Genomic DNA, 144,179 nt, shown 5'->3' on the forward strand with positions numbered 1-144,179 from the left:
TACAGGTGTGTGCCACTCAAAGAACTTCAACGAAGAAAAATCCAGGGCCTAATGTTTTCACTGGCGAGTTCTACCAAATATTTAAGAAAGAATTACCACCAATACTCTTCAAATTTTACAAAGTTCAAAAAGAAAGAAAACTTCAGTCTCATTTTATGAGAGATCAGCATTACTCAGACACTAAAGTAAGACAAGAAGAGAATAAAAGAAAATTATAGATCAATACCCCTGATGAACATAGATTTTAAAATCCTTAATAAAATACTAGTGAAATAAATTCAATAGCACATTTAAAGATCATAAATCATGACCAAGTGTGGTTTATCCCTTAGATATAAGAATGGCTACTTACACAAATCAATATATGTAATAACAAAAAATAAATAAATGAAATATATGTGATGCAACACAGAATGAAGGATAAAGATCATATGATTTTCCTTATAGAGGCTGAGAAACCATTTGACAAAATTCAATACCATTTGTGGTAAGAACTGTGAACAAATTAGGTATATAAGAATTGTACCTCAACAAAATTAAGACCATATATGACAAGTCCACAATTAGCCTCATGCTCCATAGTGAAAAGTTGAAATCTTTTCCTCTAAGGTCAGAAAGGGGAGTCTCTTCAATAACTGGTATTGGAAAAACTCGATATCATATGCAGAAATATGAAATTGCACCTTTATCTCACACTATATACAAAAATCAACTCAAAATGCATTAGAACTTAAAATCAAGACCTGGAATTTTAAAACCACTGGAAGAAAAAAAAAGGGGGAAAGCTTTCCAACACTGCTCTGTGCAATGATTTCTTGGCTATGATCTCAAAGGCACAAGCAAAAAAAGCAAAAAGGGACAAATACAATTGAATCAAACCAAAAAAAAAAAAAAAAAGAAAGAAAATAAAAGCCTTCTGCACTCTGCACAGCAAAGAAACAATTAACAGAGTAAAAAGATGATCTACAGAATGACAGAAAATGCTTACAAGGTATACACTGGATAATTTGATAATATCAAAATATATCAGATATTCAGACAACTCAATAGCAAAAAATAAAAATAAATCCCCCAAATAGCTAAGTGTAGTGGCACTTGCCTATAATCTTAACAACTCAGGAAGCTAAAGCAGGAGGATTGCAAGTTTGAGGCCAGCCTTGATAATTTAGGAAGACCCTCAGCAATTTAGCAAGTTCCTGTCTCAAAAATTAAAAAGGGCTGGGGACATAGCTTAGTGGTAGAGCGCCACTGGATTCAATTCCCAGTAACAAAACAACAAGAACAAAAAAATCTGATTAAAAATGGGCATAGGATCTGAATAGATATTTCTCAAAAGAAGACATGAAAAATGCCAGTAGATACATGAAAAATTCAGCATTACTACTCATCAGAGATCAAAACCATAATGGTATATCATCTCACATGTGTTAGGACAGCTACCAAAAGATAAATGATTGTTGGTGAGGTTTTGGAGAAAAGGGAACAAACCCTTGCACAGTGTTGGGGAAAACATAAACTGACATAGTCATTTTGGAAAACAGTATGGAGGTTCATCAAAAAATTAAAAATAGGATTACATGGGATGTAGCAATCCCACTTCTGGATACATATCCCAGGCAAATGAAACTGTGTCTTTAAGAGATATCTGTACTCCCATGTTCACTGTATTGTTATTTATTACAGTCAAAAATGACATCAACCTCAATGTTCTTCAACAGACAAATGGATAAAGAAGAAAAGTGGTGTATACACACACACACACACACACACACACACACCCAGGGCAGGTGGGGGAGACTATTGGTCAAGAAAGACCGAGAGGCTATATTTGTAGCTCAGTGGTAGAGCACTTGCCCAGCACATGTGAAGCCCTGGGTTCAATCCTCAGTACCACATAAAAATAAATAAAATAAAGGTATTGTGTAATCTATAACTAAAAATATTTTTTAAAAAATATGGAAATTGTCATTTGGGACAATAGGGATGAACCTACAGAGCACTACACCAAGTGAAATAAACCAGGCATAGAAAGACAAATATTCTAAGATTTTATTTGCAAATGGAAACCAAAACTATTGAACTAATATTAGAAGAGACGAGAATGACGGTTGCTATATTCTGAATGTTCGTGTCCTCCCCACATCCATATGTTGAAACCTTATCCCCAGTGTGATGGTTTTAAGATGTGGGCCTTCTGGGAAATTATTGGGTTATGATGATGGAGCCCTCCTGAATGGCACTGGTGCCTTACAAAAGAGGAGCAAATGAGCTTGTTACTTCCACCATATGAGGACACAGGGGGAAAATGCCATTTATGAATCAGAAAGTGGGCCATCAACAGACATTGAATCTACCTCTTGATTTTGGACTTCCCAGCCTCCAGAATTATAAAAATTAAATTTCAAGTTTATGGCATTCTGCTATTGGACTAATATGGTTGTTACTAGGTTTTAGGGGTGGGAGAAAGGTAGATATGTTGGTAAAGGGGTGCAAAGTTTTAGTTATGCAGGATGAATAAATTCTAGAGATCTATGGTGACTATAGTTAATTGTATACTTGAAATATGGCAAGCTAAAGTAGATCTTAAATGTTCTCACCACAAAAAAAGGTGCATCTGTGAGACAGGGGATATGTTAATTAGCTTGATAGTGGTTATCATTTCAAGATGTACATGTATGTTAAAACATTACCATGCCACCGGGCGCAGTGGTACGCACCTGTAATCCCAGAGACTTAGGAGGCTGAGACAGGAGGATCGCGAATTCAAAGCCAGCCTCAGCAAAAGCAAGGTGCTAGGCAACTCAAGGAGACCCTGTCTCTAAATAAAATACAAAATAGGGCTAGGATATGGCTCAGTGGCCGGGTGCTCCTGAGTTCAATCCCTGGTATCCCTTCAGCCCTGAAAAAAAAAAAAACCACCATGTAGGAAGGAAGGAAGTCAAATTATCTGTTTGCAGACAACATGATTCTAAGGAAAACTTAAACACTCCACCAAAAGACCGTTAGAACTGATAAATGAATTTACTAAAGCTACAGGACACAACATCAGCATGCAAATATTGGTAGCATTTTACACACGAATAACAAATGTGGTAACAAAGAAACTTCATTCATAATAGCTACCAAAAATATAAAATACATAGAAATAAATCTACCTGAGGAAGTGAATGATTTCTTCAATGAAAATTACAGAACACTAATGAAAGAAATTGAAAACACAAAAAACAGAAAGACTTCCCATATTTACTGATTGGAAGAATTAATACTGTTAAATATTCACACTACCCAAAGCAACTTACAAATTCAAAGCAATCTCCACCAAACTATCAATGGCTTTCCTCACATGAATTTTAAAAATAATAAAATTCATATGATAGCACAAAAGACACAAAATAGCCAAAGCAATCTTGAGCATAAAGACAAAGCTAGAGGTGTCACAATATCTGAACTCAAAACATACTACAGGATTTTATTAAACAAGACAGAATGGTACTGTCGTAAACTAACACATAGAAAAATGGAACAGAACAGAAAACCCAGAAATAAATCCACACATCTATACCCAATTGATTCTTGACAAAGGCACCAAAACCTCGAAAAATGACAACCTTTACAATAAATGGTGCTAGGAAAACTGGATATCCATATTTGCAGAGGAATCAAACTAGGCCCCTTTTCCTCGCCATATAAAAAATAAACTCAAAATGTATCCAACTTAAATGTAAGCTCTGAAAATATGAAAGTAGTAGAAGAAAACAAGAAATGCTTCAAGACATTGGTATAATCAATGATTGTTTGGGTGAGATCCTAAAAGCACAGGTAATAAAAGCAAAATTAGATAAATGGGATTATTAAAAAAAAACAACTAAAAAGCCTTTGCACAACAAAGGAAACAATCAATGGAGTAAAGCGACAACTTACAGAATGAGAGAAAATATTTGCAAACTATTCATCTGACAAGAGATTAATATCCAGAATATATAAGGAATTCAAAAACTAAATTCAAAACCTCCAGAATAATCTTACTAAAAATGAGCAAATAATCTGAATACACATTTCTCAAAAGAAGATATATAGGGCTGAGTATACAGCTCAGCTGGTAGAGTGTTTGCCTTGCATGCACTAGGCCCTCGGTTCAATCTCCAGCACCACAAAAAAAAAAAAAAAGATATACAAATTAACAATGCTCAATATCACTAGTCATCAGGGAAATGCAAATCAAAACCACAGTGAGAGATTGCCTCATTCTAGTAAGAAAAAAGAAAATAACAAATGCTGTGAACATACAAACGAAAGGAAACTTATTCACTGTTAATGGCATAATACACTTATTATGGAGAACAGTAAGGAGGTTTGTCAAAACACTAAAAATAGATCTACCGTATGACCTAGCTATGCAGTGTCTGGATATCTATCCAAAGGAAATGAGATCAGTTTGTCAAAAAGATACCTGTATTCCCATGCTTATTGCAGCACTATTCACAAGAGCCAAGAGATGAAATTAACCAAAGTGTGTATCAACAGATAAATGGATAAAGAAAATGTGGTATACATACACAATGGAATATTATTTAGCCCTGTTATTCACACCAAAATTGATAAAACTGGAAGACATGACCTTAAGTGAAATAAACTGGATAAAGAAAGACAAATACCACATGTTCTCACTCATATGTGGTAACTGAAAAAGTTAATCTCAAAGAAGATTGGAATACTGGTTTCTGGCGACTAGGAAGGGTAGCATGTAGTGGGGACAGAGGCTGGTTGGATAAAGGATACCAAAATATAACTAAGATAAGAATGATAAGTCCTAGTGTTCTACAGCATAGTAGGGCGACTACAGTTGACAACAAGCATATATTTTATGAAGAGCCTAAAGAGAAGAGTTCAAAGGCCCAAAATATAAAGAAATAATAAGGAGATGGAAATGCTAATTACCCTCATTTGGCCATTCCACATTATATACATGTACTAAATTTCATACAGTATAATTATTCATGTGTCAAAAAGAAAAAAAGGAAAGAATAAATCATGTTGTTCACCTTAAATATCTAGAACATTCACTTTTCAACTATACTTCAATAAATCTAGGAAAAAATGAAATGGGTGTATATGTGTGTGTGTGTGTGTGTGTGTGTGATTGGTTTTAACTGTTGGAACCATCTAGCAGTAATGAATATTCAATTACAAAATTCATTACTGAGAAGTAAACAAAATTGCATGCAAAATATAAGAATGAAAACTAAATTTCAAGGGTAGTATTTAATAGTATCAATGTTAATTATGTATGTTTTAATACAACAGCTAAAACCCAGCAATCTTGTAAACCTCAAGACCTACAATATCAACAACTGGTATGATGTAAGTGCTCAAAAAGGTGTTTTAAATTAGCTAATTTATTTTTTTCACCATATTGTGAATAAGTGGTCATAAAAATTTTAAACTGAAGGACTTGTAAAAAACCAAAATCATATATCCAACCAAGTTTCAGTACAATGTGTAAACAATCCAGAGATTTGGCCAATTTGGTGCTTAAAAATTGTTCAAATCATAATTCTGAGCCTCAGCTTCTTAGCCTGAAAAAATGAAGAATGGTAATAACACAAATTATAAAATTGTTTTATGGTGTTAAAATTTTTTATGATTGGGGCTGGGGTTGTGGCTCAGTGGTAGAGCACTTGCCTTGCACATGTGAGGCCCTGGGTTCTACCCTCAGCACCACGTAAAAATAAATAAGTGAAATAAAGGTGTCTCCTTCTACAACTAAAAAATTATTTAAAAAAAATTATGATTATACCTAGTAACATACCATGAATTCTTCTTTATCTAATCCACAGAAAAACTGGAAATTTTGATGATAAAAAGTACCAACAAATTATACTCATATATTTTTAATATTTATTATTTTAATTGTAGTTGGACATAATACCTTTATTTATTTATTTATTTTTATGTGGTGCTGAGGATTGAACCCAGGGCCCCGCATGTGCTAGGCGAGCACTCTACTGCTGAGCCACAATCCCAGCCCATATACTCATATTTTAAAATATATATTTATGGGTATATTTAATTTACTAATCATCATCATCATCATCATCATATTCAAGTATGTGACATTTTATAATATGAGTTACTGCATGACACAAATTTCTACTCAGGGGTTAATTTTACATGTTAAAGATTATGAATGAGAAGCTGGGCATGGTGGCACACGCCTGTAATCCCAGTAACTGGGGAGGCTGAGGCAGGAAGAGCGGGAGTTCAAAGCCAGCCTCAGAAGATTAGTGAGGCCCTAAGCAACTCAGCGAGACCCTGTCTCTAAAATAAAATATTAAAAAGGGGTGGGGATGTGGCTCAGTATTTAAGCACCCTGGGTTCAATCCCCAGTACCCCCCCAAAAAAAAGATTATGAATGAGAGACAAACATAGGTACAGACATATAAATTGCATTATTTATAACTCAATTAAAAATCAAAGTAAATGAGAGCTAGAGTTGTGGCTCAGAGGTAGAGCACTCGTCTACCATGTGGGAAGCCCTGGGTTCGATCCTCTGCACCACATATAAATAAATAAAATAAAGATTTAAAAAAATCAAAGTAAATGAGTAGTATCTTGCCAAGAAAGACATTTGGCTGCTCTTGGTATTTCATACTGGCTTGAATTTTAATTTGTTTTTTAACTAGCAATTTATCAAGTACCTTTGTAAGGCTATTCAATTAAATAAAATGATTCCAAGTGTTTTAAATCAGAAAAATTATTTTACAAAAAAATACTCTTTCTCATTTGTTTTACAAGGGATAGAATATAATCTATATCAAAATTTAAGCTCTGATAATAGATCACAAATATTTAAAATTAAATATATACATTTGTATACTTGTATGTCATCTTCATATACAAAGTAACCTGAATAGATAATGTTGCTTTCAAATTAAAATTAAGGTAGATGTGCTGTCTAGCAAGAGAATGGAATGACTGACATTAAGATCATGAGAGAGGCTGGGGTTGTGGCTCAGTGATAGAGCGCTTGACTAGCATGTGTGAGGCCCTGGGTTCAATCCACAGCACCACATAAAAATAAATAGAATAAAGGTATTGTGTCCAACTACATCTAAAAGAATAAATATTAAAGAAAAGCTCATGAGAAATGAACGTAGTTTTCCAAGTATGACAAAAGAGGGAACTGTTATGCTTTAATATTGTTAATGTAACATGACATTAACTTGTCTAGATATATATATGATCATTTTATAATTACATATTATTCAGGCAACTAACTTCCTTTACCCTGAAAATTCTATGGCCATGTATGTTTAAATTGTTTTTAGGGTCTGGTGTTTCAGCTCAGGGGTAGAGTGCTTGTGTAGCAAGTTCTAGTACCTGGGTTTCATGCCTAGAATCACACACACACACACACACATGCACGCGCATGCACGTTTTAAAAACAAAATGAAACAGTACTGATCTCAACATAAAGTCTACCTTTTCCCATAAAGTCCTTAATACAGATCTATTAAAAATGTTAACTGTCTGTTGTAAAGATTCTAAAAGCATTAGTCAAAATACCAAACTACTATTGTATAGTAGATTGATATTACTATCACATTAGAAAATCTATGAGGCCTTATTACTATGGATAGTCCCATTCTTGACCTGTTGAATCAATCTGTATTTGATTAACAAGATCTCCAGGTGATCCATACATACACACACACACACACACACACACTAAAGTTTAAGCATCACTGTCCTAAAGCATAATTTTCATTACTAGTTCATAAATTATACAATATTATTTTGTATTTATTTGCCTTAGAAATGACTTAGATCTGTCTGAATAAAGATTTAGAAAATTCAAATTGCTATTGAAAAAATTATTTCTATTTATTTACATAAGTACAAAACCAATAAATTTCTCACCTCTTTTAGTAGATAATTGATACATCTCAATGGAATAGAGTAAAAATAATTTTTCCCTAACGTTATAAGGTGGAGTAATCAAAATAATTCATTTGAGAAACCAAGAAAATATTATATAAAAACTTAAATTTAAAAATAATCACATTTTAAAGCATTTTCTCTTTTCATTTTATTAACTTTCAAATTGTTCAGTTAGTAGTTTTCTATCCTAAAATGCTTATGTCAGAATTCTGATGACCTATTTCTCATAGCTTATGTTTCATAAATTATGCTAAAATTCTCAAAATTACTTATGTCAGAGATAGTCATTCTAAACTTATTTTCTAATACAACAAGACTTTATTTTGCTAAAACAGAGACTTAATGTTAAACACACACACACACCTGTGAAAATTCATGAGCATAGGAATGTTTTCATGTTTTATAACACAGGAGTAGAAAATACCTTAAGAAACATATAGCTTTTGCTATTTTCAGTTCACCAATTCCAGAAGATATCTGGATACTTCTAAATTAATGTAATCTGCAACAATGCATCAGTCCTTTGGAGTGGTCTGGACATTGGGATAGATGCCTGAGGATTCTAGGACCATTTCATATAGAATATCAGAACTGTAGATTTACTGAAGCAGAAAACAAGCTTAGCTAAAGGTGAATCAAAATTTTTGATAGAATAGTTTTCAAACATCTTCTGCTAAGTATTTACTCACTTTAGTTTTTCTTTAACTCTGAGAGTTTAAGGTGCAATATTATCTTTAATAACATTTACTTGAATGACTTTTTACTTCTGGAATCAATCATAATTACAAACAAATAATAGTTATTTTAAGATATGTGAATTTTTTAAAAATTAGAACTACCTGAAAGTGGAAGATTATACTTCTTATCACAGGAGCTTATAAGCAATTCAGTCGTATGACTAGCGCTCTGTGATTAAAAAAAAATCACAATGTTTGACCTATTCTTTAATTTTATAGAATTGTTGCTTAAATTTGTTTTATAGAGTTTATCTTTTGGGGGGGCGGTGGTACTGGGGATTGAACTCAGGAGCACTCAACCAATGAGCCACATCCCCAGCCCTATTTCGTATTTTATTTAGAGACAGGGTCTCACTGAGTTGTAACCTCACTTTTGCTGAGGCTGGCTTTTAACTCGTAATCCTGGGATTACAGGCATGCACCACCGCACCCGGCAAGAGTATCTTATATAAAGATAACATTACTTTGTGAAAACATCCTAGAAAATTATTGCTTTTGAAGAAACTTTTATCTTCTGAAAATAGAAATGATGTAAAGGGAATTTGGACTCTTAAAACAATTTATGTTATTTTGATATGGGGTATACCTATTTTGCCCAGGATGTCCTCGAATTTGTGGGCTCAAGATCATCCTGCCTCATCCTCCAAATTACAGATGTGCGCTATTGCACCCAACTGAAACAATCCACTTTGAATATCCTCTCAAAGTCTGATGGAATTCTTACAAAGTCTGTTTCTACACTTGGGAATAAACACTGGCTCTTTTGATTAAAAAAAAAAAAGGATGATGTGATGGGTAGAGAATTGATAATGAGAAAATAAACCCCACGCTAAATTTTTTTCATTCAACTTTATCCACAGTTTGCATCGGTAATATACATTTAGTGTTCCATTTACTTTTAAATGCATCAGAAAATCCATTATGATAGATCTGTGAGCAATACAAACTTTTCTGAATTCTTCAAAAAATTCAGTTATAAAAGTCATTAAACTAGCATTCTATAAAGATAATTATTAAACAAATGGCAATGCATTTTTACTCCTTATTTCAATTGTAACATATCCACCATCACTTCTTTCTTGTGCCATAGTCATAAAATTTAACAGAAAGAGCTATCTATTGAATTTTTAAGGGTCCAATAAAAATTTTAGTCTGATTAGTCAACCCTCATGAAATCACAAATCCATTCAAATAAAGATAATCATTCTTAATTCAATAACTGATGAAGTAAATATATAATAACAATAAAAACATTTAGGATAAATTTTACACATAAAAACTACTAAAAGAAATACATCAGAACCTTGGTATACTGTTGTCCTCAGGGACTTGTGAAATTGCTTCAGAGATGGTGTTGCCCTCTGACACAACACTAAATGAAATGTCATGGTATGGACCTCCACTGGACCCATCTTAAGTGGAATTTGGATTTGCAAAAAGGATGCTACAATGAGGTTCTGGTGTATTTTCTCTTTAAAGGAATAATTAACTGACAAGGGAAATGCAATAAGGGAATGGCCTAAGATTTCACTACTATTTTAATGATATGAAATAGGAAAATACTTGTAAAGTAACTAACACTAGATTAATAATAAGAGGAAATCGATAGCATGATAACTATAAAAGAAGTATGAATGATTGTTGCAGTTTTTAGTGGTTACTTAATTTGTAACGCTGTCAAACTTCTAAATTAGAAACTTATCAACTAAGGTACATACTGGCCATTTCTTGTATATTCCAAGTTTTCACTAGGGAGATCATGTCAATGAGGTTTGTTTTTTTGTGTGTTTTTTAAAAGACACAACTGAAAAGGAAAAATTAGCTCAAATATTTAAAGTAATAAATTACTAATAATTTAATTCTTATACCTTACAGTCATAAGAAGCTTTAATTCTTCAAAAGCTCCAATTTGACCCTTGGGGAGTGTAAAGAATATCTGTATTCTAAAGCCAAAATTTAATTATATGGCTTCATGCCAACTGATCAAAAATAGTAGAGTTGTTCCTAAGTCAACCCTTACTATACCATTTGGCACACTAGTTTTTACCTTTTATATATACCCTTTGAAATACCCAGGCCAACATTTTTAATAAGTTGCATCCATATTAAGAGGTAACAAGTGCAAATGATCACATACTTAAGATATGATGCTTGGCTACTACAAAAGTAATTAAGGTTCTTTTATAGGAAAATGAGTTATTCATTACAGTAATGTTTTTGAAAAATTCCTGCACTACTACCAACATAAATTTATCCATCTCTAAGTCAAACAAGAACTTTGTGTGACATAGTATCTCATGAAAATATTTTTGGAACAGTCTATGTTTAACTCAACATCAAGTTAATTGAGGAGCATCGGTGTACAAGATCCACAAATGGTCAGATTTTGAATAAAAACTTATTCCTCAATTGCTGCTCTCTGAATATAGCTAAAGGTAGCACTGATGTAATGTTCCTGAAAATCAAGATACAAATCCAAACTTTGGCAGTTTTATCAAAATGTCCTTCATAATTAGTACTTCACTAGTTCTCAAAAATCTTACTGCTTTGTGTAACATTTTCAATACAGAAATAAAATACTCTTCAAATAATACACTTTAAAAATGATTAAGTTTTGCAAAATTAAATAGCATAAATTAAGCATATTAACATTTTTTGTTTTTGTTTTGTTTTGCTTTTTTACAACATGAAATAACCAATTTAAGGAAAACTGTAATGGACTAACTAAAAAACCATGATGTCACGATGTGAGGCACATTTAAATCCTCACATAGTATTGACCTTACAAAACCTACTAAAATAGTTTAAAGTTCTGTTGACTCTATTGATACAAAAAAGAAATTGCAAAAATGCTTAAGACTATATAAGATTCATCAATTACACAGGCACTTCACATGTAAACAATCTACAGTACAACTGAAAATAGTTTGGCACCAACCTATAATACTAAAAGAATTTAATAGAATGCCAGAGTTTGGTTTTTTCCTACTCATTTTTTTCTAGAAAACTAAGAACAAAGATGAAAGAAGTTGTGTATAAACTAGAAGTGTATTAAATAACTCAAATATAGAATTGTTTTAAATGGCTAAAAAAAGATTACCATTTTCCAGATGTTTACTAGTATGTTATGATGTAAAAAAATTAAACCTAATGTGATTATTAAATTGGATACATATTTTAAATTGAGTATCAATCTGCATTTTGAAAAATAACCAAGGTTATTAACTGATAGTAAAAAGAAAATTTGAATTCATCAAAAACTCTTATTAAATTAATCCAGTTTTCCCCCAAAAGAAGCTTGGGCAATTCAGTTTCAATTTGATGTTTTAATGTAATTTTTGTAAAAACCCTAAGGCTTGACCTAAGGCAAATGATTTTTGACTGGACATTTTTATTCATGAATTTAAGATATCTGAAATTGCTTCAAATAAATGAAACTACACACTTATAATTTTTAAAATGTTATCAAGCCATAGAAAGTTGAGATGCCTTGGTCGTAGGTAATTCAAGGAGGGCCTGAACCGTGACACCAACTTTCACAAGACCTCGTTCTTCCAAAATATGATGAGGCAAACAGAGTCTTTCCTGGAAAAGAAAAAAAAGATATTTGAACATTCAATATTTTGTGTGTGGTTAAACTTAAGTTGGAATCGGATTGTTTTTTCTTGTGTGTGTGTGTGTGTGTGTGTGTGTGTGCAGTGCTGGGGATGGAACCCGGGGCCTCACATATGTTGCCAAAGGCTCTACCACTGAGTTACATCCTCAACCTCAGAATCAGATTTTTAAAGTATACTTTCTGTAAAACTTCAAGTAAAAAATGCACAATTCTGTTTTCTCTAGTAAATATTGTAATCTAATGTGTTTTGGTTCTTAACTTACACTAAGTAAAGGATTATAGAGGCTGGCCTTCTCTGAAATGCTATCACTTTACAACTAAACCTCTTTCTCTACACAGAAAATATCTGCAAAGGAAGAGGTCACCACTGCTGCATTTCCCATTCACTACTCAACTACTGCTATTTTACAGCTGCCTCTAAAGAATCTACCCACTAAAATTACTCTAGTAAAAAAAAAAATCAGCAATGTCTTCTTAAATGTTAAATGTTGCACATGCCTACTTGACTGCTATATCATTTTGAGCCTTTAATTAATGCCTTTCTTGAAACCTTACCTCTTTTTTATGTTGTATGACCTCATTCTTTTTATTTCTTCAACTTTTCTGACAGCAAATTGTGCAATAGCTTTCATTAGCTTTCATCGATCCTATTCTAATATCCTAAATGCTTCCAAGGATTCTGTTGTCACTCTCTTCTCTTTTTACACTGTATCCATTCCTTGTATTTTCATTTATTCTCTTAGTTTTAATTATCCCTCATAATGACTTCCAAATCTTCATTTCCTCCCCAAATCTCTCTATCAAGCAAATGCCAACTAAACAGCCAAACATGTGTCCAATAAACATATAAAAATCAATATGTCCACAACAGAACTACTTCTACTAAATTAGTTTATCCTTCTGTATTTTATATCTTGGTCAGTAAAAAACTATTCAATTTCTACCAATATAAACATAGGAATCATAATAGCTTTCCTTGTCTTCCTTACTCCCTTAATATATTCATAAAATACCACTGATGATATCTTTAAAGAGTTCTCAAAAACTATCCTGTGCACAGAGGTACGTGCCTGTAATCTCAGAGACTTGGAAGGCTGAGGCAGGAGAATTGCAAGTTCAAGGCCAGCTTCAGCATTGTAGCAAGACCCTATCTCAGAATAAAAAATAAAAAGCATTGGAGGTGGAGCTCAGTGGTAGTAACATGCCCCTGGATTCAATCCCCTGTACTTCAAAACAAACAAAATAAATAAAAGAGTTCCCTAAAAACTATCTTATCATCTCCATTTTTATTGCTCCATTTAGTGTTCTCATGGTATTTTACATACTTATTCAAATCACCACTGAAGAGTATAATGAGGAAAGGAGAAATGTTTCAAATTAGGGACTTTAGTACCTACCTTAGGAACTAGAAAAAGAGCAAATTAAATCAATGCCAAATAGAAAGAAGGAAACAATGAAGATGAGAGAAAAATGCTAGAAAGAAAAAAAAAAATCAATGAAACCAAAATGTAGTTCATTGAGAAGAATTTTAAAAATTCATAAGCCTTTATTTAGGCCAATCAGGAAAAAGAGACTTAGCAATATCAGTAATAACAGAAGTGACATCACAAGTTATTCTACAAATACAATGATAGTAAGGAGATACTATAAACAATGTTATAAGATAAATTTGACAAATTAGAAGAAATGGATAAATTCTCTGAAAGATAAAATATACTGAAACTCATACAAGAATAGATAACCAGAATATATCTCTATCTGTTAAAGAAATTTAAACTGTAGTATAAAACATTTCCACAGGGGCCGGGAGTATAGCTCAGTTGGTAGAGTGCTTGCCTTGCGTGCATAAGGCCCTGGGTTCAATCCCCAGCACCACAAAAAAAAAAAAAAAAAAAAAAAGTTCCACAAAGAAAATCCCTGGCCTAGATAGACTATTCATAAATTTCATTAGATGAAAGAAATGATATCAATTCTGCCCAAATGTTTAAGAAAAATCAAGAGGAAAGGAATACATACTCCAGGAAGTTGGCACTACCTTAATATCAATAAAGACATTAAAAGAAAACTAAAAACCAGTATCCCTATAAACATACAAGCAAAAATCTAATAAAATTTTAACAAACTGATCCAATAATATAAAAAAGCAATAACAACATCAAGAAAAAAACCCACCACGATCAAGTGGGGTTTAATCTAAGAATGCAGGGTTGAACTAACATTTGAAAATCAATGAATGTGATTTATAATAGTAACAAACTAAAATGAAAATAACATGCTCACATCAGTTGATGAAGAAAAAGCATTTGATGAGTTCATTTATTCAGGGACGGGGTAGGGAGTTAGCAATGCTGGTGGAATGTGATGGACATCATTATCCAAAGTACATGTATGAAGACACAAATTGGTGTAAACATGCTTTATATATAACCAGAGGTATGAAAAATTGTGCTCTTTATGTGTAATATGAATTTTAATGCATTCCTCTGTCACTTATTTAAAAATAAAAGATAAAATAAAATAAAAAAGCATTTGATGAAATCCAAGATCCATTTGGTAAGAACTTTAGGAAACTAGGAATGTAAGAGTACTCCCTAAACCTCATACAGATCATCTGTGAAAATCTCACAGCTAACATCGTACTTAAGGGTGAAAGACTGAAATTGTCCTAAAAAAATCAGAAGACAAGGATGTCCATGTTTGCCATTTGTATTCAACATTGTGCTAGGATATCTGGCCAGGGTAATCAGACAAGACAAGATAAAACAAGAAAAGACATTCAGATCAGAAAGAAAGAAGAAAAGCTGTTTCTATTCACAGAAAATATGAACAACCATATACAAAATTCTGTGAAATCTACAAAAAGCTACTAAAACGGATAGGTACATTTAGCAAGATTGTAAGATATAGATTAATATATAAAGACTGATTATATTTCTATATATTAGAAACAAAGAGTGAGATATTAAATTACAACTGAACAATCACATACAATAGCATGTAAAATACGAAAGTATAAAATACTTCAGGACAAATACACAAGATCTATACAGTAAAAACTACAAAACATTGTTGAGGGAATTAAAGAATACCTTAGTAAGGATATACTTGGTGTATGGAAAGACTCAATATTGTTATCATTCCACCTATGTTGTTCTATATGTTAAACACAACTTCTATAATAATCTAATTTTTTTTAAAATTTTTGTGTAGAAGGGCAAAATATTCTAGATTTATATGGAAATACAAAAGACCAAGAATAGCCAAAATAGCTATAAAAAGGAAGAAGAAAGTTAGAGTGCTAATACTATTTGATTTTAAAATGTGTAGTAAGCAAGATGTTGTTTTACCAATGTACATATAGGGGAAAAAAAATATCAATGGAACAAAATAAAGAATCCAGAAACAGACTCACAGATAAATGGACAAATGGTTTTTGATACAGAGGCAAAGGAAGATGAATGGAGAAAGAATAGATTTTTAAACAAATTTTGCAGGAAAAACTGAATGCAGGGAAACTCCTCAAACTCATGAAAGGGCATCTACAAAAAAACCACAGTTGATATCATACTAAAAGATGAGAGATTAAATGCTTACAATCAAGAACAAAGTGGTGCATACTTGTAATCCCAGTGGCCCAAGAGGCTGAGGCAGGAGGATCACAAGTTCAAAGTCAGCCTCAGCAACTTACTGAGGGACTAAGCAACCTAGCAATCCCCTATCTCTAAATAAAATATAAAAAAGGGCTGGGGATGTGGCTCAGTAGTTAAGTGCCTCTGGGTTAAATCCCTGGTACCAAAAAAAAAAAAAAAAAAAAAAAAAAAAGAATGTCGATAGGAAATAAACAATTGAGAGTCCTTACACTTATGGTCAACTAACTTCTGACAAGGGTACCAAGACAATTCAATGAGAGGAAGAAGAGTCTTATCAACAAATGGTACTAGGAAAATAAACATCTGCATGTAAAAGAATGAATTTGGAACACTACCTCACACCATGCACAAAACTGTACTAAAAAAGGATTAGAAACCTAAATGTTAAGCACAAAACTATAAAACTTTTAGAAGAAAATATAGATGTAAATCTTCATGACCTTGAATTAAGTAATGTCTTCTTAGCTATACTATCAAAATCACAAGAAACAGAAGAAAAATGAATAAACTGTATCTCAACAAATAAAAAAACTTTGTGCTGCAAATGATAACATTAAGAAAGTGAAAAGACAACCCACAGCATAGGAGAAAATAAATGCAAATCCTGTACCTCATAAGTGATTTGTATTTGGAATATATAAAGAATACCCATGACTCAATAACTATAAGATAAATAATCCAATTAATAAATGGATGCAGGTTTTGAATACAAATTTCTTTAAAGAACATGCACAAATTATCAATAAGCATATGAAAAGATGTTCAACATCATTTACTATTAGAAAAATGCAAATTGAAAATATAATGAGCTATTACTTTGTACCTGCTACAATAGCTAGGATAAAAAGGTAGACAGTAACCATTGTTGGTGAGGATGAAGAGAAATGAGAACCCTAACTCATTGCTGGTGGGTATGTAAAATGGTGCAGCCACTTTGGAAAACATCTTGGCAGTTCTTCAAAAAGACGAACATAGTTACCTTGACCTAGTAATTCCACTCCTAGGTTTATAACCAGGAGAACTGAAAATAAGTGTTCAAATGAAAACTTGTTCTTAGATGTTCACAGCAGCATTATTTATAATAAATGATGAGTGGTAACAACCCAAATGTCCACCAACTGACAAATGGACAAACAAAATGTGGTATATGCATACAATGGAATACTACTCAGCATTAATAAGAAATGAAGTACTGTTTTATGCCACAACACAGAAACCCTGAAAACATTATACTAAGTGAAAAAAGTCAGACACAAAAGGCTCCATAATGTATGATTTCATTATATGTAATGTTCAGAATAAGCAAATACACGGAGACAGAACAGGAAGGGACAGTCAATGCATTGTAAGGGGTTTCTCTCTAGGGTAACAAAAATATTCTACACTTAGATTATTATGAATGTTGCCCAATTCTGTGACTATACTAAAAACCATTTAATTGTATGTTTTAAATCAATGAATGCTATGTATGTTAATTATATTTCAGGAAAGATGTTAAAAGAACAATCAATACATGAGCCCAATCCCAGGCTGAAAAAAGAGCTTTAGCTTTGACAATATGCAAGAATTAACTCAAAATTGATCATAGACATAAAATGTAAAACCTAAGATTATAAAACTTCTAGAAGTAAACAGGAGGAAATCTTTGTGACTGTGGGTTATGCAAAGATTTCTTAGGTTTGAGAAAAAAAGATAATCCACTAAAAAAAGAAGAAAAAAAAAAAAGACAAACTGTACTTCAAAACTTTAAAATGTCTGCTCTTTGAAAGACACAGACAATCCAAAAACTAGGATACAGTATCTGTGAGTCACAGGTCTTATAAAGAACTTGGTCCATAATTTATGAAGAACAACCCAATTTTAAAAATAGATAATTATTGGGCTGGGATGTAGCTCAGTGGCAAAGCACCTGCCTTGCATTCACAAAGCCCTGGGTTCGACCCCCAGTTAAAAAAAAAAGAGAGAAAAATACATAAAATATTTTAAAAATCTATATTAAAAGGCAAGTTATAGTAAGTAATAATAATAGATAAAAGGTTAGAAAATACACTTCCAAAAAGAAGATACACAAATGGCAACTAAGTACTTGAAAAGATGATCAATACTGTTAGTCTTCAGGGAAGTGCAAATTAAAATTGTATTGGGAGGCCAAAAAATACCTATTTACAATGACTAAAAACTTAAAAAGGTCAGTCATACAGAAGTGGTGAGGATACGGAGAAAATGAAATTTCATATACTGCCGATAATACTGTGAAATGGTACAACTGGTTTAGAAGAGAATTTTGTACTTTTCTTAAAATGTTAAGCACCTACTTACTAAAGGCTGCAGGTATTCCACTGCCAGGTATTTACTAAAAATTAAAGAATACAAATATCCACACAAAGACTTATACACAACTGTACACAGCAGCTTTATTTTTATAACCCCTAAAACTGGAAACAATCCCAATATCTACCAACAGGCCAATGGATCAACAAATTGTGAAATTCTACTCAGAAACAAAACAGAATGGCCTATTTAAATATGCAACAATACTGACATGTCTTAAAATAATCATGCCAAGTAAAAGAAAAAAAAATCAACACATTGTATTAGTGCATTAATATAAAAACTCTAGAAAAATGCAAACTAATCTATTATGTTATAAAGCCAATTAGTGGTTGCCTAGAGAAGGAAGGTTTGCAGAGGGAGAGGAGGAAACTTTTGAGGATAATGGATATGTTCATTACTTTGATGGTGATGATGATTTCATGGTATATGTATATATCAACATTTATTATGGCTGAGGATGATAGAGTGCTTGCCCAGCATGTGTGAGGCCTTGGGTTCAACATCCCAGCACCACATATCCCCAAAATGGATAAAATCATATACCTTATTTACATGTCCTTTATTTTACACCTATTATATCACAATAAGGATGTTAAAAACTAGAAAATATCCTAGAACAAAAAGAATTAAGTGAAAAAGATTGTATATTACCACTTATGTGTTCATGGAAACAAAAATTCTTAAAATGAAAATGCAAAATAAGAAAATAAATGTAATGTAATAATAGCTGGAAAAAAAACTGTCCTAAGTTTTCTATTTTCTCATTAAGAGTAAGGGCACAAAAAAGAATTAACCAAGATCTTTAAGAATTAAAAATTTAAGGGCCTGGGTATAGCTCAGTTAGTACAGTGCTTGCCTCACATGCACAAGGCCCTGGGTTCAATCCCCAGCACCACATCATACACACACAAAAATAAATAAATAAATAAATATTTAAAACATCACATGTTAAGCATAGAAAAAAGGTAATAATAATTCCTGCATTACATATACACTACATTTGCTCCCTTGAAGAAAGAGGCTAAAATGGAATCTGAAGACTAGATTATGATGACACTGTTCAAAAGACCTAACAAGCACAATTGTGTTCTGTTTACAGTGTGATTTCCCTCACCAGTCAGTCATGTTAAGGTTGGGTTTGTAAAACTTTTTGTTTTAAATGCAACATTTTTATTAAACATTTTTGTAAATTAGGGTCTAATTTCCAATTTCCAACCTTAATTTCCAATATATATTTATAATACTGCTTTTGTAACAGACCAACACTCTGGAAAGATGTATTTCACAGAATTGCTTTCACCTTCCCTCCCTAATCTTTTAGGGAGCCATCTTTTTTTTTTTAAGTTGTAGATGGACACAATATCTTTGTTTTACTTATTTATTTATTTTTTTATGTGGTGCTGAGAATCAAACCCAGTGCCTCACACATGTGAGGCAAGCGTTCAACCCCTGAGCTATACAAACTTTTATATGATAGTCTAAACTCCTGAAAGAGGCCTCTGAAATGTTCCTTCTCTCCTCAGCTTCTAGGAATTGACTTGCAGAAAGGCAATGCAGCTGTCTGAAAGGAAAATGGCAGGTTGAAGCCAGGATTCCTTTCAATGAGGAGGAAAACAGGAGCCCAGGAAAGAAAGAACCTGCCCATTATCTCATGTGGCCTCCTTTTCCCCCATAAAAACTCTTCAGGTGGGCTGGGGATGTGGCTCAAGTGGTAGCCCTGGCATGTACGGGGTTCTGGGTTCGATCCTCAGCACCACATAAAAGTAAAATAAAGATGTGTCCACCAAAAACTAAAAAATAAATATTAAAAAATTCTCTCTCAAAAAAAAAAAAAAAAAACTCTTCATGCCCTTGAGCCCTCTGAGATAGAGATTTCAAGGGGGAAGGAAGAAGAAATCCTCTCTGTCTTCTTCGGGGCTGACTTTGAATAAACCCGTTTCCTTCCACTAATTTTGGTCTCCCTAGTCTTTGGGTGAGCATGGAACAATAGAACCTTAAATTCGGATAAAAATTTAATCATTAATTTTATAACACTGTAATTATTATGTGAAACACAAGCTAATTTCCACAAATTTCAAAGTTTGCCCTTGCAGATATTATCATACTAGGTACTAACATTTTCAATATCATTTTAAATAAAGCTTAAAATGCTGTTACACTAATGCCAATCTTCCAGTCAGAGGTCTATCCATTGATTAATAGAGGAATCTAAATGTTCCCCAGCAGGAAAAAAAAAAATGATAGTAGCATTGCCATTACAACCAAACTGTAATATGGCTACTACGCATGGTTAGTTAACTTTTCCATAAGACAGCTGTTTTATAAATTGTTTTGAAAACATTTATTACACAACTTCTGCAATTATCTACAGCAACATAGTAAAAAGAAGGTACAGTAACAGCTGCTCCTTTCAAACTGGAAAACTTATAACAATAGCTGAGTCAGCTATTGTCATGATAACCTGGTTAAGCTATTTCTCCATCTCAACCGCCCAGAGGCAATCACCTCATGCTGATAACGGAAGCTAAACAGAAACTGCCCCCAAAGCCCTAGCTCCTGGCACAAGGATGCCAAAAGAACCTTAAAAAACAGATTTGTAACTCCACACAGTATGGTGTATATGCATATCTCTGAGCTCCCTGCTTTTGTTCTTTTTTCCTATTCAATACTAAACTTCTATGTGTTCAGGGAAGGCAAATTAGCTGTGATCCCAGTTTATATGAAAATACAAATGAATTCATTTTTTATATCATTTTTCTCTTAATTGCAATATAGGTGGGCAACCAAATCCAGCCCACGGAACCCCCAGAGCCAAGCCTCTGGGTTGGGGGGCGGGGATTAACACCAAGAGACAGTATCAATGTTCATATTTTGAAAACATTATTAAATGCTATTTTGAAGACTCTAATTTGCATGCAACAAATTAATATTTAAATAATCATTCTGTTGGATAAATAATTACCTGTGAGACACCCAACTTTTTACAAGCATCAAGAAAATTTTCTACATTTCTTCGACATTTTGCCATGCTCAGCTTGGGCTGTAAAGTAAGGTTGGGGGAAGAAAGATTTATTTTCAAGCATTTTTATACAGAACTTAACCAAAACTGAAATTTTAATTTACTGAGGTACAGTCTATTATTTAAAGACCGTTATAGGAAGCTATATTTTCCTGTGATAAATAGAAAGCCCAGTGGTCCATTTTTAGAATATAGTATTTAGCCTTAATTGGATCCAATTGTAGCCATATTAATTTTAGCCCTTCCCTTTTCCCACCCCAATTTTAAAATTAGCTAATCATGTAGATTAGAACCCCCAGCTCTTCCAATCAAAAGCAAAGGGCAGCACTGCATTAAGGATAAAAACTGCCTGCCCAGGTGTGTATACTAGACAGGTTCTGGTAGCATGCCCTTCTGGTAGGAGTAAATGCCTTGTCCACCCACTTTTGAGCACTGGTGTTTGATTTCTTGTGGCACCTCGGTATTTCTAACATTCCTTTGGAGAACTATAGACAAAACTTACCACTGCTGGTGATGGTACATGAATACTAGCTACAGAGCGTGGCCTTATATGATTGGCTAAATGGCAAAGGACAACCCCATCCATCAGTGCAGCTCCAATGTCATCAGGCAAAATAACTTTTAACCTGGATTCAAGATTCTATAAAGAAATGGATACAGATCAGATATTTTACCTAAGCATATATTAAATATTTATATTACTAATTGTTATTTAATCAAAAAATTTTCAAGAACATTGAAAATAAACCCATATACCTCACTAATTTTTCTAAGTTAAACCCATTTCTATAAAGCAAGTCTTTTTTTTTTTTGTCTTTTTTGAAACTGGGGGTCAAACCCAGGGCTTTGCAAGTGCAAGGCAGACGCTTTGACACTGAGCTACATCCCAGCCCTAAAGCAAGTCTTAAAGGTCAATCTGACTTACATTGCGAAGTTGTCTTATTTGCTCTCGTTCTTCCCTTAAGTGTTCCATCTTTCTTCTCATTGTGAATCCTGGATCTGCAGCCCCATATTCCTGGCGAGATGAGCGGCTAAAAGCTTTATAAAAACAGAAATTTACCAACTTATTTCAAAGCTAATTAAAGGAACAACCACTGATGGAGAAAGAAGCATGACAAAAAGAATCAGTACAAAATTACATAAATCACTATGACTTATTAATACATTCAAAATATTTTCCAAGTGTATCTTTGAATACCACCTATATAACTGAAAGTAACAGAGAACAAAAGTATGATTTCTATCACCGACACAAGTTCTTACTTAAACATGTTATTAGAAACTTATGATCCAGGTTAAATATGAGTACTGAACATATGTCAACCTTTATCTTTAAAGAAAAAAAGGAAATTATTTTTGAAGGTCAATATAGTTATTCAGGAATAAAAACTATAATTCAATACCTTGCCAAGTAACATGGATCCATTTTCTTTTGGGTTTGCCAAATGTGAAAAGATCCCTTTTTAAAAAACTATAATATAATGGAGTGTTATAATTTCAAACAGTGTTTGGTCTGCTGGCAGAGGGGTCATTCTAACAGCAGTCACAGCACAGTAGAAATAAGACTGCAGTATATCTAAGCCAAAGAGCTGAGGTTTCAGGAGCTTGAAGGTAAAGAGGAAGAAAGAAATGAGAATGGGAATTGGAAAGACAAGTTTAAGAGAAAATCACTTTTAGGAGAGGGGAAAGAATCTATGGTGTAATTAAAACTATGGATATTACAAATGGATATTACATGGATATTACAAAACTGGGATATTACAACTTGAAACAAAATTAATTAATTTGATTTAAAGAATATATATTTACCTGATCTAGGCTTTAAGCCAAAGGGACCATGTGAAAAGCCATCAGTTCTGTCATATTCCTAAAAACAGAAAACAAATAAACCCTTTTATTTCAAATAATCAAGATGCTTATTCATATCCGTTCCAATTTGAAGAATTACATATTTTTTCCATGACAAGTGGAAAAGAGAAAGGCAACTTGCATTTCAATTTAAGCTGATACATTTTACTTTTAAAAGGTCAATAAATACTTGCTAGCTGACCTGCCTACATATGCCTTTAAATACTGTCTCACAGTATGAGGAAAAAGAAATTATTAACCAAAGTATATAAATAGATATTATTTTTTGAAAAAAGGAACCAGATTAAAGTCTCCAAAATAGTGAAGTATGCTTCAATGAAGAGATATGTGAATTTACCAACTCAGTATCTATGTGTTTTTTGTTTGTTTGTTTGTTTTTGTGGTACTGGGGAGAGAACCCAGGGGCCCTATGCCACTGAGCTGCATCCTTAGCCCTTTTATTTTATTTTACTTTTTTTTTTTTGTATTGGGGATCAAACCCAGAGCTTTGTGCAGGCAAGGAAAGCACTCTACCAACTGAGCTATATCTCCAGCACCTTATTCCACATTTTTTACTGGTGCATTATAGTTACGCACAATGGTGGGATTTGTTGTTACATATTCATACATGCATACAATATAAAATATAATTTGGCCACTATCTCTCCCCTGCACTTTCCTCCTTCCTCCCCTTCTCTCACCCCCTAGTCCCTTTCTTTTATTCTACTGATTTTATTTTTTGTTTTGGGACAGGATCTTGCTAAGCTGTGGAGGCTGGTCTCGAACTTGTGATCCTCCTCCTCAGTCCCTGGGACCAATCTTCATATTTACATTAACAGGAGCTGCAGAATGATTGAGGATGATAAATTATTATCTGCTCTATTTGAATGCATTATTTCAAAGTGCTTCTATATACTGTGGTATGCTGGGAAAATATATGTGTTATATTAAACAAATCTGAACTTTGAGTCAGAAAGCTCAGGCTCTGTCTTAAACACACTTAATTTTTCTGTGATTGATTTTTTATCTTTCAAATGAAATTTCTATGAAGAATAAATAAGGTAACTGTTAGGTAGAACTTGACATAGGCAACACCATTTTGAAACATACTCCATCTTAGAACAAGAGTCACCTCACAGTCACTGTGACTTGGCCTGACCTTAAACTCCAGACATACTCCATCATTATGAAAAGAAACCACAAACACTCCGTCATCATACAAAAGAAAATTGTTAGCTGAAATCCTGAAAACACCTGGTCTGACAAGGAACAGTGACCATCTCAAAGAATGGAGGTGTCCACCATAAGGACCCTTCCCTACCCTTCCATGGCCAACCCCTAGCAACAGCCTAATCCCTTCACCCCTTCCCCTATATCTACCCCAGGCTGTAAGTAGAAGAGGGGTCACAGCCTCCACTGGGCCACCCTCTGCGGATTTATCCCAAACAAACCTGTATTACTGTTGAGCCACCTCTCATCTCTTTATTTCCTTTATTCCTTTTTTCCTTACAGCAAATACATGAAAGTACTTTGTAAATTAAGAAGGAATAAAATAATGTAATCTTATTACATTATTAGTGGCAACTTATTTAATTTGTACGACTCTGGGAAGTAGGCAGGGCCTAGGCTCTAATCACTATTCTGCCATTTATTGGGCATGCTTTTTGGGAAAATTATCTATCTCTTCAGCTGTAAAATGATGAAGATGACACCTAGTCATGGGACTAATTTTGGGTTCAAACATATTAGTAACACTTTGCTAAAACACTACACTAATTAGTTTTACCATTTCCTTCCTTCTTTTTTCTTCTTCTTCCCCTACCCTCCTCCTCTACTGAGGATTGAACCCATGGGCAGTCTACCACTGAGCCACATCTTCAGCCCTTTTATTTTTTTATTTTGAGAAAGAGCCTTGCTAAATTGCTGAGGGTGGCCTTGAACCTGTGGTTCTCCTGCTTCAGCTTCTTGAATCACTGGTATTACGGGTATTTGCCACTGGGCCTAGCCCGCCATTTTCTTTTCACATAAAATTGAAACAACTGGAATTCTGTAGATTATTTGAATCTTCTGTCAATTAACATGATATGCAATTCAAGTTGAATGTTAGTTGATCTACAAAAACACATGCTTATCACTCTATCCATCCATACTTACTATTTGTCTTCATTTTTTGGTTAAATTGTTATGAATACCTTGCAAAAAAAATCACTTATCCAAATGCAGCAAAAATATATTATAAAAGCAATATAACTTATCTGAGAAAATTGGCACTAATAATCTCCCCTGTGAGCACCGACCTTAAAATCATAAAGCAGCTAGGCAACAAGGACTAATCACTTACTCCTTATAAATTAAAAGATTTACAAAAGTATGTGACCAAGATTAATTCTAGAATATCCTAATTTAAAGTATTTTCTAAACACATATAAACCATTTTACCTTCCATACAAATAATTTAGAATTGTGTTTATAAAACTCACGCCCAACAAGTCTATATAAAAGTTTTATAATGCAAATCATCCAAAACAATAGAGAATCCTGGCTCTCTACAAAAGTAATGCCACTTACATAGAATCAAATACTTATTCAGTTAATTTGGACCATCCAAACATTTAGATAATATCCTGAATTCACCAAATGAATGCATATTTTTCTATTTAATACTGCCAATACACTTTAGAACACTAAGGTAATCTGAATAGAAGAGATACTGTTTAGAATGTTTTAATTTTAAATCTGTGGTAAAGCATGAAGTCAAACTAATTTAGAAGAATCGATCATTCAAACCTCCAGAATATTTAGTTGAGATTTTACAAACTGTGTTTTTCATAGATGGGCTCTCCTTGGGATCCCCTGCCCCTTAAGGAAATGTGTAACCTTTTGTCGATAGGAACAACCCACCTCAGGGATGTTTCTCGTGGAAAAAGGAAGTTTCTCTTGCATTGCTTTCAGACCAGTTGGTTACAAAGAAAACCAATGGCCATTGCACAATGCTGTAGTGCCTTTTTCAAAGTAAAATTTTAAAGTTATTAAAATATGGATGAATCAGAAAGCACACATTTCATAGAAGTGCCTTATTTTCTATGATCTACAGATATTTTCCACAGAAAATCACAGATAAGTGATATTTAGCATGAATATTTATTTTTAAAATATATTATAGACTAGAAATTTGTACATACTGACCTATCATAGATTTTAAAATAGAGGTGAATACTTTACTTCATGAAAAAAAAAGAAAAAGATGAAATTAAAGAGAAAGAGGCAAGGAAGAACCCCATGTAAAACACAGAAAACATATAAAAAACACATACAAACATTTAAAACATATAAAAACAGAACTTGTACCTCAGATGATACTGGAGATTGTGGTGACATATTAGCATTATCACTGTCTTGCTAAAATATAAAAATAAAAAGATGAAAGATGAAATTAAAATATAAAACAATGATTTAAACATATAAAAGGAAACCTGAAAATTGTTTTGATCAACTGCTAAAGGAAGAGTCTAGATCATACCATCTAACATCTTGCAACTCAAAATGTGCTCTGTGAACCAACAGCATAGGCATTCTCTGAGAGTTTGTTGGAAATGCAGAATCTGAGGACCCAACCAATATCAAATCAGAATCTACATAAAACTCCCAAGTAATTCATTAATTATTTTAAAGTTTGAGAAGTACTATCTACACACAAGAGTAATGATATGTTACAATTTGAGACATGTAAATGATGACATGCAAAAGTTCCATCACACCAAATTATGTGAATCAATATATGCTTAGAAATACTTAATTGAATAAATCATGAAATGGTCCACAATTTTTGAATAACTATTCTACTGCCAACCACATACAAAATCTTGACATTCAACCTGTAATGTGCACAACACATTGAACATTTACTCATTCAACAAATGATTATGATTAGCTACTATGTCAGACACTGGAAGACACTGGGAGTATTGATTTTTTTTTTTTTCCTTTTGGTACTGAGGACTGAATCCAGGGCCACTTTACCAATAAACCACATCCCTGGCCCTTTTTATTTTTATTTTTTAATTTTGAGACAGGGTCTTACTAATTTGCTGTGGGTCTTGGTAAGTTGCTGAGGCTGACCTTGAAGCTATGGTCCTCCTGCCTCAGCCTCCAGAGCCTCTAGGATTACAGGCATGCACCAGTGCACCCAGTTACAGGAGTAATGAAATTTAGTAAAATATTATCTTTTAAGAATCTCTCAATGTAGAGGGAAAATAGATTTATGTGTGCAGATAATACAACATGCTTAACTCTATGCATGGGATATTATGAGGCACAGATAAAAGGACTTTGGGGAAGAGCAGGGATGAAAGAAGGCTTAACCACTAAGTCACATCCCCATCCCATTTTAGTATTTCATTTAGAGACAGAGTGTCACTGAATTGCTTAGGGCCTCACTAAGTTGCTGAGGCTGGCTTCGAACTTGTGATCCTCCTGCCTTAGCCTCCTGAGCCGTTAGGATTACAGGCATGCGCCACTGCCCCGGCAAAGTTGAATATTTCTTAGCAAGGGAATGGCCCACTTGTATTTGTGGTCTTTGAAACAATCATTCTGGTTGCAGTGAGGAAAATAGACTGGAGAATGGAAGAAGAGCAAGGAAGCTACTGCAGTAATGCAAGAAAGAAGTGATGAGGGCTGTGCCAGGGCAGCAACAGTGAAAAGGAAGGTGGAGAAAATGTATACAAAATATTTCAGTTCCAAAAAATAAATAAATGAACAAAACAGTAGGTCTTGGTGACAAATACTAAGGCAGATAGGACAAAAATGGGTATGAGGAGAGAGGAAGAGTGGCTAAACTGAACCTCTAGCTCAGGGTCCAGAAAATGTTTTCTGTAAAAGATTAGGGAGTAAATATTTTAAGTTCTGTGGACCATATGATGCCTATAGCAACAGTTCAAGTCTGCAATTATAATGCAAAAGCAGTCATAGGAAAATGGAGGACCACATTAGGCCCTGGGCCATAGTCTTTTAATTTCTGCTTTAACTGCTGGGTAAATAGTGGATTGCACTCACTCAGTAGATCTCAACCTTAGCTACCCATTAAACTCACATGGGAAACTTTAAACACATCATTGTCCAGGCTACTCCACATTTTACTACGGGTCAATTAAATCCAAGTATCTTGGGGTGAGACCCAGGCATAGGTATTTTTTAACGCTCACCAGGTGATTTCGATGTGTAGCCAAGGTTGAAAAATGCACCACTGAAAAACTGTGATATGAAGCAAAGATGAAAAACAAAAATAAAAATAAAACCATGCTGAGTCCTAAGTATGATGGATATAAGATTATAAGGACCTGAACCATGGGCATGTGGCACATACCTGTAATTGATAGGAGACAGACAGACATGATTGGTGGGAACACTAGGTAAAGAGAATAATTCTATAAACATGCTTTCTTTTCCAAGAAGCAATTTACCTGCAGTACTGCCTGGCTTAAGCCCATAGGATATGCTACATTCTTCAGAAAACAACCTGTTATCTGCAGAAGAAATGCAGGCCAGAGTGTAAGTTACCCTGAAGAGGGAGACTTTTGTAATTCTTACACAGATCGGATCCCAGAATTCAAGGAGATAAGGATAATTCTTCCTTACCATAAAATCTGTAAGAATTTATGTTTAAGAATCTTAATTAGAACCATTCAGTCCAGGCCAAAGTGACCTAGAGTTGTCATGGCAGTGGAGACTTGAAAGTCTGATGTCACTCTGTTGTCAGTCAAAAATCAAGAAGTTGATCTTGGTGGAATTCTCTGGAAACTTCTCAGGATCCCCAATAAAACTAGAGTGGAGGAGAGCCATGCTGTTCCTCTCCAAGAGGACCTACTCTTTCCCTTGAGAGTGTCACCTTTCCCATCCCTTTTAATAAACTAATTTCTGCTACTCTGAGTGACATGTCTGAAATCTTTCTGACTTGATAAAAAGAACTGGGGTATGAAGTGGCAGTCTTTCATGCTGCCTCCGTTTACTGGAAGGCCCCACCCCTGTAACATAATCACAGCAATTCAGGAAGCTGAGGCAGGAGGATTGCAAGTTCAAGGACAGCCTCAACAACTTAACAAGACCCTGTCTCAAATATTTTAAAAAATTGAATAATAAAAAGGGCTGGGTACCATGTAGCTTGGTGATAGTGTGTCCCTAGGTTCACTCCCCAGTACCACTAAATAAATAAATAAATAAATAAGATTACAAGGGCAGGAGGCTCAGGGGAGAAGTGGGAACTAGAGACAAACCCAAGAAACTTTGAGAGCTGATAAAAGTACTCTAGAGAACATATAGATCTATGATCTGGGGAACAATAATATTTAAGGGACACACTGTGATCTTGCAGAACTACTGTAATGGAAAGAAAGGGGGCAGATATATAGCTTTTGGCATTACTATCTTTTATTCATCTCAGTAAATTCTACTGGAAAGGACATGGAGAGGCATTGGTATTTGGTCTAGGAAAAAATAAATCGTCTAGCTCTATTATTTTGCCGTGTGTGTGTGTGTGTGTGTGTGTGTATGTTGTTGTTGTTTTTGAGACAGAGTCTCACTAAGTTGCTTAAGGCCCTCGCTAATTGCTGAGGCTGGATTTGAAGTTGTGATTCTCCTGCCCCAGCCTCCTGAGTCACTGGGATTACAGTTGCTGCCACCATGCTCAGCTGCCCTGTGTGATTTTATTTGCTAAAATAAAGGTGTTTTCAGAAGCCCTGCCAAGTAACCAACATCAAACTAACTACCAATTTCTCCAACCAAAAACTACACAAAACTTAGATATTTATGGTAATAAGAATGTAATATTTCAACATTGTTAGGCTGCTGCATTAGAAAATTTTGTGGCAATGTATAAACTGAAAAATCCAACTTAAAATTCTAAATAGTGAACACAGTTTGTAGAAAGAGTTCCTAAAAAAATTTCAATTCACTACAATGCTGATTTAGAAAGATAAAAGATGGGAACAGGTAACAAAATCAAAATTCATGGATTATAGAGTTCAAGACAAATGATAATAAAATTCAAAACTATTAGAAACTGTTTTCTAAGGGACATACAGACATTACACAATTAAACTAATAATTATATAATGATGCTCTGAAGATTTTAGTATTGGAGAAAATCCATGCATTAAACTAATAACAAAGACACTGAAAGATGGATTACATTAAACTCTAATTGAGCCGACTAAATATGAAAAGTAAACATTTCAAATAAGTATATTACCCTCTTTTCCTCACCTCATCATTTTCATTGCCACTTGAACTCTTCCTCGCTGATTTATACTGAAAAACATTTAAAATACATTATTTTTCTTGAACATGTGAATTCTCTACTAATAAATTATATGTGAGATTTATTCATATTTTGGTACTTTATTAAATTACCTAATATTAACCTTAAGCATATAACCAGCTTAAACCATTCTACTGTTAACATAGATAATGCTTTCTGCATGTAAGGCACTGTTCTAAGTACTTTAAATATAGCAAGCAACATTCCTTCCTAAGCCAATTGCACTTCCTATTCATTCAGGTTTAAGATCTGAGTGTTGTCTTAGAATCTTCCTCTTTCTTATTTCACTATATTCAACTCATCATCAACTCAATTCATTTTGCAATCTCCGACTTACCTCTTCTATGTTTACAACTACCACACTATCCCAGACTCTCATAATCTCTCACCTGATCTATAATCTCACTATTCTAAGATGCCATCTATTGTCAATAAATCTATTAATTTCAAGTTTAAAAAGAGAACCGAATTAAATGTATATAATGATTATACAGTAATAGTAATAATGACAATAGCTAACATACTAGTGCTTATTATATAGCAGTGCTGACTGAAGTACCTTATAATCTTCCCAAAAGTGCTATTTAATCTTCATAACAACCCTATATATCCCAAGTACTATTCTCCCTGTTTTATAGTGAGAAACAGAGATAACGTGCTCAATATATATTAAAAAATGGTAATATGTGACTAAATGCTTTTTAGAATTAAGGAAATACAGTAGACAATCACTGTAGTTTTTATTTTCTAATTCTTTCACATTGTAAATGATCCTAAAAATCAGTGGTATATTAATCTTCTGCTTACAACTCATGAGTGTCTTACTGAAAAGCTCTTGAGTTTTCAGGTATGTACAAATGTTTTGCATGCCATTATTTACCGTCCCCTTTATTTATGCAGCATTATCTCCCATGAGCCTTGGAAAAATAGATAACCTACCTGATATCAACCACAAACTGGGGAGTGAGTTGTGTTAGGAATTACAAATACAAAACATCCATTTCTGTCCTGTCTCCTTTGACAACTATGACTAATTACTCTTACCAGCTGATCCTAGACACAGACTCAAAATATACTTTCAACCCAGTGTTCCAAAGAGCCATTGGATAAAATTGGCATGTGTGAAAAAAACCTATTTGCCATCCCCATGGCAAGATGCTTTGATGGAGTCAATTATTTTTAGTTTTATTCTACTTCAAAGAGACAGTGATGTTTAAGTGAATAACAGGTAATATTTGTGAAGTGATTACTCTGTGGCAAGAGCTGTTCTAAGCACTGTATATTATTTTAAAAATTAGTTGTTATAACAGTCCTGTGAAGGAATGTACAATCAGACTCATTTGTAGATGAAAAATAATAAATAACAAGACTACAAAACTTCCAAATTCACACAGTTAGTAGGTTGATTCTAAAAGCTCAGCCACTATGCTATACCCCCATTTTCAAATCCTGAATGATTACTAGCAATTTGCCAGGAATAAAGAGCTAATGGGCATTGTCAAAAGAGGGAAAGCACAAAGAAGTAAAAAGCACAGTCTATGTACAAGACAACGAGTAATACAGTGAGGCTACTGGGGAGAGTGAATTGTGGCAAGTCACCAAATGTAAAAAAGCAGGTAAGAAATGCCCCACGAAGATTTTGAGAAGTCCAAATTTTATCTAATTATAACACGGAGCCAATAAAGAAATATACAAAAGGGCTGGGGATGTGGCTCAAGTGGTAGCGCGCTCGCCTGGCATGCATGCGGCCCAGGTTCGAGCCTCAGCACCACATACAAACAAAGATGTTGTGTCTGCCGAAAACTAAAAAAAAATAAATATTAAAATTCTCTCTCTCTCTCTCTCTCTCTCTCTCTCTCTCTCTTTTTAAAAAGAAAGAAAGAAAGAAAGAAATCATCACAATTTCTCAGACAAGAAAGTATGAGGTGCTGGGCATGGTGGCACACACCTGTAATCCCTGCGGCTTGGGACGCTGAGGCAGGAAGATCAGGAGTTCAAAGCCAGCCTCAGAAACTAGTGAGATGCTAAGTAACTCAGCAAGACCCTGTCTCTAAATAAAATACAAAAAAGGGCTGGGAGTGTGTTTCAGTGGTTAAGTGCCCCTGGGTTCAATCCCTGGTACCAAAAAAAAAAAAAAAAAAGAAAGAAAGAAAGTATAAGGGTTCCAACAAAAGTAAGGGAAGTAAAAACAGACATTAATTGGAAAAATGATAATATAATTAACATAATTGTGACTGATCGGGTGAAGGGAATAAAAGAGGGGGGAAAAATCAAGGAAGACTGAGGAATACAGCTTAGATATACCTGGGGATACAACTAGCATTAATCAAAATAAAGAAGAGAGGAGAAACAAGTTCAATCATGAGGGGATAAAGGGAGAAGAAATACTGAATTTTAAAGTACATGCAAGCATCTAGACAATTAGAAATATAGGCTTAGAGACTAGATAAAACTTATGGATGTAAATTTAGACTCAGTAGAATATAACCAACATCTAAAGTCATTAACAATCCAAGACATATTTTAGAGTCATAAAAAGAGGATTAAACCCTAAGAGTAAGCAGAAGAAAAGTCAAACAAAACATTAAAAAAAAAAAAAAAACAGGGGCTGGGGTTGTGGATCAGTGGCAGAGTGCTTGTGTGAGGTACTGGGTTCAATTCTCAGAACCACATAAAAATGAATAAATAAAATAATGGTATTGTGTCCATCAACAACTTTAAAAAATAACAGAAGAGGGCTGGGAATATAGCTCAGTGGTAAAACTCTTGCGGGGCATATGAGACCTTGAGCTCAACCCTCAATACTACAAAAAACAACCAACTAACCAACCAAAAAGATAAAAGAAAGATCAGGGAAGAAAAATGAGGTAGAAACCAAGAAAGGAGCTTTAAGAGGAAAATTTGGCCAATATTGTTAAATATTATACTGGATTTTGCTGTTAGCAGGTACGCGTTAACCATATTTCAATCCAAAAATGGAGATGAAAGTCAGACTGTAGCGAGTGAAGGAGTGATCAGAAACTGAAGAACTAGAAACGACAAGTTTTGACTTAACAGACAGCAAAGGCAACAGCTGAAAAGGGAATCAGGGATAATGGTACTGGGACTCAGAAAACACTACCCAAACTAGGGCATCCTAGGGGTCACTCTCTCCAACCTTCTCCAGCCCTCCTTTCTTTGTCTCTCTTTCTCCTCCAAAGAAGATCACAGAAACTAAATTCCTCTCCCCCATAGCAATGCATAAGATCTGAAAAGGTCACTCTCTTGACCTTCTTCCCTGAAGACCCTCATGTGACAGGCATCCAACCACATACTGGGTAAGGAGGAATATCATATAGAGACACAGGAGAGAGTCTGAACATGAGGCCTTCCTGAGATACCCCCCAAGTTTATTACCATCAGATTATAACCCTATCTGTCCAGTCATGTTTCTGGACGACTATCCACTTCTTTCATCAGACTGAGTATAAAAATACAGTTTTCCCTCAGTCTTTGGGTCTTCATTTCTGAAGGCTCTGTGTCACATAAAACTTTTGTTAAATTTGTTATCCTCTTCTCTTGTTGATTTGTCTTTTGTTATAGGGATCTCAGGAATGACCCTTGCAATTGCTGAGGAAAGGTATTTTTTCCTCCCCTATAGTAGAAGTTTGAACATATTTACAAAGTGAGAAGTGAAGAGATAGAACACAAAAGAGTGAGTAGATAATTGAAATGCAAAGAAACACAGGATGTTACAGTCAAGGCTTAGATAATGGTAAATGTATTACTGTTACTTAACTACTACTCTAAATAAAAATTTCATTACACATAAAAACTCATATTCTAAATTTATATAACTGTACATATTTAAAGGTCCAATAGCTAAAACCGTAGCTATATACAGAGATTTTAAAATATTCTGTAAGTCAATTTTTTATTAATTCAATTCAGCTATCCCCCATTGGTATTAGTCTGAATTACTAAAGTTTTATTATATCTGAATTCAAATATTACAATAAAGGCTTAGTTAACAAACCAGAGACATAGAAAGGTCAGTTCATCTATGAAGCTTATATTAATTTCACAGGAGAGATAATTTGTGTACAAATTATTTCTCACAACAAATCAAGTTATTTTACAAACCCAGTGCAGAATAAAACTTCCCCAGTACAGCATAAAATCAACAACAATTACAGAAAAAAATATAAAAATATCTTCCTTGAGGTTAGCCTTTAAATGAAGATACTATACTATATTCATGAAAACACTATGTATTTTAAGAGTCATTATAATGGTTATTTTAATTTTTTTTTTTAGTTGTAGGTGGACACAATACCTTCATTTTATTTTTATGTTTTGCTGATGAAACCCAGTGCCTCACACATGCCAGGCGAGTACTCTACCACTGAGCCACGACCCCAGCCCCCATTATAACGTTTTGTCACAATAGGAAAGAGATACATTTAAAGACATGTGGCATTTAAATATATTAAATAATATTTTAAACTAACTTGGTATAATTATTCTAATACCTTTTTTGTTTAAAAATCTATCATCAAAAGCATTTGGAAATTCATGTGTTATTCTTACAAGAAATCAAAGCTACTAATTTACATTAAACATTATCAACAAAGGATTAGATTTTCATACTGTTACGCATCTTCTTAAGATAATATTAATGAAATTCTGTAAAAGATTTTTAATAAAGTAATGTATTTCTGGGAATGCTTTTACTTTGAAAATGCAGTGGTTTTATTTTGGCTACAAAGACACTAAGTTATACCTGCAAGAATAGTAATCTATTCAACAGTGGCCTGGGAATCATCTAAAAAGTACTAATTCATCTTCTGTTCACATAACATGGCCAATATGTTAAAACATTTTTCCCTTAGTCTTAGAGGCTAACCTAAAAAACACATTACCCTAAATTAGTCTTGGCAACTAAGAAAAAAATGGAGAGCTGAATTTCATACACACATGCATGCACACACCCAAACATGCACACTTGTGTATGTATACACAAACACTGTCAAAAAATATAATTAGTAACAGCATCGTGAATGATTTACCATTGGACAGATATAAATCCTGTGGCTTAGTTATTTATACATGTTAGGAAAAAGTTGCTCAAAAGCTCTGTATGTTTCATAACACAGCAAAGCTAAAGAAGCTATTACCCACCCTCTCCCCTGTGACAATTTGATATAAACTTCTAGAGTACTGTATTTTAGTTTAATAATCTATAGTTCCAGATTAGGTTTAACTACACACATTAGAAAACCTTTTTGAGGGCTGGGGTTGTGGCTCAGTGGCAGAGCGCTTGCCTTAGCACACGTGAAGCACTGAGTTCAATCCTCAGCACCACATAAAAATAAACAAATAAAGCACACGTGAAGCACTGAGTTCATCCACAGCTACAAAAATATTTTTTAAAAAAACCTTTTTGATTCTTAGGGATAGATTATTAAGAAAAATTTCCTTTTTGTCTCTGAAAGAAAGATACTTCATAGAAATGGCTGATAATGTTTTAATCATGAAAATATTGACAATAATTATAGTTATGACCTTTCTTTCTTCCTTTCTTCCTTCCTTCCTTTCTTTCTTTCCTTCGTTTTTTTCTGATGGTGGAAAATAAGCCCATGTTTTCATGCTCTACCACTGAACTATATCTACAGTCCCATTCAATTTTATATTTTCTTGACATCATAGAAAAAAATTGACATACGCCATTTTTGCAATGTTCTCACACTGACATCTTCTGACAACTCAGGAGAACTACATATCTCTTTAAAACATTTTGCAGCAACTGAACCTTATCTTTGAACCTACTTTATCAAGTAAGAAAGAAATGAACATATATTCAATGATGGTTATGCAATGGGGACTTCAAATATTATCCTATTTGCTCTAGCAACTTCATAACATAACCAACATTGTAAGCCATAAAAAGAAAATATTTATCAGCAAATTATGCTATTAAGCCAAAAAATTATCTGTTAAAGGAACACTGAGGCCTCTGTTAAGACTTTATTGAGAAGAGCACTTTAGTTACTGTAAAATATTTTTAAAAGCAGGGAACTGTATTAATTTTGAAGTGTTTGTTCATTTGATACTAGGCTATCCAAAGTAGATAAAGAAGCAGCGTAACATAAGCTCTAAGTTCAAGGTAAGTGACCTAAGGCATACTGCTTAGCCTCCCTGTGTATTAATTTCTCCATCTATAAAATAGGAATGATAATAACTGTGCTTAACTCAGTTGTTTAGGGTTGTTTAGAAGACTAAATTAGTTAAAGCACTTAAAACAGTGCCTGGCACTCAGTATTTGTTATGCAAATGTTTTGAAAAAAATTCAGAATTGGTATGATTTTACTATATTAGGATAAAGAAGATCAAATAAATATCAAATCTCTTTCATTACTTAGAAATACTAAAATTTCTCCCACATAATCAATTATCCATCCAGTTTTATGTATAAACGAATTTTATTCAGTGCCTTGGTTCAAGTTTTCATAAATTATAAACGGGAACTTTAAAATAAATGCCAGGGACTTGGAATGCGGCTCATTGGTAGAGCACTTGCCTGGCATATGTGAGGCCCTGGGTTCAATCTCCAGCATAGATAGATAGATGCCAGAATGTAAATATAAGTACAAATCTATAAAGGGTTGGGATAAATAGCCTTTCACTATTACTGACCAGGATTCTGTTTAGAATGTTCTTCTCTTTTTTTCTCGTGTTTTTTATTTCTTCATTATCTCTCATACTGGCCAATTCACACAAGGCTCATTAAAAGAACTCAGTAGTTATTTATTGAAAGCTTAAACTTGTCACAGATTTTCTAAGACATATAATATTTTTGTTTTGGTCATATGATAGAACTTGCAAATATATGTTAGACTCCTACATATGAAAACAGATCAGTGTGCATTTAGAAACCTATTTCTACCAAATAGAAATATACAAAATAAATCCTATGTAATAGTGATATACACTGAATTCCCTACAGTATAGCTAAGTACTATGCATTCAAATAAAACTATCATTAGACTTGAATTATGCTTTGGGAAATAGAAAAGGTGCAAAGACAGCAAAATTTGCTATTCATGAAGCAGGACCAAGTCTGTGCTGCTCGTTCAAGTCAAATGTCAAAAATAAATTTTGCTTAGTATGCAATTTATTCCAAATTCTGATGGTTGGCCTCTGCAAATATAGCAGACTTTAAAAACAAATAGATAACATTATAATATTTACAAGGGTATCCACATTAAAATTTTATTAAAACCCAACTACCTAGAAATTTGGGATAATTCGGATACTCTGGGGTTTTACTTCTGCTAAGATGAAAGACCCTCTTAAGAAAACTACTAAGATAACAAGAAGAAAAGAAAATGGATGAAACTCTTCTCAAACATGTTTAAAGCCACATGAATAGCATTCATTTACATAGAAACAGTTATATATTAATTGTAAACATGTCAACTATTTGTTGACAAATCCAATAAGTCCTTTCCCGAACAATTATTTTCTTTACTTATTTATTTTATGGTATCAGAGATTGAACCCAGAGGTACTTAACTACTGAGCTACAACTCCAGTTCTTTTTTTTTTTTCATATTTTGAGAGAGAGAGTCTCACTAAGTTGCTGAGGGCCTCAATACGGTGCTGAGGCTGGCTTTGAATTTGTAATCCTCCTGCCTCAGCCTCCTGAGCTCCTGAGATTACAGGTGTGAGCCATTGCACCTGGCTTGAACAATTCTTTTAAAATGTATATAAATTTCTACACTTAGCAAATATTCATCTATCTTATAAAGTATTAGGAAAATTATAATTCATACTGACACACTCTTAATTACTTTGAACTATTGAAACTTTATGGCTATAATTAGATAGTACATCTGTATCACCTACATATGGGAAATTAAAATAAACACATTTACTACATTTAACTAGAACATTATACCTTATTAACTTAAAAATTATAAAACCAAAATTAATAAATACAAAGTAAATTTAAAATTTTAATAAAGTACCTTGAAATATTCTTTTCTAATCTGTTTGCTTCGCCTTCTTTCTTCACTTTGCCAAATTATAGGTTGAGATTCTGGCCACTGTTGTTCATCTAATTGATCCTTCTGATTTTCTAAGGGCTATAATGAGACAATTTCTTTTAAATAAACAAATAAGCACAAAATAATACATATGTACATATATTTGCAAATTAATTTCTTCTTACCTGCCATGTAAGGGGTGATAATGGTGAATTAACTTCATCTGTTGAGACACTAAAAAAATTAAAGATGCTTTAATATCTCTTAAAATATTTAGAAAAATCTTCATTATGAACATTATAAAGTTGTCTTTTTAAAACCAGAATGTCAAGGCTTTATCCATGTATATGCTTTGAACTAATAACATAAAACTTAAAGTTGACAAAACATATTGTTCCTAATAACAATTGCTCCTCAGGAAATATCAAAATGGGCTTATTTTATATGAACCTTATGCATAAAGCTACTCCAAGGACTTTTTAGAGGCTGTTATAGTTTGGATCTGAGATATCTCCCAAAATGCTCATGTTTTGAAGACATGATCCCCAGAGCAAAAAGGTTCATTGATATGGCTTTTAGGCAATGATTAAGGCTCATCAATGGATTGATCCATTTGATGATCCATTGATAGCTGAATGGATGACTGTGTGGCAACTATAGATAGGTGGGGTGTGGCTGGAGGAAGTAGGTCACTGGGGGCTTGGCCTTGGGGACTATATATGTACCTGGTCCCTTCTTGTTTCTTTCTCTGTTTCCCTGCTTCCATGAGCTGAGAAGCTTTCTTCTGCCACAATATTCTGCCTAAATTAAGCCCCAGAGCAATGGAGCTGACTGACCATGGACTGAATCTCTAAAACCATGAGCTCAAAATTAACATTTCCTGCTCTAATTTGTTCTTGTCTGGTATTTTGGTCACAGCAACAAAAGATGAACTAACAAAAAGGCCAAATATCCAGAGACAATCAATCAAAGGAAAGATAGGGTATTTATTATATCAAAATAAATTACCAAAGACTAAAAAAAAAGGAGTTACTCTTTTTTGCCTACTGAATTTCTGATTGTGAGTTTCAACCCCTTCATTCTGACACAACAGGAGCTATAAAGGAAAATTTTTTTTCATCTAGTTTTTCTTTGTTGTTGGAATGAGGTAAATTGTGCAGCTTGTTGTTAGATGGCAGATTTGTGCATAAATTCCACTGGAAAAAATATAAACAAAATGTCCACTAGAGCTGAAATTATTTAACACTTGGTTACTTCTGTACAGTACAGTAAGAAAAACATATAAAAATTAGGAAGAATCAAATTTCTAAAAATTTATAGGGCACAAGATTACTCAAGAGGAAAAAAATCTAGTCTTACAATCTAGTATGAAACTATAATTAAAGAAAAACATACAAAAGTTAATAGCTTTCTTTCACATCAACTATTATGACTTACAAAGTATATTTTAAAAATCCCATTCATAAAAGAAAGGAAAAGTATAAAATACCTAGTAAGAATCTTACTTACATATGTACAAGACCTACATAATAAAACTGCAAATGTTTAGTAAAATTCTTTTTTTGGTACCAGAAAATGAACTCATGGGCACTTGACCACTGAACCACATCCCCAGCCCTATTTTGTACTTTCTAAGAGACAGAGTCTCACTGAGTTGCTTAGCACCTCGCTAAATTACTGAGGCTGGCTTTGAACTCAGGATCCTCCTGCCTCCACCTCCAAAGCAGCTGGGAATACAGGTGTGTGCCACTGAGCCTGGCCTCTAGTAAGAGTCCTGAATAATTTAAATGTTCTTGAAGGAAAACACTAAACATTATAGGTAAACTTCTTTTTCAAACCAATTAAGAACTGAAATGAACTGTAATGATAGGGTCTTGATTTAACATCTAAGCAGCCATCTTACTGTTAACCGCCATCTCATAAGTTTCATTTTCCTGTCCTCTTACCTGACTGAACCTTCCCCGCCCCTGTGAGTGACCTACCCCATGGTACCATAACCCTAAGCCAATTCCAGGAGGACAGGACCCCTGGACTCTGGAGAGCCCCATGGTGCCATCAACCTAAGCCAATCCCATGCTATTCCCACCCACCTAGCTCTGCCGCAAGCATCCCCAGCCTATCCCACAGCGCCACAGCTACAACTCAAAACCCCTACCTCACAAAAGCTCAGCACCCAAACATGTGGGAGCCTCTCTCCACTCTATAGAGGGATGGCCTTTATTTGTCAGCTTTGACAAATAAACCTTTGTGTGGATCTCTGCCTGTTCTCCATCTGTCCTTCATTTCTCGCTCGCCCATCTCTCGCTTTCTCACTTTCTTTTCAGTAATAATTTTTTTAAGACCTGAGAAGTATTTTTTACTTATTTTAGAAATTTGACAAAATAATTTCAGAGTTAATTCAATGATTAAGAAAAGAATCAATGATTAAGAAGAGAAAACTTATAAAGGGGTAAATTATAGTAATAATGGAGCTAGGGGTTAGCTCAGTGGGAGAGCACTTGCTCACCACATGCCAGGTCCTGGACTTAATCCCAAGCATTGCTAAAAAAGAAGAAGGAGGAGGAGGAGGAGGAGGAGGAGGAGAAAGAAAAGAATTAAAAATTGAAATTACAGTAGTAAAATTAGTGCTGGCTCCAGAATCTATAGTTTTTCAATGAAATAAGATCACAGGACTACAAGAACTACAAATTTAACAAATTATGATATAAATCACTGAAGAAATGATGGATTGTGTAATAAATAGTTCAGAAATAACTGGCTGACTACTTGTAAAACATGCAGAAAGAAAGGAAGAAAGACAAAAGAATAGTACATAAGAAAAGGAGGAAGAAAAGAAGGGAGGGAAAAAACCTAAATTCCTTACCTCATATCCAAAATCACACTTAATGAATTAAAAGATTTAAATAGAAATAAACATGAAACCACAAAAGTACTTGAAAAATATGGGCAGTAGCTGGACACAGTGGCACTCATCTGTTGTCCAAGCTACTTGGGAGGCTGAGGCAAGAGGACTGCTTGAGCCTGGAAGTTTGAGGCAAGTCTAGGCAACATAGCAAGACTTCCATCACAGTAAAAAGAGCAGTAATTTTTCAAATGTTGGTATGAAGAGAGCCTACGGTAGAAACCATGAAAACCAAACACTAAGAGATGTAAGTATATAAAAATATAAAAATTATGGGGCTGGGACTGTGGCTCCGTGGTAGAGCACTTGCCTAGCATGTGTGAGGCCCTGGGTTTGATTCTTAGCACCACCATATAAATAAATAAATAAAGTCCATTGACAACTAAGGAAATATAAATATATTAGACTACCAGACTGCATGTATAACTCAGTGGTAGAGTACTTTCCTAGCATATGCAAGGCCCTAGGTTTGATTCCCCAGCACCAAAAAAAGACTTTACTTCTGGCCAAGATATAATAAGAGTGACCAAAACTAAAAGAACAAACAAAATATGGGGCTGGGGATGTGGCTCAAGCGGTAGCGCGCTCGCCTGGCATGCGTGCGGCCCAGGTTTGATCCTCAGCACCACAAACAAACAAAGATGTTGTGTCTGCTGAAAACTAAAAAATAAATATTAAAAAAAATTCTCTCTCTCTCTTTAAAAAAAAAGAACGAACAAAATATATAAAATTATGCTTTCTGAGACACATTGAATACCAGGTTTTAAAAAAAAAAGACATTATCCCTTAAGAGATGGGTAATAAACAAAATGAAAGACTTGTTAAAGTTGCTACTTGGAGAGTGTTTCTGAGGCCACAGCCAAGACAGGGTAAATGAAGGTGAAGGCAGAGCACCAACACTTCCTGAATTAGGAGAAAGAACAATAATACAAGAGTTCACAGAACAGAGTAACAAAGCAAAGGACAATGCAGAGAGAGAGAGAAAGAACTTCCTTCATATTTTCAGCCAGGTCCTAATCAGTGACATATGTGAGGAATATACCTTAGTCAAAAGAATGAGATAACACCAGAAGAATAGAAAGAATAATTCCCAGATTCACAGAGGACCAGGAGTACTACCAGTTCCCACCAACCAGATTGGAAAATCTTCTAATTCATGAGGTATCAGGTGGAATATTAAGAAAGGTCTTGCCTTAATGGGAGCAGGGGAGCAAATTTAGTCCTAGACTAAATGTTGCACTGCTCCCACATAATAAATCATAAAGCCAGATCCCCAAAATATCAAACTGTTTCTAAGTAATTACCATATCCCAGAACAAAAGTTAAGAATATTTATGGTAATACTATAATATCCAAACCTAAGAAGGCAAAGTTCACAATGTTTGGTATTCAATAAAAGTTTCAATCTAGTGAGAGGGCAGCAGAATGATCAAACACTGAGAGCATCCTAATGTCCTATGAGCACGTGAAACTTAACTTCAATGACATGAAGAATATGTCAGAGATCTTCAAAGAGAACAAGAAAGGCACTGTCTACCTTACCCCTTACAGGGTCAACTTTCTGTCCAAGGGGAAGGAGGCCATGCAGTCCTTCATGATACCATTTTATCTCATGAAGGACTGTGAGATCAAGTAGCCTGTGTTGGTGAAAACTGCCAAGGGAACAGCAAAGGCTAAAACTGGAGGTGGCTGGGAAGGCTCTGCTACAGACAATTTGACCTTCACAACAGGGGGCACCATCGAGTTTAGTCAATGGATTCTCCAGATGGCATTTCAAGCCCCAGAAGTGAAGCCCTCAATGGAGCCTATGGGTACCCTTAATGCCTAGTGGGGCCTGTTTTTCCCCCACCAGTTGCCAATGGAATATACACTGCCCCCATCTCATTTCTATTCAGGACACCCTCTGAAGGATGGGGCCATGGGATATGTGAAGCTTCCGCTTCCACCTTATCCTAGACCCATGAAACTATAGTCAGCAGCCCTGATGTCCCCTCCACTACTGCAGCCATGGCCAAGCCCATAGAAGTAGCTACCAGCGCCTATTATAACCTGGGCAACCCACATAATGCCTCCATGCCCACAAGCTAGCCTCTTCCACCTCCCTATTATCCTCTGGAAGTTAAGACCCAGTAGGCCCCACCCACCTCCCTGCCCTCACCCTCAGGGGCCTTTCCCCATCTTTTTTTGCAGGGCAACATCTGCCCTGGAGGATGCCAGGGAGGGCCTTGTCCTTCCCCAGGTCTGAATATAAAAAGTTAACAGGAACTAGCCAGGGATAGTGGCACAACCCTATAATCCTAGCAGTTTGGGAAGCTGAGACAGGAGGATTAAGAGTTCAAAGCCAGTCTCAGCAACAGCAAGGCACAAAGCACCTCAGTGAGACCCTATCTCTAAATAAAATAGAAAACAGGGCTGCGGATGTGGCTCAGTGGTTGAGTGCCCGAGTTTAAATTTTGGTACACGGGATTGAACTCGGGCACACAACCACCAAAAAAATTAAACAGTTACTGGGAATTAGGGTTGTAGGAAGGTAGGCCCCCTGGCCTCTGCTGAGGTGTTCTTGGAAGCATGGGTTATTCCTCTTTTGCTCTAGTAGCCCCATCCCACAGAGAAACTCTCTGGCCATCTCCTCTGCTGCAGTCCAGTCTCTCAGTCTGGTGGTCATTCTGCACTCAGTCTTGTGAGCTCCATCAGACCTGCCACATGTCTTCCCAAAGGGGCAACAGGCCTTGCCAGGCCCAACTCACATTCCTTCCATGGTCTGTTCTTGACCCTGGAAAGCCACTGTCCCACCTGTCAGGTCACATTCCATTCAGCAAGGCCTGGCCCAGTCACACCCACACTGCCTTTGGTCATTCTTTTGCTACTTCTGACTTCAGGAGCTTTATTACTATAGCTTCCAGGGTTTGGTGGCTTCAGAGGAAGCCCACTGCAGCTAGGTAGGAAACCCCCTCTGTTTGCTTGCTAGTGTTTCTGGAATTTGTTGGCCTCTAATCTGTCTTCCCTCTATAAGGAGTTTCTCAACTGGATCTGTAGTGTGAATGTTCATCCCATCATGCCATTCAGGGAATACATGGTGGGCAGAGAATGAGGGCTCCCAACCCTGCATGCTGGTCATAGCCTGCTGCTGGCCCCTTAGCCTGCCCCCTCCCTTTTAAGCATCACGTGCCCTGGGTGCACAGAGATTTGCTCTCATTTGTTCCTGGGCCAACTATAAAGCAAGAAGAAATGGTTATTTAAAGAGAATTCTCTATTATTTTACAAAAAACTCCAGTTAATATATGAATGTGAAACCCTGTATGCAAAAAAAAATACCTATTAATATTCAGGAAGCTAAAGAAAAAGAATGAAAATGGTAAGTACAGACATGATCAAAGTTCAAGAGATAAAAAGTACATCTGAAATTGAAAGTAAATTAGGTGGGATTAACTACAAATTAGGCATTTTATAAGAAATGATTAGTGAACATGAAGACATAATAGAATAAGTAGCCCAAGTCAGAAAGATAAACATTCAAGAAGAATGAATAGACCATCAGTGATCTGCAAGAAACTTCAGATGGACTAATAATATACACGTAACTGGAGTTTCATAATAGAAGAGATCAAGTGACAAAACATATTTGAAGAAATAAGGGCCCCAAATTTTCTCATGAAAACAATAAACTCACAAATTCATAAAGTTCAATAAACACCAAGCTAAAGAAACATTAAAAACTACATCGAAATACATTGTAATCAAATTACTGAAGTTAAGTGATTTTATATATATATATATATATATATATATATATATATATATATATATATATATCAGCCAAATGAAAAGAGGACACATTGGGTTCACTAAAACAAAAGTAAGAATGGAGGCAGGTGTGGGGAGGGAGTCAGGCGGCTGGGCTGGGCTGGGCTGGGCTGGGCTGGCGGGGCAGGGCTAGCTCCCCTGCACTGGTTCTGCTGCCTGCCTCAGCGCAAGTGCTGGGACCTAATCTCCACGCACACTTCCCCAGCCCTTTTTAAATATTTTAGAGACAGGGTCTTGCTGAGTTGCTTAGGGCTTCACTAAGTTGCTGGGGCTGGCTTTGAACTCATGATCCTCCTGCCTCAGCCTTCCAAGCTGCTGGGATTACAGGAGTGCTCCATTGCATCCAGCTTCAGTGTAGTTTTGGTTTGCATTTCTCTAATTACTAGATATTTGAACATCTTTTCATATACTTGTTGATTGTATTTCTTCTTCTGTGAAGTGTATCTTTGGTTCCTTAGCCCATTTATTGATTGGGTTATTTGTTTCTTTGGTGATAAGTATTGGTAAAGATCGCCCCCAGAGTGCTTCTCTTCCGGGAGTTCAACTCCATGTACTGAATGGCGGGAATTTTGAATGGGCCCGAACCATCACCTCCAATCTCTGTGAACAGCACGAACTTTGAATGGCACACCTCCAATCCCTGAAGTGGCTGAACTCTAGGCCAATAAAGAAGTAACAGCCGGTATCCCCCTCCCCCACTGAGCCCATTAATATCAACACCTTGTTTGTGCTTTCTCTCGCTGGACCCCCTTCTCTTCTGCAACCAGCAGCTATGGTGCCGCTAATAAAATCTCAGGTAAATGGTTGTTTTGCCTTGTTGAATTATTGGAGCTTTTCCACTGCTCCTTGCATTAAGTTTTTTGAGTTATTTATATATCTTGGAGATTAATGCTCTGAGGTGCATGTGGTAAAGATTTTTTTCTGATCTAGGGAACATAACTCCCAAATGAACAAGTGAATTACAATCCCCCCTACACGGAACACCAGGAAGGGAGTTTTAGAAGAGCTTCTTTAAAAGTACACTCCCCCCCTTCTCCTTTGCTAGCATAAGCACTAAAACCTTCTTTTCCCTTTTTCTCAAAACCATGTCCTGGTTATTGAATTGGCATTGGGGACAAGGACCGAGCTTTTGGTAATAGTATTAGTTGATAGTAGGCAACTATCATTGTTCATTTAGAAAGCTTGTTTGAATTCTGTTTGGAAAAAAGGATTATAGCATGGGCTATGTCTAAAAGTGTGCTCTGATTTATTGCAACCATTTTATATGACAATTGATTTAAAAATCTAAACTATAATGGCTACCGCGACATATTTATCTGCACTAGACAAAATTCCATTTTCTCTGAACATGATTCTTGCTTTGGCCATCAGATATCATAACAGTGGTCCACTTTATACTTTGAATATAACCCTTACTGCTCTGCCACTAGGACTCATTTTATTTTTTTTTATTTTTTATTTTTTTTAAAGAGAGGGAGAGAGAGAGAGAGAGAGAGAGAGAGAGAGAGAGAGAGAGAGAATGAATTTCAATATTTATTTTTCAGTTTTTGGCGTACACAACATCTTTGTTTGTATGTGGTGCTGAGGATTGAACCCGGGCCGCACGCATGCCAGGTGAGCACGCTACCGCTTGAGCCACATCCCCAGCCCCTAGGACTCATTTTAAAAGGACTTGTTTTTTTCTCTTCCTCTTCTCCCCTCCTCTTCCCTAATCTCTCCCCTCTCTAATATCAGGGGAAACAAGATTACCTTTCCCCCCATCCTAGACAGAGTTATCTGTCCTTGAGTGCACACCCAGCACAGGAGCAGAAGCAATTCAAACTTTGGTGACCATACCAGAGGAACTCCCAAATTGACTAGCTTCCAAATTAACAAGTGAATTACAACTAGAACACATGAAATGCAGCCTTTTAATGACCTTTTTAAACACCCCCCCCCTTTCCTCTGAATGGGCAGAATCATAGCCTCTGTGATAGGAATCCCCTGTGTGTCTCCTTTGCTAGCAAAGCAATGCAACTTTTTCCCTTTTCTCAAAACTGTGTCCTTATTATATTGGCAGGGGGACAAGGATTGAGATTTTGGAGGAAAAAAAAAAACACAAAAGGACAAAATTTATTTATCTGTGATCACTTTATTTTTAATTCATATTACCAACCCCCGTGAGTTCATTTTTTGATTCTACATGCTTATATATTTTTGTTTTGTCTGATTAAAAACTTTTGGTTTTCTCTTCTTTATCTGAGGTTTTTGCTTGTTTGTTAATCTGGTAAGAAAAACTGATTATTTAAGTTTTGCTTGTTTGAGTCTTTAAGAGAAATTTTCTATCTGGCCTCAAATAAAAAATGCAAATTCCAGATTTACAGACCACTTAGGGTAATATTAGATCAACAGTCTGTATTTTAAAACTAGCAAGCGACAAATTAAGCATTCAAATATTATCACGTATGCCTATATGTTTACATATTTATATATTATTTATTTTCATGCTACCAAATTGATTTGTAGATAAGCAAGTACATAACCTTTTAACATTTGTTAAGTTCACCCAAATGTCTTTGAAGCCACATGACTTTAGTAAATCTGTGACAAATAAATTAATTTAAACTTATTGGCAATAGGGTGTCTTTAAAATTTGGTAATACACCTTTTTTCTGGCCTGCTAACCAACTGAGGAGATATTTGTCTCTAGATGTTTAAGATAGAAAGTTCATGGCTTTCTAAGTGCAGTAACTTTTTAGAATTCCTACAGAGAAAAAACTTAAGATGATAATTATGCTTGTATTTTTTAACTTATAAATGACAGCTGTTACAATGACTAAGTTAGATATGTAAGATGGGCATTTATAAATGTTCCACAAGTTTTTATAAAAACATCCTTTGTTTTGCTATACAAGCCCACTACTAAAGTCTTTTTCTGAATAGAATTGATGGTAACCAAATACATTTGTTTATGTGGCCTAATGTAAACAGGAGAGGCTTACCTGCTTCTTTGTACTAGATGAGCTACTGCTATTTTTCTCTATCCTTTGCTTAGATTGGAGTCTTTAAAATGTAATTTTAAATTTATTTTTATAAGAAAATTCTGATTCAGAGCTAGAAATTTGAGGATTTTCACACCTCAAATGTTTGATAAATTCATAATGCTATCTCTATATATGACATGCATGATTTATCTAAATATTAATTGTTCAGTATATTTGAAATTTCACACGTGAACCTAATTATTAAAATGTCTAGACTTTAGTTTTGTCTGAATTCTAAAAGAATTATGATTATATGTTATTTAAAATATACCATCAGAATTCTCAGACTCAAGAAATTTAACTTTATTTGGTATTTCTTTCTTTGTTCCAGTCTTAAGATGAACCAGAAGAAACAACAAATGATTTCAAATGCTTCTATGCTATGTATGGTTTGTTTCCAAATGGCAACATTTCATAATGAGCTAAAATTTGTGGGTTGGTTGTTATTGTTGTTATAAACTGATCATAAATCCTAACAGTACTTTCAGAAATTTTCTGTCTACCATATTTCACTGAATAATTTTTGCCACTATAGTAACATATATTCATGAATATTCCATGCATCCTAATCTTGCACCAGTTTAGTAATAAATAATATTTAAGTAATATTTATTTTTAAAAAGTTTCACATAATGTTCTCACCCCACTTTTTTGAAGAAAACCTCATATTGATTATGAAATGAAATGATATACCTTCATTCAGCAATTAAATATGGGTAGTCCAGAATTTCAATTTTTACATACTTTGTATTAAATATTTAAAAATTTGATGTTTGATAAACTTTTAGATGTTTTAGACTTTGAACAAACCTATTTGCCTAGCTAATTTGTCTCCCAAGTTTTTGTGGAGTGCGATGGGTGGGGTAAAGCCTCTGCTCCAACCTGTTGCTAAGGTAACCTGTCCCAGGAATTTCCCCTCCCTACAGGGAGCTATAAGGTTGTTAATGTGTCTTTGGCTGCTCCTTCCTACCCTTCTCCCTTCAGCCCACCTGTTGGCCCTCTGAGCATTCCTGGGCCTAGTCACCTCCGCAGGAAGGAGAAAGATAAGAGGGGGAAGGCTGGAGAACAAAGGAAGCATAGGACATATAAAAAGGGCAGAACACCTCGCTTCTGGGGATACCACCTATGGCCCCCTTCTCCCTGGAGGGGTAGGTCTGTTACCCCTTTTTAAATAAACTCTGCTTCATATGCTTGCCTCGGCGTGCTTCTTTAATGTTCAAACTTCAACATGTGGGGAAGCAGGACTCCTCACTGGTAACCAGTGGTATCGATTAATGTTTGCTGAATGAATGATTTTATCATCAAAACAAACTATAGATATAAGCAAAAACATCAAACCAGCTTTTTGGTTTTGTTTTATCAAAAGTAAACTTAATTCATGATATGACACATTTCCTCTCTAAATTATCTAGTTATACTACATCCATATCATTTATTCAATTAAAGCCTAGGAGGGCTGGGGATGTGGCTCAGTGGTTAAGCACCCCTGCGCTCAATCCCTAGTACCAAAAGCAAAAAAAAAAAAAAGATAAATTAAAGCCTATATTCGGAAACAGTACTGTCAAAAAATCAAGTCTCATTATAAAATATTAAATAAGACCAAGATATTTTTATACCTCTTCTCACATTCCACAGTTTGTTTCAGCTTGTTTCTCATGACAGAAGTTGAATGATTAAGAATCCTAGAAGTAAATTGACACATTAATTCTGAAAGACATTAAAGAGAATATTATACCAAAAAAAAAAAAAATCACCAAAATAAACTGCTTCTAGTCCATGAAGATCTTTACTAGAAAACAATAAATGTTATTAAGATCAGATGCCCATAAATAATTTATGAAAGAATGAGGGTCACCCAATTCTTTCATGCATCTTCTTTTCTAAACCCCTTCTCAAATTCTGGATGCCTTCTAGCCATACTAGTATCCCCCTATGTATATCTGACTTTGGGCTGAGACAGAAGATAAAAAGATATGAATTTTTTAAGATACTATGTATATAACAGAGCCCTTTTGAACTTGCATACCCTAAAATTATTTTCCCCCAACTTCCTGATTATTATTTTCTCCATCTCAACAGAAACTGAGAAACTGTCCCCAAAACCAGGCTAGCAAAGGGTTAGGGTTATGTAGGTTGATAGTTTATGTTTCACTCTGTAATTAAGTTAAAATAAACATCCATTTTATATAAATATGTACTCTAGATTATTAACACACTTCCCTAATCCGGTTCCTAGAATTTATTTTTAAGTAAAAGACTACACAGTTCATCTTCATCAAGCTGGCTCATTAATAACTGAAGGCTTCCACCAACTCTGAATACCTTGACTCCCACTCTGATGCTCTCTGATACTCTGGAAGTTTATCACTGAATGATGGTTTATGAATGGTCTCCATCTGTGTTCACATTTCACATATGGAAGATGGAGATTTGAGAAAGAAAAAGGTTTCCTCTATCTTCCTCAAAGCTGGTTTCAAATAAAATCTGTTTCTTTGCCTTGCCAACATGTCTCCTGAGTTTTAGTGTAATGGCAAACTCTCTAGTTTCACAAGAAGTCATTAGTAAAGGAAGCAGAAAAGAAAAAAATGGCTAGATTACAAGAGTTGAGAGAACTCAGTAGTAATAACAAAGATGTTGACACAATACTCAAATTCAAATGTTCATATGATCAGACAAAAATCATAAGAAACTGGTAATATGCATAATTTCTACAGTTCTGAAACAAAATAAATTTCTTAAAATCAAACTTCTTTGCCAAATTCTTTTTTTTAATATTTATTTTTTAGTTGTAATTGGACACAATGCCTTTATTTTGTTTTTATGTGGTGCTGAGGATTGAACCCAGGGCTTCACACTTGCTAGGTGAGCACTCTACCACTGAGACACAACCCCAGCCCCCCAAATTCTTAATTACACTTCAATTATGTTTTCATGATTGCTTATTTGTTATTTAGTCACATAGTACTCAGAATCACACCTTTCCACAATTAAAATTTTAAAAAAAAACCCTCAAGACACACCTAAAAGCAAATAAAATAATTATTATAAGGAAAGATGTGGGCAACCCCTGTTGGGTCCCCTTTGGCACTGTAGAAGCTCTGTCTCTCTTCTCACTTGAATAAAATCCTACTCCTTTTTTTTTTTTTAATCTCACTAAGTTGCTTGAGGCCTTGTTAAATGGCTGAGGCTGGCCTCAAATTTGCAGTCCTCCTGCCTCAGCCTCCTGCAGCACCAGGATAACAGGCATGCACTACTGCACCCAGAACTAAATTCTACTCTTTTAATGCTCACAAAAAAAAAAAGAAGAAGGAAAGATGTAACAAAAATACTATGGAGCTATGGAGTAAGTGAACAGAAATAAACATACAATGGGAATCAGTCAACTGAAGCTGTTTATTGCAAAAGTTCCATATATTTTAATACTTCCTTTAGGATATCAACCAAATTTTAAGATGTCAGCTATACATCTGCTTATTAAGCCACATAAAATATCGGTATAGAAAAGAGTAGTAGCCACTGAAGAAAAGGTTGAGAACTTGCTCAATAATTTAGAGCAAAATTATTTGTTTTTCAACTGAATTCCTTTTCTTTATTCTCAAGTTAATATTATTTTCAATTCCCAGCACCACACAATAAATTCTGAAATGATCATTTATTAGTTCCTTCCTTGACTCCCTCCACCTCATTCTATAAAAGTCTGCTCTTTTTTTTTTTCAATTTTATTTTGTTATCGTAAGACCATAAGGTCCACTCTCCTAACAAATTATTAAGTGTACAATACATTATTGTTAACTGTGGGCATAATGATGTTCAGCAGATCTCTAGTGTTTATTCATCTTGCAACACTAATAATTTTAATACAGTCTGTCTTTGATGCAGAGGGACTTCATATACTCAGACACAAGTAGAAATAATGATCTGACATTTTCGGAGAGCGGATAAAAATTCAATAATGCAAAGTAGCTTAACCTTTCTTTCTTTTTCCTTTTTGGAGACAGGGATACAAGGATCTCAGTTTGGCCCAGGCTGACTTCCAATTTCTGGGCTCCCACCTTAGCCTCCTAAGTAATTGGGACTACAGTTGCATGCCACTCCTCACAACTCATCTCAATCAGACCAAGAGGGGGCTGTCTTCTAAATAACCAGGCTTCAGACTGAACCCTTATGAGTTAGCTACTTGATGGTTTGTTTGCTGATCTCTTCCCCCACTGACCCTTTTTTGGTTATTAATTCTAAACACCGATGTCTTTACTGGAAGAGTGTCACCTACCAAGTAATAGTGTAAATTTTCTTAAAGAATCAAAAAATTAAAAAAAAAAAAAACAGTATGAACTAAATAATTAGCCAAATGGCTGTAAGAAAATTAATTGCCTCTTGTTTTGGAGTACATATGTAGCTTCTTTTAACCTACAACTAATATGACGTACAGTCAAAGTAGGAATCCTCAATGGTATTTCCTAATATTTAAGGGTAATCTTGTTCCAGATAAATTATTTTTTAATTAACACTAACAACAAACATAAATTATAATGATTATGTTAAAACTTAAGGATATGTTACAATTCCTGGCCTGCAATTTTAAATAGCATTTCAGAGCCTTCATTTAATAAAGTTGGAATATAAAACATAACAGCACAGCGTGAAAAGGGAAATCTACAACTAGAGAAGACATAAATTATAGCAAATGCACTGCAGGATAGGATTACTCTTAGATTTGTTTGGTTTCATTCAAATTCAGGTGTTGTGGGGCTAGGGATGTAGCTTGGTGGTGGAGTATTTATCTGGCATGTGCAAGGCCTGGGGTTCCATCACCAGCACCCCAAATAAAAAAGGTTCAAGTATTATGACAATAAACAAAAAAGAAACTTTAATTATTATCAACGTATTTTAAAAGGAGGACAGGATCATTTATTGAAAAGAAATAGTAGATTTAGCATTATAAAATTCTGAAATACAGTTTAAGTTCAGTCATTAATAGAACTGGCTAGGGAGGTAATATAAAATAAAATTTAAAATAAAATGTGCTCTTTATGGCCAGATTATTTTTTTAATATTTATTTATCTTTTATTTTTTTATTCATTTATATGCAGTGCTGAGGATCAAACCCAGGGCCTCACACATGCCAGGCAAGTGCTCTACCACTCAGCCACAACTCCAGCCCTATGACCAGATAATTGTTAACATTTTTATTTATTTATTTATTTATTTATTTATTTATTTATTTATTTATTTATTTATTTTTAGAAAAAGGAAAAATAAATTTTATTGCTTTGCTAGCAAAAGAGAGACACAGGGAACTCCTACCCCAGAGGTAGTGGTTCTCCGGTCAGGAGGAATAGAGGGTTTTTAAAGAGGTGATTCAAAGGCTACATTCCAGGTATACCCAGTCAGATTGTAACAATCATTTCTTAGATCTTCTGGCACCCTCCCTAAAGTGTGAATTATTTTGGTCCAGATGTATGTGCTTAAGGACAGATAATCTTGGCCCTACAGTAGGGAAGAAGGGTAATCCTGTTTCCCTGAGGTTAGAGAGGGGTAGAGGTAGAAGAGGAAAACAAGACTAAAGAAACCAAAAAAAAAAAAAAAAAAAAAATATATATATATATATATATATATATATATATATATATATATATATATATATCTCCATTTTAAAATAAGCCTGAGCTGCAGAGCAGCAAGGGCCATATTCAAAGGATGAGGTAGACCACTGTTACATTTCCCCACTGTCAATTTCTATCTTCCTTTTCTGTGGATATACGGGCAATAAAATCTCCAGGCTGCTTCCTGTTGAGAGGGCAAAGTTGGGGGGAAGTGACCCGAAGTTGGGGGGAAGTGATTGTTCTCTATCAGGTAGGGCATGGACCAACAAGGGTATTTAGCATCAGGGCAGTCTAGAGGTCCATGGTGGAAGTTGGCGGGTGACTGGACAAGGCATACATAGGGCAGGGATCATGCTAGGACATCAATAAACGACAGAAAAGCATTATTTTTTTGTAAACAATTAGCACAAAAGCAATTAGTATCCCAGCCAGTGTCTGAAAACCATGAAGACAGTAACTCAAGTAAAGCTTAAGATGGGATCCAACATGCCACTGATTTGTGAGTGGAGGCCATTTAAGGCTTTAGAAACATTAGCAGAGTTGTTAGAAACGTGCACAACATTTTAGTTTTTTTAATGGCACAGGTGTCCCCTTGAGCTGTAGTTAAAATATCTTTCTCATTAGCATTAACTCTATATTTAGTAGAGGAATCCCATTAACTGCCATTTAGGGCTCTCTTAGTAAAGCTAGTTAGGGCTTTTGTGTGACACATTGCATCTTTTAGATCAATCTAAGGGATAAATATCAGGGCTAGATAATCATACCAGTGAAAAACATCAAGAGATTATTGTAAACATTTTAAGGCCTTCAAAAATTAGATATTATTACTTTAATATTGTAATTAATACTGCATATTAATATATAATCTAAAAAGTTCTTATATTCATGTGCTAACATCTATAACATTTTAGATGTGCTAACATCTAAAATGGATGATGAAGAAGAGAACCAGATCAGACAAAGATCACTTTTGCATACAGCTTGAAAATCACTATTGCATACAGAAGTTATTTAGGGACAACATAAAATTTGTAATTAAATTAATAGCTCCTCCTAGCTCTAAATCTGATTTAATTTTCAAGGGATTAGCTAATCATTAACAGTAAAACTGAGTACATACTATGTGCAAGGCACAATGCTACGTGCTATTTTGTATTAGTTAACAAAACTATCACAAAAACAAAACATATGAAACATAGCTATTCAGTCAATGTTGGTACCTAAGCTAAAAAGAATAATTTAAAGCACATGGATAGATGTAAAAGTAACATGATAAAAGTAGAAATGAAAAAATATAGAAATATTATATATGGCAATGTTAAAATCAGAACACTATGAGAAAATTAGATACTAGTGCGGGTTCTTAAAATATCAAGGGGCTGGAGATGTAGCTCAGTGCTAGAATATTTGCCTATAGTCTGTGCAAGGCCCTAGTTCTAATCCTCAGCACCACCATCAAATCAATAAATGAGCAAATGAGCAATATTTTCTTCCCATAATGATAAATTCAACTTCTGCACCTGCTAGGTAGAGGAGACAAAAACTCAACTAATTTTTAAGTTTCACAGAGCAGGTGGAGCAAGCCTCATCAAATCTCTTAAACCACTGGGGTAGCCAGGCTTGGTGGTGCACACCTGTAATCCCAGCAACTCAAGAGGCTAAGGCAGGAGTATCACAAGTGAAGGCCAGCCTAGACAACTTTGTAAGACCTTGTCTCAAAATCAAAAATTAAAAAGGGCTGGGAATATGGCTCAGTGGTAAAGGGTCCCTGGGTTCAATGCTCAGTTAAAAAAAAAAAAAAAAGAGAGAGAAGAGGGGAGGGGAGGGGAGGGGAGGGGAGGGGGGATAGTAGAGGGGAGTGGGGATAGTAGAGGATAGGAAAGGCAGCAGAACACAACAGACACTAGTATGGCAATATGTAAATCAATGGATGTGTAACTGATGTAATTCTGCAATCTGTATATGGGGTAAAAATGGGAGTTCATAACCCACTTGAATCAAAGTGTGAAATATGATATATCAAGAAATTTGTAATGTTTTGAACAACCAACAATAAAAAATTTAAAAAAAAAAGAAAGAAAGTTATGGGACAAGAAAAATATAAACTGGGACTGAGGATTCATTAGATATAGATAAGGTAAAGATTAATGATATTTTCTAGTATGATTTTTTAAATCTATAACATGCAGTAGCTATACAAAAATGATACTTAACTTGGTTTAATGGCTATTTATCTTATTGGCCATTATCCAGATTTCCCCTAAAAAGTAGCCCCTAAAGACCACATATTTGTCATTTGATAACTTTTAATGGTATTTTTCAAAGCATATTTAAACAAATACCAGTATATTTAAATGTGAAACTTCGAACCAGAGTTATATTATCCATAAATATTTATTGTCTTGAGCAAGTTGCATAAAATACTTATTATTATCCAGGCTAAATGTATCAAAATTATCTTAATTTACTCAAAACAAAACAAAAAACTCAGATCTTTATTATTTCAAAATTATAAATGCAAGCTGGTCATGGTGGTTCATGCCTGTAATACCAGTGACTTGGGAGGCTGAGTCAGGAGGATTGCAAGTATGAGGCCAACCTCAGCAACTTAGAGAGACCCTAAGCAACTTAGTGAGACTCTGTCTCAAAATAAAAAAAATTAAGCCAGGTTTGGTGTCATAGCCTGTAATTCCAGCAGCTCCAGAGGCTGAGGCAGGAAAATCTTGAATTCAAAGCCAGCCTCAGCAACTTAGCAAGGCCCTAAGCAACTCAGTGAGACCCTGACTCTTAAATAAAATACAAAATAGGGTTGGGGATGTGGCTCCGTGGTCAAGCGCCCCCTGAGTTCAATCCCCAGTACCAAAACAAAATAAAAATAAAAAGGGTGGGGTTATGGCTCAGTGATTAAGCACCCCTGGGTTCAATCCCCAGTACCAAACAATTTAAATAAACAAACAAACAAATAAATGTAATACTCTCAGTAAATGAAGATGGTAAAAATAGCTGACCCTTACCAACACATGAAACTTTTCCTGTATTAAAAATAAACTTGCTTTGATTTTATACTCATTCACACAATGTCCTCCTCACTGCCAACAACATGCATTTATAGAAGGCCTACGTAGAAGGGAAAATAGTTGCTGAGCAAGAAGCAGACAAAAGTGAATTTGTGGCACTCAAATCATCACAGTGATTTCCTCAACCACTATATGATTTGGTTCAATTCTAAGGAGTTTATACATATCCCCCCCAAAAAGTGGGTTTTTTATAATCATTTAAGAAAAAATGTTTACAATGTAAATGTTAATGTGAGCTAAAATAAGTATAAAAAATAAATCAGTCATTATGATTCAGCACACAAAAATAAATATAAGCAATTATTAAACACAGTGACCACATGAGTATATTCTATTAGTTGTACTGTAATTTTACATTTTTCTCCTTAAGTATTTCCTATTGTCTTTTAATAGTTAGTCTCAAGATCTTGGAATAGATCTTACAAGGGTATTATTGTTTACTTGAAATTTCATTTACTGTATTTTTTAATCTTTAAATGATCTGATTTAAAGATTATAAAATTTGACTATTTAAATTTCATTACTGTAAGGAATACCTGTTCTTCTGTTCTTGCTTCAATAACTGAGCAGCTATTTTCCTCAAATCAGTTACTTCCTTCAAATCATCATCATCTTCTTCTTCTCCAAGTAATTGTTCCTTCTCAACTCTAAAAGATAACACAAACATGGTTATCCACAAAGTAAAACAGTCTGTATCTTAGGTCAACTTCTAAAAATTGATAACATTTTTATTTACAATACCATGTGAAAGCTAAAATCTTTATATTCTTTATTTTTTAAATACTAAAATAAGAAATAAAAGAATATATAATATCTAAGGAAAACAAATCTATATTTTCTACTCATTATGAAATGTGGCATACTAGCTGTATTAATATAATTAATGACCAACAAATAATGAAGTCTACAACCATTTTTAAATTTCTGAAATGTGTAATGGCCACAGAAATTTAACAATGCATATTGCTCAGTTTTGAGTGTAGTAACTGCAAAGCTCTACATGGTCTGCCTTTATAAATAAATATAAACTGTCACGAAAATTTCTCATTTTATTAAGCCAGACTGCTTCTCTCGTTTATTTTGGTTTTAAAAAAACCTCCATGTAAAATGTTTAAAGGAAATGCAAAACAAGTTCAAATAAGATTTGCAAATTTACCAGAAAAATGCTAATTAAGATATATCATTTTTATCATTTAAAGAAAACAAAAAAAAAATTTAAATAAAGTTTTCTCTAAACTCTAGTTACTTTTATCTTAAAAGCATTTAATTTGGGGCTGGGGTTGTGGCTCAGCAGTAGAGTGCTTCCCTAGCATGGGCAAGGCCCTGGGTTCGATCCTAAGCACCACATAAAAATAAATTAATTAAAGATATTATTAAAAAGCATTTAATTTACTAAATCCTATCAGACCATGAGTTTTCTTAATCTTTACCACATCTTACATGATATGACACTGGTGACTCTCAAATTTAGGCAACTGTCCTTATTAGATAATGTGAGAAAGTAAAAGAAGAATGAAATCTTAAGGAAAAAAAAGAAAGCAATGTACCTCCTTACAGGGCATTTGAGGGGATTAATAACTGCCTAAAAAATTACCAGTGAGGGGCTCGGAATGTAGCAATGGTAGCGTATGTGCTTAGCATGAGTGAGGCCCTGGTTCCATCCTCAGCACTATGCCCATACCCCCAAAAGAAATTACTAATGAGGTCACTCAAAAGAAAACACAATGTAGAGAAAAAAGTATGGGGATCAGAGAAAGCTCAGTTCATGCCCTAACTACTAGTGGACATAAGAAGTTTTAGGTACAAAACAAGACGCCTCTGAACTTCACCTTCCTCATCTGTAAAAATGGGATCAATATCTACCCTGCTGGATTTTACTGAAGATTAAGTGGAAAATGTGTGAAAGCACATATAGTACTCATTCTGGAACATGGTAGGCATTCAATAAACATTCCTTCCTTTCTTCTTTCTTAATGTATTTGTTACCATGTGAATAACCTGAAATAATGACTGAAAAAATGTGGTAGATCATATTTCATAATTTCATAAAATGAAAGATAAAGATACAAACCACAATTATTTTTTTTAAAGAGAGAGAATTTTCTAATATTTATTTTTTAGTTTTCGGTGGACACAACATCTTTATTTTATTTTTATGTGGTGCTGAGGATTGAACCCAGCGCCCCGCGCATGCCAGGCGAGTGTGCTACCATTTGAGCCACATCCCCAGCCCCCACAATTATTTTAATAAAATATGAACATAAATATCCTTAAAATTGCTATAACCAGTGTGACAAAATGGAAAGTAGATTAAATCAAAAGACATCACACTGGAGTTCCAAACTCAATTTCCTTATTGGCAAAATAATGCAAATACCATCTATCTTTAAAAGGTGGATAAAGAATTCAAATGAAGCAATGTATGTGAAAGTATAGTTCTCATTAATAAAACAGAAAACATTATTATTACCCTTCAGGGCAGAAATGTAGTGTATATCTTACTTTCAACCTAAAGTTTTAGTATAATTTTAAGGAATCCAGATAGATGATATATTTGCAAATTAACAATCTAAACATAACAGAGAAATGGGCCAAAAATTCTTTTGAATGCTCTTTCAAGTAGGAATATGTAATGAATAGTTCAAGTACTTATAAATAACATCATTTTGAGAATTTGTGTCCTTACCTTTTTTCATTTCCCAATTCTTCATTTTTCTGAGATTTTTCAAAGCATTTTTCTTTCCCCTTATATGAAAGAAAATTATCACTTTAAATTGTATGGTCCACTTATGTAAGATGAAGGAGAACATGTAATCTATTCACAGTCTTATTTACCTTCAGCAAAGAGACAAATGATCCAATATGTGTATCTCCTTGTTCAGGAACTGCTACATCTTCTGTGTTGGGGTCAATAAAATCATACACCTCCTGGTCTAAGTATAGATTGATATTTATTTTAAAATACATACTAAATGCTCTGACACTATAGTGCTTAGAATAAAGTTTATTTTCTTAGTATAAGAGTTAGCTAAAGACATGATAAATTTTCAAAGTCCATTTTTAATAAAAGGCTCACTTTTAATAAGAGATATACACATGACATAAAATAGCAGACACCACATGAATTACCTTTCTGAGAATCAGGCTTGCTTCCTATTGTGTGACTCTCATTTCTTGATGTCTGCTCTCTATTTGATTCTGAAACTTGAGAGTGAAGGCTGATTGTATCATCATCTGATGGCTGAAAAGAAATGAGCACAAAATACAAAAAGAGGCATTTGAGGGACTGAGGCTGTAGCTCAGTGGTAGAATGCTTGCCTAGCATGTGTGAGGCACTGGTTTGATCCTCAGCACAACATACAAAAAATTAATAAACAAAGATATTGTGTGTCCATCTACAACTAAATATATACACACATATATGTGTGTGTGTGTATATATATATATAGGCAGCCAGGCATGGAGGTGCAGGCTTGTAATCCTAGCGGCTTACAAGGCTAAGACAGGAGCATCACGAGTTCAAAGCCAGCCTCAGCAATTTAGTGAGGTGCTAAAGCAACTCAGTGAGACCCTGTCTCTAAATAAAATACAGAATAGGGCTGGGGATGTGGCTCAGTGGTCAAGTGCTCCTGAGTTCAATTCCCAGTACCCAAAACAAAAAGAAAAAAAGAGGCATTTGAAACACACGACAAAGGTTATATTGCTTTAATCAAGCATGCAAATTATAAAATAATCACTTTACTTCTCCAGTTTTCAGATAAAAAATTAATAAGCTAAAGTTGACGTCTGCTTTAATAATCAGTATGTACTTTTTTTCATTTGAAATAATGATCATATTTTCAAATAAAGTCAAATGTGTGCAAATATCTCCATCTCAGAGTTCTAATAAAACTGTAAAACAAAACAGATCAGCGATGGAAAAGACTCACTTCTGTTGTAGACAATCGTTTCTCTCCATTATCACTTCCAATTCCAGAGTCAGGGCCATGATTTTTATTTGGATAAAAATCTTCCATACTATGAAAATAGAAATACTAAAGACAGTTAGGATTTTGTTCTCAAATAGATAATGCACACTTGATCTAAAACTTCCTTAGATAATACAAAATATATAATGATTGCTTATCTTGTGGTAGGAACTGGGCTAAGTGTATAATACCTTTAATATTTCTTGTGGGGGGCTGGGGTTGTGGCTAAGTGGCAGAGCACTCGCCTAGCACATGCGAGACCCTGGGTTCGATCCTCAGCATCACATAAAAATAAATAAATAAAATAAAGATATTGTATCCAACTAAAAAATAAATATTAAAAAATATATATTTCTTGTGAAAACTCAAGCAGATAAGTGAGGAAACTAAGGCTGGGGTAAAAATGGGGTAATTTACCCAAGGACACCCAACTTGCAAACCATGTGTAAATCTGATCCCCAGATTACCTAGCACTAAAGTCTCTGATATCAACTGGTACGCTTAAATTCCTCCTTTAATTTCAGTTTCATGCTTACAAAAACAAAAATTTATTTTTGTCTTTTCAGACGTATATCAATAAACTTAGGGAAGCATCTACAAAGTATCAGGCACTGTGCTTAATGTTTGAGATAAAATGAGATGAACAAAAAGTTTGCCTTCAAAGGGCTCTCAGCCCAGAAGGGAAATGAGTCTGTTTATATGTTAATGAAGCCTATGACAGAGGTAAATTAAAGTGCCAGGAGAAAAAAGAGAGATCAACTAATTCTCCTTGGTAAGGTTAGGAAAGGCTTTACCCAAGAAAGAGGTATTTGAGCTTAAACTTAGCAAATTGCTAGCATTTGCTGAATGTCTACACTGTGTTAGGAACTGGGCGAGCTGTACCTCATATTTCATACATAGTCCATATTTTTAAAGTTGCTTCTTTGTACAAATGAGAATAATAAAGCTTATAAAATTCAACTTTTAAAGGGGAAAACTCTAACATTTACTGATAATCATTTGTTGAACTGGTTGCAAAGTACACATTTAATTCACATAACCACCTTATGAAGTGGGTATGGTTAACATTTTAGATAAGGAAACAGGCTCAGAGATTTTAAATAAACTATACAAAGCCAGAGAAGATTTAAGATGTTAAACCATTATTAGAGCTGACTCTACAATATTAAATCTATGTACAAACATATACATGCATTTGTAATAGATGACAATGATAATAAGCTATTTGTTGAGAAAATATTATAAATAATGCATTGTGCTAAGTACTCTATATACATTATTTAATTTAATCCTAATAGCATTTGTGTGATTATTTTATTTTTACATATTAAAAAACTAAGGACCAGAGACATTAAGACATACAGTTGTTAAGAGTCAAAAAAGACCTTTAAAGCTATCTTTATGTCTGATCCCAAAAGCTAATACTGTATATGTAACTATTGTAATGCCTATTCATGTAGAGCAAAGAGTTTACAAAATAGATAAGGCATGGGAAGGCATTTTAAGTAGTGAGAACCATATAGCCACAAACCTGTATATGAAAGTAAAAGCACATATAATAATTTTCCAAATAGTTCAATACAGGCTATTAGTGGGAGATTAACACACCTGACTGCTGGAAGCCATCCATGAACTGTGCATGAAACAAATCAACATGGAAGCCAGGTGGTAGGAAAGTCTGGTATCTGGGAACTCCCAGCGGCACTCCTGCTGGTTTGAGATCACCCAGTACCTGTGATATCCTACGTAGCTCTGCTAGGATCAGCACTGCACTGGAGTTGGGGTGACCAGCTGGAGTCACACAGCCACACAGCCTCTCAGAGATGGATATAGCTTGTCAAGATGCCAATCAACCTGTTTGCAGCAAGACTACTCCCACTAAAACCTTATCCCTGCCTTTGATGTACTCTCCCTTAAATAAAGAACCAGAGCCACTTTCTAGTTGTTCAGTTCTAGCTTCCACCAGGACTGAAGGATCTATCAGGAGTTCTGCTTTCTCTTTAAATCTGATTTCTGGCTCTCTCTCGCGTTCTCTCTCTCTCTCTCTCTCTCTCTCTCTCTCTCTCTCTCTCTCTCTTAGTTGTTGATAGACCTTTATTTTATTTATTTATATGTGGTACTGAGAATTGAATCCAGTGCCTCACACATGCCAGGCAAGTGCGCTACCACTGAGCCACAGCCCCAGGCCCCTGTCTCCTTATTTCTTTACTATCTATTTCAGACTTTCATTTTCTCAGGTGGCTCACAACCTTCTGAGCAGGAAACTACCCTGGCAGGGTGCTAGCTGCCCCATGAGACCTGACAATCAACTCTATAGATCTGCACTGTCCAATATAGTAAGTGACTACTAACCATATATGGGTATTTAGCACTTGATGTGTGGCTAGTCCAAATTGAGACACATGATAAATATCAAGTATACACCACATTTCAAAGATTTCATATAAAAATAAGCATGTAAAATATTTCACTAATTTTGTATATTAATTAAAGATTTAAATGGTAGTATTTGATATACTGGGTTAAATAGAATATATTATTAAAATTAATCAGGGCTGGGGGTTGTGGCTCAGTGGTAGAGCACTCACCTACCACGTGCAAGGCCCTGGGTTTGATCCTTACCACTACATAAAAATAAATAAATAAAATAAAGGTATCATGTCTATCTACAACTAAAAAAAAAAACTCTAACAAATAAAAAGATCTCTTGATCTCTGGGCAGTATTGCAACAATATAAACTGATTTTTGTGCTTCCACTTCTGCTCACTTCCAGTCTATTCTTCTAAAAGTCAAATTAGTTGAAACAAATCAGATCAATACTTTATACTGTTCAATGACTTCCCTTTGTATTTTAAATAAAATTCAAACTTCTTGCCACAGACTACAAAGCCCCCACATGACCTGAGCCTGGACTACCTCTCCATAATCAATTTTTACCACTCTACCTTTCAGTCGCTCTACTAATCATTCTGGCTTCCTCTGAATACACTAAGTTCCTTCCCAACCTAAGGGAAGACACAGGTCATTTTTTTCTGCCTGAGTTGCTTTCCCCCTTACTCTTCACATGGCTGGATTTCTTCATTAGGATCTTTTTTTTTTTTTTTTTAAAGAGAGAGTGAGAGAGGAGAGAGAGAGAGAGAGAATTTTTTTAATATTTATTTTTTAGTTATTGGCGGACACAACATCTTTGTTTGTATGTGGTGCTGAGGATCGAACCTGGGCCGCACGCATGCCAGGCGAGCGAGCTACCGCTTGAGCCACATCCCCAGCCCTCTTCATTAGGATCTTGACTTAAAACTTCATCTTCCCAAAGAGACATTCCCTGACCACACTCTTGAAATATGGCCCTTTCCTTCATAGCACTATGATTTGAAAATTTATACATATGTACATATGTATAGATGCTCCTTGATTAATGTTGGTATTAAGTTCCAATAAACACATCATGAGTTAAAATATTTTAATTTGAAAATGTACTTAACACACCGAACCTACTGAACATCATAGTTTAGCAACACAGCCCATGGTAGCATATTGGTTGTCCACCCTCACAGTGAAGTGTCTGGGAGCTGTCATGCCCTTAATACCTTCTATTAGGCCCTGCCCCCCAACACTGTTGTATTGGGGATTAAGTTTTTAATACATGAACTTTGGGAAACATATTCAAACCAGAGCAAATGGCATGCACTTATACAAATGGTCCTTGATTTATTATGGTTCATCTTACCATTGTTCCAACTTTATGATAGTGCTTAAGCGATATGTGGATAGAAACTGTACTTTACATTTACTCACTGATTCATTCTCTACAAGATTGTAGGCTCCATGAGGTGCAAGACCAACATACAATGGCACTCAATAAAACATACCCTAAAATCTACCAGTAGGCATTCAAAAGGTATTTGTAATATAAATGACTGAATCAGTGAATGCCACTACTAAATTCATTTTAAAATAATGCATATTAATAGAGATTAGAATAGGTATTAACTTTAATTTTTATAGACTTGTTTGGTCCAATAGTGTTCATAATATTAAGCAAAATAATCTTTAGGTACTAATTTTTTTTTTTTTTTGGCGGTGCTGGGAATTGAACCCAGGGCCTTATGCATGCGAGGCAAGCACTCTACCAACTGAGCTATATCCCCAGCCCCCTAAGTCTAATGTTTAGATATTTAACACTACACAAGCAAGAGAAATAGTCAAGGAAAAAGGTCCTATTTGGAATTTAAGAACTTGTACTGTTACCAATAGTATTTTGGATACTGCCATTCCAAGCAATCTAAACTTTATCACATATGCAAAGACAAACCTTTAAATACTTTAGTCAGGGGCATATTCTCTCTTTCTGTAGTCTCACCCCATTCCAAGTTATATTCCATATCACTGCATAGAATTATATTTTCTTGGTGGGGTTCTTTTTTTGGGGGGGAACTGGAGGTCAAACCCAGGGCTTTGTGAATGCAAGGCAAACACTTTGCCACTGAGCTACATCCCAGCCCGAATTATATTTTCATAAAATCTTTCAGACTAACCTGCATCTTGAAAGGACGGATTATAAACAAATATAATTTACCATTTCAAAATCTCATAAGGAAATCATCAAAATCATAAGAAATGTCAATGACATATCATCCTTGATCAGTCCTAAAGAATATAACAAAGGGGATGAGGATGTAGCCCAGTAGTAGAGCACTTGCCTAGTATGCGCAAGACCCTGAGTTCCATCCCCAGCATCATACACACACACACACACACAAAAGAATATGACAAAAAGAAAAAACACCATGCTCTTCCACCAAACTCAGTTTGAAGTAAAATTGTATTTGCTATTACAAATGTAGAATACAGAAATCACAAAAGTAAATTAACAGTTGTTATAGCTGAGAAATTGGTGATTCTGCAATATAATGTCAAATGTTTACATTTTCACTGCTAAAATAATAATAATTATCTGAGAAAATCTCAGATTTATTCTAGTATCTTAGAAGTTCATTCTCTGATGGTGATATTTAGCTTCAGAAATACTGATTTTACCACTGGGCCAATCAGCCTAAATATACTCAGTACACTTAAGATTAATAAATATCTTTAAAAAAAAGTGAAAACAAAAAGAGACTATAAAAACATTATATTACCTGTCTGTGAGAGGCTGAGAGGGCATTCTTTTACTCAATGATGGAAGATCCAGGGAATCTGGTTTCTTATCCATTCTACAACATGCTTGGATATGTAAGTACTTAAATATGTGTACTTTACCCTTTAAACATATCTGTTAAAAAAAAAAAAAAAAAAGAGATGTATTTATTATACAGCTCAAAAATATAAATGGGAATTATCAAGTTATTTATTTTAATAATGTCAAATTATGTTATGATATAATAATCTTAATTGATACTTTGCATATTTAAAGAGTTTGTACATCTAACATTACATGGAAAAATTGAACAATACTGACACCAATTAAATGCTATTGATATCTCTGTTCTTATCAAAAAAGTTAATTTTTCTATAATTTACTCAAGCTTTCTCGTTAAAAGCAGAATGTACAAACCACTAAACGATATAAAAATTGACAACACATGAAAGTTGCCCTTATTAGAAAAAGAAGAAAAAGAAACAAACTATTCACTGATTTGGTGATAACAGAGCAAAATATATATATATATATACATATATATATATATAATTTTTAAGGTAATCTCATAAGAACCACAAAGATGTTTGGTATGAACACTGAAAGAAAACTAAAATAAAAATAATGTAAATAAAGAGAAAGTGAATTTGTTGAAAGGTATAATGATAAGATTGATTAGAATAAAATTAAAAAAAAAAACATTGGTCAGTTCAATTGAAAAATTATTTTTTATTAGTTATGAAGGAAAGAAATAACAAGGGGTAAAAAAAACTATGTGAAAGAAGGTATTTTGTGTAAAACTGATGGAAAATGAGAAGCAAAGAAATTGTAAGTAATCTTTACAAAGGTTATTTATTTACAGTCATTATGAGTGACATCAAATAAATATTTCCCAAAATTTTTAATAAAAATATCTTGTTTGATGGGTTCACATAACCTTACCTCACATGCAAAAATAATCAACAAAGTGGTACATATACACAATGGAATATTACTCGGCCATAAAGAAGAATAAAATCTCATTTGCCAGTAAATGGATGGAACTGGTGACTATCATGCTAAGGGAAATAAGCCAATCCCAAAAAACCAAAGGCTGAATGTTCTCTCTAATATGAGGATGCTGACTCATAATAGAGGAGAGAGAGGAGTGGAGGTTCACTGAACTGGACAGGGAGGAATGGGAGGAAGGAAGAGGGATGGGAATGGGAAAAACAGTAGAATAAATTAAACATAAATCTCCTATGTTCATATATAAATATATGACCATTGTAACACCACATCATATACAACCACAAGAATGGGAAATTATATTCCATGTATGTATGATATGCCAAAATACATTGTACTGCTAAAAATAACAAATAAAAAAGAAAGAAATCAACAAAGACAACTACATAGCTGGAGCAGTGGCACATGCCTGTAGTCCCAGTGGTTGGGGAGACTAATGCAGGAGAATCACGAGTCCCAAGCCAGCCTCAGCAATTTAGTAAGGCTCTAAGCAACTTAATGAGACCCTATCTCAAAAAAATTCAAAATAAAAAGGGCTAGTGATGTGGTCCAGTGGTTAAGCACCCCTGGGTTCAATACCTGGTAACCAAAAAAAATAAAAATAAAAATTATACCAGGCATGGTGGCACATGCCTATAATCCCAGCAACTCAGGAGGCTGAGGCAGGAGGATCATTGAAAGGTTGAAGCCAGTCTGGGCAACTTAGCAAGACCCTGTCACCAAATAAAAACAAAAAAGGGTGGGGTTGTGGCTCACCGATAAAGCATCCAAGTTCAATTTCCAGTATCAAAAAGAAAAAAAAAAAGTGGGGCATGGTGGTGCAAGCCTGTAATCCCAGGTGCTTGGGAGGCTGATGCAGGAGAATCACGAGTTCAAAGCCAGCCTCAGCAAAAAGCAGGGCACTAAGCAACTCAGTGAGGCCCTGTCTCTAAATAAAATACAAAATAGGGCTGGGGATGTGGCTCAGTGGTCCAGTGCCCCTGAGTTCAATCCCTGGTAACCGCCCCCCCCCTTCAAAAAAGAAAGAAAATTATAATTCCAAGTAAAAGATGTTTTAGGTAATTCTCATAGATACTAGGTCTGATTCATTACTGAAAAAAATTCATTTGAAAGGAAAATAAAAAGGAGTTATTAGGATATAAATACATTACCAATTAAAGTGTGCTAAATAGTATCCCACTAAATTGTTGAGGATCTTACTAAGTTGCTGAGGCCAGCCTAGACCTTGCAATCTTCTTGCCTCAAATCACTGGGATTACAGGCATGTGCCCAGCCTTTCTTCCCATTTTTGAGGTGGTCAATTCCCCTTCTTCAAACTGACTGGCTGCTCTCTAGGCCTAAGACTGATACCTGTCAATCTTAGATGTGAGAAATTCCTGTTTTAGGTTACTCCCTCATTTTGGCATAGCACATCCTGCTACTTCCTAAGAATGGTAGCATGGGAATTAAAATGTCTGAGACTTTGCATGTTTGAAATATTTTTCTACCTAACATCTGATTGACAGTTTGAATGTAGAAAGTTGGAGTTATTCTCTCAGTCTTTGAAAACATAATTTTAATGTCTCCTAGTTTTCTGAGCTGCTGCTAAGAAATTATTCTGATCACCACACCCATGAATGTTGAGAGCCACAGCCAAAGGGGCCCCAGCAAACTTCCAGCTGCCAGCTAATGATTGGCTCACATGGGCCCCAGCAAACTTCCAGCTGCCAGCTGATTGGCTCCTTTGCTGTGATGCTCATTGGGCTGTTTCCCCGCCCTTTCAGACCACGGAGCTGCTCATTGGGGGACTCTTTTGGCTCTGCCCACGCGACCCAGCCAATCGGCCTTATCCAATTTACGTCTCCTAATAACTTCTGAAAGTCGTTAAGTGATTTGAGTTGATCTACTCGTATTTGAATTTTTGGTGGACGGACCATGGTTGAGAATAATAGAACTCCTAAATAATTAATTGGAAAATTTAATTGTACTTTATCTATTGCTATCTCTAGATTACAATTTTTTAATAAGTTTGTAAGTGTGGCATAACATTCTAGCAATGTGTTTTTATCTTTGTGTGCTAATAATACATCATCCATATAGTGAAATATTTGTAGTTCAGGATTTTGATTTCTAAGTGGCTGGATTACTTTGTTAACATAAATTTGACACATAGTTGGGCTGTTAGCCATCCCTTGAGGGAGTACTTTCCATTCATATCTCTGATCAGGACCTTCATGATTCAGTGCAGGGATAGTAAATGCAAAACGTGGACTATCCTCAGGATGAATTGGATTTGAAAAAAAAAAAAACAATCTTTAATATCTATAACTAAAACATACCAGGTTTTTGGCAAAGCAGACAATTGAGGAATCCCCGATTGAGCAGGTCCCATAATAACCATCTCATTATTAATGGCTCTTAAATCTTTCAATAATCTCCATTTACCAGATTTCTTTTTGATGACAAAAATTATGGGGAGATACAGACTGTGTCACATAAATGTGTTCCAAATTTCCCTTCTTTATTGCCCCCACCCTGGTTTTACTGAAGTATGAATGACAAATAAAAACTTAATATATCTTAGTGCATAATGTGATGTTTTGATTTATGTAAACAGTGTGAATTTACTGAAACAAAACTAACATACCCAACACCTCACATAATTATTTTATTGCATATATTGTGAGAACACTTGAGGGCTACTCTCTCAGCAAATTAAAAGTTTATAATACAGCATTATTGACTACAATCATCAGATTACACATTAGGCCTATAGTACTTATTCATTTTTAACTACTGAAGAATAGTATCACTTGATTCTTATCTCCCCTTTTCTCCATCTCCCAGCCCTTTGTAACCATTTTACTCTCTGCCACTTTGAGTTCACCTTGCTTTTTGATGATTCCTTATATAAGGAGGGTATCCAGTATTCGTCAATGTTTGGCTTATTTCACTTAGCATAATGTCCTCAAAATTCATCCATGTGGTTGCAAATGGCAGGATTTCCTTCTTTTTGAGGGCAGAATCATATCCCTATCTTATCCCTATCATATCCATATCTTTACTATTGTGAATAATGCTTCAATGAATATGGGGATATAAATAACTATTTCTTTTGAATATTGTGATTTATGAGAAATAGTTAGCCTTATTCCTATTTTATTTTCTTTTTTTGAGGTGGGGGTACCAGGGATTGAACTCAGGGGCACTCGAACACTTGAGCCACATCCCCAGCCATTTTTTATATTTTATTTTGAGACAGGGTCTCTGAATTGATTAGAGCCTCACTAAGTTGCTGAGGCTGGCTTTGAACTCGTGACCCTCCTGCCTCAGCCTCCCAAGTCTCTGGGATTACAGGTGTGGATCACAATGCCTGGCCTTATTCCTATTTTCTGGCTCACAGTTCCTAAAACCTTTACAGAATTTCTTAAGTGTCCTGTCCTATGGCATGAGAGAACCTTGGAGAGAATCATAGAATAAGGGGTTGGTAGCCAGGGGAAACAACCATGTGATTAGAGTTGGAATTTCCAGCCCCACCCCATCACCACCCATCACCAGCAAGGGGAGAGGGAGAAATGAGAGGGGATTAAAGATGAGTTGATCACCAATGGCCAATGACTTAACCAATCATGACTACACATTTAAGCTTCCATAACAAATACAGGGTTCAGAAAGCTTCCAGAATGTTGAATATGTGGAGATATCTGGAGGGTCATCCATTCGGAGAGAACATGGAAGCTTCACATATACCTTGCCCTATGCACTTCTTCTCTCTCACTGTTCATTTGTATCCTTTGAAATTTTTTTATAATAAACCAGCAATAATAAGTAAAGTCTTTCCCTGAGTTCTAAGAATCACTTTTAAAAAAATCAATCAAATCTGAGAAGGGGGTCATGGAAAATGGACTTATAACAAGTGGGTCAGAAGTATAGGTGCACAGTCGAGTGGGATTGAGACCAATGGGATCTAAAGCTATCTCCAGATAGATAGTATCAGAATTGAATTGAATTGAATTATAGGACACCCAGTCAGTGTCTGTGGTGAGAAACCCCCCCACAATTTGGTAAGCAGAAGTTAAATAATCTGCATTGGTAATTTGAATAAGAAAAATACTTTTTTTCTATCACTTGAAATTATATACCTAGAAATGGGGTTGTAAGATCACATGGTAGTTCTATTTTTAACTTTTTGAGGAAGCTCCATACTATTTTCAATAATAGCTGTATCATTTTATAATCCTACAATACTGTACAAGGATGCCCTTTTCATTATATCCTCACTAACATTTGCTATCTTTGGACTTTCAGTAAAAGCCATCCTAACAGGTGTAAGGAAATATCTCATTGTGGTGGCATTTCCTTGATGATTAATGATACTGAGAATCTTTTCATATAGTTCTTGTCCATTTGCATGTCTCCTTTAGAAAAAAAAAATCTATTCACATCCTTTGCCCATTTTTAAATTGTTTTTTTTCCTCCTACTGTTACTTAAATTCCTTATATAATTTAGATATTAACCCCTCACAGGATATATGGTTAACAAATATTTCTGGATATCTACAATGCAAAAAAATTTAATAAGTCCTCATTTGCTTCAGTGGAAGGCTTTCAGTGTTTTGGTCTATCTTTCATCTTTGAAATTATTCCTGAAACGTTTAGTGATCTTTGGCTATCTGTTCATTTTCAAGAGCGAAGCATTAAAAAGCCAACTGGAAGCTCCAGGTACATGGGGGAAATTTACTTGTAAGCTTCCATCTATCTGGTAATCAAACGGGGACTGGTCATTTCATCAGGTAACACTAAAAGATCAGTGTATAGATAAGTCTTTTCTCCTGGTTCAATCGGTTTACTACAGAAGAAATGTTTCAGTCCTGACTCAAATACCCAAGACAGGCTCTGGGCATTCCAGGATCCAAGTAGTTGAAGTCTACTGTAGGGTCCTGACATTTAGCATGCAAGCATTCACTGTTTTCAGCATAGGGTCTCACTTCTGCCTATAGCTGTACCTGTATGACTGAGTCCCCATAACAAAATTAGTAACTTTTTTTTTTCACTTATAGGATTCTACCCTCCTTGGATCAAATTTTAAAAAGCCAAGTGGAGCACACACTTTCCTTCCTCTGGTCAATCTGACCAGACCCCCTATTCCCATTCCTATAACTATCAATTGCTAACTTTGTTATCTTTGCTACAGAGAATGAAGGAAGGACGTCATAGTCTGATTTACAAACTTGATTTGCAGAAACATAGGTTGCTCAATGATCCACCAGATGATCCACCAAGAAGTCTAAAACTTTGGGGCTGTGATTGTGGCTCAGTGGTAGAGTGCTTGCCTAGCATGTGCAAGGCACTGGGTTTGAGTCTCAGCACCACATATAAATAAATAAAGGTCCATCAATAACTAATAAAAATATTTTTTAAAAGAAGTCTAAAATTCTTGATTTTATTAAAAACTTCTAAAACTATCAACTTCTTCCCTGGGCTCCACCTTCTGTGTCCTTCTCCCTTAAATATCCCATAATCGTGCTTGCTAGGGAAAAGAGGAATTTGAGGTCCTGTTCACCAACCTTTGGGTTTGTACATTCTTGATTAAACTTTCTCTACTCCAAGCACTAGTATTCAATGTTTGCTGCATATCAGGCACGTAAATATGATTTTCGGGGTTGGTAACACTTGGTGCCACTGACTCTGGTTTTCTTAATAGTTGTGCTATCCAATATGGTAGCTACTAGCCACATGTGGCTATTCAAATTTAAATCAAATTGAAATAAAACTAAAAATTCAGTTTTCTGTCACTCTATATACTTGCAAATACTCAATTGTCACGGTGGCTACCATATTGGACAGTACAAATACAGAACATTTCAATCACCATGGAAAGCAATAATGGGCAACATTTTTCTAAATATTATACAAATTTCAGGCTTCTGCTGAGGGAAGGAGTGAATCATTTGGCCTCTGCACTAAGGAAAAATATCTAAGGATCTACCTGCTCAAGGTAAATTCTAGACTTCTGCTGCGGCAAGTGAGGGGTAGTCATGTAGTTATGGGACTAAGGTCAAGAATCTGAGGGTGTAAATTTTAGACCTGTGGTGTAAAATATAGTAGCCACTAGCCACATGTAGCTAATGAAATTCCAACTAAATAAATCAAAATGAAATAAGTACAAATTTGGTTCCTTAGTGACGTTAGTCATATTCCAATCATTCAGTGTCAGAGTACATGCTTAGCACGTGCAAGGGCCTAAATCTAATACCAGCACCAAAAACAAAACAAAGTATTTTTTAAAAATCCACTTGTAGCAAGTGGTTACAGTACTGAATAGCACAGATTACAGAACATTTCCATCATTCAGAAAGTTCTACTGGAGATCACTGCCTTAGACATTCAGTCCCTCATCCTATATTCAGAGTTACATGTTATGATCAATACTTGTGCCACTTCCAGGTTTGCACAGTAAATCAACCTGCTTCTTGCTGATTTCCCCGACAGCTGACACAGTCACAGTTTTCCCCCATTTGCTAAGACAGCTACTACCAGGACCCCAGCTATTTGAATTAGAAAAGATACGCCCTTTGGAATAAATGGAATATACCTCTGTAGGAAGAAAATTGCAAACCCTGAGCCAGGGCACATAGCTTGAAGGTAGTGTGGGCTGTTCTTTCACTGCCATCTGCTCTGCAGACAGATACTCATGCAGCATAAGAGGCGCTAGGCACCACTGTTCCATCTATTTTTCATTTTCCAAAACTCTGTTGACATCTCTTCTCCACTGTTCCCTTTCATACTCTTCATCCTTCTGGATTTATGCCTTAGCTTTTTCTTTATCATTTTAGTGGACTCTACATGGACTTAATCTTCATTAAACTAAAGGCCAGAATTAATTTTTTCACTTGTATCTTGTTCTTTCTGTTACGATTTCATCTCTCGGTGCCAAGAATGTGCTACAATTCATCCCACAATAAATCCCAAGCAGATACATACCTGAGTATGAAATAGGAAGAGAGATTTCGAGGTCTGTTTTGCAAAACAACATTAACAAACAGAATTAACAGTTTATAAGCAGAAAGCTGATGTCTGAGTTTTCCAAATGCTATTCTACAGCCTACACTAAAACTTCTACCAAAGTAGAAAAAAATATCATCTTAGAAAATCTCCTTTAGATAATAGTATCTAAACAACAAAATTGGCTCATTTTGGTGTTTTTTAAACTTAATAAGCAGATAAAAATTATGAACAAAATGAGAAGAAAACAAAAATGAGAAGAAACAAGTATCATATTTTTATTACAGACCTGTGCTGGTGGTACTTGCAATGGATTGTTATCCAAAATTATTACTTGTAAATGATGCAGCTTCCTGTAACAAACTGGAATTTCGGTCACTTTATTACAAGAGAAATCCAGCTTGACTAAGGGAAGATCTCCTAATTCTGTTCAGAAATGAAAATAATTAAGTTAAATTCTACACAGTTATTCTCTAATTCATGTGAGTAAAAATAGTGAACATCTTACCATCTGGCAATACATGAAGATTATTTCTTCTTATATTTAGCTCTCTAAGGGAATGTAATTTTCCCATTTGTTGGGGAAGGACCTGAATCTCATTGCAGCTAATATCCTAAGGAAAACAAGAAGAAAAAATCATAATAAACTAATAAATACAGATAAATTCCAATTTTAAATTAAAGCATATGATTAATAGCTAGGAGAAGTTACTTCCAATGTCATTTCTCTAAAAATTAATTTATCTGGGAGATTTCTATTTATATTACACCATGAAGTCAACCTATCATAGTCAACAAAAATTTTTCTGTGTAAAAAAATCTGGCGCACACCTGTAATCCCAGCAGCTCCAGAGGCTGAGGCAGGAGGATCAAAAGTTCAAAGCCAGCCTCAGAAACTTGGTGAGGGCCAAAGCAATTTAGTGAGACCCTATCTATACTAAATAAAATACCCAAAAAAAAAAAAAAAGGCTGGGATGTGGTTCAGTGGTAAGTGCCCCTGATTCAATCCTTGGTACCAAAAACAACAACAACAAATCTTATTAACTACATTAAGTAGACCTCTCAAAAAATCTCAGCTGAAGACCAACCTTTGCCCACTAAAACCAGAAGTAAGGATGATCCAGGTGTTCTTCAGACATAGAGGTAAAATAAAATACTAATAACTATCTCTCATTGCCACAATCTGTCAATTATTATAGTTGATTTGAGATAATCATATAAGTAAAGCTAAGAAAGTTAACAATCCAAGTTGGAGAACCCAAGATTATGGTCAGGATCAATTTAGCTAAATTTGGTTTTTTCAAAGGATTATGAAATATGAGGGGTTACAAGCTCAAATGGTTCACAATACAACTCAAAGATACTCTAGGAGATCAGAAAACTTGAAATTTAAATCAGTGTTAAATAAAAATGTAAGCCCTGATTTAAAGAAAAACATACCAAGTTTACATAATAAGCGAATAAGGAACGGTTTAACTGTGCTCTCCTCTCCCGCCTCTTTCTTATAATTATATTGAGGTAGGATAGAAGACATAAGAATAGGGAGAAAGAAGGCATGCGGGACAAAAAAGAGTGCCTGTGATTTAAAGTCCAGATTTAAAGTTCACTTTCACACAGATTAAAAGACCAGATTTAAAGGAGCCTTTCATATACCTTGATCAAAAACAGCACTAATAAATCAATTATTAGGCCTTGTCTATGGGTATACCAGCATAGTACTGTTTAAATTCACAAAGTAAAATACATCAAAAAACAAAGGAAGGAAAAGCCTGTTTCATTAATGGTCAACATGTCAATAAATGACCACCATCCCAGTAATGGTTAACATGTCGAGTCACCAACACAAAGGAAAACTAAAAACACTCTCTTAGATGATGTCCCTGTACTATTGACCTTATGTGTGTAAATATACCTAGCTAAGACATAGCTAGCATGTTCCTCTCTCATGCCCACGTTCCACCATGTCTCTCAGGGGGTCTACTGCTTTCTTCCAATAAATTCAATCTGTGCCTCACTTTGATCCTTAAATTCCTTTTGCAATGATGTCAAGGACCCTCAGGGCCTGAGTTAAGGTCTGTCTCTCTTTTCAGAAACCTCCTTAGGACCCCTGTCCCAGCAACAACATAAACAAAAAGGGAAATGTGCAACATGATCTTAGACAGAAGCCATTCCTGACATACTGCAGATGAAATTCAAGTTTTACTACAATTACTCCCAATTCCCAGCTTTCACTGAAAATTATTTTAGCTTGGCAGGAGATGGGTGGCATATACACTCAGTTTTATCAACTTTAAAAAGTTCAGGAATGTCAATTCCGAAGAATATTAAAGCCACATAAGGAAGAATCCAATAAAGCTCCTGATAATTAGGAAAACGTATCCTACATACATTTTTCAAAAGATATCTAAGGCATCTTCATTCAACAAGTCTTAATCAAATATTTGTTAGGCACTATTCTAGAGCTGGGAACACAGAAGAAAAAGAACAAATTCAGCCCTCACAGTTCCTTATGGAGTTTCCTTTCTAGCAAGGGAAGTAGATTATTTCATATGCTAGAAGATGATAAGTGCTATTAAAAATTTTTTAAAGCAGGGTAAAGGAAAATGGCAGTGCTACTAATAATGGGAAGGGACATTAACAATTAAGATCATCTCACAGAGAAGGTGATATTTGAGGAGTATTAATATATGAAAAAGGAAAATTCCAGGCAAAATGATAAATGTAAAGGTCCTTAGGAAGAACACATCTGACATGTAAAAGTAACAGCTAGAATTCTGGGGTAACTTGGGAGAAGTGGGTAAGGGAGAGAGTAGGGTGTGGGTAGGGGATATACTTTTCACTTTTACTCTGAGATGGCAGAAACCAGAAACTTTTGAGCAGAGGAATGACATGATCTGACACGTTTTGATAGGATGGCCTTGGCTGCTACATTCAGAATAGACTATTATTCAAATGATGGACAATAAAGGGTTAGGAAAACACCCTTTAAAATAAATACTAGTGCTTCTTTCCAAAGGTGTCTGATACTAAAGATTTCAATATAGAAATCTGACACATAGCTGCCACTTCCTAGAAGAAATAATCCCTAGCATAGGAAATTAACCTACTCCAGAGGATATTGCACAAAATACTCTGCTGGGGGATTGGAGAGAATATTTCCTAGATTTTTAATGACAGAATATAACCACATTCCTGTGGCTAAGTACCATGGGAATACTCACAAATTCATTATATGATTTACAATTGTCTGCCATTCATCCTAATGCCATCTACCCATATGTTATTACTGATTCTGAGAGTTTAAAGCATAATAATTTATATTAATTTTATGTTAGGGGCTGGGGATGCAGCTCAGTTGGTAGAGTGTTTGCCTCATATGCACATGGCCCTGGGTTCATTCCCCAAAACCACACACACACACAAAAAAAAAGAGTAATTTTATACTAAAGTAATAGTATTGAATATTTTAAATACTCTCCTTAAAATACTTGAATAAATCTAAAAATCTTAAATATTTTTCATGTTTCATTTATCTAAAAAATATCTCATGTAATATAATTTAAAACATAAGACCAGAAACTGAATTAAGAAAAAAAGAAGAAAAATAAATTACAGAGCTCTAAAATCTTAAAATATTTCTATAATCTTTACAAGACACTGACAGTGTACAGGTCAAAGAAAGTAATCATCTCTTTTAATATGAATTTGTTAGATCTCCATTCATTTTTTTAAAATATAAAGTTAAGAGTCCATTAACAAAAGGGAGTATTTTCAGGGTATAAACTGCTAAAAATAAAGTCATACAAAAGATTAAAAGTAATAAGGATGTTTATAATATAGAAAAACAGGTCTTATAATTTAGAAAAATAGAAGGTAGGCACACACAGGTTATACGTACCTGAGGGAAGAGAGGTTGTCAGTATCTATATCTCACCCCAGGACCAATGGGAAAAAAGTGATGGGGGGAATTCAGTTTGGTTCAAAATAAGATTACTAACAAACAGTTTTGCAAAAGAAAACCAGGGGTGGTTCAGACACACACAAACAGAGCTGTTCACCACCAAAAATGTGCTAAATAGATCAGGGATTCCTGCATTAGGGAGTAATTACATCTGTTCACTTTTAAGATCTCTGATATGCTTACAATTCTATGGTTCTAAAACACAAAGGTGAAATTCAAGGAAGTTCCCTTATGTTGTAATTGGACACGCAGGTATTTCTGAATAAATAAAAGGAATTCCCAGCACTTCAGTTCATCATAGTCTAACAATAAATTCCCGTTATAAAGTTGTAGATAAGTTCCTCAAGAAAACTTTTGGTTCACTAGACATAATAAAGTATGCTTAAGAACACGTTAAAATACCTGTTTATTGGAAAAGTGTTATTCAAGATAAAACAAAATAATCAGCATGTTAAACTGTGTGAAATGGGGGGAACCAAAAGATAGTAAGATAATAGAGCAATGTTTTAAGAATCCAATTATGTTTCTCTCTGAGTTCAATGCTCTTTAAGAACTAAAATATTTTATCCAAGGTAATTATTTTAAATTATTCTATATTTCTATAAACAACAGAATATAATGGCTTCTTTTCATTTATCTTGGTCCCCAAGGAGTTATAAAATCACATGAGCATAAAGTAAAGGAAAAGTTATTTTGTTAATTCTGTTTACAGACATTGTACTCTCTTCTTTAATCACCATTCTCTATGGCTCTACAATAATCCTGTAAAAACTTAAAAACAGCAACAACAAAATACCTTATCTTTTCCCCAAGACTTTTACTGTCCACAAAATGAAAAAACAAATACTTATTCATTTAAAAGCTATTTTTTAAAGCTCAGAAGCCTTCTAATCCCACTAGGGCTAGGAAAAACTAGGCTTTTTTTTTTTTTTTTGTGGCTGGGCACTAAAATCAGACACAACACAGTATCTCATAATTTGACAAAAGTAAATTTAAACATATACCAATTTATTCATTTAAAAAATTACAGTGAGATTCCACACATAAATAACTTATCTTCTAAAATGTAACAGTATTTATTATGTATATTACATATAATTTTTTTAACTATTTTACTCACCAATTCCATTAAATCTTTTAACTTTCCAATTTCTTCTGGAATGGATACCAGTTTATTATTACTGACGACCAAAACTTTAAGGGGAAGATCAAATAAGTATTTTGGCAATGTTGATAAAAGATTTCGACTGAAAAGAAAAGGAAGTCTCATTATGAGAAAATATGTCTGAAACTTGACTGTTATGTTGAAAAACAATAAACTTCCTGGAAAGTAAATTTCACTAAGTAACAACTACCATTTAATGAGTGCTTACTTTGTATCAGGCATATGTAAATTCCTTACATACAGTGTTTTATTTAATCCCCACATTAACCCTACAAAATAGGTAGCATTATCTCTATTATACAAATAAGAAAATGAAGGTTAAAACTTGTTAAGTGACTTGCCCAGATGTAACAAAGACTCAAATGTAAGTCCTGCTGCAAAGTTTGTGTAGCTATCTATGACAATGCCTTATTATATCATCAGTGCTCAAAAACTCAGAATGATTCTTCTGAGCTAGAGAATGCCAGAACCTTGCTCATCATTTCAGTATATTCAGTACTTCCAAGCCTTTAACTGTGGAAAGGCTCCAAGGATAAATTTGCATGTACTATGTTCAAATTATGAAAGAATGAGTAAGACTGTATCTTTAAAAACATGCTGCAATTCTAACTTACTCCCTTTGTTAGTTTACAATAGAACAGGCTATTAGCACCTTTACCTCTGCTCAAAGTTGATACATTTCTATTTCTGGGATCCATTTATAATGTAACAACTAACATTTATTGAGTATTTACAATGTTCAGATAACCTCAAATGGGTTAATTCAACTAACACAATCACCTAATTTAGGAAGGTAGATACTATTATGATCCCCATTTTATAGACGACAAAAAAAAAAGTCACAAAGAGCTTAAGTAAACTGCTAAAAGTCACACAACTGGTAATGGGGAGAGTCAGAATTCAGTCCCAGGCAATCTGGCTCTAGGACCCTTGCCCTTCAACTATTAGGGTCAAACTTAAATGCTGATGCAGACTGACCCAAATGATCCCATTACCAAAATATATAGAGAGGATTCCATTCTATTTACATACTAAGAAGCACTGACAAGCAATAAGCTATTATTTTTCCTCTTTTTCCAAGTAACACTTATAGACCTATACCTAGTATCTTGTGCAATATACATTGCAACAAAAGCCCAGTGTTTCAAGGCATTTTAAGGACCCTTCACCCCATCTTATCCCTGCAAAGGGCATCCAGAAACACTAGACTGGCTTTAATCACACATCGCAGACTTAAAATTAAAAAAAAAAAAAAAAAAAAAAGACAATGCCCCTCAACTAGTAATCCTGGCGAGGCTGCTGGAATGTCAGATACGCTAGGGGCCTGTCACAATCCTTCATACCGTCAGGGTCAAGCAGGCTCCTTGGTGAAATGGTCTGTCTGGGACCTTTCACCCTGGAGCACACAAGGATATTTCTGCAAGAAAATCACCTCAGAGGTTTACCAAGACATTTTCACCAAAATAGAATAATAAATGGGAAAATAAGAGCAAACTCATTCTAATTCTCCCTCAGGCCAATGACACAAAACAAAACAAACAAACAACAACAACAAAAAAATTTTTAAAATCAGTTTATCTTCTTCCCTTAAGAAGCATGTTAATTGAAATTTCTCCAGAATCTGGTTACTTCCTTCATAGCAAATAAGTCACTAATCATCACTTTTATACTACATGTTTTAGAGAGAACCAAAGGAAACAAGTTTTATTTCAATATAGTTTGTCAAGAATGTTTGTGACTATAGGGGCTGGGGTTGTGGCTTAGTGGTAGAGCGCTCGCCTCGAATATGTGAGGCCTTGGGTTCAATCTTCAGCATCATATAACAATAAATAAATAAAGGTGTTGTGTCCAACTACAACTAAAAAAATTTTAAAAAAAGAATGTGACTATAAACAAAAATTAGAAGTCAACTTTTAGAGGTCAAAATAGGATAGAACTGGAGCAACTTTCAGTAACACTATTCTAAGACATGTCATACATATTAATACAGAAATTTAATTCACTTTTTTGGCAAATCGCTTTTTTTCACAAAAGAAAAAATTGAAACAAAAACAAAGACAAAATATAAAAATATCTCACTTTCCTGAAATCTATTCTAAGCCAGGCCAAAGAGTATCTGCTTATGCAAAGAAGAAACTCAAATGACTGATGCCTACAGAAGTAAACTTCTCTCACACCTTCTTTTTTTCTTTTTTTTTTTTAATTTGTTCTATTCTCTCACATTTTAAGTATAAAGTGGTTTCAGTTAAAATAGTGTGTACTGTCAGGAACACCAGCGGGGACCATATAAAAGAATCACTTTAAGCAATGGGCATAGTGGTCCACTGGAGGCTGACACAAAGAGAATCACAGGTTCAAGGCCAGCCTGGGCAACTTAATAGGACCCTGTCTCAAAATAAGAAATAAAAAGATCTGGGGATGTACCTCAGTGTTAGAGCATGGGAGGTTGTGGGAGGTTCTGGAACCAATCCCCCAGAGATACTGAGGGAATGATCATACATGAGACTTTGGGCAAGTAGCTTAACCCAATTTACTCCTCTGTAGTGCAGGGATAATACTATTACCTACCTCAAAAGAGTGTTAGAACATTAGATGAGATGATATGGGTAAAGTGTTTAGAAAACTGCCTGGCACATGGTAAGCACTTATTAAGGATAAAAATTATCATCCACTTCCAAACTTTCCAATACTCCCATCCCAATCCATCCACCCTTGAAGAAGCAACAAATCACAAAAGTAATAAAAATAACTTAAGAACTGATTCTTTATAATGTTTCACTGTAACTATGGATTCATATAAGCAAATGTGTATCATGCTGCTATGATTTGAAAAAATATTTATGATTTAAAGCCTTGCTACTTGTGAGATCTAAAGACTAGCAGGCAGAAATGGGCATTACCAGAAAACCTTTTAAAAATGCAGGCCCCACAGCAAATCTAAGGAATTAGAATCTGCTTTTAATAAGATCCCCAGATGATTCCTGTGTATTTGAGAAGCACTGCTCTAAAAGGACAAGACCAAAAGCCTACAAAATAAGGTGAACATATAAACAATACAAATAATGGGGCTAGGTTTGTGGCTCAGTGGTAGAGCGCCTGCCTTGAATGTGTGAGGCCCTGGGTTTGATTCTCAGCACCACATATAAATAAAAAATAAAGGTCCATCAACAACTAAAATTAAAAAATAAATAAAATTTTTTTAAAAATACAAATAAAAGGGCTGGGGTTGTGGCTCAATGGTAGAGTGCTTGCCTAGCATGTGTGAGGTACTGGGTTTGATTCTCAGCACCACATATAAATAAAAATAAAGGTCCATCTACAACTAAAATTTAAAAATAAATAAAATTTTAAAAAAATACAATAAGAGGGCTGTGGCTCAGTGGTAGAGCACTTGCCTAGCATGTGTGAGGCACTGGGTTCAATTCTCAGCACCACATATAAGCAAATAAAAATAATTTTAAAAAATTCAAGTAAGATATTGTTGAGATAAATATAGGCTACACAGCCAAACCAAACACATCCCTTTGCTTATTATAAAGAATTAAAACCATAATAAAACCCAAAATTTATTTTAAAGAATAAGTTCATTACCTAATGTTAAGGTATGTTAACATCTGCAGATTTTTAATGGCTTCAGGAATGGTTTTGATGCAATTATGATACAAATTTAATGTTTCAAGAGGTGCAAACAACCACACATCAGAAGGAATTTCTGTAAAACGATTTCTGGAAAGATCTGAAAAAAAAAAAAGTGATTTAGTGTTATAAATACACCAATATCTATAATAATAAACAGAACTATTTCAATATTTGTTCAATCATTCAGAACCTAAGCAACTACTTAAAAAACAATTGCTGGGTCATGGTGGCGCACGCCTGTAATCCCTGTGGCTCAGGAGGCTGAGGCAGGGGGATAGAATTCAAAGCCAGACTTAGCAAAAGAGTCGTGCTAAGCAACTCAGTGAGACCCTGTCTCTAAATAAAATACAAAATAGGGCTGGGGATGTGGCTCAGTGGCTGAGTACCCCCAAATTCAATCCCTGGTAAACCCCCTCCCAAAATATCAATGAAGAATTCTCTCTGATCTTTAAAAAATACAATAAAACCTCCCATGATCCCACATTCCCCTCCATTTCTGTCTTTATTCTTCACAACGAAATTTACACAATTCCACAACCCAACTAAATTTTGTACTTACCATGGACTTCTTGACCCAGTGTAATTTGGTTTCTATTCACTCTCACATCCACTAAAATTACAAAGAGCCTCCATATCAATAACCACTCCATTCATGTGTAAACATTCTCCTCCCTTGACTTGGAAGACTACTCTTCCAGACCTTTCCTGTTATCTCTCTGGCTACTTCTTCAGTTAGATTTTTTTCTACCCATATTATAAATGTTAGTGTTCCAGAGGGTTAATGACATAAGGTACTCTTTCCTTCTAAAGATATACATCATACTGAGTGATTTCATCCAATCCCAAGGCCAAATTATAGGTATATATACTAACAAATTACAAATTAAGGTTATGTCTAAATACCCATGTTTTGATCTTCAGGACTTCTTCTTGATGTCTTTTAGGCACCTCAAATTTTATAAGTGTAAAATATGAACTGAAGATCTTTTTCTACACACCTGTTTCTCTTATCTCAGACATGTCACCAACATCCTCCTGGTGAATTGTCCAAGGCAGAAACCAGGCATACATCCTTGATTCCTTCCTCTCCTAAATTATTCCATGCACACACAAATATGCTTCCATTCATTTAAGTTTTTACAAAGATAAAATCATGGAGTTATTATAACCATTATTCCTCCATTAAAGGTTTATTATATAAAATTTTGAAAAAAAATGACATTATGTGATCAGTTGAAAAAATACTCTAAAAAAGTTTTTCAACTTCAGTACTACAAATCTTTTGGTTAGATAACTGTTGGTGAGGAGGCTATCCTGAGCACTGTAAGATGCACTGGATACCAGTAACCCTCTGGCCCTGAAAGCCAAAAAGTATCCCCTGAGGGGCATCCCCATCCACCCGTTGAGAATGAATAACTAAACAATTATCTAATTAGTTAACTAATCATAGAGATATGCTTTATTTATACTACTTATTATCCTTGTTCGGTTAAAAACATAAGAATATTATGGACCCTGTCAGGGAAAACATCTATAGTTCAGCCTAGCCTCAATTGTACCTCTTTTAGCATCAGCTTCATCCTCACAAAAAGAATAAACTCCTGGAGCTGGGGTTGTGGCTTAGTAGTGGAGCACTCACCTAGCAGGTGCGAGGCCCTGGGTTCGATCCCCAGCACCACAGAAATATAAAGGTATTGTGTCCAACTACAACTAAAAAATGAATATATTAAAAAAGAATAAACTCCTCTCAGTAAAGTTCAACTTTCTCACTCTGAGGGATGAGACCTCTTTACTCAGCAATATAGTAAATTCCCTATTTAGAATACTAATATATATATATATATATATATATATATATATATATATATATATATATATATATATACTGGTATATATGGATATAGAGAGAAGAGAGGACAGGGGAAGGAAAGAGAAATTGATTCTCATTTTCATCTAATATAAAGTTTTATAACTGGAAAAAGAAAACATTAACTAGTATTATGTAATATGCAAATTAATTTGGATTCTTCTTCCTCCCACTTTAGGATGCTGAATAACTTAATAAAATGATAGGGGGGCTGGGGATGTGGCTCAAGCAGTAGCATGCTCCCCTGGCATGCACGGGGTGCTGGGTTCGATCCTCAGCAACACATAAAAAATAAAGATGTTGTGTCCACCGAAAACTAAAAAATATTAAAAAACTCTCTCTCTGTCTCTTTAAAATAAATAAATAAATAAACAAACAAATAAAATATAGGCATTGTGTCTAACTACACCAAAAAAAGCTAAAATAAAATATATTTTTTAAAAAATGATAGGGGCTGAGGATATGGCTCAAGTAGTAGTGCGCTCGCCTGGCATGCATGAGGCACTGGGTTCGATCCTCAGCACCACATAAAAAAAAATAAAATAAAGATATTGTGTCCACCTAAAGCTAAAAAATAAATATTTTTTAAAAAATATAAAATAAAATAAAATGATAGAATTACTAGAAGATGATATAAAATTTCTCAGTATTCTGGTTTGCCTCCTATGGATACTCAAAGCATCATATAGTTCTATTGAGGGGGAAAATGAGTCAATGTTTTTAGTTAAGAATTTGCTTCTGTTTCTTTTATGCTTGAGGTTTTACCTCTTATTTTTATAACTTCAGAACCCTAGGAGTTGAAAATTACTGATTACAATTAATTTGAAATCCTAAAAACAAAATTATGCCCAGTTTGTTATTCCGTATAATAACTATTAAACACATAATTATTAGTATTAATTACTAATAAATACTAATATTAAATACTAATAAAATAAATTAATATTTAATATTAGTGTTAAATTAGTACTTGCTACTTAATATTAATACTAAATACTAATATATAGTATTAAGTACTAATTTTTTATTAGTTAATGCAGTGTTCCCAAAGATAGATAATGGTCATGTGATTAAGATTGCAAGAATAGAGAAAAGAAAAAGTAGCTAAAATTTGAAATGTATTTTAGAATTAGTATATAAGTGGGAAGTTCAAGAGATGGGTTATGTGGGATAAATAAGAGGTAAGAATCAAGGATGGTATGAGGATTCTGGCCTAGGGCCCTTAAAAATGTTTTACAATGAATGAATGGAGTTGGAACCAGATTTTTGTTGCTGCTACTGGTGGGATTTCTGTTTTGTTTTCTAAAGCAGACATGCAATCAAGGATTCAATTTTATGTAAAAGAGATTCAAAGGAGATTGTTCCATGGACATCAGACAGATGATTCTGGATCTCAGAAGTGAGGTCTGAGACAGACATAAAAACAGAAGCTGTGGGAATACAGTTAGTACTATAAAATCATAAAAACAGAAGAGCATCCATCCCCTAACATCAGTGTACTCAGTTGGAGAGATCAAGAATAGGCCATCTGCTGAGCCCAGTGGTACACACCTATAGGCCCAGAGACTCAAAAGGCTAAAGCAGGAAGATCACTTGAGTTTGGCAAGTGGGGCGGGGACACACACAAAAGAAGAATGGGACATCAAAAAGGTCAACACTAAGAAATTGAGGGGAAAAAAAAAAACGGGAAAGACTGAAAATAATAGTCAAGAGAAAATACAGTAATTATGTAATGAAGACATCAAAGAAGTTCAACCGTGACAGGAGAGAAAGTTAAATGTCATTATTAAGAATGATTTTGGACTGGGGACATAGCTGAGTGGTAGAGTGCTTGCCTACCGTGTACAAAGCCCTAGGTTCAATCCCCAGTACGACCAAAAAAAAAAAAAGAATGATTTTAATGAGATAGTTTAAATAATATCAAGACATTATTTTAATAACTTCCATATTTTTGCATGATGCTTTATGTTCTTTTCCTTCCCCAAAAGGATTATTTAGTTAAATTACAGAGTAATAGTACATACTCCCTTAGGGAATTTAATTAAATTTACACTCATAAACTATTTTCTGGGTGACTTCATCTATTTATTTAGTAAACACCACTTAAAATTACAGGAATTATTATTCTAATTGAATGGAGTTAAATCAAATAAAGCATAATAAAGTTGAAATTAAAACTCAAGCTATTATAGAGCATCTAATTAAAGAAATCTAGTTCTAGGGTGTTTCAGATTTTAAATCAGTATAAACATCCTTTCTAAGCATTTGGTAAACAGAATAACAGTGCCAACAGAAAAATACAACCATGGAAGGAGAGATGGGAAATAGCACAAAATAATTTGTATCTTAATTTCATGAACAATCTCGCCATAACAACATCTCATATTTACCCTGAAAAAAGTGAAGATTGGGCTGGGGTTGTGGCTCAGCGGTAGAGCGGTCGCCTAGCACGTGCGAGGCCCTGGGTTCAATCCTCAGCACCACATAAAAATAAAATAAAAGATATTGTGTCCAACTACAACTAAAAAATAAATATTTTTTTTAAAAGTGAAGATTAACTTTCTTGTAGACATAATGGATAAAATTTAAACTGTGACTTAAATTTTTCATCTTTGATGTATACTTAATAAAGGAAATTTTATAAGATTAAAATTATTTAATAACCATGTATACTCAGGCAATAGAATATGACTAATAATAAACATATACTCAAGAAATACATGCATAATTGTTATTTTAATGGAGTTCTAGTTTAAAAAAAAAGTTTCCTAGAACCTTTGACTGTTCCTTATAAGGCAATATTTTTGTAAATGTAATTAAGAATCTCAGGATGAGGAGATACCCTGTATCACATACAGCTGAACATTAAATGCCATAACATGTGGTCCTATAAGAGAAAGCCTTAGGAAAAATTGAGGGGAGGGTCACATGAAGACAGAGGTAGACATTGGTTTATTGTGGCCATGGAATGCCAGCAGCCACCAAAAGCCAGAATGGGCAAGGGATAGGTCGTCCTCTAAAGCCTCCAGAGAGTGACCCTGCTGAAACTTTGAATTTAGCTCCATAAAACCCATCAGACTTCTGGTCTCCAGAACTGTGAGACTAAATTTCTGTTCTTTAAAACCATTAAGTTTGTGGTGACGTGTTACAGCAGCCACAGGAAACTAATGTACTCTGTAATTACTGTTTATCAGAATTAATGAAAGAATGCCTGTAAATTTTTAACCTTAAATACCTTTGTATTATTTTTTTCTTGTGCAGTAAGCTGATACCTCAGTTAATTAATGTCCTTAAGGATAAGTAACTTTATAACCACTGAACTATTTTTCTTTTGTCTCATTTTTAATCATAAATCATATCAAGCAGTACTGGCAGTAAATCAACAGTAGACAGATGGCTGTGTACTGTTTCCTGCCTTCTTTCAAGACACTCCTTGTAAAACTGCTGGAAGCCTGTTAGAGATGTTAATAGATCATCTTAAATAATCTGATCTAAATTATGTTCTGTATCATTCTTGAGCTTCAAAGATTAAGGAAGCTAGGGAAGGGAGGAGATAAGTCAGATGGAATGGAAATCTGTATGCTGTCTCCCAAGCTGCAGCCACAAACACCACAGATGGGTCCATCTGTTGCCCAGTGTAATTTCTGGCCTATTAGCTAGCATTTCTGCCAAAGTATAGAAAATGACTTTCAGAAATAACACTATTATACTATACAAATTACGCCAATTATGATTTTATCTTATTCAGTATATAAAAGATTGTGAAGCTTTAAAGGTTTTTTTGTACAAATTGTCAAAACTTAAACTAAGATACAGGAATTGTCTTTACGTGATATTTAATAACACAGATTACCTTAGTCTCTCTTATTTTAAATAGTCCTACGTAATAGTTGAAAGCCTGATCATTTTTGCCTCTGATAAAATATCTAATGTTGAAATGTGTTGTTGGAACACATCGTCATCATTAATAGAGATAACACCACAGAATTTTCTGCTTTCTAGGAGTTCAAGACCAGCCTGAGCAACATAGCAATACCCTATCTAAAATAAATAAATAAATGTATATATTATACATATATATGGAATGGAAATATACATTTTATATATATATATATATATATATATATATATATATAAACACACACACACACAAACTCTATATGCTAGATCAGAATGCCATGGGTGCATTTTGGTGTTTCTTGTTGTTTGTGGTGCTAGGATCAAACTGAGGGCCCTGTGCATCCTAGGTAAGCAATCTACCATATCCCCAGTCCTGCCATGAGCTTTGAATAGATTATTTCTAAACCTGAGAACAACCTTATGAGGTAGCTACTGTTCCTCATTATACATATGAAGCAAAGATAGTTTGAATGACATGTTCAATGTCAAAAAAACTACTAGTATTAACTAACAGTACTGGAGTTCTAAACTTATCTATGTGTGATTTTCCACTCCTCCACTGTTACGACCTCTTGTCTCACATTTCAAATATTCTGACCTCTACTTAGCTCTACAAAACTGTAATTTTTATAAAGATTTTCTGACTGAACTAATACTGTATCATCATTGGGGTATATCCCAAAGTTCACAGATGTCTTACAGATTAAAAAAGAAGAGGAACATTTAAGCAGATGAGCACTAAACTGGATTTAAATTGCGTTTCTGATTCCCCTGATTACCATCTATAAAACATTGCCAAAATTGCTTAATTTCTCACTATTTCAGAGCTATTGGAAATGAGAATATTCCACAGCAACCTAAAATCCCTATAAGAAATAAGCAATAGAAATGAAGAGAAATGTATCAACCTGTACATAGTGAATAATAAATAACATTCATAAAAATCTAAAATGATCATTATAGTCATTTCTTATGAATGATCATCATATTCATTTCTCATGAATGGAATATGAACACAGAATTTTGCTTTAGCAGAGTGCACAAAAATGAGACAACTTAGATACTTCAGTTTCCTAACATGAAAATAAAAATTTAAACTTTCTCTATTCTTTGGTAATTGCTATTACCCAAATATAATACAGTTATAATATATAAAACTTGGTTAGAATGATCTTCCATTTTAAGGCTTCCTTATCTATTTTTCTATCTAAAAGAACTGTCAAGACTAGAAACAAAAGCAACAAGAAAACAGGAGGCACCACAGCTGTCTGTTGAAGAAAGAATGGAAAGTGTCTTTGAAGTATTAGAGACTCTGATGTTGGAGAATGATGGGAAATGACAACCCCATGGCTCTGGCATCTGCTTTCAACAGATGCCCTCTGCAAAGACAGGTGATTTCTTGATTCAGTATTTTCTAGAAGGGTATTATGCTGTCATGCATGACAAGATAATGAACAGTCTATAATACTGAAATCTTGTTGAATGAGAAAGATATAATGAGTCACAGAATTTCTAAGATACTCTATGATGAATTAAAATATTAATTCATAATGCAGTGGAGACACAAAATGAAAAAAAATGTAGACACCAGAAAAAATGCTTTATTGTTTTTATAGTACTAGGGATTGAACCCAGGGCCTCATTGCATACTGGGCAAATGCTCTACCACTGGGTTACATCTCCAGTCCTGAAAAAAAATGCTTTAAAACCAACAATTATGAGAAACAATAACAAGCAGATCTAGATCTCACCCACCTGCAGCAACCAATGATGGAAGGCTCATTTTGAGCACAGGACTTTGAGAAGCAAGGGTGCAAACAAAAACAGATGCTGCAAGGAGAAACCACAGCTGCTAACCAGAGGGCAGATTACATGCACACTCAGTGAGAAAAGGACTGTGAGTCATGCAACAATTAAGCCACGTGGAAGGACAAGACTTTATTAAAAAGGGGGGAGGGTGGGCCACTCTATGCAGAGTTGTCTGCAGGAGATTCTACAAAGGTTTTCAGTTTCACCAAGAAATAATGACTAATGAATCAGTGTAATGGCATTCAAAACATCAAAGTGACATTTAAAAATGGCACTGTACTTCAATACTTACATATTTTATATAGCATTTTGAATCAATGTAGTATTATTTATTAAATGGTTCTTGAATTAACTTTTTATTTTCAAAAGACAAATATTATAACCTCATCACATAACTTCTAAAATAAAATCCAGATGGAGGAAAAAGATAAACATGAATGTGAACCATAAAAAAAAAAAAAAAACATTTTATTGAATAGTCACCTAATATTACAATAGGGAAGGACTTTGAATGTATCAAACAAAAGAAGAATTCACACATAAAATATTTCTAGATTCACATACTAAAAAATAAATAATAACTTCAGTCTATCAAAAGCTAAATGACACAAACAACTCACTGAGAAAACCTGGGCCAAGGGCATAAACATTTAAAAATGAACATTATCAATAATCAACACCCACATGAAAATATATTCAATGTGAAGATTAAGATAAATTCAAGGGGTTTTAAAGTTACTACTTAGTGCTGACAGGCTATTTTGAATTGGGAACTTCCATATACCACTGGAGGGAATACAAATTGAGTTAACTTTTCTGGAAAGCAATTTAGCAATATGAATCAATGGCCATAAAAACATTCATACCCACTGATCCAAAAATGTAATCTCTAGTCATTTTTTAAAATATTTTTTTAGTTGTAGATGAACACACAGTATCTTTATTTATTTTTATGTGGTGCTGAGGATCCAACCCAGTGCCTCACACATGCAAGGCAAGCACTTTACCACTGAGCTACATCCCCAGCCCTCTAGTCATCTTTTAAACCAAATAGAGATAAATGAAAAAAAAACTTTATTCCATGATTAATTAAAATGGTAAAAAATTAGAATCAACTGAAATGTTCAATAATAGGGTAAAATGTAAGTAAAATATAATTTTATAATGAAATATCTTATAGCCTTTAGAAATCACATTATAGATTCAATTCCTTCACATGGAAATATGTATACAGGGTAATAACTGTAACATTTAGAATGTAAACATATATACACACACACACACAATATAAACCTATTGCTTCCTTTAAAAATATGCATTTTAGCTGGGTGCTGTGCACATGCCTGCAATCCCAGCAGCTCGGGAGGCTGAGGCAGGAAGATCAGGAGTTCAAAGCCAGCCTCAGCAAGGCACTAAACAACTCAGTGAGACCCTGTCTCTAAATAAAATACAAAATAGGACTGGGAATGTGGCTCAGTGGTGGAGTGTCCCTGAGTTCAATCCCCAGTGCCATACACACACACACACACACACACATATATACACACATACACTTTATACACTCCTATATAAACCTCTAAAAACTAGTTGTATAGCACAGGGGAGGAGTATGGGGTTATGAAAGAAATATACCAAAATATTAATATTTACTCAATGTTGGTAAAATGAGGAGTGATTCGTATTTTCTCCTCTATGCTTTTAGTTTCCAAATTTTCTATCATAAGCAAGCACTGCTTTCATTACAAGAAAAACACAACTATTTGTTGAGGGTGTAGTACTGTGGTAAAATGTGTGAGGCCCTGGATTTAATCCCCAGTACCAATAAAGAAAAACACAATAATAGTATACAATTTTAAAGGTATTTCACAAGGCAAATCAAATTCTAACCATATATATCCCATTCATAAGAATGGTAAATGCCAACACTTACAAGGTAACTATGAGTTGGTATTATGCATAGTCATTTTATTTTTACGCAGAAACAACTTGCTCTGCTACAAAACATCACCGTGCGATGTCATATTATATTGCCATTCTACTACATGTCATCATTTTAAAAATACAAATTAGGTTGGGGTTGCGGCTCAGCGGTAGAGCACTCGCCTAGCACGTGTGAGGCACTGGGTTCATTCCTCAGCACCACATACAAATAAATAAAATAAAAATATTTAAAAATAAAATAAAATAAAAATAAAACTTAGAATAAAAGTATGTAACTGTTAATGTGAAAATTGTACTTTCATGTAAATTACTTTCTTAATGCCAAAAAACCCTGTAACATCTGAATTGTTATAATTCAACCACTAATAAAGTAAGTGACATCCATCTCTAGGACATACAAATTGATTTATGATTAATCTGACTCTGGTGATCTTTCTGCCTATGTTAAGGCCAACTAGCCATTGAAAATCAAGTGAATCTGTTTATACATTATATTTTTTGTGTGCATTAAAATACCTTAGTACCTTTCTATTACATGAAAAAGGAAAAATCCAATATAATATGAGAAAAGTCTGCGTCAAAATGACTTCCCAGGATAGCTCTAGCTGGCTTTGGATTCTGAAACAAAAGTAAGGAAGGGAAGACAAAAACAAAACAAACAAAGAAAAAACCCAAATGCAAGCTGCTGTGGTAGACAAAACTACTTTATCTTTGATTCATTCTGATTAAGACTACTCTTACAGCCAGCATACTGTGTCCATTAAAATAATACTATATTTAGAGAGCAAGGACTGCCCTTAATTGAGCTGTTCAATAGCAAAACACTAAATATTGGATCCTGAAATTAAAAGCAATTTATAGTAAGTTGACTAATTACCAAGTAATGAAAAATTCTCCAAACCAGTCCAAAACTCCCCTCATTTATGTTAAGTGGTCAAGCAGCCCCTACACTTCAGTACAACAACACCTGCCAGCAAGACAAAATGGATTCAGACAATGTAATACCAACACAGAGAATGCACCATCAGCATGGTATCAGCTCCCTATGTCCCTTAGACCCACAAGTCAAAACCCAACTGGAGGGACCACGTGAAAGATAACACACACTGTGCTGCTCTGTTGCTGAATCAACTTTACACAATTTTATCTTTGCAGCTGTATCTGAAGGAAAATCCCATGCCTCACCAGAATGAAGAAAGGAGTTAATAAACTGCCTGGGGGCACCTGCCTGGGTAAGAAATGGCCTTGTGACAGCTCCTTCCCAATCAGTCTGTCTTGCCATAACCAGGGAGAATCACAGAGTATTCCCCTAAGACTTGAGTCAGACTATGATTGAGCCTCACTTATGTGGCCTTTGTGGAGACAGGTAAGATCACCAAGGCACCATGGGGGAACCATTCCCCTACAGTTTATGGTTACACATATAGTATTAAAAAGTTGGTACATGAAATTTCTAAGCTCCTTCTCATAATTTTAAGTTTAAAATTGATAAGTTGGGGCTGGGGATGTAGTTCAGTGGTAGAGGAAGCCTGGCATGCACAAGGCCCTGTGTTCAATTCCCAGCAAAACAACCACACAACCACACACACACACACACACACAGACAATTGATAAGCATTAATTATTAACTGTTGAGAGAGACACAGCACTGAACCAAATACTGTACGGAATTTATATACAGAATGCATTATCTGCTCTAAAGGAATTTAAATTCCTCTAGGGGAAAGCAATGTAAAGTCAAGGGCACAACTGCATTTGGCTGTGTACTTATATTAAGCAGTAACTTCAACACCTAGCCATAGAAGAACAGTTAAATAAATTAGGGTGCATCTAAACAATGTACTTTTAGTCAGTCAGTTATTTATTTAGGTACAGGATCAGGGGCACTTAACCACTGAGCCATATCCCCAGCCCCTTTTTTTATATTTTATCTAGAGACAGAGTTTCACCGAATTGTCCAGTACCTTGCTGAATTGCTGAGGTTGGCTTTGAACTCGCAATCGTCCAGCCTCAGCCTCCTGAGTGGCTGGGATTACACACATATGCCACCATGCCTGTGCCCGGCTAGGCAGTCCTTTAAACTCATGTTGTGGTGGAGAATGTGCTTTGCATGAAAGAAGCCCTCAGTTCAATCCCCACCACCAGCACCAAAACAATCATGTTATAAAATATTTGTCTGCAGTTCAACAGTGACATAGAAAAACACTTTCAGAAAGAACAACTTAGAAGGAGAGCATAAAACAGACTACAACAGAAAGACTTTTAAGGTACCAACAGTACACTGATAAATTTGAGAAAATTCAGTGATGAGGCTTTATATAAGATGAAATGCAATGAATATGTAGAGCTGTTGTTTGTAAGAATCTTTAAACTCTGATCCAACTAAGGATGATAGAATTTTGCAACTTGAAGGTAGTTGATCCCTGATCTTCACTGCACCCACAGTTAATGGAGGACAGCAGACCGATCTTCTAAGAGGAGAAAATTAGACCAACACACACTGAAACACAACTGGCAAAAATTCCAAATCTCATCACAAAATGTGCATTTATCTCCCAATTTTTCACAGACTTCATTTATAAGTATGAGTTTCAGGATTAAATTTGTTAAAAGAACATACTAATCCTCAAAACATTTTATAATTTACTATTTTTAATACCAAACTTATTACATAATATCATAAACATTATTTATTAATTAATTGAATAGTTAACTTAAATATTTATAAGTAGCCAACTACTCCAAAATAAAAATATATCCAATGGTGGAATATAGGAATATATAAAACTACAGCTAATTTCTAAATATTAAAGTTTAACAATCACATCTTTGCTTATGAAGCAGTAATGTGTTATTTTTTTAATACTTTTTTCTAATATTTTCTAATACTTTTTTCATTTTTTTCTAGCCTTTTTTTTTTGTGGTGCTAGGAATTGAACCCAGGGCCTTGTGCATTTGAAGCAAGCACTCAACCAACTGAGCTATATCCCCAGCCCTCTAGCTATTTTTATTAGAGTTTTATAGTTATACATAATAGTTGGATTTTTTTTAGTATTTATTTTTTAGTTGGACACAATCTTTATTTTATTTATTTATTTTTATGTGGTGCTGAGGATCAAACCCAGGGCCTCGCATAGGCTAGGCAAGCACTCTACCGCTGAGCCACAACTCCAACCCCTGGATTATTTTTTTTCATTTTTAAAAATAATAAAACAAGGGGGCTGGGACTTTAGCTCAGTGATAGAGCACTTGCCCTGCACGTGTGAGGCACTGAGTTCAATCCTCAGCACCACATAAAAATAAATTAGTAAACAAAGATATTGGGTCCATCTACAACTAAAAATATATTTTTTAAAATAACAGTAATAAAACAAAATAAACCAGAAAAATGATGAAACGTCCAATCTGACTAAAGAACAAGGTACATATATTAGAAGTAGTGGAAAACACAGATGAAAAGCAAAAAGACACCTCAAAAAGGCACCAGGATAAAAAGCAGGAGTAATTGAACAAAATGTGTTAAATAACTACTGTGCATCACACACTATAGGAGATTTTTGAAATGACAAAGTTTCTACATTCAACTCTGAAGCCAATAAAAAGAGAAATGCACATTTTCTTCTAATGATAACAGTTCTTAAACCCATATATGCATTTATTGTGGTAGTGTTTATTTTTTTCAGGAAAATTATTAAACTGATGGTGCATGGTACAGTAGAAGAAAGATTAATTGTAATAAAAGATCACAGCTGCCATAATTGAAGTATAATCACTGTATGTGGAGGATGAGGGGAAGGGGAAAGATAAAGAAAGACCAAAGCACAAGTAACATAAAAAATAAAATAAAATAAAATGGACTATATCTAAAATTTTAAATTTTGGGCTGGGTATGTGGCTCAGTGGTTAACTGCCCCCGGGTTTAGTCCCCAGGACAAAAAAAAATTAATTTTATTTTTCAAAGTAGATAACCCACAGAATTGGATAGGAAAGAAATATTTGCAAAGCATATGTTTGATAAGGCATCTATATACATCATTTTTAAAAGCCTCTTATATCTCAGTAATGAAAAGACAGCTCAACTAGAAAATGGACAGAGCCTGAACAAACCTTTCTCTTAGAAAGATATACAAATTGTCAGTAAGCAGATGCAACAATGCTTGACATCATTAGTCTTCAGGGCAACACATATCAAAACGACAATGAGATACCATTTCACACCCGTTAGGATGGTTATTTAAAAAAAAAAGATAATAAGTGTTGTAGAGAAATTAGAATCCTATACACTCTTAATGGGAATATAAAATGGTGCAGCCGCTTTGGAAAACAATTTGGCATTTCTTCAAAATGTGAAATATAGAACCACCACAGGACCAATCCCACTCCTACATATATTCTCAAGAGAAATGATGACATACATCTACACAAAAACCCATACATAAATGTGTACAGCAGTATTGTTTATAATACCCAAAGAGTGGAAACAATCCAATTGTCCATTAATTGCTAAATAGATAATAATAATGGAATATTATTCAGAAATAAAAAGGAATAAAGTACTGATAACACACTACAATATAAATGAACTTTTAAAACATTATAATAAATGATAGGAGCTAGTCACAAAAGGCCACAGATTTTATGAATCCATTTACATGAAATGTCAGTATAGGCACATTTATACAGAAAGAAAGTAGATTAGTGGTTGCCTATGGTAAGATGGTATAGAGTGGAGGCAGGGAGAACAGGGAGGGACAAAGGATGTGGATTTCTTTTGGGATGATGAAAATATTCGAAAATTAGATTCTAGTGATGGGTGTACAAGTAACAACCAACAATTTTTTTTCTTTTCTTTTTTTTTGGTGCTGGGGATCAAACCCAGGGCCTTGTGCATGCAAGGCAAGCACTCTACCAACTGAGCTATATCCCCAGCCCAAACAATATATTTTAAATGGATGAATTTTTATCTTGTGAATTCTCTTTCAATAAAATGTTAAAAAGAAAAGAAGTAGGCAAGAGTGGATTGAGAAAAAGATGATCGATGTTAAAACATGAAACTGAACCACTACTTTACAATGTAGATAAAAATCAATTCCATATTGACTTGAAACTTAAACACCGAAAATAAAACTTTAAGACTCTTTGTAAAAAAATGTAGATTAATGTATTTAATATATTCTTGTGGGCAGGTACCGAGGACTAAACTCGGGGGCACTCGACCACTGAGCCACACCCCCAGCCCCCTTATTTGTCTTTTATTTAGAGACAGAGTCTCACTGAGTTGCTTAGTGCCATGCTTTTTGCTGAGGCTGACTTTGAACTCAAGATCCTCCTACCTCAGCCTCCAGAGGGTCTGGGATTACAGACACCATGTGCCACAGTGCCCAGCATATTCAACACATTCTTAAAGAAGACAAAAAGTCATTAACAATAAAATTAAAGACTGAAAATTTTTGACTATTAAAATTTCAAAGATTTTAAAATTTTTTCAAAGATTTATTCTTCAAGGGCTGGGGATGTGGCTCAAGCGGTAGCGCGCTCGCCTGGCATGCGTGCGGCCCGGGTTCGATCCTCAGCACCACATACAAACAAAGATGTTGTGTCCGCCGAAAACTAAAAAATAAATATTAAAAAACTCTCTCTCTCTCTCTCTCTCTCTCTCTCTCTCTTAAAAAAAAGATTTATTCTTCAAAACACACTTCCTTAAAAAGCAAAAAGGCAAGTTAAAAACTATGCAATGGAAGTTGGAGTTGTGACCCAGCCATAGAGCGCTTGCCTAGCACATGCGAGGTCCTGGGGTTGATCCTCAGCATCACATAAAAATAAATAAAATAAAGGTATTGTGTCCAACTACAACTAAAAAACAAATATTAAAAAGAAAAACTAGGCAATGATTGGGGCTGGGGTTGTGGCTCAGTGGTAAAATGCTTGCCTAACATGTGAAGCACTGGGTTAGATCCTCAGCACCATATAAAAAATAAAGTTATTATGTCCATTACAACTAAAAAAATTTTAAAAAGAAACTAGACAATGATACCTACAACATACAAAACTGACAAATGATTAGCATAAGAAGAATTACAAAATTCTGGTACATATACAGAGAGTAGTATACAGTATTATAAAATTATATAAGGAAAGGACATTCAATAGAAAATAGGCAAAAACAAAGAAAAGTTATTTTACAGTACAGGAAACACATATGGCCAACAGGTATTTTAGGAAATATTAACATCATTGGTGATCTGAGAAATTTAAATTCTAAAAACCTTCACTGAAATACCATTTTAACTTCATTTGGCCATAATGTTTAAGCCTGACAATACTATATATTGAAAGAAATATAGTTTCATGGGATCTATTATACATGACCCAGGAAATGTAAACTGTTAACCAGTCTGAACAGTGATATTCAACATAACCTAGACTCCCAAGTATACAAGAAGAAAAATATTACACATATAAAACAAGAGACATACAATTTTATAGTGGCACTATTTACAAGAGAAAAAAGGGAAAGCAATGTAAATAGCAATCAGTGAGAAAGTAAATAAATAAAGTGTGCTACATTCAAAGAAAGATCATGCAGCCATCCAAAATAATGCACTACAACTTCACACAATTTGAATGAATCTTAGCAACTTAACATTGATTAGTAAAATATAAAATTACCACAAGTTGAAGCACAGTGTGTATGTTTTGATTTTGTTTTGTTTTGTTTTTTTTTTTACATTTAAAAATTTTGCAAAACTCGAAATCCAAGGAAATAAGATTATGAAATGCACTGTTAGGGAACTGGCTTGAAGGTGTTTTAGCAACAAATAACAATCAGACTTGCACAGTGAAGAGAATGGTCTAGCTAGTGTGGAGTTGAAGCAAACTTCAGGCAAAGAGAACAGAAACTGGGAAACTGTTAACAGATTCACTTGCAGTTGAGGAAGAGAAGAGAAGCTGAATAATAACAATGGCAGTGAGAACAGACAGGAAGGAAACAGATCTGAAAGCTATTCAAAGATCTCTGACCAACAGATCCTAATTCTTAACCAGATTAGGTTGAGGAAAAGGGAGGAGTCAGAAATTGCTCTCAAATTTCTGATCTGGTTGATGAGGGGGCTTAGGGTCAATAGCAAGAATTGACTACTTGATAATACTGAGTTTGAGGAGACTCTGGGATGTCAATATTCATATAGCTTTCTCCCTCTGTGCATAACTATAAATCTTTCAAAGCCAATTTCTCATCTTCTTTATATATTTTGATGTTCCAACAATCCAATCAAATGTCATCTTTCCCTCTTGAACATGTATTGCACTTTGTTTTCAGTTATGACATTTATCTTACTCTAACCTGGGGCTTCTGAACCTTGGCACCACTGACATTTTAGACTAGAAAAGTCTTTGTTGTGGTGGACTATGCTTTTCACTGAAGGATGCTCACCTCTACCCACTAGATGTCAGTAGCACCCCCCAAACTGTGACAACCAAAAATGTTTGCAGACTCTTCCAAATTTCCCTTGAAGGCAAATTCCCCCTTCCAATTGGAAACTGCTATCTAATCTATATAATAGATATGTGTGGGAGTTCTTGTTTTATACCACTATGAAATCAAATTCCTTAAAAGTGGCAACTTTACAACCTTTATATAAAATCAACATTCAAATACATTATTTACATTCTCATTAAGATAGGGTAAAGACACTGTTATCTATGTTCATTACTATTTTTAATTCATAAGTATTTTTAAATGTAATTGATTTCCCACTGACACAGACATCCCCAACCAACTAGCTCAGAGTGTTAAGAATTTACACATAATTTTAAGGGAAAAATTCTAGGCCACACATAATAGTTTCTTAGGGATATAATCATCAACATAGCCATTTTTTAGTGAAATCCAAATTCACATGTTTTGAATTGAATAATCTTCATAGGATTCAAATAAAAAGTTGTTGTCACTGTTACTTTATTTCTCTCTGTCACTTTGAGTAACATTGTACTCAAAGAGACTAACATAATTAATTTAAAAATAAAGCAAGAACAAAATAGTATATAGAATAAAAAACATCCTCAAATAGGAAAGGACTTACTTCCTATTTGGGAAAACAAACAAACAAACAAACTTTTCCTTAAAAAAAATCTGACATCAGGGGCTGGGGATATAGTTCAGTTGATAGAGTGCCTGCCTCACATGCTCAAGGCCCTGGTTTTCAATCCCCAGCACCCCCCCCAAAAAAAAAAAAACTCTGATATCAAAAAATACACTAGAAAATATGTGGGGCTGGAGTTGTAACTCAGTGGTTGAGCACTTGCCTGGCGTGTGAGGCACTGGGTTCCATTCTCAGCACCACATAAAAAATAAATTAATAAAATAAAGGTATTATGTCCACCTACAACTAAAAACAAAATAAAAGAAAATATTGTTTTCTTTAATTATCTACTATATAGTCCATTGACTGGTATTATATAAGTAGAATTTTATGGATTTAAATTTATTTGAAAAGAAGAAATAAATTTAAAGTTGAAGTTTGGGGGTAGGTGGGGGTATAGCTCAATAGTAGAATACATGCTTATTAGCATGAGCAAGGCCCCTGGGTTCAATCCCCAGCATGAAAATAAATAAATAAATGTATTTTTTAAAGTTCAAGTTTAACCTTCAGTAGATTGCACTAGTTGAAAGTGAGACTAAATACAAACTTAAACTGTTATAAAAATTGTCTCATAACCGTTTTCATTTACTACATTAAATGGTTACCTGAAGCATAAGGTATCTTTTCTCCTGTAAAAAAGAAACAGATAACTCTTTCTGAAACTTTTCAGAGAACTGATTTTATAAGAGTATTACAATGTTTCAAAAAGTACCTGAATACTCCCCAAGTATAGAGAAAACTAAAAGATTTCCCTTTCTAAGGAAAATCCATCCTTTGTAGAATGAGGGTAGGCAGCATACAGGTTAAGCATCACCCAGAGTGGGCTGCTGGGCTGGGCTGGGAGAATGATACCCCTTTTCAAAGTTTCACTGTGTGCCCTGGAACTTAAACAAATACCATCCGCCTAGTAAAACAATATGCTGTAAGTCTTGAATTACTGTTATTTGTTAAGTGTCCCTAGCATCACCTCTTATGTTATCAATGAGGTTCTGGATCTTGTCCACCTTTATGTTTTTGATGCCAAATAAATGCTTCAGAGTTCATATTACAAATAATCTAAATTGAAATATTAAATTGTAAATCTTAAGCAAAGCTTTCCACTAACCCTAACTGTAAAACACCCTAATCAACTACTTTTGTTCTTATACTTGTAGTATTACAAATACCTAACTGAACTTTGCAGGGGGCTGGGTTGCTGGGGATCAACCCAGGGCCTTGCACATCCTAGGCAAGCCCATCTCCAGCCCCTAACCTAACTTTTTAGGAAGCTTTCCCAAACTAATTTAACCCCCAATAAAATTAAGCTTTATGTCACAATTCCATATCACTTATTTGTACAGTGTCCAGAGTCTACTATTTTGGATACTGTTATATTATAATTCCTTTCTAATTGTAATACATATTTCTGTACACATTCAACAATTTTATAAACCTACAAGAAGAAGAACCACATCTCTTCCTTTCTACTGGCCATATCATGTTTCCAAAGTTGGACTTCAATAAATCCTAGCTTAATCACTCTATTCTAAAACCATCAGACAAAAGGTATAAAAAGTCATGCAACTAAATAAAACAAAACAGGACATACCACAAACAATGGAAGCATTTATTTTTCAGAATGAATTACTGCCATAGTGTTTATTTTAATAATAGTTTTGTTATAAAGAGAGAACCATTACAGTGCAAACAACATTGGGATAGTGTAAGAGCTGGAAAACCTAGACTCTAACCCACACTCTACCATACGCCTGCCAGCAAATCACTTAACCTTTCTCAACCACAAGGAGTAATTACTATGTACTCTGCCAAGCTCACAGCGCTATTTATTAGGATACAATAGAATAATATATATATAAAACTACTTGGAAATTTATAAAGAACTACATAAATGGTATTATTTTAATGATGACTGTACCCTCCAATTTAAACTAGCATTTTATTTTAAAATGTGAACTTGTTGCAAAAGAAAGAAATTAAGGGACAACTATTTATGCTATAGAATTCATTCCTGAATAAATCACTACAAAGTTCAGCAACTCAAATCTAATCTACAGCAATTAAAATGTGAGTCAATTGTCAAAAATATGCTTCATGTTCAATTTTTCAGGAAGACATTTATTACATAAAACAAGGCAGATATTTGAATCTTACCACAAAATTACAATCACAAGCTCATTACACTAAATGCACTAAACCATGTTATGTTTATGTGGCTCCATTTTGCAACCTGATACAATGCACCATGTCCCACAGTTGAAGAGGTGAACCAACACATGTAGGAAATACAAGAGTTGACTCTTGGTTTACAGGAAAGCACGTGATTACCCAGGACATAGCACAATCTGTTGTACGTAAGAATTCCTAAATCTATTTCACAGACCTACTGCTCTTAGACATAAAAAGGCACTGTGTGAGCTAGGGATCTAGCTCAGTGATAGAGCAGTAGCTTAGTGAGGCCCTGGGTTGCACCCCTAGTATGGGGAGATGGGTGTACTGTATGAAGAAGTGGAAGGAGCGGCTGCAGTAGGCTGAAATGCATCCACTTATTTGTAACACTAGGGACAGAATCAACTGTGATGAGTTTCAGGATTTGTTTGGCTAACCATTAAATTCATTTTGGAGTCAACAAATTACCATCGCATCCAAAAAATTCTAACCTTTCATCTTGCCAAGTCTACCTACAGTCCATTTCAGAGAAGAAGCTACAGCAGGAATCAGCTCCTTTCCTTATTTTATGTCCTTCTGTACAGGAAGAATTTAAATCAAGGAGTATCTGGAAGGCAGATGTACTCAAAAAGGTCATGAGCACAAACCACCAACTGGTGGTTTACAAAAAAGTAAATTAGTGAATTCCCCCTTTAAATGTTAATCGCCTAGAGGGGTTAACAATCATTCAGCTTTGTGCTCCATCCCAGTAAAGGAAAGGAAGTGAGCCATGAGGAGGAAACAAGGAAGGCAGCACGATGGGGAAGGCGGGAGTGAAGAAGAACAGACACCAGAAATGCAAAGGGAGAGGTAAAAAGACACCAAAGATCAATTTTGCCAACAGCTGCCTACTATCCCTTTTCCCTCATAGCAAAGCCCGTTCACAGAGAAAACAAGATTTTGTGATTTGGGGGGCTCTATTTTCTTAATGCAAATTTAACAAATGGCATGACATATAATCTAGGTTACATGTGAAAACTGAAGAAACTTTAGGTTCCTAATAAGTTTCTATTCACTATATGATGGGGAAAAAAACGAGTCTCCGCTTCACAAAAATCTATTGAAAAGAACAATGAACCAGAACTTGAATACTTAGTTCCTAGTTTTGGTTTTGACCCTCTTTAGGCTTTAGGTTAATCACTAAACTCTGTGTTCTCATCCACTCAACAAATATTTCTCAAGTGCTTAAAAAAAAAGAGCTATTTTAGGATTTCCTCAACTCTGACTGCACATTAGGGTCACCTGAAAGGTTTTTTGAAAAAAACAGAAAAAAAGTCTTTTGGTCTCTGAATTTCTCATTTAATTGGTCTGGGGTGGGACCCAGGCATAGACTGAAAACGAAAACTCCCCTGCAATTTTAACATGTAGACAGGGTGAAGAACCACTGGTCTATTTCATCTGATGCATATGTGAGGAACAGCAAAATACTAAAAGCCCTCCCCACTTTTGAAATGTATCAATTTCCCCTTATTCAATACTGTTCCAGCCCATATTTTCACCACCCCTCACCTAGATTAATTAGCATGATAGTGTCTTAGTTATTTCCCCTTCCTCCAGCCTCCTCCCAATCCACTAAACCTTCCATGTTTGTCTAATCAGTTTGGTTCTGAAATATTATCCTGCTGAAAGTCATTTTAAGTACAGTACAACAATATCACCAAACAGAGTTGTTTTCATCAAATAGAGGATATACTATGTGTATATTTGCATGTATATTTGTGTGTGTGTGTGTGTGTGTGTGTGTGTGTAAAACCTAACACACAATTTTTCTTCAGTTCTGGTGTACCTACTTTCATTTACACATAATCAATATTGGTCTCTTTACATTGAAAAATATTGCCTCTAAATATTCCATGGCTAAATTTTTGTCAAAAACAAATGGCAAATGAATCACCCACATTTATCCCATTTAAATGAAAAAAAGGTACAGCTAAAGATCTTTTTTTACTCTATCTGATCTTGAAGTGTTCCCACAAGGATCATACATTCAACTGAAAAAATAAATAAATAAAAGGAAGTGGAATTATTTGGACAAGTCCTGTGTTACTAAAGACACTAATAAAGATTATGACAAAGGTGAGGGTACAACACTTGCTCAGCACAGTGGTACAACACTTGCTCAGCATGCACAAGACCCTGGGTTCAATCACCCTCCTAAAAAAATAACGGTGAATGAATGTTTACCAAGGACAAATATGGTTCTGGATTGTGTTGAAACTTGCCTCAGAAAACCAACTAAAGCCTTAAAAGCCAAAGGTTACAACTGAATAAGATGATCTTTGTATTTATGAGAAATATCAAACACAATAAAACAAATATAGAAAGAGAAGACTAAACAAGGATACCACCGATCCCCTGTGTTTAAGGGGCTCTCCATCTTCTTCAGGACAGCAAGATACAAGCATAAAAAGAAAATAAAGCCAGCACTGCCAAGTAAGTGGTAAAGACAATAAGTACCATGGGAATTCAAAGAAACAGGAGACTGCCAGGAGACTGCTATGGACTAAGGGAGTTGGAGACAGCTTCTTGGAAAAGCTGGGAGCTCGAACAAAATTAAATAGGTAGAGAAAAGAAGGAAATCCCAAACATGCAAATAACCTTGTACAAAGATGAGGTCAAAATGCACATATTTGAGGAAGGGGAGTTGACCTAGTTTGAATAGAGGGTTCTATGTAGCAGTGTTTGTGGAGATAATGTTGCAATAATGAACTGGACCTGGACAGTGAAAGCCCTGAATGCCAAGCTGGGATGCTTAAACTTTGTCCTACAGATAGATGAATCCTATGTAGGTTATAAAGAACAATAAGCACACATGCACACACACACATACACACCCCTCTAATGATGCAATCTGAAGCCATTTTTCTTGGAGCTTTTGAAGAACACATCAAGTAATATAATATCTTGCCAGTCGAGTTGTGAATATGTGAACATATTGTTTAGGAAATCCGTTCAGAGTGAAAGAGTAAATACTCAAATGTGCTTTCCAAAATACAAAATCAGGTATCGATTACGCATTCATAGTTCTTAGGATAATGCCTAAGAGAATCACAGGGTGGAAAGCTTCAAATTTAGGTTTTCCTCCAGTCTCCATTCTCCTCCAACACACATGCCTTGATTTAATATCAAGAAAGTGAATACACTGAAATTATCTTGCTGTGGAAATAAGGTCTTTTACTACTTCTCACTATGGGTGAATTCACTTACTATATTGTTTCCAAAATGACTACATCTACGGAAATAATTTTGTCTATGATTTATTTCAGCAAAGTACATGAAACACGCATAAATAACAAATTTAAAGATTATGAAAAGCAAAAAACCCTTTCATCAAACCAAAACATAGCTAAAATAAGCAGCACTGATTTAGACGACAGAGAGGAAAGAGTGTGTTCCTAACAAAAAATGCCAGCCACAACAAAGACTAACAGAGAGTACACGAAGAATATTACAATAGCCAATTTCTCACCAAAAATGAAAAGCCATTAATCCACAACTCCATAAAGAATGAAGTTATTTTTTTTCTCAAAAATTCCCTTAAAATTTTTGGCTCTTTCTGCTATAAAAATTAAGACCGTAACATAACTCAAAACAAGGATTATCCTTCTTCCAGTAACCAGACATGTAAGTGATTGATGATTTAATTTGCTACTGCAGCAAATACTAATTTAACCACCACTACTTTCTCAACACCAGAAAAATGAGAAAATCTGTCTTTAAGGCATATGTGACAAGAAAGAAGCCAAAAATATGTAGGATGATTAAGCTGCATTGAAAGTAACACAAACCATAGCAATACTGCTACCGTCTGAAAAAGGCTATGCCATTCTTTCAGGCACGTATGCCTTTAAGGAATATGTAGAGATTATGATTTTATGCATTGTCTGTTCCCCACCCCCATCCTCCGGAAAAGATAGGAACATCCAGGAGAGTTGGAAGAAGTGAATTAAGAGAGGTGTCAATACCTCCCTTCCACCCATGCTGGAGAAACTCGTTTTAACAATAATGCTCTTTCACCCCTAAACATCCCACCCAGTTTGCACACATCCTTCAGTCAGCATTCCCCACACCCGTATTCCCAGCTTTGCCCTGACGCTCAGAACAGCCTGCTCCGACTTTGTTAGTGTGGTCGCCCCCGCGCACCCGCCTAGACCAGCAGAGTCCGACAAGGCAGCCACGCAGCCACCCACTACCCCCACCTCCTCCTTCGTAGCTCAGTTTCCCTTCCCCCGGTCTGTCACCTGCTTGGGTGGTGTCCGTCAGGTCATAGCCGCTGCCCGGAAAGTCTCGGAGTTTCCTGCCACTGAGGCTCAGGATGCCGGAGTTGCCCGCCTCCTCCAGGGCCCGGTCCAGGCTCCTCACGGTGTGTTGAGGCTGCAGGCTCCCCGGGTTCCACTGCGGCCCATTGGAGAACGGCTGACCGAAGAGAGTCGGTACCGGGATGGGCACCACCAGGGTCCCGCCGCCGCCGCCGCCGCCGCCGCCTCCCCCTCCAGCCCCGCCACCTCCTCCTCCGGCCGCGCCACCGCCACTGCTACTTCCACCTCCACCACAACCACCGCCCCCACTGTTACCACCACCTCCCTGACTCGCCGCCATGTTCCTGGGAGAGAGAATAGCCCCCGACAATACTCTCAGCCTGTGCCGCGAGTGTAGGGGGTTCTTAGGACGCATGCGCAGGCTGGGGGGGGGGGCGAGGTAGAGGGTGGGAAGGAACCAGGGGGCGGGCTGCAAGGAGGTGTTGGATAGAGATGATGTTCCAAAGTGCAGAACGCTCGCTTTAAGAAATGTATGATCAGAAGAAAGATGCTAAATCCTGGTTCTGCTGCTTTGGGTACCAAAATCTGGAGAAACGACACCAGGCAAACTATAGGTCGTTTGTACAATACGTCCCCAGATCTCTAAGTTGCTTCTCCTTTTTCTTTCTGCAAAACAAAAAGAAATATATGAGGCCGGCATGAAAAGGATTTGTTTCCGAATGTATAGAAACTGCTTTTCGAAGGAATATGAGGCAGCGTACTGAGAAGCCCACTGCCAACGCTCGGGAATCATTTATTAGTGGTAGCACAGACAGAAAATCTAGGTAGTCATCTGGAGAAGAAAATAAGTCAAGTACTGAGTTTTAGGCACACAGGAATTTTGCCACCGTTTAGAATTCCAAAGTAGGAAAAGACTTTAGATGTTTTCAAGGAACCTCTCGTTACAGTGTATGCGAGCCTCAGCCAAACTTCTGCCTTCCAAAACTTGGAAGAGTTCTCCACATTCTGTTCTATCACTCTCTGAAGCTGTGCCAAGATCTCGAAAATATCTCCAGTTCCTTCTCATCATGTCAGTATTGGATGATGAAAAACGCTTTGATCATTGAACAATCTTAAACGTTATTTTTGAACTAGAGGTTTCTGTTTAAATGGAATTCTGAAGATTTAATGCTGGATATATGAGGCCAATCACTGTTGGACTTTAGGAGTTCCTTCTTAGAACCTAAGGACATTTCTAATGTAGCCAATAAAGAGAAGAAAATCAAACTTTTTCAGCTAGTGCAGGCCTCAGTAATCCAACTCTGATCTACCTAGGCAGTTTTCATTCAGCTCTTTTTAATATTTTTTTAGTTGTTGATAGACCTTTATTTTATTCATTTATTTGTATGAAGTGCTGAGAATCAAACCTAGTGCCTCACACATGTGAGGCAAGCACTCCACCACTGGGAGGTGACCCCAGCCCTCATTCAGCTCTTTAGGCTTCCACTTCTCTACCAACCACCAGCTCCACTCAAGAGACAGAGTCATTTAAATCTGTTGCACTAATATTCAATCAAATTATTGAAGAAAACTACCCAAAGGCTTGAGCACTCAGTCAACATTAATTTAAATAACAAGTGCATCTCTTTTTGCATTTGAACAGTGTGTCAACAACCTTTTCAGAGAGTTGTTGCTACTATGCATATTTCCCCTAGGCTATCCTTTGTAAAAGAATACAGGAAAGAATTACAACTTGTCTAAATTGTGGCCATATTAGTTAATCTGAATGATTATGTTGTGAGAAATATGCTTGAACCACACACACAAAAAAAGTGCCAATAGAACTGAGATCAGGCTCTATACCGTGAATTAGCAAGTGAAAAATAATTATTAAAACTCCCTGATGTCAGAAAGGAACATTGTACTTTATACCTCACCTCCCATATTTCAAATCAAGTCAAGTTTTAATTGAGAACTTCCAGAATTATGAGAGGGTGAGAAAGGAAATTAAATCCATTAGTTAGAGAAGATCAGGAATGGAAATACCTTCCTAATTAGCCAAGGACTGGGAATGTAATACAGTGGTAGAGCTCTGACCTTGCAATTATTTAAAACATTGTATTGTGCTGCCTTTCCTATCCTCTACATGTAAATCAATGGATGTGTAACTGATGTGATTCTGCAATCTGTATATGGGGTAAAAATGGGAGCTCATAACCCACTTGAATCAAATTGTGAAATATGATATATCAAGAACTATGTAATGTTTTGAACAGCCAACAATAAAAAATTTAAAAAAAAAATAAATAAAAAAAAAGAAATAGGTCATAATGTATTTTTTAGTAAACCATGACAAAATATTTTCATAATGCTGCTAAGACCTTCAATTTTGTGCTTTTATTTCATCTTAAAGCATATCAAAATTTCCTGATTCTCTTTTCCCTTTCCCTTTTGGCCTTTTACTTCTCTAGAAGATGTGTTTGAAAGATGGTTCCTTTAAATTGTACCTATTGTTTTAAATCAGCTTGTCTTTTAAAATAAACTTATCTCTTAAATCATGAAAAAAAAAAAAAAACATTGTATTGCACTCCAGGAAAAAGATGTCCTGAGGATCAGGATACTTGTAAGTGTAAGAGGTCATGCACAACCAAATTTAAAAAGGAAAAGAATATTTCAAAGAATTGGAAGATGCAAACTCCAAGATCACAGAAAAAGAAAGAAAATCTAAGTAAGAAAAGTGAAAATCCTACAAAGTAACTTAGGCTTACATGAAAATAAGGCAAAATAACATTTTGTAGAGTTCTTTGACAAAAACACCACAGCCAAAAGGAGGTAAAAGATTTATAAGAGGGGGCTGGGTTGGAGCTTAGTGGTGAAGCATTTGCCTTCCACATATGAGGCATTGGGTTCAATCCTCAGCACCACATAAAAATAAATAAATGAATAAATAAAATAAAGGTATTGTGTTCATCTACAACTAAAAAAAATATTTAGAAGAAGGCATTAAGTTTAGAAATTTTTCCAATTCCTTGGAAAAAAATAACTTAAAAATCTATGTACTTCAGTGTCTATATTGGAAAATAACAATAATGCTCAATAATGTTTACGTAGAACTTATTGTTTGCCCCAATCTAGTTTAATTATAAATGTTAAGTCATTTGATCTTCCTAATAGTTCTTCTTATTATTTTTATGTTTTATACATGAAGAAAAATAGTACATACCTCACATAGGTCTGTTGCAATAATAACTAAGGTTGCTTATGTAAAGTGACAAGCACAGTACCTGGCACTCATTCATTCATTTAATAAGTATCTACTGAGCAATTACTACATGCAAGGAACGAGTCTCCAGGCAAGTAGTATTACAGCATAATGTGCTTAATAAACATTAATCACTTTATTAATAAATGTTAATTACTTTATTATACCCCTGCTCCCTCAAAAATATAAAATAACCAGGAACATATAAAGGTAAGAAGCCAAGGGAAAAATCAGTGAAATTTCTTTATTTTTTCTTTCTTTCTTTCTTTCTTTCTTTCTTTCTTTCTTTCTTTCTTTTTTGGGGGGGGGGTACCAGCAATTGAACTCAGAGCCACTCAACCGTTGAGCCACATCCCCAGACCTTTTTTATGTTTTATTAGACAGGGTCTCACTGTCTATGTTTTATTATTTTATGTTTTATTAGACAGGGTCTCACTGAGGAGCTTAAGGCCTCACTAAGTTGCTGAGGCTGGTTTTGAACTCATGATCCTCCTGCCTCAGCCTCCTAAACCACTGGGATTACAGTCATGCGCCACTGCACCCAACTGAATTTATTGATAATGGTGGGTAAAGAAATATCTGACATATTGCATACACTTTTTGCTTTGTTCTGTAGATCTTTATCAGAGGGCATTTTATGGTGATTACTACTTTGATATTATCTCTGAAATACACATTGGACATTGATTAAATTAGGACCAACACTCAGAATTATTCATGCCAAATTTACAAATGGGATGTTGACAAATCACTACAACTAAATGACATTTTTCAAATATTATAGAAAGAAAACAAGGAGAAAGTAGGGGATTTTAAACAAAACATGTACTCTCTAAGTACTGGCAGGTTACTAATGTAATTTCTGTTCAAAAAAGCCATAGAGGGGGCTGGGGATATAGCTCAGTTGTTAGAGTGCTTGCCTCACATGCACAAGGCCTGGGTTTGATTCCAGCACTAAAAAAAAAAAAAAAAAAAGCCATAGAGGGGACTTCTGAAATTCCAGGTCAGTAGTTACCACTACTTCAAACAAACTGGTAGTTACTCAACAGTTATAAATAACATAGAAGAAGAAAGGCACAGTCAAATTTCTGAAGCTACAATTCTATTAAAGTTTAAGATTAGTGGGGTAGAGTACAGGATGTTCTTATCAATCTGTAAATAAGACACGTTTTGACTTAAGATCTAGAACAGGCAATGAATTAATAGATCAAGGTATAATATGACTTTTTAAAAATCCTGATCAGGATCCAGGAAAAAGTAAGGGATCTCTGGGCTGTTTCCCTAAAACATCAGTTCAATTAAATCTTAAATGCAGGGTAAAGGGCTAGTGGTAAAGCTCTTGCCAGGCATGTGTGAGACCCTGGGTTCCATCCATAGCAACTTAAAAAAATAATAAATTCAGGGAAAAAATTAACAAACAATGAAATGCTGAGGACCATCAAGACATGTATCAGAAACCCTAAAAAACATTGATTTACCCATGCTGAACTCTTTTGCAGCTACAACGGGAATGAGATGTGCACTTCTGCCCACTGCAATCTCAACACCAGTCCTGAGTTAGAGAAAACTCTTTGAGAAGTGTGTATAAAATGATTAGAAAAGTAGGAGAGTGAGAACCTCATTTGAACCTCCACTGTCTAGTGACTTCATCTGCAGTCTCTTCCAAAGAGCCCTGTTCCTAAAAAGTGACCAAGAAGCTCTAGAATATGCCCAAGGTGTCATTTAAAGAAAGCAAAGGAAACTCAACATGGCAGATGAAAGACATGACTTGATGATGTAGGTTTGCACACCCTCCTTCCCCACCCTGGATATTCTGAGGATTTGAGCAGGCCCAGGAAATTATATTTTAAACATGACAATCAAGGAAATGTAAATATTAGATATTTGATATCATTAAGGAGCTATTGTTGCTAGATGTATTATAGTTTTTACTTTTTCTCTTTTGGCAATGCTGAAGTTTGAACTCAGGACCTTGTGCCTGCTAGGCAAGCACTCTACTGCTCAGCTACACTCCCAGTCCTTATTGTTTGTTGTTGTTGTTGTTGTTCTAATTAGTTATACATGACAGTAGAATGCATTTTGACACATTATATATATATGGAATATAACTTATCATTCTTCTGGTTGTACATGATGTAGTCCTTTTCTTTAAAATATTCATAGATCCGGAGGACTCTCTTCCTGCATGGGGCCTTCACAAGACAACACATTAACTTATTGTAGCATACGATATAGAATACTACATGTAATATCACTAATCCTCTTTTGCCTATGGTTCCTTGGTTCTGCCCTTATGCACTACTTTAATCAACCCTAAAAAACTCATTAATTTCATAGTTAATATTCATTAAGTCAAAAGATATTTGGAAAAATGAACAGTGATTACTTAAAAGAAAATTTGGGGCGGGGGGATAACTGGGATTGAACCCAGGGGTGCTTAACCACTAAGCACATCCCCAGTCCATTTTTATTGCTTTATTTTGAGACAGGATCTCATTAAATTGCTTAGAGCCTCACTAAGTTGTTCAGGCTGTCCTCTAACTTGTGATCCTCCTACCTCAGCCTCCCAAGTGGCTGGGATTACAAACCTGTACCTCGGTGCCCAGCTCAAGTCTGAATTTTCTTAAGCAGAACAAGATAGAAACATTTGGACCAAAATCTATGTATAAAATGTAGATTGGAATGAAATGATGCAAAAACAAATTGATCATCCACCAAAGTCTAAATATATTTGTTTATTTTAAATTTTGTTTCAAATCTTCACTATTCTATATAGCATTTATTTCATGTGAAATGTAGTTGGTTTACAAGTTTCTGTTTTTTAACTTATCTCCCTCAAGTAAATAAACCTGACATGAATCTCTGTGGAACTGTGACTTGAGTTATCATCTGAAGGCAGTGTACCCAAATTATGAGGAACTTTTTCATTTGTTTTATTTTGATAGATGGCAAATTTTCTTTTAAAGACTCAGTCTGTAAACTTAATATTGTAAACCTAATAGGGTCACATATGACTTCACAACCCAATATTTTTTTTCATTTGGCAACAAGACTTGCTTCTTGAATTTGGGAGTTGAGTGCTAGGGACCAGGCCCTTGCGCATGCTAGGCAAGTGCTTTACCACTGAGCTATGTCCCTACCCCCTAGCTTGCTTCTTCTTGACCATGAACTGCATCATGACTCAGTCTATTATTACATTATCAGAGGGAAAGATCAAAACTGTCCTTTAAATAAGGAGTTGTGAGCAAATATTATAGAATATTTTAGATATGTTTTGTCGAATAGTTGGAAATGTCAACTTTCACTTACACTGTAGGTTTAGATTGGCAATGATAACCCTCAAGAGGATATTTATTTCTGCCTTGGTGCTTTCTCTACATTATAGTATGATTCTGCAAAGTGAGGGGAAATATATTTGTTGTGATGACCTCTTGTTTCACACTGCCAGGCTTTAACAGATAAAATTATTGTAGAAAACATTCCCCTTGTCTTGTGGTCTTTAAAAGTCTCTTTATTAAAATATATAATACTAATTATTAAATGCCAGAATAGATAATTCCAAGATACTAAGTAAACAACTCAGTTCTCCTTGATGAACTCATTCATTGCTTTGTTTTGTGTCTTAAGCATTCCTTAATAAAACCTTCACCTTAAATGCCTCTACTTAGGTGAAAACCTTTTATTCCAGCATGCTTACATAAAGTTCCAGAGAAGTTTAATTTTTTCTTAGCTGTGATGGCTTTTTTTTTTCTTTTTTGTATTGGGGATTTAACCAAGGACCACTTTACCACTGAGCTACATCCCCAGTCATTTTTACTTTATATTTTGAGACAGAATTTCACTAACTTTTTGGATCTGGCCTTAAACTTGCTATCCTCTAGTCTCACCCTCCCAAATCACTGGGATTACAGGCATGCACCACCATGGCCAGCTACTGTGATGGCTTCTATTGGTCATGAGCAATAACCTTTTGATAGATTGGCAAAAATGAAGATATAAATGCTTAATACTGTTTAAATACTAACATCATCTCCCCTGCAATAATCTTCATTCACATAATATTCTCTGAACTGCTATAGCAGCCTTCTAACTTAGGCCCTGTTGCTTTTACTCTTCTCCCAATTTATTACAATGTGGCCTCAGGCAAGTTACATATCCTTTCTGTGCTTCTTTTACCTCATCTGAAAATTAGGAATACGCTAGGGGTATAGTTAGGTGATAGAGCACTCCAAGGACCTGGATCAAGCCCCAGAACTACCAAAAATATTGATTTTTTAAAATAAAAAATAAAGTACTGGGGGAAGAACTGTCAATATAGAATGCCATACCCACTGAGAGTGCTCTTCAAAAATGAAGGTTAAGGTCTGAGGTATAGCTCAGTGATAGAGTACTTATAGCATGAAGTCCTGGGTTCAATATCCATTACCCCCCCCACACACACACACACAATTTTAAAAAGTAAAGAAAAATGTTCTTTTATAATTAATTAATTAGTTAAAATTAGGTCTATATGACAGCAGAATGCATTTTGATTCATTGTACACAATTGCAGCACAACTTTTCATTTCTCTGGTTGTACAGATGCAGTGTCACACCATGTGTGTAGTCATATATGTACCTAGGGTAATGATGTCCATCTCATTCCACCATCTTTCCTGCCCCCCTACCCTCTCCCTTCCCCTCCCTCCACTTTGCCCAATCAAAGTTCCTTCATTTTCCCCATGCCCCCCAAAAAGATGTTCTTTAACATGCAAAAAAGTTGAAAGAATTCATCTCCAGCAGACTCACACTATAAGCAATGTTAAATAAAAGGTCCTTCAAGCAGGAGGAAAATCATACCAAGCATAAACATGGATCCACACACATAACACTGGAAATAGTAACTTGGTGGATACATGTTTATTTTTTTGTTTGTTTTGTGTTGTGTATATGTGTGTGTGTGTGTGTTTGTACCAGAGATGGAACCCAGGAGCACTTAACAACTGAGCCACATCCCCAGCCCTTTTTTATATTTCATTTAAAGATAGGGTCTAGGGACTGGGGACATAGCTCAGTTGGTAGAGTGCTACTTAGTATGCACAAGGCCCTGGGTTCAATCTCCAGCAGCAGCAGCATCATCTAATAATAATAATAATAATAATAATAATAATAATAATAATAATTACAGATAAGGTCTCTTTTTCTTTTTTGGTGGTGCTGGGGATCGAACCCAGGACCTTATGCAAGCAAGGCAAGTACTGTATCAACTGAGCTTTATCCCCAGCCCACAGACAGGGTCTCACTGAGGTGCTTAGGACCTCGCTAAATTGCTAAGGCTGGTTTTGAACTTGAGGATCCTCCTGCCTCAGCCTCCCCAGCCTGTGCCACCATGCTCAGCTGGATAAATGTATTTTTAAAAATTCTTATTATTTAAGCTGGGCATGGTGCCTGTAAACCCAGTGGCTCGGGAGGCTGAGGCAAGAGGGTCACCAGTTCAAAGCCAGCCTCAACAAAAGCGAGGTGCTAAGCAACTCAGTGAGACCCTGTCTCTAAATAAAATACAAAATAGGGCTAGGGATGTGGCTCAGTGGTCAAGTGCCCCTGAGTTCAATCCCTAGTACCCCTCCAAAATACTCTTATTTTTTAAATCCTTTAAGAGATAAATAACTGTTCCAAAAGCTATTAATAATGTAACATAGATTTGTAATATATGTAACAGTGAAGCATATAAAAACAACAGCATAAAGAAAGGGTCAGTAAACTTTGTCTTTGGCCCTAAAGCAGTTTACCACCTATTTGTAAACAAAGTTACTGGAACACAGTTATGCCCATTCATTTACAAATTGACTGATTTTGTGCTACAATAGCTGAGTTGAGTAGCCAGTAACAAAGACTGGCTCACAAAGCTAAAAAAAAAATTTGCTGATTGGCCCTTCAGAGAAAAAGTTTGCTGACCCCAGTTTAAAGTCTGTGAGGAGAGAAATGGAAATACACTAAAGTTCTTATAAGTGAAGTGATATAATGTCACTCTGAATAGTACTGTGATAAGTTAAAGATGTATGCTATAAACCCCAAAGCAAGTATTAAAATAACAAAACAATGAATTACAGTTAATAAGCTAGTAAAGATGACAAAAGAAATCGTAAAAACACACATTTAATCCAAAAGAAAGCATCAAAAGAGGACAAGAGAACAAAGGACAGATGGGAGAAATAGAAAGCAAATAGCAAGATGACAGAAATAAGCAAAACCATACTAATAATTATTAATCGTTAATGTAAATAAGTGAAAAACATCCCATTTAAAAGAGAGAAATATGGGGCTGGGGTTGTGGCTCAGCAGTAGAATGCTCGCCTAGCACGTGAGAGGCTCAGGGTTCGATCCTCAGCACCACATGAAAATAAGTAAAATAAAGGTATTGTGACCAATCACAACTAAAAAAATTCTAAAAAATAAAATAAATAAATAAAAGGCAGAAATAACCAAAGTGGACAAAAAAGCAAGATGTAATTATATTTTGCTTACAAAAGTTCATTTTGTCAGGTTCAGTGGCTCACGCCTATAATCCCAGTGGCTCAGGAGGCTCAGGCAAGAGGACCTTGAACTCAAAGCCAGCCTTAGCAATGGCAAGGTGCTAAGCAACTCAGTGAGACTCTGTGTCTCTAAATAAAATACAAAATAGTGCTATGGATGCAGCTCAGTGGTAGAGTGCCCCTGAGTTCAACCCCTGGTAACAACAACAACAACAAAAAAGTGCATTTTAATGTGAAAGCATAAGTAGATTGCAAGTAAAAAAAAAAGAAAGAAATGATATGCCATGATAATATTAATAAAAAAGAAATCCATCTAAGCTTGGAGGTGAACACCTCTAGTTCTAGCAACTTAGAAGGCTGAGGCAGGAGAATCTCAAGTTTGAGGCCAGCATCAGTAACTTAGACTCTGTCTCAAAATAAAAAAAGGCTGGGCATATAGCTCAGTGGTAGACTGCCCCTTTGTTCAATCCCCAGTACTCTCAGTACTGCCAATAAATAAGTATATAAATAAATAGATAATAGAAGGCTAAAAAAGAAAAATAAATCTATATTAATATCAGATGAAACATAGTTCAAAGCAAAGAACATTTCTGGGAATAAAGGAGTTCATTTTATAAGCTCAATCTAGTAAGAAGACTTGACAATATTTTTGTGAATAATAGAGCTTCCAAATATAAGAAGAAACAATAGATAGAACTGCAAGGAGAAATAGGAAAATCCAAAATTCTAGTCAGAGATATCAATAAACTTTCCACAACAACTGATGGAACAAATAAAAAAACTAATAAGAATATAAAAGTCCTGAAGAACACAATTATCAACTTGACCTAATTGGCACTTACAGAATATTTCACACAACACCAAAATATACATTCTTTTCAAGTGCACACAGAATATTTAGCAAGAGAGACTATATGCTAGGCTATAAAATATGTCTCAAAAGTACAGAAAATTCAAAAGGACAGAAAATTACACAAAGTATGCTTTCTGACCAAAATAACAAAAAGAAATTTGGGATATTCACAAATATGTGGAAAATAAATAATATACTTGACACAGCCCAAAGGTCAAAGAACAAATATAAAATTAGAAAATACTTTGAAGTGAAGGGTAATAAAAACAATATATTGTTTTGTGGGATGTTTCTAAAGCAGATATTAGGAGAAAATTTATAGCACTAAACACCTACATTATAAAATTAAAATGTCTCAAACCAATGATCTCTGTTTCTACATATGAAACTAGAAAAAGAACATATTAAACCCAAAGTGAACAGGAAAAAAAATAAGAAAAATAAGAGTAGAAATCACTGTAATAGAAAACAGAAGAATGATTGAGAAAAATCAATTAAATTAAAAGCTGTTCCTTTGAGATCAACCAAAATTGATACATCTCTAAAATAGACAAATTAAGGTAAAGAAAAGACTCAAATTACCAATATCAAGAACGAAAGCCAGCCTCAGCAATGGCGAGACACTAAGCAACTCAATGAGACTCTGTCTCTAAATAAAACACAAAAAACGGCTGGGGAAATGGCTCAGCTGCTGAGTGCCCCTGAGTTCATTCCCCAATATGGAAAAAAAAAAGAAAGAAAGAGAAAAAAGGAATGAAAGAGAACATCACCACAGAATCTACAATTAAAGTAATAATAAGGGAAATTTATGAATAATTTCATGGTAATAAATTCAGTACCATATTAAATGGACAAATTCCTTTTACAGACACAAAGCCCACTCAAGAAAAACATGAACCCAAGAACCCTGCATCTATTAAAGGAATTGAATTTTTAATTTAAAAACTTCTCATAAAAAAAAAAAAAAAAAAAAAAAAACTTCAGATCTTGATGTCTTCACTGGGGAAGGCTCCGAAATATTTAAGGACAAAAAAGTACCAAATCTACACTAATCCTTCCAGAGAATATTTAAGAGGAGAGAGATTACTGTATTTACTTATTATACCAGGTCACTAACATTGTTTTTTTTGGTTGTTTTGTTGTTATCATTGTTTGTTTGTTTTTTGGATCAGGCATTTAACCATTGAGCCACACCTCCCAGGCCTTTTTAGGTTCTTTTTTGAGACAGGGTCTTGCTAAGTTGCTGAGAGCCTCCATAAGTTGCTGAGGCTGGCTTTGAACTTGTGATCCTCTTGCCTGCGCCTCCCCAGTTGCTGAGATTCCAAAATTGCTAGAGGAGGAGGAGGGGTGGGGGGAAGGGAGGAGGACAAAAAAGGCATTCTGAGAAAATAAAACAGATCTGGGACATTAGTGGGTAGTATAGTGCTTGCCTAGCAACCTCAGTCCTTGGGTTAGATCCTCAGCCCAATCAAAAGGGGAAAAACCAGAGAGGGGCTGGGGCTGGGGCTCAGTGGTAGTGCACTTGCCTGGCATGTGTGAGGCACTGGGATCAGTTCTCAGCACCACATATAAATAAATAAAATGAAGGTCTATCAACAACTAAAAAAAAGAAAAAGAAAAACCAGAACAATATCCTTCATGAATATGCATACAAAATAAGCTAAAATTAAAATCTAGCAAACTGAATCAATAATATATTAAAAAGATAATACACTAAGATCCAGCAGAGGGTTGTCCAAGGCCATGGGTTCAATCCCCAGCATCACAAAAAAAAAAAAAAAAAAAAGACTCAGCAGATTTTAAGATTAAAAACCCAGTATAATTTACTATGTAAATAAATCAGAAGAGGAAATCCCGTATAAGCAATTCAATTAATACAGTAAGGGGCTTTGAAAACAGCAACATTGATTTCTGATAAACACTCTCTGTAAACTAGGAATAGAAATAAATTCCCTCAGCCAGAAAAAGGATCTGTGAAACACCTAACAATAAATTTAATAGTGGAAGATTGAATGTCTTCTAAGATAAGGAACACGAAAAAGATGTCCACTTTTACCAACTCATTGAACACTGCATTGAAACTTCTAGACAGAGTAAGTAGGTGAAAAGAAAAATAAGAAGGGAGGGGGCTGGGCACGGTGGTGCAGGCCTGTAATCCCAGCTGCTCCATGGGGAGGCTCAAGCAGGAGGATGGTGAGTTGAAAGCCAACCTCAGCAGTAGTGAGACCAATTCAGTGAGACCCTGTCTCTAAATAAAATACAAAATAGGGCTGTGGATGTGGCTCAGTGGTTGAGTGCTCCTGAGTTCAATCCCTGGTACTGGGGGTGGGGGTGGGGGGTGGCAGAAGAGAAGGGAAGAGAGGAAGGGGATTGGAAAGAAGTAAAATTGTTGTTTATTCACAGATCATCTAGTGAGAAATCCTGTGGAACATACAAAAACAGCCATGAGAAAAACATCAGTAAATTTAGCAAAGTTTCAGAATAGAAAGGCAAAGTACAAAAATCAATTATGTATTATTTAGTAGCAAAGAACAAATCAAAAATTCAAATGAAAATTAAAACATTTTACCATAGGATCCAGAAATATGAAGTACTTAGGGACAAATCTTGCAGATATGAAAGACATATACACTGAAAACCACAAACAAATGTTTAAAAAAATTAAATAAGACTTAAATAAATGAGACCTATCAGTTTCAGGGAATGGAAGAATCAATATTGTTACCATGTCACATCTCCCTGAAGACTTATTAGGAGACTTTTTTTTTTTTTTTGGTGCTGGGGATTGAACCCAGGGCCGTAAGCATGCAAAGCAAGGACTCCTCCAACTGAGCTATATCCCCAGCCCCTCCCCTGTCTTTTTTTAAACAAGTTGTCAAGCTAAATTTTCAAATTATGAAAATGGAAAGAGTGCTAGGGTTGTGGCTCAGTGGTAGAGTGCTTGCCTAGCATGTGTGAGGAACTGGGTTTAATTCTCAGCACCTCATAAAAATCAATAAATAAAATAAAGGTCTATCAATAACTAAAAAAAATTTTAAAAAAGAAAATGGAAAGGATCTAAAATAGAAAAAACAATTTGGTTAAAAAATAAAAGAACAGGGCTGCGATTGTAGCTCAGTGGTAGAGCACTTGCCTTGCAAGCGTGAGGCCCTAGGTTCGGTCCCCAGCACCACATAAAAATAAACAAATAAAAATAAAGATATTATGTCCCTCTACAACTAAAAAAAATTTTTTAAAAGAACAAAGTTGGGAGAATTCAAAACTTACTAAGAAACTAAACTAATCAAGACAGTGTGGTACTGTTGTGAAGAGATAATAGATCAATGGCACAAAATAGAAAATCCAGAGATAAACTCAAACATATGGATAAATAGTTTTTTACAAAAGTTGATGAGTTAAAGACTCATCAGTGAAAAAAAACAATAGTTTCAGCAAATGATGTTAGCACAATTGAATATTCATGTGCAAAAAAATGAGCTTAGATCCATATCTCACACTTTATATAAAAATTAATCTGCAATCTAACAAAGATGTAAGTCAAAAATCCAAAACAGAACATAGAAATATTTGTGCCTTAATTTAGGCAAAGATTTATTTTTGTTCTTTTTTTGGTACTAGGGATTGAACCCAAGGGTGCTTAACCACTGAACCACATCCCCAGCCCTTTTTATGTTTTGTTTAGAGACAGAGTCTCACTGAGTTGCTTAGGGCCTTGCTAAATTGCTGGGGCTGGCTTTGAACTCGAGATCCTCCTACCTCAGCCTCCCCAGCTGCTGGGATTATAGGCATGCACCACCACACCTGGCAAGATTTTTTTGACTAAGACAATAACACCACAATTCATAAAAGAAAAAAAATTTAAATTGGACTACATCAGAATTACAAATCTCCGCCAGGCACAGTGGCACACACATGTAATCCCAGTGGCTCAGGAGGCCCAGGCAAGAGGATTGCAAGTTCAAAGCCACCCTCGGAAATTTAGGGAGTCCCTCATCAACTCAACGAGACTCTGCCTATAAATAAAATAGAAAAAAGGGATGTGACTTAATGATCGAGTGCCCCTTGGGTTCAATTCTCTGTACTAAAAATAAAAATAAAAAGAATTATAAATCTCCACTCTTGGAAAGACACTCTTTAAGATGTAAGGATGGCCTTAGGCCTTAGCCTAAGCAAGTCCATTTGAAAACTTCAGTTTGAAACCTGCAGTCTCACTAGGCACACCTAACAGAGCCCTCCAGTATGGCCCTCAGACACAAACAAGTCACTTCTCCCCACACTGACAAGCTCAGAGTGAAGTCTCTATAATGTCGTCCTCCAGAAATGGGGGGGGGGGGCGAGAAAATCAGGGTGAGGACCTCCAGACCAGATGCTTTAACCCCAGGGCAAGTGTATCACTGAGAAATCCAGTGGCACTGATGGGGATTGAAAATGTGGTCAGATGCCCCAAAATTTAGTCTAAATGATGGAGCAAGTGAACAGACATTCAGTTAGCTGACACTGATGCCCTCAGACTGAAGAGCCTGATGAGGACCTAGACTGACATCCCAGTGATCCTCACCACTCTCAAACTCTACAGCCACATTTTTTTTCTTAGTTATTGATAGATCTTTATTTTATTTACTTATAAGAGGTGCTGAAAATTGAACCCAGTGCCTCACACATGCCAGACAAGTGCGCTACCGCTGAGCCACATCTCAACCCTGGTGAGAGCAGAGACTTCTTCCCACAACCCTCTCCTCAACCAGCCACCAGCTCCACCCCAGGAGAAGCCTGCCTTGGTTCCAGATCTAATATACTTAGAACCTAAGGCTTCAGACTTTTGATCTGACACTTGAACTTATCATGCAGAGGGAATGTCTGTCATCAGCCTGTCATGATTAAGTGTGTTTGCAGTGCTTAGAATTAATCTAGAATTGTTAGCTGTGAATTGATTGTCCATTGCAGTGCCCAGCATTAAGAATTGTCGGGGCTGGGGATGTGGCTCAAGCGGTAGCGCGCTCGCCTGGCATGCGTGCGGCCCGGGTTCGATCCTCAGCACCACATACAAACAAAGATGTTGTGTCTGCCGAAAAAACTAAAAAATAAATATTAAAATTAAAAAAAAGAATTGTCATTTTCTTGATTAAGAACCTATAGAGTGAAATTGTATTGAGTGATTTGAGTGAATAAAGAGTTGAAAATGGCAGAAGCGCATCGACATTCTTTATTTCTCCCCTTGGAATGCATAAGTCACACCTTTTGACCATTGCTGCATAAGAGAATAAAAACAGCTGGGAGGGGTGGTTCAGGCCTGTAGTCCTAGCTATTTGGGAGGCTATGATAGGAGGATCTCAAATTTGAGGCCAGCCTCAGAAACTTAGAGGGCTGGGGAGGAAACCACAGAAACTTACTAGCTCCGTGGTAAAGCACCCCTTGATTTAATCCCCAGTACCACAAAAAAAAAAAAAAAGAAAGAAAGAAAGAAAGAAAGAAAAGAAAAAAAGCTGAGATAAGAATACATACATAATGTATGATTCCATTTATATAAGACTTCAAATAATGCAAAATGTAAAAATCTATCCTGATGGAAAGGTAATTAGTGATTTCCTGGGAGGGATATATGGATGGGAAGGTGAAGAGAGAAATTATAAAGATGTACAAGAAAATTTCTGGAAGTAATGGGTATATTCACTATCATAATTGTGATAATAGTTGTGTCAATTTATACACATGCCAAAACTTATCAAATTATACACTTTCAATCTGTGTAGTCTTTTTGTTTCAGTGATAATCTCCATAAAAATGTTGAAGTTGATAAATATTCATTGTAAAATTATCATGAAAGAGATTAAGATTTTAGTAAATAAAGTATTTTAATAGCACTTAGTAGAAAGTTAATCAAATAATTCAATTGGGTGAACTATGTTCACTCTTTTTCTTAAATTTATTTGTATTTTTTACACAAATGGAGCACAACGTCTCATTTCTCTGGTTATATACATTCATTCTTTTTTTTTTTGTACTGGGGATTGAACTCAGGACCTTGTGCAAGGCAAGCACTCTACCAACTGAGCTATATCACCAGCCCCTATATGGTCACTCTTAACATGCTCTCTCAACAAAAATAGGCATATATAAGTCAGAATCAAATGTTTGTATGCAGAAGCAAGAAGTCAAAATGTTGCTGGGCGGAGTGGCACACACCTGTAATCCCAGTGACTCAGGAGGCTAATGCAGGAGGATGGCAAGTGGGAGAACAGCCTTGAAAATTTAGTGTTCCCTGTCTCAAAATAAAAATTTAAAAGGATCAGGTGCAGTGATGCATGCCTGTCATCCCAGTGACTCAGGAAGCTGAAGCAGGAGTACCACAAGTTTAGAGCCAGCCTCAAGAACTTAGTGAGGCCCTAAGCAATTTAGCAAGACCCTACCTCTAAATAAAAAGGGCTGGGGATGTGGCTTAGTTGTTAAGTGCCCCTGGGTTCAATCCCTGGTACAAAAACAAAAAAGGAAAGGAAGAAAGGAAGGAGGAAAGAAAGAAAGGGAGGAGGAAAGAAAAAAAGAGGGCTGGGGGTATAGTTGACTGATAGAGCATCCCTGGGTTAAATTCCTAATAACACATACAGACACAGACACAGACACACACACACACACACACACACACACACACAAAATGCCCTGGGCTGGAGATATACCTCAGTGCTAGAGCATTTGACTATCATATGTGAGGCCCTGGGTTTAACCTCCAGCACTGGAAAAAAAAATCAGTATGTTCTGAGTCCAAAGGTCATAGTCCACACTATTCACTGTATCAAAATTGCCAAATGGTATAATAAGAATAGCCTAAGGCTAATTGAGATAATTGAGGTAATATTGAATTATATCCCCTTTATGAGTTGACAAAGTAATTGAAGAAGTAAGATTTTCATATATTAAATAATTTACCTATAGACCATGTGATCCCATCTAAAATTGTATTGGAAACTCAGAGAAGTAAGAGACTTAAGGAAATCTTTGTGGAGGGATTGGAACTTGAATTGACTTCAAAGGATGATGGGGCACAGAACAGAAAGGATAAGACACTTTAGGAAGGAACAAAGACAGAAATAGTGTGTAGTATTTTAGGGGCAGTATTCAGTGTGACTTGACCAGACCAAAGGGAACATATTGGGGAGAATGCGAGGATGGAAACTGAGTTATGGAAGGCCATCAAGCCAGAAAAAGAAGACTGAATTGGATTCATTAAGCAAATTTCTTGAGAAGGAACTGGCACCATTATGTTCAATGGGTTTAGTCAGAGGGAGAGGGGAGTAGGGAAGATTAACTTTGTGGTAGACTAAGGTAGTAGTGTAAGAAATGTTGAAATGAACTTAAAAAATACTTTATAGAAGGCCTGAACAGGAGTTGAAGATATTAGAGACTTGCTTCATATAATTAGTTATTTTTAGGGCTGGTGTTGTGGCTCAGTGGTAGAGTGCTTGCCTAGCATGCATGAGGCACTGGGTTCGATCCTCAGCACCACATAAAAATAAATAAAATAAAGGTATTGTGGCCACCTACAACTAAAAAATTATAAATAAATATTTTTTAAAAATTAGTTATTTTTAATTTTTTTTATTGGTTCATAATAGTATACATAACATTAGAATTTATTTTGACCATATAATTAGTACTATCCCTTGATTCCTTGACCTTGTGATTAGGATTAGTTTAATATTTAGATATCCTTTCATATCCATATTTGAGAGTAACCACATACCCACATTTTTGTAATCTAAATCTGGGATTTTTTTTTACATAAATATATTTAATATCATAAAGTGTCATTTTTTTCAGTAATCAATATGAGAAAGAGAAACATCAAAAGACTATATGAAAGAATGAAAATCAGGAATCCAGTAATAAGTGATTTTGACAAAAAAAAACACAGGATATTTAGAAGTCTCAAAAAGAGAAAAAAAAATGGACATAAAAGAAAAGCAATTGAACGAAAATAGAAAAACATTTAGAAAACTATTGTGACATACTATTTAATTTTTCTTTTTTATTCTTATTCAAGCATAATATATCATCTGATTCTTCCTGATTGATTTATTCAGTATTAAGTATTCTGCATTGTTTCATTAATGTCCTTTGTAAAATTGTGCTCAATTGTCACCTCACTTTATAATTTGATACATTGTTTATTCTGATTTTCTTTTTACACAAGATTCAACCTGTAATTATAAAAAATTTTTTTGTGTTTTAAACTTAATGATCTGTGATTCTATGTCATGTCTTACTAATTTAATATTTATTCTAGATATTTCTTTTTGGTAATTTTGTACATCATTCTGAACTGAATAGCATTGTCAATTGCATTCCATATGGTCCTGTGGACTCTTCCTTTGCAAAATAAAGAGATTTCTGGCACAGAGAGCTTTTTTTTTTTTTTTTTCATGAGATTGCTTAGAGGGTTTTTTTTTAATGCTTTTGAAGGGAGGAAAAGAGACAGCTGGCAGAGCCTTTCTTTCTTGTTCTGACCTTAACTTGCTTTATTCCCACTGCACAATTTCCTAGAGCAGGCTAAACCATGTAAGTTATAAACCTTTGACAGCCTAAGCAACCAATCTTTGGCAAATGGTTCTGCTTGCAAGCTAAGCAAAAGAGCATTTTTCTTTAAAAAAAAATGTTTTCAGAATTAATTTTTTTTACAAATATCTTATCCAAATAAGCTTTTACGATATTCCATACACCATATCATTACCCTCTTTTTGCTTTTGAACTCCAGGTCAAAGTAAGCCTTGAGTTAAAACAATGTGAAATAAAGTCAACACCTAAAGTCTCTTTCTGTTGTCTCAAACTCATCCCCTTTTTGCCATCCTCCATTTACTGCCTGTGTTGAGATCCCAGTAATCTGGCTCCTGCCTACTACAACAGCTCTTAACTATTATCTCCTTGCTTCTGATTGTGCCTCTCTAGTCCTTTTCATTTTCTATGGTGCCACAGAGTGATTTATCAAAAATGGTCATTTGAGGGCTAGGGCTGTGGCTCAATGGTAGAGTGCTTGCCTAGTATGTGTGAGGTACTGGGTTCAATTCTCAGTACCACATATAAATAAATGAATAAAATAAAATAAAGGTCCATCAACATCTAAAACAATTTTTTTTTAAATAGTCATTTGGCAGATTCCCTTTTGCCTGTAGAAGTCCAGCTGTCTTAGCATAGTATATGGGGCTTTCATGATTTGGCTCCTGCCTGTTTCTCCAGTATCATCTCTCAACACTCATTTGCTTTGTACTTTTTGCTCTGGTTGCACCATTCTGAATTACTTACATGTCCCACCATGCTGTTACTCTTGACCTTAATGACCTCCCCAAATTTTCCTCTATGTGACTCCTATTGATCCTTCAGGATTCAGGTCAGGCATCACTTTTCCAAAAAGCCTTTCTTCAACTTCTCATCCTTTGGCTTCCTTCCAGTTAATGATGTTCCTCTCTTTCTTTCTCTCTCTTTTCCAATTTCCTTTCCCTCTCTCTCCCCCTCTCTTCCTTCCTTCCTTTCTTTCATTTTTGTGATGTTGGGGATTGAATTGAACCCAGGGCTTTGCACATGCTAGGCAAGTGCTCTGCCATGAGCTACCCCTAGCCCCAGTTCACTGTGTTCTCAAAATATCCTGTACTTATCTCTCTCAGATTAGTATTACAGTATACTATCACCTTTTTATTTGTTTTATTTCTTTTTCACTTGGATATAAATGCCTAGAGGGGCTGGGATCCTGGCTCAACGGTAGAGCACTTGCCTCACACATGTGAGGCAGCAGGTTCGATCCTCAGCACCACATAAAAGTAAATAAAATAAAGGTATTGTGTCCATCTACAACAATAAAAAAATAAATGAATGAATAAATAAATAAATAAATACCTAGAAAGCAGGGAATGTGTTAATTCATATTTTTGTTCTAGGACATACTAGATACCTGCTCCATGAATGGAGAAATGCAAAGGTGGTATCATATAAGCCTCAGAATTGCCGCCTTATATTTGGCTTCTGGGTACCACTAGAAAGAATCTGATGCCAACTCCTTTTGAAGCACACATGAATGCATGTGACAATTGAAGTCACTTAATCCTAACATCTACAATAGCATCATCCAGTTTTTCTCAGTACCACATTCTAGCATTCTAACCTCTCTGTATCACAGTTGGGAATATCTCTCTACCTTTCATTCAGTATAAAGCCGTTATGTTTCAACAGTTTTGTTATTTCTAATCCTGACTCCCTTCTCAGACTTCCAGTTCCATTTGAAGACACTAACAACTAATTTCATTCACTGTGTTTTCACTCAATGTGACTGCCCCCACCCCACTTCCCAATAGCCTCAGACTCCAGCCTTATGACTAACTAAATTCCACTCCTGACTTCCCTAAGGCCAAATCCAAGAGAAATTTTCTGGCTCATAAATTTTTCCTGCTGTTTGGAGTATAGGGCACAGAACTTGGGTGTCATAACAGAAAGTGTTAATCTGTACACCGGGTGTATTGAGGCATGTAAAGCCAATTCATAACATTCTGTGACACTTTTATGAGCTTAAAAGCATCTTTCCAGACCTATTCAAATTGTATGCATGTGGGAGAATTGTGCTCATAACTATTTTTAGAATTTGAGATCATCCTCCACAGATATGCCAAGGTACCCTCAGTAATCTGATAGAGATCAAAAATATTTCCAAAGAAGTATGCCAAGGTCCAACTCTTTCTGATGTGGCAGGAGTTGGAATGGGAAGGGCTGATTATGGAATGCTGATTCTTATAGTTGGTTAAAAGGATAGACAGAAGATTTATCAACTTTCTAATAAAGGGCAAAGCACACTGTTAATCTGCTGATTTGAGAGAGAATCAGTAGGTGACAGTGAATGCTAGCTCTTGCAAATGGCTGACAATGAGAAAGTCCTCTGGACTGTGGCAAGGGGGAGTAAGCTATTGAGAAGTTTTGATATTGTACTGTGCCATCTTTGGTGGGAATACCACATATTGCCACCCCTCTTCAATATGCCTTCATTTACTGCCATCTCTTTGCTCTTTCTTGCCTGCTTATCTGTGAACTTAAGGGTTATACACTCCATGTAATCCATTCCTGCCCTAACAGGTCTTAGTTAACAACACAATCACAGGGGTTGGGGATATAGTTCAGTGGTAGAACACATCTTTAACAAGTACAAGGCCCTGGGTTCAATCCTCAACACACATACAAGCATATTTACTCACAGACGCAATCACAGAATGAATATTGCAATGTGCCTACTAAAAATCAGTGGGACAATTGTGGACAGTGTCATAAAACAGGCTAAAAGAGATAATACACTAACTCCATTCTGTATTAGTTAAATACACCTGAAGCTGGGCATGGTGGTGCATGCCTATAACCCCAGCAGTTCAGGAGGCCAAGGCAGGAGGACTGAGAGTTCAAACTCAGCCTCAGCAACTTAGTGAAACCCTAAGAAACTCAGTGAGACCCTGTCACTAAATAAAATATAAACAGGGTCTGGGGATGTGGCTCAGTGGTCAAGCATCCCTGGTTTCAATGCCTAGTACAAAACAAAAAACACCTGAATATCAGTTCCAATGTGAGGGCTACATTGTAGAGGAGAACAGAAAGAAATGTCCAACTTTGGAGATTAAATTTTGTAAATACCATTTATTAGGAGAATTTAAAATATTTTTGCCTGGGCAGTAGTCTATGGACTATGTACATCAAAATTATCTGGGGTGCTTGTTAAAATTTCAGGTCTATAGGATACACCCAATATCTATTGAACCAAATTCTCAAGGGATGGGACCAGGAAATCTCATGTTAATCTGATCCTTAGGCAATTCTGTTGCTCATTGAAGTATGAGAACTAATGATTTAGGAAGTATACAATAACATCCTTCAAAATTTGCAAGTGTTCTTATATAGAAAAAGAAAACAATAGTTTTGTGTTGTTCAGAAAGGCAGAACTTGGATGAAAGAAAGAGGGCAAGAATGAATGAAAGTTATAGGAAGAAAGTGTGTAAACATGAGGAAGACTAAAAAAACTATTAGGAACTAGGGGTGTAACTCAGTGCAGGGCAGATTTAGCTTGTGCAAGGCCTTCCATTCAAACTCACATCAATAAAATATAACAAAAAAACCTCTAATTATATATATAGCCATTCATAAGATCAACTATCTTGCAGAATAATGCATCCCTGGAAGTGCTCATAAAGAGAGGATAGAGGGCTGGGGATGTGGCTCAAGCGGTAGTGCGCTTGCCTGGCATGCGTTCGGCCCGGGTTTGATCCTCAGCACCACATACAAACAAAGATGTTGTGTCCGCCAAAAACTAAAAAATAAATATTAAAAAATTCTCTCTCTAAAAAAAAGAGAGAGGATAGAGGTCTCCATTTAAGGGATGATGTAAAGCCAGGTGTGGTGGTACACACCTGTAATCCCAGCTACTCAAGAAACTGAAACAGGAGGATCACAAGTTCAAGGCCAGACTGGGCAACATGATGAGACCCCCATATTAAAATTAAAAAGGGGGCCAGTTGTGGTGGCACATACCTGTAATCCTAGCAGCTCCAGAGGCTGAGGCAGGAGGATGGAAAGTTCTAAGCCAATAGTAACAAAAACAGCATGGTATTGGCACCAAAACAGACATGAACACCAATGGTACAGCATAGAAGACACAGAGAAAAGTCCACATAAACACAGTTATCTGATACTAGACAGTCACCATAAACATACATTGGAGAAAAGATAGCCTCTTCAACAAATGGTGCTGGGGAAACTGGAAATCCATATGTAGCAAAATGAAATTAGACCCCTATCTCTCACCCTGCACAAAACTCAACTCAAAGTGGATCAGGACCTAGGCATTGGACCAGAGACTCTGAGCCTACTAGAAGAAAAAGTAGGCCCAAGTCTCCATCATGTTGGCTTAAAAACCGACATCTCAACAAGACCACTAAAGTGCAAGAAGTAAAATCAAGAATCAATAAATAGGATGTTATCAAACTAAAAAGCTTCTTCAAAGAAAAGGAAATAATCAAGAACATGAAGAGAGAGAGACTACAGATTGGAAGAAAATCTTTACCACATGTATCTCAGATAGAGCATTAATCTCCAGGATATACAAAGAGCTCAAAAAACACAAACACACACACACACACACACACGCACACACACACACACACAGAGAGAGAGAGAGAGAGAGAGAGAGAGAAACAAATAATTCAATCAATAAGAGGGTAAAGGAACTGAACAGACATTTCACAGAAGAAGAAATACAAATGGTCAACAAGTATATGAAAAAATTTTCAACATCTCTAGCAATTAGAGAAATACAAATCAAAACTACACTGAGATTTCATTTCACTCCAGTCAGAATGGCAATTATCAAGAATACAAGCTGTTGGCAAGGATGTAGGGGAAAAGGTACACTCATACATTGCTGGTGGGACTGCAAATTAGTGCAACCACTCTGGAAAGAAGTATGGAGATTCCTCAGAAAACTGGCAAAGGAACCCACTCCTCAGTCTATACCCAGAGGACTCAAAATCAGCATGCTACAGTGACACAGCCACATCAATGTTTACAGCAGCTCAATTCACAATAGTTAAACTATGGAATCAACTTAGGTGTTCTTCAACAAATGAATGGATAAAGAAAATGTTTATATATATATATATATATATATATATATATATATATATATATATACACACACACATACACATATACACACAATGGAATATTAATATTACTCAGCCATAAAGAATAAAATTATGGCATTTGCCAGTAAATGGATGGAACTGGAGAATATCATGCTAAGTGAAATAAACCAATCCCCCCAAAATAAAAGGCTGAATGTTCTCTCTTATATGCAGATGCTAACTCACAATAAATGGGAGTGGCAGGGTCGGGGTAGATAGAGGTTCACTGGATTAGACAAAGGGGAATGAAGGGAAGGAAACAGGGGCGGGAGTAGGAATGACAGTAGAATGAACTGAACATAACTTTCCTATGTTCTTATATGAATACACCACCAGTGTAACTCCACATCATGTACAATCACAAGAATGGGAAGTTATACTCCATGTATGAAAGATATGTCAGAATACATTCCACTGTCATGTATAATTAAAAAGAACAAATAAAAAGTTAAAAAATTTAAGCTTTTATTATCATTTAGTTCAAACCATTTTTTATTTACTTTTCTTGTGCTTTCTTCCTTGACCTCTGACATATTTATAAGTGTGCCATTTAATTTTGAAATAGTTGACATGCAGAGGTGGGATTCTATATATCTTAAGGTGATTGATTTTTTTTTCTTTTTATTTATTTATTTTTGCATTACAATTCTTAATGCACCTTCATACCACAATTTATCATATCTCTGATTGTATATAAGGTATGTTGACTCCAAATTCACATCTTCATACATGTATTTTGTATAATGATAAGGTGATTGATTTCTAATGTAATAAATCAAGCAGGAAATAAAGTCTGCATGATTTCAAAATTAAAAAACATAAAGTAATGGGAAAAAATAAAGGTCTAGAATTCTGGAATGAAAAAATAAATAAATAAATTCAAAGCCAGCCTCAGCAACTTAACAAGTCCCTAAGCAATTGAGTGAGACCCTTTCTCTGAATAAAATATAAAAAGGGCTGGGCATGTGACTCAGTGGTTAAGAGCCTCTGGGTTCAATTTCTGGTACTAAAAACCAAATAAATACATGAATAAAATGAAAAATAAAGAAGCGGGAGAAAAGATGATGTAGAAGAGATTCTAACATTGGGTGGGAAGTTGAAGCAATTAATTTCTTGACATCCTTCTCATGCATTTGATGAGTTTCTACAAAAAGCTTTACATTAGTAAGATGATGCTGTGACCTTCCAAGTTGATAACCCCGATATTTTTTATCTTTCCTTTATTTAACACACATATGTAAGCAATTGCCATGTGCTGAACACTGTGCTAGGTTGGAGAGCTGTAAAGGTCAGGTGGCAAGGGTGTTTACAGAATTTTTAGCATAGTGGGGGCAAAAGGGGAAAATACATTTACAGAGTACTAGAAGCTGTGGTAGAGGAAATAAAAGATGCTAAGGGAACACAAAGCAGGGGTGCCTAAGGGGACTTGGATTCAGGCAAAGCTTCCTGGAGAAGGGAATATCTAAATGGAGAACTAAGGATTAGCTTGAGTTAGCAAGACAAAAAGAAGGAGGAGCTTATGCAAAGTCCAGGAGAGAGGCAAGGGCCCCATACCTGTTCAAGCACAAAAAAACTGGTTCATAGTGGCTGGAACAAAAACATTAGACCAAAATGATCTACAGGGTCAAAATTTTCCTGGGCTACAGATATCATAATAAAGAGTGTGGATTTCATCCCAAATACAATGTGGAGCAATTGAAGATTTTGTCGTTATTATTTTGGTTTGGGGTTTTGTTGTTGTTGTTGTTGTTGGGGGGTGCATTTTGGTAGTGTAGGGATTGAACACCAGGCACATGCTCTACCACCAAGCTACATCCTTGTCCCTATTGAAGGTTTTCTTTTTTCTTTTCTTTTTTTTTTTTTTTTTTTTTGGTGCCAGGGATTGAACCCAGGGGCGCTTAACCACCGAGCCACATCCTCAGCCCTTTTTTGTTTTATTTAGAAACAGGGTCTTGCTAACTTGCTGAGGGTCTCGATAAGTTGCTGAGGCTGGCTTTGAATTTGAGATCCTCCTGTCTCATTCTCCTGAGCCGCTGGGATTACAGGCGTGCACCACCATGCCAGGCCCCATTGATGGTATTCAAGAAAGGAAATATCATCATCAGTATAAAAAAACCACTGTTCAGTAAGGAGGAAGTATTGGAGAGAAGGGAAGATTAGAAGGCTGGAGACAGGTACAAAAGGCTTTTTTCAACAGTCCAGGAGAAAGACAATAATGTATTTCTCAGATGAATGAGAGAGGTATTAGACACGGAGAGGAGTAAATTATTTGATAAATGTTGAGAAAATGTTGATAGAATTTGGTAATAGAAAGAGAGGCAGGAGTCAAGAATGAGTCTCAGGTTCAGGGCTTGAGCAGCCGGCTGAATGGCAGCATTAGTTAGAGAGGGGTACAGGAGAAGAAGGCTTTATCAGGGAAGATGAATTTAATTTTGAACATGGAGAATTTGAGCAGCCTCTAGACATACAAATGCTTCCTAGTGTTGTAGGGACAAATGAGGCAAGGTACCGAAGATAGCAGGAAACAGTTTTATTTGGCTGCAGCCAGGTTCAGAGGGCACACAGCTATTGCTGTCATCAATCAACCCCCTGAACCCCGAATTCAGGTAGTTTCTGAGTTTTATACCCAGCAGGGGAAGGGCTCAGAAGTTCACAGTCTGCAGAAGTTTACATAAAAGCAGCTTTTTCTTTCACTGTTCTGGGCAAGTTAACCCTTCAAGGACAACACCTAAGAAGGGGAGCGCTTCTTCTCTCTTTTCTTTCCTCCCCCTGCCAGCTGTTACCATGGAACCCAGTTGGTAACTTCTCTTAAAAATGTAGACATCTCTGTGTAGCCCCAGCTCAACGCCAGAGGCCTTGTTTGCATATTTCTACAAACTACTACACTGGATATGTTTGTGAAAAACTAGTAAGCGGGTGTCTAGCACCTGGAGTGCTGGTATCTTCTCGGCCAGTGGCCAAGTAAAACAGGGCGACACGAAAATAGGAAGTTTATCTCATTGAATTCTTTTGCAGAGACTCTTTTGCTGACAGTCCTTAAATCAGCCATGGTAAAGATTTCTGTAGAAGCCCAGTTAAGACTTTTCTGTGGAGAAAGGGGGTGCCACTTCAGTAGGAAATAGGAAACTGGATGATGTAAAGCAGGAGAAGAATCTGAGGCAGAGATAGAAGTTTGTGAGTCATCAGCTTTTAAAATTGTGTTAGTGGATAAGCTCTCCCAGGGAGAAAATTTAAGTGAGAAGCGGTTCTACGACAAATCCTTTGAAAATTAACAATTAAGCCACTGGATAAGAAGAGCCTACAAAGAACACGGAGAGTGGTTGAGTGCTTCCCTAGCATGTGTGAGGCCCTGGGTTCAATCCCCAGTAACAAAACAAACAAACTGCTGAGAATGTTCAGATTTCTGATTCACTTGTTTGTATTGCTTTCATCTCTTTTTGTCAGTCACTGAACTCTAATAATGATAGAGTGTGCATTAAAATACACTCATTGAACCGGGCACAGTGGCACATACCTATAATCCCAGGTACTTGGGAGGAGGATCAAAAGTTCCAGGCCAACCATTTGACCCAGCTATTGCCCTTCTCGGTCTATTCCCTAAAGACCTAAAAAGAGCATGCTACAGGGACACTGCTACATCGATGTTCATAGCAGCACAATTCACAATAGCAAGACTGTGGAACCAACCTAGATGCCCTTCAATAGACGAATGGATAAAAAAATGTGGCATTTATACACAATGGAGTATTACTCTGCATTAAAAAATGACAAAATCATAGAATTTGCAGGGAAATGGATGGCATTAGAGCAGATTATGCTAAGTGAAGCTAGCCAATCCCTAAAAAACAAATGCCAAATGTCTTCTTTGATATAAGGAGAGTAACTAAGAACAGAGTAGGGACGAAGAGCATGAGAAGAAGATTAACATTAAACAGGGATGAGAGGTGGGAGGGAAAGGGAGAGAGAAGGGAAATTGCATGGAAATGGAAGGAGACCCTCAGGGTTATACAGTGGAGGGGTAGAGAGAGAGGAGGGGAGGGGAGGGGAGAGGTGGGGAGGGGGGAGGGTGGAGGATGGGAAAGGCAGCGGAGCACAACAGACACTAGTATGGCAATATGTAAATCAATGGATGTGTAACTGATGTGAATCTGCAATCTGTATATGGGGTAAAAATGGGAGTTCATAACCCACTTGAATCAAAGTGTGAAATATGATATATCAAGAAATTTGTAATGTTTTGAACAACCAACAATAAAAAATAAAAAAAAAAAGTTTATGGTACCTGAAAAAAAAAAAAAAAGTTCCAGGCCAGCTTGGTCAACTCATGAGATACCATCCCAAAATAAAATTAAGGGCTGGGGTTGTAGTTCAGTTGGTAAAGTGCTTGCCTCGAATGCACAAGGCCCTGGGTTCAATCTCCAGCACCATAAATAAATAAATAAATAAATAAATAAATAAATAAATAAGAATTAAAAGGGCTGGGGTTATAGCTCAGTGGTAGAGGACCCCCGGAGTTCAATCTCCAGTAACACACACACAGACACACACAGAGACACACACACACATACACACACACACACAAATCACTTATGGTTACTTTTGACTGCTAAATTTTCTGATCATTTCTTGTCCCTTGTTCTGACTTTCAGCAGCAATGTTCTGGAATCCTACCTGCTTAGTACCTGAATATTGTGCCTAGAACATAGAGAGGAGAGAGGGTCCACAAATAGTCACTGTCTTTATATCCTGATGCTTTGTGCTCTTGGTTCTACAGTATCACCTTATCTCCCAACTCAAATGTACTTTCCACTCCTGGATAGAACCACTAATCCTGTTTTTTTCCTCCTTTGCATAATGAAATTGCCAGTTGCCTTAACATCTTGGTAATTGTTTCAACATTTCTAGTGTTTCTATACCTGTGACTCTGACTTCCTCTAAACCAAGAAGAATAATAGAAGAGCCATTTTTTAAAAATTCTAAAATTATATTGAAGTTTCATACCATAAATGTATAATTCAGCATATTAGAAAATATATTATTTACAACCTTTGTATCAACAGTCTTTGTACATGGTATTGTAAGATGTAATTAAAAGTAAAAGGAACATGAACCAATCAAAAAGAAAACATTTTAGTGAGGTTTAAGTGTTCTCACCACAAAAAAAGATAAGTATGTGAGGAAATGGACATATTAATGAGCTTGATTTATATGTTTCAAAATGTATATATTTATCAAAACCTCATGGTATACGCCATAAATGTATACAATTTTATTTGTTAATTATAATTTTTAATTCAACAATTAAAAATAATAAGAAAACACGCTACAGAACTTAGTAGAAGAAAACCCCGTTGACTAATGTCAAACTGATGAAGAACAAGTTTAGCTTCACATTCTTTTATACATTAGATATGCTGCAATTCTTAGAAGGCAAAAACACAAAATTCGGAAGTTATGATGAGGTGAAATGAACTAGAGAAAGATGGATTTGGCAAATTGCTTTGTAAGCCCTGAGGCAGAGAAATGAGTCTGTTTACCAGCTGGCTCCCTATTTTCCTAATATATCTGTTGGGTATTTGCTGTGGGGATGAAAACAAATAACGGTGTTGCCAATATAGGTGAAATTCTGAACCAGTAGCATAAATAAAGGTAATTAATGTGAAAAGAGAATGAATAATATTATACAACACTTTGCTGAATTACGTCTAATTTAATGGTTTACTCTCTAAAAAGAACAGTTCGTGGAAAGGGGACTTAAATTTGTGTAGGCCTAATATTGATTAATTTTTTATTTTGTTTAAGGGTGAAGATAGTTTAAATGACTAGAATGAGAAAAAGAGGTAAATTTTGACTGTACTTTGGTTAGTCAATGTCATAGATCAACCCTAAAATTCTATTACATATGCAAAATTGTAATACAGATATATAAATTTATTTAAAAACTTGAGAAATATTTTATAACATGAAAATATCTACCATATGATCGGTAAAGAGCAAATCCTAATTTTGCCCTCTGCTTAGAACTAAATTCATTCCATAACCTTTAATTAAAACAATTTGAGAAGACAAAATATATGTTACGGTAAAACAATAGCATAATTATATTCCCCAATATATCAGACCTCTTCATAGAAGAATAGATTTCCTAAGTCTATCAACTCTGTTGCATAATGAATCCCTATCAAAGAAGATCCTCACAGGAACATAAATTGATTTAAAATTCATTATTTGAGAGTATGTTTAGCAACAACATAAAATATAAGAAGAACACATGCAGGATTATACTTACCAAGTGAAAGGGTAGAAGCAGAAATAAGTCTTTCTTCCCAAGAATTAATGGGTCTTGTTGAGGAAGAGACACTAAGCAAATCTCTTCTTATCTGCCAGTCCCATCAGTCCAATACAGGCCTGGTTGTCACAGCTAACCTTTAGGAAATGATCACGGTGATCTGCACTGTAAGGTCTTTCACAAAGATGAAAAACAGACTGAAGCAGAGTGCAGAAGAGAATGAAACAAGAATGTGTAGCTGAAATGCTGTCAGAAAAGCTCTGACAAATTAGAGCTAAGTCCCATTTATTTGTGACAGAACCAGTTCTGGAAGTCTGCAGATACCTGAAATATATTAAAAGAACCATGTTTTTCTATCCATCTGATTTGGCAGTGGAGTGCCTCTTAGTGTCCATGGTAACTCCCATAGAGTGGTTTGGAGATTCATCATTAAAATATATTGGTGGGCCAGCCACAATGCTTAGATAATGTTCAGTTTCTAAACTTCAGAACAAGTTTAAACCATTCTATGCTTTTAGTAACATATTATCAGAGGAATTTATATATAAAAACTAACCAAATTTTTGTGATCCACAGTGATATAATTTTTCAGGTATTACAAAGTATAGCTAGAGGTTATAGCACAGAGGAGGAAAACACATGAAAGCATTTGGAAATCTAAAATGATCTCACAAAATATGAGTATATATGATGTTGTAATCACAAAAAAATGTAAAGAAAGAAAAAAGGGAAAGAAGTACCGATGTCCTCAAACAACCAGCTTGAGGTTTTGTCCTTTATTTTAAAGGAATGTAATGTGGTTATATTTTTGACTTGAAACCTTGTAACATTTTTTGATTATCCTTTCAGCATTAAGAAGATAACTAAATCAAGGTAAGAAAAGATTTAATTTAGTATGTCAAAACTAAAGAAATCTGTCTTGGTTCCTGCTTATAATCCTTGCTTGGCAGGTTTCATATTACAATTTGAGAAATTGGTTAAATGCATGGAAATACCTCTTTCCTTGCTTGAAAGCAATTGACCTTTACTCCCCTGTTAATCAGTGAGCAAAGTCAGTGAGATGTGACTAATCCCAGAGGAACAGCTTTTGAACATACCTTAGTGTGGGTGAGACCTGGCAGAAACTCAGGATGCATTTAGCTAAAATCAAGAATATGAAAGTCTTAATCCTTTAGTGGTTTAAATTGCATTTTTGTATACATTTTAAAGAATGGATGTCTTCATGTGAATTGTACTCAATCAACAGAACCACATGCTCAAAATACAATACATCCTCAGAGTTTTTAAAAATGAAGTCAGGAAATGTTACGGTCTAAACTGGAAAATTAGAAGAATCAAAACCAAATGGGTAAAATTTACCACCTGGGCAAACATTTTTAGGGAAATAGTCCATGTAAGAAGTAATTTTTGTGCATTTTGTTCGAAGCATCTCCTTGGAAAGAGGGTGTTGGTTTTAAATTTTAAATATAGCTATAACCAATGTCTATCATGAGAAAGAATTGCAATGGGGAAAAAAAGTTTTGATGACTGACAAAGAGATACATTAAAGTAAGGGACTCAGATTATAACAATTTGTTTATTTCTCCAGTGCCATGTAAGAGAGGATTCCATTCTTGGCAGATCTAACCCTATAGAGGCAATGAATATAACTGATTATTATAGTTGCATTACACTACCCATTAAAATAATTCAGTTCTTTGTCTGTCTCTATACTAAAGGAGATTTTATATGGCAGTAATGTTTTTCATTATGAACATTGCCTCCCAAGTATCTTTTTCTTTTCCTAAAATGTTTTTATTGGTGCATTACAGTTGTACAAAATGGGGGATTTGTTGCTACATATGTGTACATGCACACAATATAATAATTTGACCAATATCACTTCACAGCACTTTCCCCTCCCTGCCCTCCTCTCACCCCAGGTTCCTTTCCTCTACCCACCTCCCTTTGCTTTTCATGAGATGCCTCCACCCCCACCTTTGTTTTCCTTTTTCCTCTCTAGCTTCCACATATGAGAGAAAACTCTTGACCTTCTGAGTTTAGCTTATTTCACTTAACATAATGGTCTCTAGTTCCATCCGTTTTCCTGCAAATGTCATAATTTCATTTTTCTTTATGGTTGAATAAAACTCCGTTGTGTATATATGCCATATTGTCTTTATCCATTCATCTATTGATGAACATCTAGGCTGTTTCCTTAGTTCAGCTATTGTGAATTGTGCTGCTATAAACATCGGGTATGCAGGTATCACTGTAGTATGATGACTTTAGTTCTTTAGGATAAATACTGAGGAGTGGTATAGCTTGCCTCCTGTCTCTGGTAAGTAGACTGTATTGTGCCTCTCTCTCCACAACATGTAGATACCTTATAAGGTATAGCCTAAGCAGCCAGCTAGGCTTTTTCTGTGCCATCTTATGTAAAGCACGAGTCACTCATCAGGATCTTTCCTGACCAGTTTATTCAATATTAAAACCTCGTCCTCCTCCCCACCCACACACAACTTATTATCTTTCTTAATTTATTATCTAATATACTATTTATTTTATTTATCTTGTTTATGGTCCGCTTCCCCTTTCTGGAATGTAAGTTTCATGAACGACAGAGATTTTTTTTGAAAATATTTTTTAGTTGTCAATGGACCTTTATTTTACTTATTTATATGAGGTGCTGAGAATCGAACTCAGTGTCTCACACATGCTAGGAAAGCACTCTACCACTGAGCTAGCACCCCAGCCTCACAACGGGGATTTTTGAGTTACTTTAGAGTTCTTTAGTCACTTGACCTACACTATCTGGTGGTTGACTGAATGAATAAAGCACATAGGTTGATGCTTCTTCCATTTGAGAACACTCCTTTTCTATGTGTTTTATACATACATACATACATACACATTAAACACTTCACTACAGGTTAATATGAACATAATAATCTCTGGGTTCTTTTTTCTTTCCCCTTCCTCTACCACTAGAGGTATTATTCATTCATTCTCTCTCTCTCTTTCTCTCCCCCTCCCTCCCTCCCTTTTTCTTCCCCCACCCTCTCACTTTCTCTCTCATTTCAAATCCAGGGTCTCACTAAGCATGTGCTCTGCTACTGAGCTGAAACACTAGACATTATTCTTAAACATATCCCTGAAAATCATCCAAAAGTTTCCAACAATACCAGACATAGCAACCTGACTGCTATTAGACGTTGTCTATATGGAACATTTAACAACTACTAACTACAGTGTACTGAGTATATATATTTCTTCCAATGGTAATCCAGTGTGCCTCTATTTATGGAGAACTAAGGAATCCTCTGGTTTACCTTCCTATACTAATAACAGATTAAATAAAATGTGTAATTGTATCTTTGCAACTGTACCTTCCAGAAGAATTTGGGCCAGTGCCTTTTTCCTCATCCTTAAGTGTCCACACCCAGAGAACCTGCTCTCTATTGCCTCCAGATCAAGGAGCAGAAGTGAGGGCTGACAGCCCAATTCCAGTTCCTGGTGTGCAGTTCTAACACTAACTAATCTTTTTAATTTTCACTGCAAAAACCAGATATGTACATAGTGATCATGTAGTTGTATACAGGGAGGAGGCTTTTCATTTGAATACAAAATGTTTAAATGAACACTTACAGTAATATCTACTTCAAATTGAAACATGGATCACAAAGAGGAGTCAAACTCTTGTAGAGTTAAATATATTCCCCATCTCCTGCCCTAACGCAACTAAGGCAGCTATAAACAATTCACCAGTTTTTCAGGGGAAAGGGAAGCCTTCAGGAAGTCTTGCCAGGTGAAGGGAATTAGTAACAGTTTGCTATATCCCAGGGTTAGTATGCTCATTTACTAGCTGGGTAGTGTAGTCACTAAAGTACATGTCCAAATGCTGCAAAATTATTTAGTCACAAAACTAAAGCAATAAAAAACATCTGAAAAACAAGCACTCACTCTTATTAAAACCAAAAAATAAACTCAAGAAGTGAAAACCAAATTAAAAATCTAAAGGCAAAGACATTTATTTGCTATTTTTCAAAGGTGTTTCAGTTCATTTATTTTTACTTATTTCTGTATTCTGAAATATGAACATCAGCAGATGCTGAATCTATTTTAAAATCTCAATTCAATAAATAAGGCTGCAATTATGGCAAACCCTTTTTGTATTAAAAATCAGAACAAATGGTGAATGTTACTTAACAAAAGCACTTGAGAATGAATGGATTTTCAGTGGGATGCTTAATGAAAGAAAGAAGATAATTGTTATTATTATTATGTAGTACTTTGTATAATAGCAGAGAAACCACAAAATGTTCCCTCCTATTCTTTTGCAGAAGGTTCTTAACATTGAGCTCATATATTCTTCAGAAAAATCTCAGAGTTGCTGAATATATATGCTTAAGTATACAGCTGGTAATGCTTCACTGAGCTTGCGAAAATGGATAATTTTTGAATATCTGAATGAAGGAAAGAAAAATAGGGTTCAACCCAGAAAATGAAGTGATCACAATAATGAGGGGTATAGCTCTCTTATTGAATGTATTTTTTTTTTACCCAATAAACATAGGATATTTGATATCACAAGGGAAAAATATAATGAAACTGAAAAAATTCCTATTTTAAAAACACATGCTTCTTTGAATTTACTAGGAATAAAATTGTTTAAATACCAAATCTGTGATGGGGTTTCAGGGATAGGTGATATGTAACAAAACCTGGGCAAAATGCTAAGGGAATAAGATGTCTTGACTGAATAGATTTACTGATTAAGTGTAGGCTGAGCTAAATTTACTTTTGCTAAAATTTTTGTAAAATAAAAATATTCTAGGGGGTGTAGCTCAGAGGTAGAGTACTTGTTTAGCCTGTGCAAGGTCCTGGGTCTCATCCCAGCACTGCCAAAAAATAAATAATTAAAAATATTCTAAAAAATATTGTCTTTCATGCTGGGCATGGTGCTGCACACCTGTAACCCGAGCAACTTGGGAGACTGAGGCAGGAGGATCACAAATCCAAGGCCAGCCTTGACAATTTAGTAAGACCCTGTCTCAAAACTAAGACAGAAAGGGCTGGGGATGTAGCTCAGAGGCAGAACATCTCTGGGTTTGAGCTCCAGTATTAAAAAAAATAAAAATAAAAAATAAAGCCGGGCATGGTGATGCATACCTGTAATCCCAGTGGCTCCAGAAGCTGAGACAGGAGAATCCTGAGTTCAAAACCAGCCTCAGCAAAAGTGAGGTGCTAAGCAACTCAGTGAGACCCTGTCTCTAAATAAAATACAAAATAATAGGACTGAGGATGTGGCTCAGTGGTCAAGTGCCCCTGAGTTCAATTCCCGGTAACAAACAAACAAACAAAAAAAGTCATATATTGCTTTTCTTGGTTGAATATGTGCACAAAAATTTAAGCTTTTTAAAATCTTTTTTGATGGTTAAACATGTGATACATTTTTGGATTATCATGTTGAAAAATATCAGTCTCCAGCAGTCTACATAGAGGTGAAAGAACATGTTCAGGGCTGGGGTTGTGGCTCAGTGGCAAGGCACTCGCCTAGCATGTGTGAGGCCCTGGGTTCGTCCCTCAGCACTACATAAAAATGATAAGTAAAATAAAGGTATTGTGTCCAACTATAACTAAAAAATTTTTTTTAAAAAAGAACATGTTTGTTTGTTTGTTTTTGGCTTAGGTTGTCAACAAATAGAAAAAAAATCTCTGTCTCCCAAAACAGGTTAATTGTGATATTATTTCACTTTCTCTTCCAAGTAGAGGACAACAAAATACTCTGATTAATTAATTAGAAGTTGTTGTTAAGTGGATAATTGTACTGTAAACTTTTCCATACAGAAAGAGAGTGAGTATATAGAAAAGAATTAGCATATTTCATACTCAAGCATTTTTATCATTTTTCTCCCTCTCAATACTCGGTTGTGGGAGTTTCTGCACACAGCTATGACAGAAGCTATATGCTGGGCCTCAGTTCTGGGTGGTGGTGCAGGTCAGACTACATGCCGAGGGCTAAACAATTCGCCAGCTGTGTACCCGAGGGTATGAGCACACGGGGACCTGTCACAAACTGTTTCTATTCATCGCATGAGAAAGATGGGGGGGGGGAGAGAGAGAAAGAAGGGAGGAGGGAAGACATGCATATTTTTCTGGGCTCTAATCTTTAGGAAGGACCTCAATTATGTCTGTTCTTTCTATCTGAGCTTATATAATGGAGCCCATGAACCTGGCAACCCTAATAAGGGGGAAAAAGAAAAAAAGAAAGGCCGGGAGTGGGAGGATGAAGGAGCAGAGGCACTGTGTCCAATGTAGTGGAAAGAAAAAAGAAGCAAAGACAATAGCTATTAATAGACAGCACATGAAGCATGTTGCTCATGAAAGCCTTGCCATGACTCTGTGAAGGTTTGTGGATTGATTTAATAAATATAAAAATGCATATTTTGATATCCATAATTAAATACAATGGATAAGAAAAGGAGCAAGCATAGATGATTACTTGCTCAATTCCCCGCTTCTAATGTGTTTATTGTCACCTCCCATTTATTCAAGGGTAGGTAATTCAAAATGGCAGCAAAATTCTCACCCTAAAGTCAATCTTCTTAGCTAAGTTTTCTAAATTTTAAGATGCTTTAGCTATGTTTTAACAGCTAAGAAATTAAAATAGCCGGACATGCCCTTTCACTACTCCTATACAACATAGTCCTCAAAACCCTCCCCAAAGCAGTC

General features: G+C 35.4%; 1 protein-coding gene, 2 non-coding genes and 1 pseudogene across 8 annotated transcripts; 1 reads left to right on the forward strand and 3 right to left on the reverse strand.

The window, feature by feature from the left end:
* Nucleotides 1-7,978: 7,978 nt before the first annotated feature.
* Lrch2 (leucine rich repeats and calponin homology domain containing 2) lies at nt 7,979-107,219 on the reverse strand. 6 transcript variants are annotated; one of them, XM_046420883.2, is made up of 22 exons: nt 106,862-107,219; nt 82,710-82,854; nt 79,074-79,200; nt 74,501-74,606; nt 74,282-74,418; nt 66,002-66,135; nt 60,824-60,911; nt 60,024-60,135; nt 59,730-59,827; nt 59,581-59,639; nt 57,431-57,541; nt 49,830-49,895; nt 38,670-38,718; nt 38,467-38,583; nt 30,403-30,447; nt 28,605-28,667; nt 26,494-26,544; nt 23,107-23,164; nt 22,223-22,335; nt 21,800-21,937; nt 21,241-21,318; nt 7,979-12,263 (listed from the first exon to the last, which is right to left on the reverse strand). In XM_046420883.2, exons 1-22 carry the CDS (start codon nt 107,217-107,219, stop codon nt 12,144-12,146), a joined length of 2,373 nt encoding a protein of 790 aa, XP_046276839.1. In that variant the 3' UTR covers nt 7,979-12,143. The 6 variants fall into 6 exon arrangements, with proteins under 6 accessions (XP_046276839.1, XP_046276841.1, XP_046276840.1 ...); XM_046420885.2 differs by lacking the exon at nt 49,830-49,895; XM_046420884.2 differs by lacking the exon at nt 28,605-28,667.
* LOC124076810 (small nucleolar RNA SNORA35) lies at nt 26,014-26,141 on the reverse strand. Its single transcript, XR_006846476.1, has one exon. It is a non-coding gene; the product is annotated as a small nucleolar RNA SNORA35 (small nucleolar RNA).
* Nucleotides 42,822-43,519, forward strand: LOC124076797 (WW domain-binding protein 2-like; annotated as a pseudogene).
* Trnaa-cgc (transfer RNA alanine (anticodon CGC)) lies at nt 64,939-65,011 on the reverse strand. Its single transcript has one exon. It is a non-coding gene; the product is annotated as a tRNA-Ala (tRNA).
* Nucleotides 107,220-144,179: the final 36,960 nt, after the last annotated feature.

Source organism: Marmota monax, unplaced genomic scaffold (assembly GCF_021218885.2).
Source record: "Marmota monax isolate L192 unplaced genomic scaffold, Marmota_monax_Labrador192_F-V1.1 WCK01_AAM20220418_F8-fsc00050, whole genome shotgun sequence".
Lineage (NCBI taxonomy): Eukaryota > Metazoa > Chordata > Mammalia > Rodentia > Sciuridae > Marmota > Marmota monax.

Excerpts from the sequence above, each read along its gene's own strand:
- Lrch2 (XM_046420883.2), bottom strand. The coding sequence starts at position 107,219 with ATGGCGGCGAGTCAGGGAGGTGGTGGTAACAGTGGGGGCGGTGGTTGT. Across the intron at positions 74,419-74,500 it reads TCTTCATGTATTGCCAGATG|AATTAGGAGATCTTCCCTTA; the intron begins GTAAGATGTTCA and ends ATTTCTGAACAG. Across the intron at positions 26,545-28,604 it reads TAAGCCAGGCAGTACTGCAG|CAAGACAGTGATAATGCTAA; the intron begins GTAAATTGCTTC and ends TTTATATTTTAG.